The sequence below is a fragment of the Haliotis cracherodii genome, unplaced genomic scaffold (genome assembly GCF_022045235.1).
Source record: "Haliotis cracherodii isolate W230 unplaced genomic scaffold, xgHalCrac1.p SCAF_2, whole genome shotgun sequence".
Taxonomy (NCBI): Eukaryota; Metazoa; Mollusca; class Gastropoda; order Lepetellida; family Haliotidae; genus Haliotis; species Haliotis cracherodii.
The window spans coordinates 37,339,949-37,484,127 of record NW_027266275.1 but is presented as its reverse complement, the minus strand read 5'-3'; the positions used below and the strand labels follow the sequence as shown (position 1 = coordinate 37,484,127).

At 39.6% G+C, this 144,179-nt stretch overlaps 4 protein-coding genes across 7 annotated transcripts; 1 reads left to right on the top strand and 3 right to left on the bottom strand.

Moving 5' to 3' along the window:
- Nucleotides 1–6,746: 6,746 nt before the first annotated feature.
- Nucleotides 6,747–33,987, bottom strand: LOC139469079 (germ cell-less protein-like 1). The gene is made up of 15 exons (XM_071251206.1): nt 33,682–33,987; nt 32,692–32,815; nt 30,560–30,656; nt 27,824–27,921; nt 26,325–26,371; nt 25,658–25,789; nt 23,875–23,959; nt 21,491–21,578; nt 20,287–20,418; nt 19,128–19,197; nt 18,486–18,561; nt 17,786–17,847; nt 16,567–16,653; nt 14,371–14,458; nt 6,747–9,389 (listed from the first exon to the last, which is right to left on the bottom strand). Exons 1-15 carry the CDS (start codon nt 33,858–33,860, stop codon nt 9,018–9,020), a joined length of 1,737 nt encoding a protein of 578 aa, XP_071107307.1. The 5' UTR covers nt 33,861–33,987; the 3' UTR covers nt 6,747–9,017.
- A 9,134-nt stretch (nt 33,988–43,121) lies between these two features.
- LOC139468061 (sphingomyelin synthase-related protein 1-like) lies at nt 43,122–73,369 on the bottom strand. Of its 2 annotated transcripts, none has more exons than XM_071249764.1 (5): nt 73,280–73,369; nt 57,715–58,344; nt 57,033–57,150; nt 55,804–55,954; nt 43,122–49,764 (listed from the first exon to the last, which is right to left on the bottom strand). In XM_071249764.1, exons 2-5 carry the CDS (start codon nt 58,338–58,340, stop codon nt 49,433–49,435), a joined length of 1,227 nt encoding a protein of 408 aa, XP_071105865.1. In that variant the 5' UTR covers nt 58,341–58,344; nt 73,280–73,369; the 3' UTR covers nt 43,122–49,432. The 2 variants fall into 2 exon arrangements, with proteins under 2 accessions (XP_071105865.1, XP_071105864.1); XM_071249763.1 differs by having other exon boundaries at nt 73,292–73,368.
- Nucleotides 73,370–73,532: 163 nt separating this feature from the next.
- Nucleotides 73,533–82,722, top strand: LOC139468060 (non-selective voltage-gated ion channel VDAC2-like). The gene is made up of 9 exons (XM_071249762.1): nt 73,533–73,608; nt 77,415–77,487; nt 77,737–77,871; nt 78,032–78,152; nt 79,552–79,662; nt 80,294–80,410; nt 80,802–80,952; nt 81,510–81,567; nt 82,231–82,722. The coding sequence occupies exons 2-9, from the start codon at nt 77,424–77,426 to the stop codon at nt 82,320–82,322; spliced, it is 849 nt and encodes a 282-aa protein (XP_071105863.1). The 5' UTR covers nt 73,533–73,608; nt 77,415–77,423; the 3' UTR covers nt 82,323–82,722.
- A 7,289-nt stretch (nt 82,723–90,011) lies between these two features.
- On the bottom strand, nt 90,012–138,185 carry LOC139468059 (filamin-A-like). 3 transcript variants are annotated; one of them, XM_071249759.1, is made up of 17 exons: nt 137,936–138,185; nt 130,968–131,100; nt 116,634–116,762; nt 113,782–113,955; nt 111,609–111,767; nt 106,355–106,558; nt 105,877–106,032; nt 104,738–104,866; nt 103,312–103,476; nt 102,991–103,092; nt 101,848–101,985; nt 100,492–100,622; nt 98,983–99,271; nt 97,842–98,057; nt 96,538–96,558; nt 92,137–92,328; nt 90,012–90,841 (listed from the first exon to the last, which is right to left on the bottom strand). In XM_071249759.1, the coding sequence occupies exons 2-17, from the start codon at nt 131,092–131,094 to the stop codon at nt 90,654–90,656; spliced, it is 2,520 nt and encodes an 839-aa protein (XP_071105860.1). In that variant the 5' UTR covers nt 131,095–131,100; nt 137,936–138,185; the 3' UTR covers nt 90,012–90,653. The 3 variants fall into 3 exon arrangements, with proteins under 3 accessions (XP_071105860.1, XP_071105861.1, XP_071105862.1); XM_071249760.1 differs by lacking the exon at nt 96,538–96,558 and adding an exon at nt 95,408–95,425; XM_071249761.1 differs by lacking the exon at nt 96,538–96,558 and having other exon boundaries at nt 137,936–138,184.
- Nucleotides 138,186–144,179: the final 5,994 nt, after the last annotated feature.

The window sequence follows — 144,179 nt, the reverse complement described above, 5'->3', positions numbered from 1 at the left end:
TGTTATAAGTGGCGTTAAACCCAACTCACTCACTCTTAGACCCGTGAAGATCCGGGCTAGAATTGGTCTTCACCAAGCCATACTGGTCGTAAGAAGCGACTAATGTGACCGGTAGTCAGGCTCGTTGACTTGGTTGATGCATGTCATCGTATCCCAATTGCCATCGATGCTCATGCTAACTAGATTGTCTGGTCCAGTTTCGATTATTTACAGGCTGCTGTCAAATAACTGAATGCAACACACAAACAAGCAAACAACTGAAAAACAAAAAAATGGTCCTTAAGCTACTTTCAACATATGTCTAGACGTAGTAACTGCCTTATGTGACACTGATATGTTTTCTATGTGTAAGTGGGGAGAGGAGTGAGACACGGGTGGCCCAGTCGTTTATGGAGCCACAATTCGCTGTGCCCGAAACCTATGATTGTGGGTTCGAATCCCGGTTCACCCCGATTATGTTTCTAGGTTTGTCGGCACCATACCCATGCTCGTGAGTTTCACCGAAGTGGTAAACGTCTGAGAACGGCATCACTTAGGGCTTTCCTCCCACATTAAGCTGACACCCTGTGATATCACGGGAATACTGTTAAAAGCGGCGTTAAACCCAACTCACTCACTCACTCTTCCTATATTGGACCGCCTCCGTGGTCTAGTGGAGGTTCCATTCCCGGACGCGTCAACCAAAAAGACGTTAAAAGAGGGTACTTGTTGTGTCCCTGCCTTGCGCTCGGGAAAGTACAAGGACTTGTCGGCTCGGAGTAAACTGTATCTGTGTTCGAGTTGGGTATCCATGTTAAACTGAGACATGGTATCACACTTGGCTAGCACTAACAACAGGCATAAATCCCGTAACCACTCGCAGTCACATGACTGACGACTCTTAAAACAAACTCAATGATGATGTTTATCTCCAGCAAAATGGATTTGTTTTTAAAAGCGCACTTTGCAATGTTTGTCATGACTGTAATTATTATTCATTATCGGCGGAATGGCTTGTTTTCAATTCATAAGTAGAAGCATACATGCAACTATCTGAATTAATTGATCATCGCGATATTCCGTTATTCTATTTCAAATTGCGATGACTACAGTACAAGCAAGCACACGTCGCCACAAGAAACGTAACCTTTAACCCCATTTAACCTCACCTATTCCTTGACTGATCTGGGTCAGATAAACTTCAGTTAACATATGAGGAATGATCTATTGCAGATGTAGTCAGACAGACAAATGGAAGCTATACTGAGGTACATAACGGAGTCAAACAACACAGGTGACGCAGTAGTCGCAGGCGCCGCAATTCGCTGTGCAGAGTTGCGTCCCTTAGGCGTGACAGAAATCTATATTCGTGGATTCGTATTCCAGATTCTTTCCGATTATGGGTTTTTCAGCACCATACCATACGGGGTAAACGTCTGAGACTTGATTTGATGGCGCGAGTGGGGTTTTAGGTCGCGCCTTCAGCAATACATACAATGTGTTTCACCCAAAGAAGCAATGTCAGGGAACTGAACCAGTGGTTTGGGCGTGGCGAACACCTGAGCCACAAGGCTAGTCATTCGTCTATCCTTCTGGGAACCGCGAATGCAAAGCAAACATAAGCTTAGGTCCAGGAATAGACTCAGAAGATTGGAAAGTTACAGGCGCTGACACCGGACAAACAAGCCATTATCCAAATTGAACTAAACGATAATCTTAGCGGCATGTTCCGTTTGCATGAAACAAACTGCCTTCTACAAAACAACGTGGAATCAGTCGGGATGAACACGCACATGGTATCTGTGACACATAAATAGGTTAAGGTGGACCAAAAGCTCTATCCAAAATAGTACCAGGTCATGTTTGATGCGTGTTGTCAGACGAAATGTAGGCGTTCTTTGGGGAATCCTGCAATGTTGAGAAACGATCTCTAGGTAATTGGGACAATCAGTTATTGGCAGACTGAACTAGATCACAGACATCAAGTCAGTAGACAGCCCAAGTAGCTGTGTAACTGACCGAAATGAAACTTCCTGGGATTAAAAAATTGTCCCAGACAAATAACTCTTTAACTCCATGATGGTATGTTGTTAGTTGTTTAAGACCGTACTGAGTAATATTCCAGCTTCCATTATAGTGAGTGAGTGAATATGGTTTTACCCCGCTTTTAGCAATACTCCATCAATATCACCCGGGTGACACCAGAAATGGGTTTCACACATTGTACCCATGTCGGGAATCGAACCCGGTTCTTCGGCGTGACGAACGAACGCTTTAACCACTAGGCTACCCGACCGCTCCGCTTCCATTATACTCCACAGGGAGCTAAGAATGAAAATCGAGTGTCCATTGGTCCATTGACCAGGGCATTATGTTAGCACTTTGAGCATGCACCGAGTGTATTTAGGTTCGTGTAATATCAGTCTGTGCGTATGGGTGTGTGAGTGAGTATGGTTTTTACGCCGCTTTTAACAATATTCCAGCAATATTACGGCGGGGAACACCAGGCATCCGCTTCACATATTGCACCCATGTGAGGAATGCCTTTGGCGTGACAAGTGGCGCTTTAATCATTAGGCAAGACCACCGCCCCGGCTAGCGCAATAAAAGTACACACATTATTATTTATCTATGAAGGCGGCCTTTAAAATATCGAGTCCGGACCGGGGAGGCCAGTGATTGATGTTATGAGCAACGATCCACGCCCTCGGGGTAGAGCATGATCACCTAATCCATTAAGTTATGACCAACATAGGTTGCTGGGACCTGTTCTAGCCTGGAATCCCCACGAGGCGCCATGGTATTATTACTAGGATCAGATAAATGTGTAGGGAAAATACGCAACTACACACAACATAGGGCACTATTACCCTGATCGATGACCGTGATTAGGGTAGATAAGACTCTATCCATATCAACATTTAGTCTCCCGGGAAATAACCCTCCTTGACGCCGGAAAACAGGAACTGATTTCTCACCAGCGAATTAACACATGATGGCGATAGGCAGTCGCTGACGAGGAAGGGAAATCTTCGCAATCCATTTCTTGGTCTGGATGGTCCCCATAAGATCTCTATCCACTGTGGGACACGGTTTCTCCATGCGTCTAAAGGGACGCAATTCGTTGTGAAGACACCTATGATTGTGGGTTCGAACTCCGGTTCACCCTAATGATGTTTCAGTACCATAATTATACCCGTGCTTGTGGGTTTCATCAATGCGGTAAACGTCCCAGGCCTGAACCATTCCTAGCTTTCTTCTCACATCGAAAGCGATATAACATGAATACTGTTCAAAGCAGCGTTAAACACAATTCATTCACTCACTCAACTTACAGGCAAACTTGATTTTGCATCACAGAAGAAAGAAAGAAGCTCGCGCTCCGATCCCATCCCATCTCAAGATATCTTTGATTCTGACAAACCAAAAAACCTGATCAGGGTGAATCTGGTGAATTCTGGACCTATTCACCGCCATACCATCGTGTCTTGTCCGGTGAGAGTTACATCTAAAAATTGCCGTCCAATCAAATTACCTTCATGTGCGAGGGAAATTCTGATAATTGGAGATGGTGGAGTCATTTCCGAAACGAAGCTATGGTGGCGAATGGTTCCAAGCAACCTCTGCATCTCCAGGGCTCGCATTTCGGTAAACCTACACTAACCGAAATGCGAGTCCTGGAGATATAGAGGATGGGTTCCATGGTATTCAAAATAAATTAGCATAGGATAATCGAGGACAGAGACCATATACCGGTATATGGTCTCTGTCGAGGATGAGTGTGTACATGATATGAAAGAATGCCTGTGTGTCAGCGTTATGCGAGTTGATAGTGAGTGAGTTGGGTTTAACGTCGCTTTTAACAGTATTCAAGTCATATCACAGGGTGTCAGCTTAATGTGGGAGGAAAGCCCGAAGTGATGCAGGTCTCAGACGTTTACCACTTCGGTGAAACCCACGAGCACGGGTATGGTGCTGACAAACCTAGAAACATAATCGGGGCAAACCGGGATTCGAAACCAAAATCAAAGGTTTCTGGTGTGCCCAAGGGACGCAACTCTGCACAGCGATTCGCGGCGCCTTAGACGACTGGGCCACCCGTGACCCCGCGAGTTCATAGCCCAAGTGACACAGGCCATGGATGTATTTCGGTCTTAATACTTGATGCAGCCAATCTAGAGATGGGATGGTTGACTGCATGTCATTGTATCCCAGTTGTGTGGATCGAGGCTCATGATGTAATGGTTGACTCGATTACTCACAGACTTCCGTCATATGGCTAGAATCTTGCGTAGTGTGGTGTTAAATAACCAACAAAACAGTCAAAGAGAGCCCAAACAACGGTATCCCATGTACAACAATATAGACCTTCACTTCCCAATATTCAATTCAACCTTTATGGCATAGCGTATGCCTTAGTTTAAGCATTTCGCTCATATGCTTCTCAGTGATTTAGATGACAGATGGCAAGTTCCCTTTTAACTGTCTTCAACAAAACATCATATCCTTGGTTGATAGGAAAGTATTTACTCAAGGATATAGCTAGTGGTTGGGTTCAACATGGCTTAGCTTCCGTCATATCACGGCATGTCAGCTTTATGTTGGAGAAAATATCACCAGGAGCAGATTTTAGACACTTACCAGTTAACCACACGATCATTTCTGGTGCTGACAGTGCAAAGGTAATAATCAGAGCGAATATGACTCAAGGGTATAACATCACAGTGCTCATTAAATGTCACTTCAAAACACTCTGTAAATAATTGAGGTTAAGAGACTTGAGTCTTGGGTCACATCGATCCTAACAAAAGAGTGTGTTGTGATGATCAGCAGTCATGTGATGCACCGTAACTATACAACGATAAGGACATTGAGGTTTTGGCTCGTGAAGATCTAGAATAGGTCTTCAGCAACCCATGCTTGCCATAAAAGGCGACTATGCTTCTGGTAAGAGGCAACTAACAGGATCGGGTGGTCAGGCTGGCTAATTTGGTTGATGCATGTCATCGATCCCAAATGCGTGGATTGATGCTCATGATATCAATCACTGGATTGCCTGGTCCAGACTCGAATATTTACAGACCGCCATCATATAGATGGAATATTGCTGTGTGCGGCGTTTAACAACAAACCAACATTGAGGTTTTAAAATGGGAATTTTATGAAATGCACTCAACCAACTCTGTGAGTCTCAACACAAACTCCATTATGTCTCCTTCTACAACCAGCATAGGTTGCTGGGGCACCCAGAATCCCATGGGTTTTCAATTTAATGGCATTTTAGGACTAGCAATGGGGTGGGGTGACTCAGTGCATGCGGCTCTTTGGCAAATCATACAAAGTATTATTGTAAGTTTAACACCTTTTCAACAATGGAGCATCTTTATCAATATATATCAACTGATATATCCAAATGAAATAAAAGATTCTGCTTATCCGATTTCCACACACAAATTGATAAAGGATGCAATTAATCTACATCATGACTCCTGGATGACATACAAAGGTATGACCGTTGGAACCAAGACATTCTGGTCAGAAATAACTTAAACTGTTCAGTTTGTCATGGTTAAATTTCTTTCAATCAAACAGTGAATTCCCCATCTTAAATAAGTTAAGTTTCTGTCACAGGATGTGCAAAATATGATGGCAATGACAAGGGTTGTTTTACAGACAAGTCTGTGGTATTAAAGCGATTTCACAGGATGCGTGCCATGAATCAAGTCTGGGTCAGGAAATTAGTGTTGACATCAAAGATCCATGCTGTCACTATCAAGACAGCTGTGTGCCAGGTACACACTGTAACCACTCAACCACATAAACGGGATACTTGAACCTATTCTTACAGGGGATCCCCACAGGAACTACAGACACAATCTTCATTACAAAACACCATAACCTGTTGCTTCTCAGGATATGATGTACAGGATATTAGGGCTGTTGCGATTCACTTGCGTATTTGGTGAATTGAACTGTATCCATTTATGAAATGAATTCATTATTTGTGACCACTAGAATTGAATTGTTGCTGGTTGCTGTTTAATGCCACACTCAGCAGTATTCCAGCTATATGACAGTGGTCTGTAAATATTCGAGTCTGGTCCAGGCAATACAGTGATTGATATCATGAGGATCGATCCACGCATTTGGGATGAAAGACATGCATCAACCAAATCAGCCAGCCTGACCAACCGATCCTGTTAATTGCCTCTTACAAGCATAGTCGCCTTTTATGGCAAGCATGGGTTGCTGAAGACCTATTCTAACCCGGATCTTCACAGGTCCACTAGAAATGAATATTTATGGATATGCAATCATGTGCACCTAAAAGTATACATAAGAACATATATGCATAGATTTCTTCCACGACAACACTCTTATAACATTTCATTTGAAAGTATTGTGGTCACTGGTCATTGTCGCAATTGAGCAGATACTAGTACCTGGATAAGTGCAGCATATAAATGTATAATATATGAATAAATTAACAAACCATGTCAAATAATTTATGTTGTTATTGTTTCACTGAATATAACAAATAATACATCAACTGCTGACTTGTTATTGTATTCATGAATTAATATTTGTATTCGTTACCCTGTATTCGTGATACAAATCGTATTTGCCTCCTAGTGTATTCATTGCAGCCCTACAGGATATATGGTTTTCACAACCAAGTGATGCTTTCAACAAAAACTCCATCACACACAAATTTTTATACATATTTAATACAGAGAAAACCTCTGGATTTTTTCACATGGGATTGGTATAATTCGGACAAAATACAAAAAATAATGTAATGACCAAAACAACATCAAAGGTTCAATTCTTAGGTCACTCTTAAATTTAAATCAGACAAAAATAAATATGAAATATTCAACTTAATCAAAGCATGTTTGAAGTAAGTTTCTTAGTTTAATGAAATTCTAACTCTTGAATCTGCTTCAGTCATGATTCTGTACTTCTATTTCCGTTTCAATCAATCAACAGTGATTTTAATTACATGACATAACAGGTTCAAACTTTAAAAATAGAAAATTGGGATATTAATAACCAGGAATAAAACATAATCAAAGAAACACAAATCTGTTTTTGTCAACAGAGAGAACCTCATTAGCTGTATTACTTGCATCATAAGAAATACAAACCAAAGAGGCCATATCTTTACATCTTGAAGGATTGCTGTGACCAGCTTCATTTCATAAGTGAACCAATCCTTTTAAGAGAGCTATTTCCGTGGGATTATAGGGATGCTTCTATGGCATCCGTGTGAGGTCATCACTTGTTTACCAAGTGTAGTCAGCTCACATAGGAATATTATGCAATATGGCTCTCTGCAGTTCACTGAATGACACTGAACTCCGATCATACAACATTCCCTTTGGCAATATCTCATTACTTATGATTTATTGACTCATAGCCAATGGCGCAAATATGGAATTATAGAACATAAATAAGTAAAAAAAGCATCAAACGTTGTTCATGTTCAGGAGAAACATTAACATTTTAGCAAAGCAGGAATCATTTGTAAGAAATCAACTGAGTCAGGTGGGATATTTCGCAATAATCTTTATTTCAGTTATATCACAGCATGTCTGCACTTTGGGAGGAGAGCTTCTTGTTTGTTGTTCAACTGCACTCAGCCATATTCCAGTCTGGATCACAATAATAACCAAGTCTAGACCAGACAATCCAGTGATTGTGACGTTACGGTTATGGCCATTGAGTGAGTGAGTGAGTTGGGTTAAACGCCGCTTTTAACTGTATTCTAGTCATATCACGGCGTGTCAGCTTAATGTGGGAGGAAAGCCCGAAGTGATGCGAGCCGTTTACCACTTCGGTGAAACTCACAAGCACGGGTATGGTGCTGACAAACCTAGAAACATAGTTAGGGTGAACCAGGATTCGAACCCACAATCATGGGTTTCTGACGTGCCCAAGGGACTCAACTCTGCACAGCGAATTGCGGCGCCTTAGACGACAGGACCACCCGTGCCCCCCATGCACATTGATCCACACAAATGGGTTACAATGACATGCTATCAACCACATCACCAAGACTGACCGCCCTATTCATTTAGTCACCTCTTACAACAAGCGTACGTTGCTGGTGACCTACATTCTTGTCAGGAATCACCAAGACAGGATACAGACATTTACCATATGGTGAAACCAGGGAGCACAGCTATGGTGCTGACATGCCATGTATCATATTATCAATAACAGTGAATCTAAAATTTCAAGTAAAGTGTATCTGCACTACTGAGGGAAGCCACTATTTACTGTTGTTAGGCTGACATCACTGGGCACTGTTTCATATGGCAACAAAACCTCCCAAATTATGTCATTATGCATTGTGATGTGTTTGTAAACTTCATGGTGTTGGATTCTAAAGGTAGACCCAAATTGGTTCCCTCAAAAATGGACAGTGCACTGAATAAACACGAACAGGGAAGCTTTGAAATGAGCACTGTTGTAATTTGAAATATGACAGGCAAAATACATAATAACCCTAAACATGTGTCATAATTCAAAAAGCAGTCTGGATGTGATGGTCCCTCAAGAGAGTGTTTTTTGATACATTGAGATTCTGGAGACTGACACTATAGCAGCAGTAACATTAGTTTGTGGCCAACCTCCAACAAGTCAACACTAAATATCTTCATTTACAAAATTGCAGACTCTAAATTAAACCAAAACTCAAAACATAATGTTCAAAATCATAATACCTTTAAATTTTAATAACTTAAAATACTTAATGAAACAATTTCAAAACATTTATTGTCAAATACACTTATCCATGTCATTTGATTTAGAAAATCTCCAAAACAAACCAAAGTATTATTTCAGGAGAATTCCCCCTTCGATAGAAAGAATCCAGAAAACAGATATTGCAGATAAACTAAAGGTATCCATTGAAATTTCTTAGGATTTCGAATACTAACCTCTCCGAATCCCTTCTCCCAGAAATGTGAGATGCCCTGATTAGTATATTTATGGTACATAAGCCAATCAGTGACACACACAATCCTTGATTATTATCTGTCAGTGTCAGGAGACTCTGTAGGGCTACTGGACTTACTCCTCCTCAAGTAAGCCAGCAAACTTTCAGCTTGGGGGCTAAGAGATTGTGAGGGCTGAGATTCATCATTACTGTTGTGGTCAGCTTGACAGCTGTTGCTAAGATGATCATAAGACTGATCCATGTCATCGATGTTGCTTGAGGCGATAGTGTCAGGCTTGTCCTGTTCTCGAGTATTCCGTCTGTGTGCCTGGCAGGTGGCACTGTTGTATAGTTTGACGTCCAGGCGGGGGACTGAGAGGGCGGGGTTGGGCGTGGTCATCAGGCTGCAGACGGTGATGTACAGGGGGAATTTGAAGCCGTTCTCCAAGTTCAACAATACCACTGACTGCAAGGAAGTACAATAAAACAAAATATATCATTTCCTACAGCCTGCCAATCTTAGAATAATGAAGAGGAGAAAGTATGTCAACATGGCAAAAGCCCTATGTTTTCTATTCAACACGGTCCTCTTGCACAAAGTGATCTTAGCGCTACAATAACCAGAACTTTAACATAGTCGAAGCACTAAGGTTGCTTTGCATAAATGGACCCTGATTATGCAGAGTGCAAACTTGTGTGATGAACCCCTAAGATATGTGCACACAGTTAAAATGCAAGACTGACACGACCAGCCCAAGGAATATGGCAATTACTGCAGCATTATTAGAACACTTTTGGAAAGAAATGAATTTACCGTATTCGACGTAATAAGCGCCCCGCTCTGATAAGCGCCCATGGTGATATTTGCTAATACATTGGCTAGTGAACAATCACAATTAGCAACCCTTCCGATTGATCAATGTACACAAGACCTATTTATTTGTGTATAATACGCAGTCGTGTGTTATATGCACCAATAATTATGGGCAATTAAATTCTGGAAAAATATATCTGTCGTATATAAACATTTCAGGCTGTCAGCATAAACCACGAAATTTAGGATTTTTCAACTGTTTTTTTCCACCAAAATTATATTCTAATAAAAGCCCCAAATTTCTAATTTTGAGAGCGATGTGGGTGCTTATTACGTCAATACAGTAGTTAATTTTCCACCCAGCATGTTTCACCCCCCCAAAAAAATTGTAAAGGTTTGGTCTCCACAAGACAAAAAGCTGATTTTAATGCCATTTGGTCTTGCCAACAGACATCTTTTTCAAATACTGGGAATAAGATCTGAGAGTACCATTCATTTGACATACTTGATTTGTGTTAATTCAGTTGTTATACTTATTGTGCAACTTACTTTACATAGGTCTCATATGCCAATAACCATAAACTGTCTATAACATATAAACCTGTCTGTAAACGAGATACACTGAATTTTAATTGAGAAAAAACTAAAATATGAAAATATGTGAATTAACATGGTTTGAGGTATGTTTCTATATATTTGCAAACTTGAACAACCAGATGTCATTATTGCATGACATGACAAGGCAAGTTTTGTTTGTTTCCTTTTTTTTGGTTTCACTTCGCACTGCATCATATTCCTGCAATATGATGACAGCCTGTAAATAAACGAGTCTGGACCAGACAACCCAGTGATCGATATTGTGAAAACAAACCACACTGTTGGGGTATGATGACATGCCATCAACCAAGTCACAAGCCTGACCCCTGGACATATTCCCCTCTAAGGACCAGTATAGGGTGCTTGGGACCAATCCTCCCTTGGACATGTGGGGACAATACAAGTAACTTGTAACCAACACACAGACAGGTTTGAAATTTGCACAATATATGTATTATCAGGCCTCAAAGTTTAAATTTTAACCAAGTAGCGATATGGCTACAAGTATATTTTCCACGTAGCCAGTGGTAAAATCAAAAAGTCAAGACAATATTGTAGGTGGCCAAAGGCATTTGAAATTATCTTTTATCAAATAACTACTATAATTTGTGGAAGTCATAGCACTAGTCTTGGAATTGTAAAACCTATTATTGAAAAATGCAACCCAATATTTATGTCTACATGCTTCAAGTGCAGGTAAAAAACAATTCTAAATGACCCGTGAAGATTCCGGGGTAGAATAGGTCTTCAGCAACCCATACTTGCCGTAAAAAGCGACTATGCTTGTCGTAAAAGGCGACTAACGGGATCGGGTGGTCAGGCTCTCTGACTTGGTTGATACATGTCATCAAACCCAATTACGTGGATTGATGCTCATGATGTCAATCACTGGATTGTCTGGTCCAGACTCTATTATGTTACAGATCGCCGTCATATAGCTGCAATATTGCTGAAGGCGGCGTTTAACAACAAACAAACAAACAAAACAATTCTAAATACTACATCACAAATCCCTGTGTAATGTGTAATTTGTCATACTTTCTTGGTCTTGATGGATCAAACTGTGTATACTTCAAGATTAAGCACACATGCTGCTATTATGCTTACAGCAATGCGTCATTAATTAATGCTACACTGGCAGCAGACCAGCCTATGTTTCAACTTTGAATTTATGGGACCAGGATGCAACCTGGTTTTGTCAGGTGCAACTTGGTTTTTATATCAACATGCACCTGGTGCAAGTCAAATCAAGTTCCTAAAATCGAGCCCTGGTTTGAATTCAGCATGTCATGGTCAATGCACTAAGTAGAAAAAACTACAATGGTAAGCTGTGGTATCTATTGTCAAATCAGATCATCTCTATTTTAGTTTGTGTGTGTTTTCCATATCCTAAATCTCACAACCACACTTTAGAAAAAGGTTTTCATATTGACACATTCACCTATTGATTATTTTGCATTTTGAGTTTCATAAAAAGAATCCATGCTGTGTTCTCTCGAGAGGGTATCTGAAGAGGGAAAGTGGCTGTCAACTGCTCTGCTTTATCCACCTTTAACATAAGCCCTTCACTTTTTCCGTCATTAAATCTCTCAACAATAATACATCAGTTTTTCTTTGTAACTCATATATTTAAAAACATAATATAAGAATTACTGTTACTTGAGATTGTACAATGATATGTTAGCAATACCAAACAGTTAATTCAGCTTGTTAATGAGAACAGATTACTGGATGTGTGATAAGTTAATCCTGATTATTTAGGGGTTTATTTACATAAGTTAATCCTTTGTCCCAGAATGTCTGTGTGGAATCTGCAGTTAAGAAATCAGGCTGAAACAAATATTACTTGATGATATATGAACATAATTTTGGTCCGTATTGACAGATCTGTATGAATCAAAGTCTGTTTGCAACAGATTCCACTCAACAACATCATGACATCAACACAGGGCAACACATGACAGGATTGTCCTTGGCATCAATCATTCATATCATTGGGTGTCAAGGAAACACAATGTTGATGGATAGGACACTGGGAAACACGATAGCTAATACCCTACAGACTAGCAACCCACACATGCATGGTCATCCTGGTTTTCTTTCTAACTGCCGCCATCAGAATGTCTATCTGGTATAATAACAAACATGTACAGTCCATGCAATGAACAGTTATGTTGTGGATATAAGACAGGTGTTCATATTATTCCATTGTATTAATGGAATGACTCATGCCCATGAAGTTATTACATCTATCACTGACTTTGAATTTTGAATTAGGGAGTGACAAATCCAAAATATATCTACTGGCTACAAAACCTGTGGCAATTCCGGGTATGAACATAGGTTTCCACAAAGCTATGCTTGTAAGAGGGACTAAATGGATCAGGTTGTCAGGTTTGATGACTTGGGTGATGCATATCGTTGTATCCTAATTGGATGATTCAATGCTCATGTTGTCAATCAACGGATTTTCTGGTCCAGACAAGATATATACAGACCAGCTTCACGTAGTTGGAATATGTACTTGAAAATTCTCTTGTCCTGAGATATATTATACTTGTCCACTAAACCTATTTAAGATTTATATAATCATCATAGATGAGTGAGTGAGTTGGGTTTTACCTCGCTTGTAGCAATATTCCAGAAATATCACAGCTTGGGACACCATTGAACACATATATTAGAAAATACATGAAATTGACACGTTTATTTACTTGCCACCATTCAAGAGATCAGCTGCTTCGCTTAGGGTTATTATTATTTTAAATATGTTTAGTAAAAGCTGCATCAAAATTAACAAGATATTGGAATATATTATTCCTGATAAAAAAAAAAGTTTCAGATACAATTTTTGCCGATCCTTGCATAAAAATCCTGTAAAGTTATATCATTGGGTGTGTCTTGACCGAATCACCGGTCGATTCCAAGAAAACATGTGTACAGCTGATTGCTGTTTCTGGCTTAGTCTACAAGAAAATACACAAGTTAATCTTAATCCCTGGACATAAAACAATGCCTAGCAGAACAATAATACTATTGAAACGGTAAATCAACATGTCTGGTGATTTTTTTATCTCAAATTCACCCGTTCGTTTGCCGGACTTCGCTGAAGGGGTACGGTGTAATTTTTTTCTGCGCTTGGTATTCAAAAAAAAAAATTCTCCAAGAAACTGAACCCGCTAGAGGGGGGTGCGCATTATACATGGGTGCGCACTATACTCAAGAAAAGATGGTATGCCAAGCAAATTTGGTTGTCAACATAACTACATGCCACAAGCGTCTGGCAAACCAATTTGCCAACCTGTGTGTGGAGGCATAGTCCTCAGTATCTCCTAAATGAGGATTCAATGGGCAGTTTGACATTAACATTCCTCTGTCATTGTACCAACATAGCATGGATCAATGCAGTCGATAAACTGTTGCTTTTTTTTGGTTGAGAGATTTCTGCCTACAGGCTGCAGTGACATAGCTGGACAATATTGTTGTATTGCTGACTGTGGCTTGAAACAGGATTCAATCAAAAGAAGCCATCTCCATGGTTTCTATTATTCCAAATTATGGTTGTCTGTAAAATATCGAGTCTGGACCAGACAATCCAGTGCTTGACATCATGCTCATCAATCTACGCAATTAGGATCTGATGACATGCATCAACCAAGTCACTGAGCCTGCCCACCGGATCCCATTAGTCGCCTCTTATGACAATGAATGTTTAGTCAATTGTTATGATTAAAGATTATGTGAAACACTTTTGTAAGTTAAATTGTATAAATACAATGCACTACATTAGCCGACTACGATATCATATGCAAAATATGTATTCTGTAATAGATCAGGTGTTGTTTTAAGAAAATGTATGGGCATATGTGGGAAAAATAAAAAATAAAAAAGATATTACACATTTCGTGTTCGTTCAAAAAATTATTGGAATATTTTGCCATATGTGCAGTATTTATGAGGCCAGTCAAATGCGTTGTACATGTGTGCACAATAGGCAGTATAAAAAACAACCAACAAAAAAGCAAGTGAAGCAAACCTCATTTTTGTCGAGACTGATCTTCTTGATGCCGGTGGATTTGGTGGCCATGACACAACCATGTTCGTTGATATTGGAAGCTGTGAGTCTGTAACAATGGTAACATATCATGAGACCTATTCCTTCACAAAACTATCAGTACCATCAAATAAAGCTTCTTTTGAACTGTAACGTTTCAGTAATTCTGAAAAACGAATTGGTTCAGCCAATGTAACAAGTGTGTAGCAACAACACACAGTTACACATGGTCAGAAGGGGCTGAATGGTCTATGGCATCTCAATTCGCAGGGTAGAGTTGAATACCTTAGTTGTTTGTTTATTGTTTAACGCAACAATCAGCAATATCCCAGCTACATGGCCTGTAAATAATCGAGCTTGCACCAGGCAACCCAGTGACTGATATTGTGAACAATCCACACTGTTAAGGTACAATGACACACCATCAACCAAGTCACTGAGTCTGACCATCTGATCTATGTGGTCGACCAACATAGGTTGCTGGGGACAAACTCTAACCTGGAATCCAGATGGGGGGATTTGGGTTATGAATCCAAGATTCCCCTGATAATGATTTTGGTGTGTCAGCACTATACATATGCTCATAGGTTTCTCCCAAGTGGTGCATTACTCTAATCTTTCCCCCCACATTACACTCGCATGTTGATTGGTTGGTTTGTTGCTTGAGGCCTCACTCAGAAATATTCCAGCTATATGACCGCCGTCTGTAAATAAGAGTCTGGACCATACAAACCAGTGATTAATATCATGAGCATCGATCCACACAATTGAGATACGATGACATGCATCAACCAAGTCAGCGAGCCTGACCACCCGATCCCGTTAGTTGCTCTTACGACAAGCATAGTCACCTTAAACGGTAAGCATGGCCTTCTGAAGAGCTATTCTATCCCGATCTTCACAGGTCCTGGCATGTTGGATATGACTGAATGATACTGTTCACAGCATCATTAACCGAACTCAAAATAACTCTTCTACAATCATGACTATATTAACAAGAGTTTGCCACTAACGTGGCTATATCCCCCGGCCCTGTTGCAGAATTTATGACATAATTAAATCTACACAACCCTAACCTTTTTTAACCGAGGTGGAACTTGTCATAGAAATTGTAAAAAAAAGAGAGTTTGGAAACTAAGTCCATCTTGCTGCCATGGAAACGTAAAAAATTAACATTTCTAAAATTTCTAAATGGCAAAAGGCACCAGTTCACGATGTACCTGGCAAACCTGCAAAGTTTCATGAAAAAATATTGAACAGTTTATGAGTTATGCTCCGGAAACGAACCCTACCCTCACAGAACCTAAGTCCATCTTGTTGCCATGGAAACGTAAAAAATAAAAAATTCTAAAATTTCTAAATAGCAAAAGAAACCAGTTCAGCATGGACTTGTCAGACCTGCAAAGTCTGTTGAAAAATATTTAACGGTTTCTGAGTTATGCTCCGGAAACGAAACGTGACGGACGAACATACGGACGGACGGAGCCCGTTTCTTTATCCCCCGCCAACTTTGATGGATGGGAGATAAAAATACTGGAAAATCTCAGGAAACAAAGTAAGCATTAGTTTCTAAGAGAAGTATTGTACTGACAATGAAACACTCATAAAATCATCACCAAACTTTGAATGGCAAGAAAATGATTAAACCACTTTCGAAACTTCTCTTTCTAATCAATATTTAATAATCATAAGCAATAAATTGAGTGATAAATATCTTAATTCGAATCAAGCTGTATCTGTGTTGCATCATCTTAATAATGTGTAGAGATGGATTCTTGTTATTATCTGTGAGAACCACATTTTAGCCAGTTGTGCAATTTAGATTATATATATATTTCATATGTATTTTTCCTCAGAGCTGGGTACCAAACACCATGTGCGGGGTTGACAGACCCGGGGTGGTTATAGAAACCCACCTGATGTACAGGTACGTGAGGGGTTGACAGACCCGGGGTAGTTATAGAAACCCACCTGATGTACACCTGGGCGCCGTTGTACAAAGTGATCTTAGCGCTAAGGTGATCGTAACTCCCATACCTTAACATAGACTTACGACAGTCATAGCGCTATGGATGTTTTGAACAATGTCACCCTAGTTCAGTTATAGAGACCCACCTGATGTACATGGACCTATGTGGCTGCAGGGTTGACAGACCCTGGCTAGTTATAGAGACCCACCTGATGTACATGGACCTATGTGGCTGCAGGCTGACAGACCCTGGGTAGTTGAGGCTGGAGGAGTTGTTTCTCATCAAGGAAATTAATCTGTAAAAGTCACATGAAAGTACTTGTAGTGGTTTGCTAGAGCAATAAGGCAATGTTGGATTCATGCATCTTGGAGTGAGTGACTCTGATGCTGCTTTTCACAGTATATCAGTTATATCCCTGTGCGTCAGCTTAACATCAGTGGAAAGCCAAAAGTGATGCATGTCTTAGATATTTTCCACTTGTGTGAAACCCATTACGAGTATGGAACTGACATGCCAATGGACAGGAATCAGGGCAAATCCAGGATTCTAACCCATGATAATCATATCCTGGCATGTCTAAGGGATGCAACTCTGCATCACTGTTGACGACTGAATCACTACTATCTCAATCAGGAAACACTCCCTTTGACGTCTGAAGTTTTTTTGTTTAACGCTGCATTCAGCAATATTCCAGCTATATGATGTTGAACCAGACAATCAACAGAGTGATATTATTTGCAACATCCTGTCATAGGGTTACAATGACATGCAATCAACCAAGTCACCTCTTATGACCTGATCCATTTAGTAACCTGTTGACAAGCATAGGTTTATGGGGACCAATTCTAACCTGTATTTCCCAAAGGCTGCATGACATTTGGAATTTGTTTCGTATTAAAGAAAACTAGTAACTAAATAAACAATTGTGTAGTATCAACCTGGGAAAGGGCCTCCCTACATAAACAAGCATACAAACTCCTACTGCCGCCATGACCATAACATGAGATGCACAGTAAAGCAGCGGGCAAGCAAAGGGAAGTAACTGCATGCTTTATTGGATCACATTTTTTTAAGTATTATGATTTTTATTTAAAATGGAAAAAAACCGAAACTTGCAGCAGGCTTTAAGAGGATGCGGGCGGTGTCTGAGAACCAAGACTATCATGGTTTTTAGCCTTACAGTTTAATGTTATCACAAGGTCAAGTTTATTGGTACTCAATAGCATGAAGAACACAAAACTGGCCAAGCTGAGTCTGTTCATTTCTGATGGTCAATTCCCCACCTTAGTCAACTGTGGACAAATAGGGTTACTGTGAGGTATTCTCTACCACCTGGGCTCCCCAGGGTGCAGTTTCACATGCCCCATCTGCTGGGGATGTCCTGAAAGTATCAACACATCACGTTGGCAGATCATGACACTACTGACCTGCTTTTATAGGTGATAAGACCATCAATACCATAGCTGTAGCCAACCCATCGCCAGCAAAACTGCAAACATGAGTTAGTTCAGATTACAAGCATGCTAAATTACAGTACAGATACTGTGATCGTATTCAAGACGACATTGTGCGTTTACATACATTTAAATATTTTAACCTCAGGGACTGGGGACCATCTGATATTCAGGTGTTGGGTGGGATGTGGGTTCTGAGATTTTTGTTAGAGACATGTTATTGTTTTGCCACTGCTTCAATACAATAGAATTCTTTTCTCTCAGGCAAGATTATTTCTCTCCAATACTGTCTGGAAATATTGAAAAAAACAATCCCAGCACACCCCTCCCCACCTCTCACCCCTCCACATCTCACCAAATGGTTTGTCCCTTTACATCTATCAATAAACCATGAACACAAGTAGTTTCAAATGCTTGTTTATGAACTCTCTCAAAGCTGTATTGTTTAAGCCCCTGTTAGTCAAGTTAACTACCTGAATGAATGGTGTCTTGTATCAGACTCAGCAATATTTACGTTAAACTGCACAACACTGATCAGGTGATATTGGGCTTAGAGAAGATACATCTTTGCCACAATACAAGCATCAGTGTCCAATCAGTACACTGTATCACAACACTCCCTAGGCATTCAGAGAAATATTGAACTGTTAACTTGCTGCAGAAAGTACCTCACCTCTTCATTAGATGGCAGCACCCGCCCACATCTCATGGCTCTGGCCAGAAACACCTGCTCCTCCACATCCTGGGGCCTGCATCAGCAGTCAGTGTTATAACATGTACCCCACATCCTCTCTGACACTCAGAGCATATCTTTAATAATCCATTTACTCCCATTTCACTCTCATCCCATACATAGGTTTGTGCATAAAACTAATCAAATTTTACAAACAAACAGAGGTGATGAAATGGGTTTTAAGGTCACATCCAAGATTATTGCACTTATACAGCGACGTGTATGTGTATGTGTATGTGTGTGTAGCCTCATGATCCAGACTGATGCCGATTTATAGTGCTAGCACACTGAGATACCATGCCGCAGTTTAACATGATTACCCCACTCAGACACCGTATACTGACATCGAGCCGATAAGTACTTGTTTTAGTCCCTTAATGCCGAGCACCAGACACGGAAACAACAAGCACAATCTTTTAACGTTTTTTCTACGCGGCTGGGGATTGAACCCTGGACCTTCCACACTCCGGGCCAACGTTCTACGACTAGACCACGGAGGCTGTCACAAATGAACAGAATAAATATGCAGCCTAGATGTCACACTGCCATGGTAACATCTGTCATGTACACAGCCCTACTCACCCCTTGTCAAGGCCTTGTTCCACATGAAGCAGCTGATGCCACTGAAACCTATATATTGATGTCAGCCAGGCTGGAAATAAAATATTACCATACTGTTAATGTTAATAAATATAGAAAAGCTACGAGATAAACAACAAAGAACAATCAAGAACGAAGAGTGGTTTATTTCACGATAAAACGTTGTTCTATCATGACGTCATTTCTGGAGATTTGAACATGCAGTCGCAACGTAATGCCTGCAACGTGAATTGGACGACATTGTTTTCAGAGGGAAGTGTCTAGCAAGTTGTTCACTATAGATGTTCCTGGACAGTGTAGACAAACACAATGGCAGAACGATGGCAACCATAAGTGGGTGAGATATGACAATTGGCAATGGGAGAAAAGTACAGATAATTGACGTGAAAATTGTGAGAATATAAGGAAATATCAACCTTCCCTTCCCCATTCATAAAATGGACTTGTCCGGCATTGCCGATGTTGGATTCTATTCAGGGATTCATTGTTATTTAAATACGGGTAAATATTTTTCAAGCTTGTACATTTTATTAACATCTTTGAAGAGGCTGTACTGATATTTTACATAAGAATTATATGACTCGTGGTCATTTAATATTGTACAATAAAACACAGCAGGGAGAATAAACCACTAAATAAATGCAGGAAGAATATATCACTCGAGGCTGCGCCCCTCATGATTTATTCTCCCTGCAGTGTTTTATTGTACAAAAAAAACCACCCACTCATCGTTTATTTCTTAAATAAAAAAGAATAGCCATTAAGCTGTAGATTATTATCAAAGTTACCAAACACATGCATTGTTCATGGGAAAGACTGGTGTGCATGTAGTCTATCATGTCTGGGGTGAATCCTTCAGTGTAGACTCGTGAAGATCTGGGGTAGAATAAGTCTTCAGCAACCCATGCTTGCCGTAAAAGGCGACTATGCTTGTCGTAACGGGATCAGGTGGTCAGACTCACTGACTTGGTTGATGCATGTCATTGTATCCCAATTGCATGGATCGATGCTCGTGATGTCAATCACTGGATTGTCTGATCCAGACTTGATTATTTACAGACTGCCGTCATATAGCTGGAATATTGCTGAGTGCGGCTTTAAACAACAAACCAACCTTCAGTGTAACAGCAGATGTTCCTACCTTTGGGGATTATTCGGTCAGCTTCAATAAGCCGGAGTGAAGCAATATCATTGACCACATACTGCCAACGTAGAGATTCAAATGACTTGATATATTTCCTGCCATCACTGCTCTCCAGGTAACACTCGTCTCCTGAAGACAAGGAAGTTACCCAATGACATTACTGTGGAAAAAAGCAGTCAAATCTTCAGTTGTTTGTGTTCAGAGTACTCACTACGTCCCTCGATCACCTGTGAATGTATACTGTAGCTATGTGGTGTGACTGTGACAGGAGGTATGAATGGCCAAGTCATCTAAGGTGTGGCAGTTGGCCGGGTAGATTTGCATCCCTTAGGCACGCCAGAAACCTATGATCATTGGTTTGAGTGAGTGAGTGAGTTTGATTTTATGCCGCTTTTAGAAATATTCCAGCAATATCTCGGCGGGCGACACCAGAAATGGTCTTCACACATTGTACCCATGTCGGGAATCGAACCCGGGTTTACACAGGACCATAATCTAGGCAGAGGCAAGGGCGTTAATGGCTATAAAAGTCCAGATTCCACCCTTGCTGAACTAGGCTGAAATTCTGGAGCTACATTTTGGCTGGACTAACGAGTCTATGCAGTCCAATCAAAATTGTGTAACGAACTAGACAGCCAGTTTGTAAACAACATGGATTGCAACATGCAGATTTCTGTCAACTGTAGGATGTGTACCAACTGGGCGTCGACAGATATTTTGCAAATATTTTCAAGTTTTTAATCAAGGTGCTCAAGTGATTTGACGCACTTCGCGAGGTAAAACCCATTTTATGACAATACAGATCTTGATTATCGACCAGATGGTCTTGACTGGATGAGGCCATTTTGTTTGAAGCAATTCCAATTTATGGAATCTGATTGGTCAATAGGAAGGACATAGAAGAGACATAACTCATAATAGCCACTGGTGGCACTATGATCAAGCCTGGAAATTCCAGCCCAGTTCGCCTAGGGAAGATGTAATCTGGCATGTGAAACAGATGAGTGCGGCCAAAAAGCACAACTCTTACGTCACTGAGCATGTGAGTAATCTTTGCCGCCTTGGTATTTACAAGTTCTTGAAAGGAAACCATACATTAGTCCCTGCTGATCATTTACTTCAATATGAAACATTACTGTTGTTACTAGGAATTGGTTTAATTAATCCGTACTCTGATGTCTACTTTAAACAGCTACTACACCTGTCAGTTGCTTGAAAAAGGCATCCACACAGGACATCAGTTGACAACGACGCCCAGACCAGGTAAGATTATTTCTCAGGAATATCCACTGTTTTAGGTAGAACAAGAAAATCAATCTCATTAACATCAGATCATTCACTCCAAAACGATACTGCTCTGGAGTAGATCAGGCAAACACTCAAAATGGAGTTGCCTCAGGTGAACTTCTAATCAGTCAGTCAACGTCAAGGCTTCAATATTCTCAGAACCAGCGATTAAGAAAGAGAATGAGTTGGCTGGGGAAATCATGTGTACAGCGTGTGTAGGTCGACTGGCATAAAAAGCGAGCATGACCCAGATTGATTTGAGGTGAGGTGAAATGGGGTTTAACGTCGCGTCCAAGATTATTGAACTTATATAGCGATGTGCATGCACCCCACTCAGACACAGTATACTGACTCCGAGCCAACCAGTCCTTGTTTTAGCCCTTTAATGCCGAGCGCCAGACAGGGTAACAACAAATACCATCTTTTAACGTCTTTTGGTATGATGCGGCCGGGGATCGAACCCCAGACCTTCTGCTCTCTGGATGGACGCTCTACCACTAGACCACGGAGGCGGTCAGATTGATTGGAGGCGACCATATGTTTCTGGTGAATTAGTCTTTAGAAGCTGGAAACCTTCATTAAGGAATGTTTCCACTTAGGATCGAAAGAAGAATGAGATATGCATAGTGTAAGATAGCATAAGTATGTGAAAATACAATTTATTGTAGAATTTACAATTTTGGATTTGGAAGTGTCTGTCTTTTTGTTTGTTTGTTTGTTTTTAGAAACAGAAGTTCTATATTTTGTCCTGAAAGCCACTGCTATTCGTGTCTGAGCAGATCACAGACCCCATGATCAGCGAGCCCTGGATTGCCGATCACGATCTTGCACAAGTTAGGCATGCTGGCCAACGCATGGCCTGTCCGTCCATGTTGAAATATGCCAACCAAGAAGAAGAAAATCTCAAAGTCTTCAAAGACTCCTGCAAGATGCATGTCACCATACTGTGGCAATTAGAAAGAGAATGAGTTGGCCAGGGAAATCATGTGTTCAGTGCTTGTAGGTCGACCGACATGAAATGCATGCATGACCCAGATTATGGGAGGTGACCATGGTGATGCAAGGAGTGTTCAAGTGAAATGTTTTTTTGAAGCTGGAAACCTTTGATTAGGCATGTTTCCACTTAGGATCGAAAGAAGGAGGAGGAATGCATAGTGTGAGATAGGATAAGTTTAAAAATTCATAAAGCCCATGCAATCATGTATTTATACAGCCAGTCGTTTCTGAGCCCCAAAAGGGTATACTATCGATTCAGTATCGAAGGCATATTTGTGTTGTGTGGGGTTTTTCATTTGTCAAGATCAACTTTCCAAAAAACATGGTTAAGTTATGGAGTTGTAGCCAAAGTTTTAGCCGATTCCTTTTTGAAAGGTGAGATTTGATAGACTGAAGAACCTATGCACACTTCATTTAGATTTGGTGTCTAAAGTTAATATGAGTTCACCTGACCTGACCTGACCTGACCTGACCTGACCTAACCTGACCTGACCTCTTGTGGAAAGTTTGTCAGACCTTCACCCACAGAGGTATTGTAACTGGGCAAAAGATCTGATGATGATATAACATATAGTTAGTTCAGGTCTCAGATATTGTCAGTTGTCACAGAATATTACAGTACAGCCATATTGAAATTCATATTGGAACCTTCTGGACACATAAGTCTTGTTTGGTAATAACATACACCTGTATGCACATTCTCTACAGTCTTTTAATCAAGCAATATGTTCCAAAATAAAATATCTGAAATATAATCCTTCAGGGAGATGTGTATCCATTGGCTGAATGACAAAATGCAAATGATAACCGTACTGTAATTGCAACATAAAATATCTCTATTCATGTCAACTGTTACAACCCATGTTAAGGCTTTTAGTGGTGACTTGTATTTCACAAATAATAGCATCAAGAAAGATATTGAAAGCAATATTATACCTCTGAATTTAAGAAATCATGACCTCTTAAAACATATCAATTTGCATGGAATAATTATTTCTTTCCCAATTTGCCTTGCAAGGGCACTTAATCTGACATCTAGATAAATCCTGAAGATTTTTCGAAGTTCATGCTCAGCCTATATGAACACATTAGATAGTCAGGGGTATACGAATTAGTATTGAATTTGAAGGTTTCTACAGGGGTCTCATTATAGGAGTGGGTCGTGTCATAGAAATGGTATATGATACTGATGCTGACCACAAATGCGTGACAGGCAGGTGATGAAGAAATAGAAGAATCTTATTAATGGAAAAATCATGCAACTGAAACCAGAGTATTAAGGCGCCACTTGGGTCAAGTTACCTTCTTGAGGAGCGTGTAGAGATCCATCTCCACCTGCAGCACCCACAGCTCCCCCGAACTAACCAGCATCGGCATCAGATCCTCACTGGAACAGTCAGCCATCATGGAGCCTCAGAAGGCGGTACATCTCTACTTTGATAAGTCATACATTCATTTGCAAGTCTAAGGGTATTCATAAGTTTCATGTCCATTAAAAAATAAATTCCATAAGTTGCGAGACATACCCCATGAACTTATGCTACTTCTAACATCCTAAAAGTGATTTTAATTAAGTTAGTTTTAGAACCATTTAATAAATGTTATCAAAATATAGCACAACAGATGCTGTTTGTGGAGCAAAACCAAAACAGGTTTTTAGAACTGGCACAATCTTTCTTGTATTTATCTTGTTTCAACCACAATTGGCTGTTAATTATAATTATAATATGATGATTAGTGCTGTTTATCAGCATATTCAATTATGAACTGCACGTAACTGGTGTTCCTTGTGAGATGATGAGAGACCATGTATACATAAATTGAAATTGGACTCAATACATCTTATAATTGAGCATGTAACCTTGCATTGTCTCAGTCTTGTCAGATAAACCAGTGGTTGATGTCACGAGCACCATCCCACAACTTCAAGGTATGATGACACACAATCAGCCAGGTCACTGAGGCAGACCACCAGCTCTTGTGCTGGGCATTATTCTAACCCTGGATCTCCACAAGCCACCTGACAATCTGCATTTATTTGTTGTGCAAGACAATATACAAAACATTCTGACACCTGGCGAGTGCCAGTTAATTCTAACTCCGGTTCCCACTGGGTCATATCTGGAACACTTTAGTGAGTGAGTGAGTGAGTGAGTGAGTGAGTGAGTGAGTGAGTGAGTGAGTGAGTGAGTGACCTGTAGTGAGTGAGTGAGTGAGTGAGTGAGTGAGTGAGTGAGTGAGTGAGAGTAAGAGTATGGTTTTACACCGCTTTTAGCAATATTCCAGCAAGGCTACCCGACTGCCCCAGAGTTCACATGAGAAAAGAACACTGGAAATCTAGATGACATGCTATTGTATAACCACTCCTAGTTGAATGTCAGTGAAGCTACCAACACTAAGAAGCACTTATTGTATAGTACCTGATATCCTTGAGTATAGCCAAGTTACTGGGCATTACTGTATAGCCAGGTTACTGGGCATCACTGTACCTGATATCTTGAGTATATAGCCAGGTTACTGGGTGTCATTGTATAGCCAGGTTACTTGGTGTCATTTTACCTGATATCCTTGAGTGTATAGCCAGGTTACTGAGCATCATTGTATAGCCAGGTTACTTGGTGTCATTTTACCTGATATCCTTGAGTATAGCATGGTTACTGGGCATCATTGTATAGCCAGGTTACTGGGCGTCATTGTATAGCCAGGTTACTTGGTGTCATTCTACTTAATATCCTTGAGTATAGCTATGTTACTGGGCATCATTGTATAGCCAGGTTACAGGGCATCATTGTATAGCCAGGTTACTGTATAGCCAGCTTACTGGGCATCACTGTATAGACAGGTTTCTGGGTGGCATTCTACTTGATATCCTTGAGTATAGCCAGGTTACTGGACATCATTGTATAGCCAGGTTACTGAGTGTCATTGCACCTGATATCCTTGAGTATAGCCAGGTTACTGGGCATCATTGTATAGCCTGGTTACTGTATAGCCAGGTTACTGGGCGTCATTGTATAGCCAGGTTAAAGGGTGCCATTGCACCTGATATCCTTGAGTATAGCCAGATTACTGGGTGGCACTATACCTGATATCCTTGAGTATAGCCAGGTTACTGGGTGCCATGACATTGTGCAGCATCCAGCCCTGACAGAAGGCAGCAACGTCGGGGAGGGAGTACATCTGACTGGCAGCCTGGTACGTCACTGCTGTGCTGGAACTGATGTAGAACACATGGGTAATATATGCATGGCAAATAATGTCTGAAAGGGAGGGAATGAATGCTGCATTACGCCACAGATATATTCCAGTGCTGTGTACATGAGTCAGGGTCTGGTGACATAGTAGTAGAGAGATGAAATGAACAATGTAGCCATCTTCCAGCAATCTTCCCGAGGCAGGAGAGTTAACTGAGTATTAAAGTTTAGTTTCCACCCTTGCCGAACTAGGATGGTATTATGGAGTTACATTTTGGCTGGACTAACGAGTCTATGCATAGTCCAATCAAAATCACGCAACCAAATCGAAATCCGGTTCGTAAACTGTCGTGCAGATTGCTGGTTGCTTCCCTTTATCATGAAAAACACAGCCAGCCCTCCTGTTACATCAGTTGATATATTCAAACACTGTCTAGACCACAGTCAAGAACACCTTTGTCTCCATGGCAAGAACTGAGGGTTGACCAGTACAGTAGACAGAGAACTGTAGACAGCAGCTTGTTAACAGGTTCACAGGGTACCTGTGACAGAACTCACCTGATAGTTTCTTTCATGAACTCTGTGCAGTGTTTGATCAGACCATCCTGAAATAGACATTTGTTCTTCCTCAGCCTCAGGAAAATATGTATCTACATACCTCCATCATGTCATCACAGCCACTAGTCTGAAGTCTGTATTGCATAAAAACTTTTCAGTGAAGCAAACTCACTTTATAACTAAGACAGCATGGCACTACAGGTATATTATGAAACTCTTTACAAAAGATACCTAATATTTTTCTGCGCTCTGGTATGTTGGGTGAGTTTCTTTAATATTATCTGTATAGTTCAACCTAAAATCTACACAGAAATTCATTCACAAATGATGTTTCCCTCCGAAATTGATTGACCATACTGACTTTGACATCGTCTTAATTACTTTAGTACAGTCAATTATCGTTAATCCGACACACGTTAATCCGACAATCAGCTTTATCTAACATTACTGATGGGAACAGATCAAATCAGTGCTATTTAGACCCGTTAATCCGACAGTTTCGCACTCTGACTCCGACACATCTAATTTGCAATGAATTACCGAAATCACTCATTAATCAGTCTCGTTAATCCGATACAGTGATCAGCGTACTCCGTGGTCATCTGCCCACGAGTACACAGCCCGTGTTTTGATGAGAGACGAGTCAGTTGGTTGCTGCATATTACAACGGCTGAAGAGATAAACTTGCTTAACAATAAACAATTAATGCTTCAAAAAAGAAAACAGGATTAATCACATGCTTAGATTACCGCAATCTCGTTAAAATTAGATACTAGTTCTCACTATCGCCAAGGACATCCCATTACAGGTCACATCAGAACAACCTTTCACGAACTATGACCAACTAATGAAATGACTAACAGGAAGTCAACGTTAGCCACTTAAAAAGCAGCTTTCTTAAGCTTTGCGGTACCAGTTTCAAACTAAGTCATACAGTCCGTAACAGTTGTTTTGTGTTGAGCTTTAGAGGTTGCATGATTAGAAAACATATGTAAAATAACAATATGAATATTTCATTTTTTTAAAAAAAATTTTATCGTTATCTATTGTGTAGTTGTCCAATTTTCGATCACGAACAAGATACTACTTAATTTCGTTTATCCGACATACTCGTTAATCCGACATAATCATATGCAACCAACAACATGAACAATGTCGGACTAACGGGACTTGACTGTATGTAGAAAATAGGATCTGCATGTTTTATCAGTGTTAACCACTGTCAAACACTTTAGCTCCCAATATATCAGATATATCGCAGTATGTATTGCAATTTATTTTTGCCATTGAATACAGAGCCCTTTTTCAAACAGTCCATATAATAACACTAAAAAGTACTGAAATCGATGCTAGCAGAAACATATGGGCCTGTAAACTCAAAACTATTTAGCACAGACTGTAATTATGGTTTTCAGATCATTTAAATATTACTAGTAGTTTCATTTCAACACAGTCTATCACTATTTCAGTATTTCTAAACATGTAACTGTGGGACCAACCATCTGCAGGAGAGTAGCAGCTGCCAATACTCCAATGACATCGACTGGCTTCAGTACAACATCGTCTTTATACAGACAGCCCAGGGCCGTCTTCAGAGCTGAAAACAGGATGATACCATACATAACTCTTACGATTGTAAACCGCCTGTGGGGTAGTGGTTAAAGTGTCTGCCAGGAATGTAGAATGTCTTAGGTTTGATCCCTGGCCACGTCATACCAATGGTCATTACAAGATTGTACTTGTTTTTACCCTGCGCTCTGCATTAAAGGGATAAAACAAGGACTGGTCGTCTCAGAGTCCGGAATGTGTTGTAACAATACATAATGGTGCTTATGATACATATATAATGCTTATCTCAGGGGCAATCATGGTAATATCATGATATGATGCATATATCTAGAAAGTCAGGTTGTGATATGAAACACAACATTATATATATACACGAAGAAAAAATTCATCTGTAATGTTAAGTTGCCAACAGTAAACGACAGTGCCCAAACCAAAATATATGTTGAAATTTTCAGTTAATTAAACCAACAATCCTGGTAAAAAAATATCAAGTGCCGTCGTAGCCAGATTTTGTACTGGAATTAAGAGTTACCTGCCCTGGTTGTATATATCAACATGGCAGGCTTGATCATTCAAGAAGTTTCTGGGTGGGACAGTTTCTAGAAGGCTGCCGGTCAATATATATTAAAGTGTGGCAATGGGGGATATTCAAGACCTATTTCGACTGACTTGTTTCTGATCTACATGTCAGGTATGGTTTGGTTACCTAACTGTAAACACAGAGTTCCTGCCAGTTTCCAACACTGTTCTGGATTCAGGAAGAGAATTGCCTCTTTCGAGACATTCAACAGTGACAATATTCTGAACATTCCTGAGAGCAGGGATTATCCTCAAAATTGTTTCTAAAAGAGAAAATCTCCCCTGGTCCAAAAGCAACGAGATTTTTTGGCGTGTGATGAAATTTGCTAATTATCAGAGATATTTCATCTTCAAACAGTGGAAACTGTATTTGATTTTCGGTAAGTGTGACTCAAATTATGAAGCAATTAATGTTACTAGATTTTATCTATATATACCCACATACCCAATTTCTGAAAATGAATTATCCACTGTGAATATTTCAAATATGTGAATATTATTGGATTATGCACATTGTCAACTGAAATCAAATGTCAATTACATTATTATCTATGTGTTTCTGTCCATTTTCAACTTTAGCAGGAATTAAGAAGGGTACAATTACTGGTATAGATCGTTTAGCAGGCGTCTTTACCTCGGTCCGAAAGCAATGAGATTTTTGGGCGTGTGATGAGATATTTCGTCTTCAAAAAGTGGAAACTGTATTTGATATTCAGTATTTGTGATTCAAATTATGTTGCAATTAATGTCACTAGATTATATAGATATACCTCACATATCCTATTTTCGAACATGAATTATTCAACTGCGAATATTTAAAAATATGAGTATATTACTGGATACTGCACATTGTCAACTGAAATCAAATACCAATTACATAATTATTATTAATGTATTTCTGTTCATTGTCAACTTTTAGAGGAATTATGTGCAAGTACAACTACAGATTGTTTTGCAGACATGTTAACCATGATCAGCTGTTCATTTCGTTGGCATGAAGGAGATAACAATCAGCAGTTTGCTTGTCAAATTTCTAGGCCTTCGACAATGTGTGTTTAGATCGTAATTTAATATACTCAAAGTGATGACACAAAACAGTGACTGTTGTAAAAGGTGTTAGAGTTTGTTGGCAAAAAATATATCATTTAAATTAAAGAATGACATGAAACATGGTGCTTTCGTCAATTTCGCTGTCCATTTCCGTCTTGTACGGTGTAACGTATCGAAAAATCTTCCACCAGTGCTGAATTATCTAAAGGCTTAGCAAATATCATCTAAAATACGATTATTTGTAGTCTAAAATTTATACATTATGGAGAAAGAGATATAGGTTTATCTATTTAGTATTTGTTTTGTCGCCATTCCAAAATTGAAATTTGCCTGTATTTTGAACTTTCCACCAGTGATTGTTTTTTCTCTTGACTTCTGCTAGGATTTGAGTGACAAAAAAAGTTAATAAGGTTGGCTGTAGATCACTGTTTCAAACGTAATAAGATTTTCGTGCACTTCCAAGTGGTTTTGTTGTAAAAACAAACATTCGTTTTGCAAATCAGAGATCAACAATGTTGCGCACTCCACCATTGTCATGCAGCGGTATTAGGAAGCGGTTATATATACACAGCAAGAGATTGCATGCAGTGTTGAGAGTATGCAACTCGCTGTTTCGATTGACAACTTATGAATAAACTTTGAATAAACTATCGTTTTATTGACATTTTAAGATATCAATATTTTCGTTTTCTGAAGGAGAAAATGACAATACCAATTGATGCAGTTGAAACTTTTGAAAGTGTAACAGAACGCAATGTACACGATTCTCAATGACCCTGAATGAATGTTGATGCGGTATCTAAGATCTAAATCATCTCGTAAACACTCAGTCACTGACTTTATTTCACAACTTAGTTCCGTGTGAACCGATTTCTAGGCTAACCTATGCATTTCAATTTGGAAACCATCTCGTAAGCACTCAGGACATAGTATTCATTTTATGCCACATATACAGTGATATTTCATGTACATAACATGTCCTCCTTATGCATGCATTAATACATGTCCTCAAGATGTATGAAACAGTATACATCTACCTTTTTCATCAACATTGTTGTCTGGTATGTCCAGCTGTATGACATCCTGGCTGGATTCCCTCCATGAACCACTCAGCATGCCACAGAAGTAACCAGACTGAAATACACAAACATATGAGAGTACCATCTTAAAACGTCTTTTAGTATGGTGCGGCCGGGGATCGAACCCCCTACATTCCACTCTCCAGGCGGACGCTCCACCACTGGAACATGGTCTCCAATTTCTTGAGAATTAAAAAAAAAAATACAGTAAACTACAGTTATAACAAAGTCAAAGGGACCACTAATTTTCGTTTGTTATAACCGTAGTTTGTTCTAAGAATCTTTACTGTCATGTATCAAGTCATGTTTCCTCACACGAGTCTCTGCATTTTATAGACAGAATATATCCACTTCAAAGGCTATAGCCTAATCACTGTTTGAAAATTAATTGTGGGTGTATATTGAGGACAAGTGCCCGTTCTTAATCCAGTTAATCACTTGTGTTCAATTGTTTATTGCTGCTTGAAGCAGCCATGTGTGGCTGGGGATGTTTTGATTGACTGATTGGAGGTCCGTGAGCACCTCAGAGATTAACTGTTCAATATTAACATAAACATTGTCGTTGACTGAGTACACACTGGAGCACAAAGTGAGTTTGCTATATCTGTTAATTTTGTTATAAACGTGTTGCTATATCCATCAATTATATATGAGAAAATATACAGCAAATAGCCGAGACCCAAAAAACCCAGTTTATTGGGCTTAAAAAATATAAGAATTGGTTCTCAGGCAATGGCTTTTGAAAATATAGTGGGGGCGGGCAGGGTTTTTGTTTTTCTTATGCTTGTTCATACTAGACTGTAACCAATTAACAGTTGTGTACCATCAACCTGGGAAAGGGCCTCCCTCCATAAACAAGCATACAAACTCCTATTGTCACCATGACCACAACACAAGATGCGCAGCAAAGCAGTGCACATGTAAAGGAAAGTAACTTCATGCTATATTGGATTGCATTGTTTTTTTAACAAAATTTTTAAAACGGAAAGGAAAACCAAATGTGCGGCAGACTTAATGATGATGCAGGCGGTGTCTGAGAACTAACACTATTTTTTTTTTTAGCATTTATCTGTCAGTTCATTGTAAGCGTGTTTGTTATAAACAGTTTACTGTATTCATTATTCTTAATATATAATCAGGTCCGGACCCAACACAAGATTTCAAGACGTGAACAAATTTCAATGATGCTCTCAGATTACAGGGTGTTTGGTGTTTTATTGGACATGCACAAAAAGAATGGTAACTCTTCCTGAAGGGACGTAATCCTTTATTAGCATCTTTACCATGAGATTTCAATGAAGCCTTCAAATTACAAGGTACTTCATTATGACACTCAGCACATGTTCAGATCGCAATACACATTGTAATCATAAAGCAAGGGAGGTAACCCATGTTGTCTTTTCAATATGGCACACATTTTCTCTGTTAAATGCAACAAACTTAAAACTGTTCTTTTAAAAAAGTTTGATCTCATGTTATTTCTTGCATTAATATCTTCACAGCAACCTGTAACCAGATTCACAAGCAAGGTAATGATTTGATTGGTTTATCTGAATCTTCTGATGTTATATCGCAATGAATTGTAAACTAAATTTGCTGGAAACCAAACTTTGCGATATTTTGTAGATATAAAACTTGTTACATGATGATTATGTTTCAAGCCCATGGCAAATGATAATGATGCAAGAGAGTAGTGGTCGACATGACAAATGCCCAGTATGGCTGTAATATCACTGGGGCATGACACTTACTTACGCCTTGAGACCCATGAGATCCTATGCTTGCTGTAAAAGGAGACTGTGCTTGTCGTAAGAGGCCACTAACGGGATCGGGTGGTCAGGCTCGCTGACTTGGTTGAAGCATGTCATCGGTCCCAGTTGCGTGGAATGATGCTGATGATATCAATCACTGGATTGTCTGGTCCAGACTTGATTATTGCTGAGTGCGGCATAAAACAACTTACTAACCAACCAACTTATGCCTTCAAATCTAGTGTTGTGTCCTGACCTGATAATAGTGAGAACTATAGATTACTTCAAGAAAGACAGGTTATGGAACAAACAAGAAAATACAACGTATGCAGACAATACCTGCTTGAGGTAGTGTTTGTGTAGATGCCAGTCTCTACCAAGTGCTCGGATAGTTACATCACTGTTTTCACCCTTCATAAACAGAGTCTCATAGATATACTTGGAAGTGGACTTGATATTCTTCCTGGAACAAAAGTACACAAGAGTTTCAGGAATATCAACCACATAGTTCCTTGCTGGATTTTAACTTTTCTAGTTTATGCAGTTATTTAGTTGTTTTGAAGCCGCTATTGAACTTGTTCCCCGCTATTTTCATTCAAGGGTCCAAGGGCTAAGAATAGAGTTGGGGTAACTAACCATCCCTACCCACTTAGACAAACAGTAACAACTAGTTTCTGAAATGAAAATATTTTACATTTTAAAATTTAAATTATTGTTATGAAATAGTGAGTGAGTGAGTATGGTTTTACGCCGCTTTTAGCAATATTTCAGCAATATCACAGCGGGGTACACCAGAAATGGGCTTCACACATTGTACCCATGTCGGGAATCGAACCTGGGTCTTCGGCGTGACGAGCGAACACTTTAACAACTAGGCTACCCGACCGCCCAAGTTATGAAATATAATAAAAAGTAACCCAGATTCTCTTCACTTTCAGATACTGCATTCATCTAGACTTGCCAAATATTATAGATTTGCATGGACTGTATTTGATATATTTGTTTCAGGGTCTGTATGATAGACTACCTACCAAGCGACAGACTACAAAAGAAATATGCTGTCTGGGTATACATAATTTTTCTGTGATTTCTTTATGATATTATTGGGTGGCGAACAGATTCTATGTGCGCACGCTTGTTTTGAACAATCGCCAAGTTGATCACACACTTCATTGACAGGCTCAAATAGTTCTGTCCCCTTGTCAGGTTTCTAATGGTTGTGTATACCGATGTTTCGATATGTCTCACAACACACAGGCTCTTGGGAATATTCAGACATGTTCGGGACCACCAAAGTGTGATGACAATCAATGATGGACATGCATTCACCTTTTTGGCGTGTGTATGTCGACTGTTCTGGATTTGCGAGCAGGTGAAGAATCGGATTCTGATAAAGAATCTCCATCATCATTGGAGGAGTCGTCGGAAGATTTTTCGAAAGTGTCGTCTGCCCGCTTTCGCTTTCGTGTCCTGTTACCAGGGATTAACCTTGTTAGTGAATTACCCATAATCAAAATATGCTGCCATTAACAAATGCTTGCGAGAAACATACAGCTTCACATCCTATGTCAAGAATTCAGCTGACTGTTCACAGAAGTTTATAACGTGACAAGTAATCGAAACTAGCCGCCCCTTTCCAACTGAGCTCACAGCACTGCGAAGGCAAACCCCCTTACTTAACGAGCGAGCTCTGAGAACAGTGTAAGGAGATGGCTGCGCAGTGACACCATGTGGTCTACAACAGCTTCAAGATAACTCTTGTTCAATACTGATTCAATGATTTTATGCCTCTTCAATTTGTGTTGCGATGAGAGATGATAAAACATTGAACATATATGATGAGGTATATCTGTACTTCTGATTTACGTGTTACAAATGTCTCCCTACGCTGACGATTGTAAAGATATCCCAACAATATTAAGTTATTTTAAATTAACAGACCCAATGACAACATTGTATTCCCTATTTATAATGAAAATATGTCTTTTGTCCACATTTACGCAATCAGGACATAAATTTTCATATCTTAAATTTTTTTTCAAATATGTAGCTTTTGTTTCAAGCCGATCTGTACTTGGAGCAAGAATGGTGAGGTGAGGTGAGGTGAGGTGAAGTGATGTGAAATGGGGTTTAACATCGCGTCCAAGATTATTGCCCTTAGATAGCGACGTGTATGCAGGTGTGTGTGTGGCTGCTTGTACTAGTCCGGACTGATGCTGATTTATAGTGCTAGTTCACTGAGATACCATGCCGCAGTTTAACATGAATACCCCACTCAGACATAGTATACTGACTCCGAGCCGAGCAGTCCTTGTTTTAGCCCCTTAAAGACGAGTGCCAGACAGGGTAACAAGAAGTACCATCTTTTAAAGTCTGGTATGACGCGGCCAGGGATTTAACCCCGGACCTTCCGCTCTCCGGGCAGACGCTCTACCACTAGCCCACAGAGGCGGTCGGAGCAAGAATGGGGTACACTGAACTGTGTCCAGGTTGGGAGCTGAACCAGTCTTCAATGTGACGAGGAGCACTTTTACCATCACACAGACATGTTTGCACTTGATCTTCGTCTATGTCATTCAATCGTGCAGGACTCCTTTTCTGCTCTTTAAAAAAAATAAGGCCAAACTCACATCTTCAGAGTATATAACACATTTATTTGCATTATTCAAATGTGAAAGACAATGTTGACCAACTGCTACTGAAACGCTTGGTCAGAAATGAACATTAACAAATATAGACATGTTCATAAATGTTTGTTTTGTATTCTAGTGAACCCAATAAAATTCACACTAACAAAATAAATACAAATATGATCTAAAGATCCCTGAATACTTTGGGAATAGTGAATATCCTGATTTTAGAGAATTACAAATTATGATGACCAGCAAAGGTGAATCTACTACAGTGAAATCTTGTTAACTCCAGGTACGAGAGACGGGCAACTACTTCTCAAGCCGTTACAGGCCTCTTATTCTTTGGTATTGAGTTTACAAAATGTTTGGCCCTAACTTCAATGTAGGTGGTTGAATCAATCTCATTAAAATCATATCTTAGTTCTTGCTACTTCTAAACAAAGATCTGAGGACTTGATATGGGTCACATCAGAACAACCTTTCAGAACGTTGCTTACCAGATTGAGAAAGTGACAGTCTGAGTGTTTTCTGCATGAAAACCCTGCAACCTTAAAAAGATTAACACGGGGTATTCCAAACGACAGTTACAGGCTGTACGACTGATTCCGTCAAAATCATTGTCCATCTCTCACTTCAATGGGATACATATTTGAAATGGAAGATACTTTCCATATCCTGTAGGAAGTACTACCATACAAAACTGGCCATCAATGCATTATTCAAATGTGAAAGACAATGTTGACCAACTGCTTCTGAAACGCTTGGTCAGAAATGAATATCAACAAATATGGACTTCTATTCAATTTTCAAATTTTGAATCGATAACTTCGTCAAAATATTTTCAAGAAAAGTCAGCAATGGAATTTGCCAGTTGGATACCACTGTCGTAATGCTCGAGAAAGCTGCTTTCTGATTGGCTAAGGTCGACTTTTTGTTAGTCAGTTCATTGGTCTGTCAAAGTTTGCGAAAAAGGTTGTTCTCACTTGACCTGTATGATTATGACGAGTAAGTCTGGTATTTAACTTTCAACCAGCTACAACAAAACAGCATGATATCAATATGTCACTGTGCTACTTATTTCGTGCTGAAACATTTCCCTCAATATCCAGTGTGCAGTAACATTCCACTGATGGCGTTTTAGTGCTGTGATATCAGGCACCAAGGTCACAAGTTGCATCATAGTTCACATCAAGCATCCATTCACCTTAGGCAGAAACAAGTAGGACATCTTGTAAAATGGGAATGAATTCTCTTTGGTTAATATACAATGCTGGTTCTATGACAATTTGACAAATGACACTTGACTTCACAACTTCATATTGGCAAGAGAGTGACCTACACTGTATTGCTAGAACACATGCACGACTCTTTAGGTTTGATCAGTGATTACAAAATCGCATAAAGAGACATCCTAAAGTTATCCATCACATTACTGAATCTGGAGTTACTGAGATATCACTGATGTGGCTACACAGTTGACTTGTCATTCCTATAAAGAACTACTTGAATGTCTACAATAGGGAAAACTGACAAAAACTAAAAAACTTATCACAACAGAATCAGTTAATAAACCTAAACTCTTTTCTGAAATCTTAGTTTCTCAAATCCTTAAACGTACTTCCTCATATGTAAGTCAATAAAAAATATATGCATATGAACAGAAATATTTAAAAAATTCTTTTGAATATGATGCATATACATGAAGCAGCAATTACATTCACAATACAGCACACTTGCAGATACAGATCTGGTGGATTATTGCAACCATATACTGTCTACTCCATCCATTCTCACTCAAATCTCACGAATATTAAATCTTTTACTCAGATTTGATACCTCTATCTGTGAAGATCTGACAAATTTGTAATAATTGGTGTGGAGGCTTCTCAATTCAGAGGGCGATGTGGTAGCCTTGTGGTTAAAGCATTCGCTAGTCAAGCCAAAATACCCGGGTGTGATTCCCCACATGGGTACAATGTGTGAAGCCCATTTCTGGTGTTCCCTGCCGTGATATTGCTAGAATATTGCTAAACGCGGCATAAACCAATAATCACTCATTCAGTCTAAATTCAAAGCAGAAATCTGACTTCTGTATCACCAAAACTAATGTAAATGGGCAGTTCCGAATGAGGATAACAATGACTGCTGTGCTATGTTGTGAATATGTTTAATTCATTCAATCAATCCAATATAAAAAGAATTTCTTGTAGTTGTGGTTCCATTTTCAAAACTGTCCAAAGCTATCAGTTTCATAACTGAGCCCACTCATTTAAAAAAATCAAAGGCTGTCCAAGTTTAATCAAGGTTCACTTACCTTGATTAAGAGAAGTATCTGATCAAAGTAAAAGATCTGATTTTAATGAGATTGATTCTCACACTACTGTCAATATACTGGCATTCATGAAAAACATGACTTGAACAAGAATCTTAAAGGGGCACTGATCTAACGCAATTCCCCGGGACTGGTTGTTGCCTTTGTTATTGTTTTTTCCCAGTGAGTACCCGGATGTATAGCAGAAATCTAGACTAGTTCGCGACCTCTGCTGCGCCATTCGTAAGCGCATTAGTCACTGTTATGGATACCGATAGTAATAAGGGCGTATGGTCACATTGATCAACAAAATGAAATACAGTTTTCGAGATAATAAGGAAATGTAGGTATCTTTGTGGGTAGCATCGGTAATTGTGACGAAGTTTTGATAAGTCACTTGCTTGGTAATTTTGCGATTTTCGTTTACACTATTTTGACTTTCAACACAAAGTAAATATTTCACCTGAGCATTGCTTTTTTTATAGTGTGTATATTTTTTTTTACTGTCAAAATGTGTAACATATTTATTAAACGTATAAATATTCAGTTATTTTACAAAGTGACTGAAAACATTTCCATCTGTATTATTATGATAACGAATTCCAAACATTTTGATGTTCAATGTCATCACCAAGAGACTGAAAATATTACGTTGAAAAGTACATTTCTATGTTGTTTGGCTTCTAATCCTACATAATAATCTGTTGTGATGTTTGTAGGCCCTTTTGATCGTCTTAATCAATCTGGACAGATTCTTTAGTCAAAATGACTGAAATATTTACACATTTTATAAATTGCCTGAGAGAATCACATTTTACAAATTGACGGTAATATATACTCGCTTACAAAGGAAAAGACCTGTGAAACAACGTCTATCGCGCATTGAAGAATTTCCAACCAAGACGTAGAGAAACAAGAACGAATCGGTTCAAATGAAGGAAAACAAAATGCAAATACCATAATTACAACCTACCAAATTTATGTGTATAAATTTTAGGCAGCTTCCTTGTTCGAGGAATGTATCCGTGAATATCCACACAAAGGAACAATATCCAACTCGTCTGAAGCTATACAAAGAAACTTATTCGATGTCACGTGTCTCTGTAACAATCAAATATTATAAAAGATATATATCATTTCGGGATATTATAACCCGTGTTCGTTTCTCAACTGATCACTTGGATTGTTTCAGGCGTTCACATAGGTGTCAAGCCTCAAGGGTCGGCTGAGAAAGCCCACGTGACAACTATTTTCATAACGTCCACGGTTCCTAAAAAATCCATTGAGTGATAGATAACAATGATCAATCAATCAACGTATTATCAGTTAACCCTTTGAACAAAGTATGTTGTTTTTACATCGGCACTTCACGCCATGATTTGAGTGTATTCCCTTTGTTTTAGTAAACCTAGACATGTAAACACTCACTTTTGACATATCCACTGTGTAAGATAACAGTGATTAATCAATCAACGTATTTTCTGTTAATCCTTTGATGACTAGGAACGATCCGTTGATTTACAAAAAAAGTAAATCAACTGATCATTCATCTCTTGCTGGGCTGCCACGTGCATATTACATAACACACATTTCACCTCACTTCAAACCTGGATTTAGATTGAATAATTACCCCAGACACAATAAATGCCAAATGGGAACCTTTGTCAGGTAATCTATGTGGTGCTACCATTAATTGTACCTGTAATAAATTCATTAACTGAGCATCAAGTGAATGACGACAAATACACAAGTGTAGGGTTATACCAGAAAACGTGGATGACAACAAGGGAGTAGAAATCGTACCGCGTATTATCGACACAATCCGAAATCCGAAAATGCTTTCACTGCATGAATACTTTTTTCTATAACCATCTGGGGTATTTCCAAATGACGACATCCGATGAGCTCCGCCGTTCTTTTTGTCTGTTTGTTTAGGCTGAAGAAGTTGATTAACATGCGCCCTTTGTCGAAATCTTTATAGATCACAGTTAACCAATCAGTGTTGATGCAAAAATGCGTAAAACAAATATTGCCTCCAGCCTCCAAGTTTATTTAGCTTATTTCCTTGCAGACGGTAGCCCAGTCCCTGGTCACGCTCAGTTGCGTTGCGTATCATCCGGGTACTCACGGGGTAAAAAACAATAACAAAGGCAACAACCAGTCCGGGGAATTGCGTTTGGATCAGTGCCCCTTTAACACATTCAGTGATGTAATTGATGTATTATGGATGAATAATTTACATATTGTATTTTCCCTTTGCATTGAGAAAGGACATGCGAAATTCATTAATATTAATTTAAATTGCACTTGTGACTAGAGGTGCAGCTGATAAATAACTAATGAGTTATACATGAGGGTAAAATATAGCAAAAAGAGGTTCATATCAACTCTTTTATAACTGTACTTTTCACTTTTTATTTCCTGGAACTCCAATTGCAACCTTTTGTTGCTTCAAGAATACAACTATTTGCATTTGTTCATGCTAATCCCATATCCAAATTCTTATAAAAATCAAAATGTGATCAAAATCTTGTGATGTCACATGAGTGATAATGTCATGGTTACAAATATTGGAAAACATACAGGTACTAAAGCAATAATTCATTAAACATTAAATTTTCATCATTTTTTCTATAAAATGTGACCCTGGGAGCATGATATTTTTAATAAGAATATTTTTGGGACAAACCATACTAGGCATCTACAGTCAAGGCTATAAAAAGAAATAGTCTTGGTTCTCAGGCACCACCCGCATCATCATAAAGTTTGCCGTACGTTGTTATTTTTTTATTTTTTTATTTTTTATTTTAATAAATCCTAATACTTAAACACAATGCACATAATTGAAAATGAAACAAAAGCGAAACATGCAATGAACTTTAAGATGATGTGGGCAGTGCCTGAGAACAAGACTATTATTTTTTTTAGCCCAAAGAATGTGACTCTCACAAAGCATGAATGTAGAGAAGGACATGTGAACAGTGTATTTTATCAATTAAAGAATTAGGGACAAGCAAATGGTCATCTTCCCGAGGAACGGGAGTTAACTCACTTTAAAAGTCCAGTTTCCACCCTTGGCGATCTAGGCTGGAATTCTTGCGCTCAATCGTAGCCTCAATTACGAGTTATGGTAAATTGTGTGAGACAGGGGTGTTCCGTAATGTGATGGGATGAAAATATAATACTTATTTTATTATGGCCTAACAGTTCCAAAATAAATATGTATATTGTGAACAATGAATGCCCCACCCACAAAAAATAAATTCATGCCCAAAATGATATGTACCATCAAAGGGATCTTAAGTATCACTTGGCTAGCAAATAGTTGTACATGTACATCGTCATGAGATTCTGTCCTTGTGTTGTGACAAAATGAGTGTAATACCATACATCACAGCATGTCTTGCATTGGGGGTGTTGTCCTTGTTAGGATAATAGATGTACATTAAGGATGACCATTTTCAGTCTTCGTAGACATGTCATTTGTGTGTCGAAAATTATATTCCGTCTCTACAGAACATCATAAACACCTTTTAACGATATTTTTCAACTGGTAAAATAATAAACATCTTTTAACAATATTTCTCAACTTATAGTCTAATGAACATCTCAACAAGGAAAATAATAAACACTTTTTAACGGTATTTCAGATTGTCAGAGGCACAGGATCAGTCATACCTGAAAAAAGTCCTCTTTTTCTGAGCAATTTGGCTCCCCTAAAACTGTTATCTTTCCCCTCAGTCAACTTCTTATATATCATGTACCGTATACACCATAATAAGCAACATGGGGGGGCTCAGAAAATTGACAAATGGGGGCGGTTAATAACACCATACACAACAAGTCCAACTTGTTGTTAGTGATCGAGTGGTAGTTAAGAACTTAACTAATATATGAATATTTGTTACTGAAAGCTGGACTGGCAAGATTCCAGCAAAATGACGGATGCTTGGAAATAATGTCTGGACCACCTGACTAGGAATGATGCCAAGTCACCAATCCCAAGCAGCTGATCTATTACGTCAACTCTTAGATCAGCTTATCTGTTAAGTCACAAGAACCATAGTTTCTGTGGACCCATTGTAACCCAGAATCTAACAAGGGTCAAAACCAGGGCCAGTAGCTGTCATTATAAACGACGTTGACTCGTCAAAATCCTAAAAACAATATTACTTTTCAAAACTCAACCACTAACATCATCAGTTTTGTTGAAAGAAATATAATAAACTGTATTTACACAAATAAACAAAGGTAATAATTATGAAAGATTCACAAACAACTATCTACATCTACAAAAAAGACCTGATATAGTATCAAATGATATCAGCAAACGCTAACTCATAAAAGTAAAAAAACATTCTGTATTACAACAGACTGACCCGCATACCAAAGCCTTTCAACACTCTACACTGCAAAACCACTCATATAGAACAATATAAACACATCTGTTAACAGATAAAATACAGAAATTGAAACAGAAACAAAACAAATCATGTACAAAATATATTAAAAAGAAACAAATTCAAAAATATTTTTTGTTTGCAAAGTTTGTGACACTTAACATGCCTCTCAATATACACAGACATACATAGAGAGAGGGGTGTCAAAAACAGAAGGGATACAAATCCATTATTTTAATCAGAGCTTTCCCCCGTGTTTGATAATATACTGAACTACAAAAGAAACGTCACCCCAAGTAACATTGCATGAAAAGTTGTCATTTAAATATCTGGGTAATGTTTGTCAAAGTTTCTAAAATTTAACATTACACCTTGTCCGGCAAAATGAAATTTGATGAAACAAAGCATATGACAATAAAACCGATCGCCCAAACGCATCACGGCAACGGCCATGGTAACGTGAGTTCCGTGCAAATTGAAATGCACATGCCGTTTCTTGCCCTATAAAAATCCACCCAGATCGGATAACATTCATTCGTTATTGAATTACTACCACATGCCAAGATTGAGAAGAAATCAGCGACACCAAGCCCTTGAACTATTGCAAGCTGGACAAACCACCCGGTAAGTAGCCCATGCATTTCAAGTCCACGTAAGGACCATACACAGGCTCCAGCAACGGTACCAGACCACAAACACTACAGATGACCGACCACGCAGTAGAAGACCCAGAGTCACCACTCGACGTCAGGATCATCAGATTGTGCGACAACATCTTCACGAATGCTTTGTTACTGCCGTGGAAACTGCTTGACAGACCATGGGGACACACCCGCGACACATTAGTGCTAACAGCATGCGTCAATGATTGATGCGCAGACACCTCCACTGTGACAGGCCACACCGAGGAATCATTCTGACACCATGTCATTGCCCAGACCGTCTTCAATCGACAACACAGCACCAGCATTGGTGCCACCAGCAGTGGAGAAGAGTCCTTTCTCAGTCGAGCCGCAGATGGCCGCAGAGTTCAACAGCAGATGGCAGAGAGAGAGTCTGGTTACGCTATGGGGAACGGTATTTGGATGCTTGTGTTGTTGAGAGAGACTCATGGGGTGGTCTGAGCATCATGGTGTGGGGTGGAATTGGTCTTTCACAGAGTGTCGGCCCTGTGGTCTTCCAGAACATCGGTCCAAGGAGAGGCAATGGTGTCACAGCAGTTTGGTCCATTGATCAAGTCTTGAGACCACAAGCCATACCTAATTTGGCACGCCACAACAACGAGTTTTAGCATGATAACGTCTGTGCCCACACTGCCAGAGCAACAAGGGACTTCCTCCAGCAGAGGTGAGGTGAAATGGGGTTTAACGTCGCGTCCAAGATTATTGCACTTATATAGCGACGTGCATGCACGTGTGTGTGTGTGTGTGTGTGTGGCTGCTTGTACTAGTCCGGGCTGATGCTGATTTATAGTGCTAGCACACTGAGATACCATGCCGCAGTTTAACATGAATACCCAACTCAGACACAGTATACTGACTCCGAGCCGACCAGTCCATTTTTTAGCCCCTTAATGCCAAGCGCCAGACAGGGTAACAACAAGTACCATCTTTTAACGTCTTTTGGTAAGACGCGGCCGGAGATAGAACCCCGGACCTTCCGCTCACCGGGCGGACGCTCTACCACTAGACCACGGAGGCGGTCTCCTCCAGCAGAATGGTATCAGAACCATTCAGTGGCCTGCCCTCAGTCCTGATTTAAATCCTATTGAGCACCTGTGGGACAAGATTCAAAGATGGCTGAATGATGTCCGACCAAGGCCGACAACTGCAGCTGAACTGCGTCAGGCGTTCCTCAGGGTGTGGGCTCAAGTGCCTATGGCCTTCATCAACCGCCTCATCCATTCCATGTATCAACGTTGCACCACAGTCATCAATAGTCATGGCGGACACATGAGATACTGACTTGTGATGCCATTTTCTCAGAGACTGGTGTTGTGTTTCACTTTACGAACATTTGACACTTTAGTTTCAACCTTGATGATCAGTTTTGCCAAGTGTCATCTTTTTAATATGTCTCAAAGTATGTTTACAGTTTTTGGACAAATAAGGTTTCTCATATATCTATCCATGGCGACGTTTCTATTGCGGTTTGCGTTCCATAAATGTGAATAGAACAAAAAGGTTGGTGACAAAGTTTCTTCATTCTATAAAGGCAGCATATAATTAATATATTTATATCTTTCCACTGAGAAGAATCAGTTATAACTTACAACTAAAAATATATATGAAAAAGTAGGTAAATACAAAAAGATGAGTTAGGTGGCTAACCAATACATTAAACGTCGCCCATGTTTTATACAGCGTTGTGCAGGAATCTGTCCAGTGGGAGTCAATATTATAGGTCAAGTGACATGCACATATAAAATATATATATATGATGTAAATCTTAGGATATATTTGGACATCAGGAAGCAGTCTGTACAAAGAGGAGCTGTTTCTTAGTGACATACATCAGCTATTATTGTTCATTATTACACAAAACCAATACACATGAACCACAGTGATGCTGAAGTATTCTTACCAATAGCTATAATTCAGTTACCTGCTTAATTGATACAAATATAAATTTGTTTGTTTGTTTGTTGTTTAACGCTCACTCAGCACTATTCCAATTAAGATGGCATCTTGTGAATATAATCAAATCTGGACCAGACGAACAAGTGATTCGTTGGTTGGTTGCTTGTTTTACGCCGCACTCAGCAATATTCCAGCTATATGATGGCGGTCTGTAAATAACCGAGTCTGGACCAGACAATCCAGTGATTAAAATCATAAGCATCAATCCATGCAATTGGGATTGATGACATGAATCAACCAAGTCAGCGAGCCTGACCACCCGATCCCGTTAGTCGCCTTTTACAACAAGCATAGTCGCCTTTTACGGCAAGCATGGGTTGCTGAAGACCTATTCTACCCCAGATCTTCACCGGTGATTGATATAATGAGTAGCACGCCTTGGTGTCAGAGGTATGTTGCCATGCTATCCACCAGGTCAACGAGTCTGACTTGCCTCTTGAGACGAACAGGTTGTTCTAATCTCAAGATGAGATACAATGAAAGACATTAATTGAGTGTTTTCAAATTACTTGGTTTATTTAGGGGGGATATATCCAATCAAGACTTTGTACTGGTCGTCATAACACTGGCGTCTGCAAAAAGGGATTTGCATTGTGACATACTTAGGTCATGTGTAACTGTAGGTCTTCCTGCCTTTTGGCATCAGTCACTGGCTTCCTTTAAGGGATTGCACTGTAATGGAGATCGAGATAACATATATATGTGAGGGAGGGAGTGAGTGAGATGGGTTTTATGTCACTTTTATCAATTTTCCAGCACTATCACAGCATGGGACACCAGAGATGGGTTTTACACATGGTACCCAAGAGGGGAACCAGGACGTTTGGGATGACAAGAAAAGATTTAACCACTAGGCCACTGCCCAATTACATCCCAGATACTTTGAACTGGAAGCTCTGTTCCACAAACTTAGCACCAGAAACATAACAGCTTTTACACATCCATTTTATCTGCGATGGAAACACTTGATGTGAAACAAACTATCAACAGACAATCCGTTGTAATACCCACACAGTTGTAGTGAAGTTTTAATGTTTGTTTGTTGTTTAACACCACTCAGCAATATTCCAGCTATATGACGGCGGACTGTAAAAAATGGATTCTTGACCAGACAATCCAGTGATTGACATCATGCGCATCGATCTACGCAATTGGGATTGATGACATGCATCAACCAAGTCAGCGAGTCTGACCACCCAATCCCGTTAGTTGCCTCTTACGGCAAGCATGGGTTCCTGAAGACCTATTCTATCCCGGATCTTCATGGTTTAAGTATTAATTACATTCCTTAAAATTCAATATACATGTAACACATACAAGGTACCTCCAAACTGTAATAATTCGCCGAAATATCGGTACACCACAATACTTATGGTCATACAATGAGGTTGGCACACTGCCAGTTTGAACAGTATTTTGCATAACAGTATGTTAATAGAACAACATCACCACTTCACTGCGATTCTCTGTGCAGAGTTGCGTCCCTTGGGCACGCCAGAAACCTATGATTGTGGGTTCAAATCATGAATCGTCAAGATTATGTTTCTAGGTTTGTCAGCACCATACCCGTGCTCGTGGGTTTCACCAATGTGTTAAACGTCTGAGACCTGCATCACTTCGGGTTTTCCTCCCACATTAAGCTGACACACCGAGATAAGGCTGGAATACTGTTAAAAGCGGCCTTAAACGCAACTTACTCACTCCTACAAAAACTATTCATTTTTTCTTCACTGCATACAAATGTCAAGCTTGTTTCAATAAACATAATGAACACACTCATAATAGACCATCATCTGAATTACAGTTACAATAGTGTGCCATTCCCTTATTTACTGACAGTAGTATATATACTACTCAAAAAAAGTTAAAGAACACTCGATATTTTCATATAAGGTTAATCTGTCATGTCATGTCATGACAGACTAACTATAGTAACATGAAAAAATAATGTGGTCTTTAACTTCTTTTGAGTAGTGTATATGGATATGAATAATACTTGAAGAAACGTTCCTCTGTCTTGCACCAGCCCCAAACCTGCATTTCATAATCCAACATGGCTTTGACTCTGGGGATATTCTTCAATCACGATAAGCTTATAATGTTACACAGTTCTTATATGTACAACATTTATATGTCAAACTAATTAACATCCATCATGTTTATGGACAAAACACATGACAAATAATGCATACACGTTCAGAACAGCCATTCCAACTTTTGTTCGTAAAGGCAAAGTGCATAAATACAATGACAAGTATACAAAATAGAAATCTGTACAAGGAAGGCAAGCATGATGAAACAAAGCAATGATATCACATATCCAGCAGTAACACGGACTACAGTTTCCATTATCAAGTCCATTAGGCTGCACTAAAACGTTTTTCAGATACCTTTTTCTCAAAAGTGAGGAAAGAGGTTCGACTTTTTCCAAAAAAAAATCTCTGAAAACAAAAGTGATGAGAACTAATAACTTTTTTCAAAAACAACTGGGCACACACTGAACTCATCTTAATACAATGTCTGCTTCATATGATTTTGTTTTGGCAATAGAAATGATGATTTAAACAACCAATGCTTTAGAATATTTCCATTTTCTTAACTGTTATAATAGCCTGATCCCCCTGTCACCAAAGGTTTGTTTCGGAAGTCACATCCTCATCCTCATCTCTCTCATCACTAACTTCGCTCAGGCATGTAATTTGATTGGATGGTAAATAGGCTCTAAATGAACCTGTGGTGGTGACTGGGGCCAGATAGTTGTCCTACCGTATTCAACGTAATAAGTACCCAGGGCGCTCTCAAAATTAGAAATAGGGGGCTAATATTGGAATAAAATTTTGGTGAAAAAAAAAAAAGCAGAGTTGAAAGATCGCAAATTTCGTGGTTTATGCTGACAGCCTGAAATGATATAAAAGCAAAGTCTATGCATATTATACACGACAGATCTATTTTTCCAGAATTTAATTGCCCATAATTAAGGGTGCATATAACACAAGAGTGCGTATTATACACAAATGAATAAGTCTTGCGTATATTGCTCAATCGGATCGGGTGCTAATTGGGATTGTTCACTAGCCAATATATTAGCAAATATTGCCATGGGCGCTTAAAGAGTGGGGCGCATATTACGTTAAATACGGTAACTGAATGGAAACAGAATACCCTTGATTATTAAGTATGCAAGCACTGCCACTCACAAGGTTTTAATGTCATTCCAAGGTAGAAGACAACTTCACTTTGCCATGACATTGTGCCAGATTTGGCCCCATTTATTAGCAATAACTTCTGGCAGTGTGTGTAGAGATTGCTATTTGTCATAAATGCAATAAAACAATATTTTGGGTGACAAAGCATTCCATGATATGGCCTTGCTTAATTTTTCAGTTTCACCTATCAATTTTCAAAATGCATACTGGTACACCCATACACATCAGCATGATCAGCATTGGAAGTTATGAATGAAAGAAAGCTATAAGCCTCATATTATTTAACAACAGCTCTGGAACATTGTTGACTCAAATACCTAGGGATTGTAACATGAATGTCATGTTATCTGTAGTTTGAGTACTCAAATTAGACCACAATGTCCACATTAAACCATGGTATTTACATCAAACCAGTGTGTCCATATTCGACTGTAGAGACACTATTAGACCAAAGTACTCACACAAGAATGTAGTGTCCATATCGGACCATAGTGTCCATATTAGACCATAGTGTCCATATTAGACCATAGTGTTCATATTAGACCATAGTGTCTGTATCATACCATAGTACCCATATCAAACCATAGTGTCCATATTAGACCATAGTACCCATATTAGACCATAGTACCCATATTAGACCAAAGAGTCCATATTAGACCACAGTGTCCATATCAGACCATAGTGCTGATATTGAACCATAGTGTCCATATCACACCACATTACTCACATTAGACCATCATGTCCATATTAGACCATATTGTCCATATTAGACATAAGTGTCCATATCACACACCATAGTACCCATATTAGACCATAGTGTCCATATCACACCACAGTACCCATATTAGACCATAGTGTCCATATCACACCACAGTACCCATATTAGACCATAGTGTCCATATCACACCAAAGCACCCATATTAGACCATAGTGTCCATATCACACTAAAGTACCAATATTAGACCATGGTGTCCACATCACACCAAAGTAGCAATATTAGACCATGGTGTCCACATCAGACCACACTGCCCACATTAGAGCAGCAGATGACGATTCCACTGGGATCATGAAGATATATAATCTAAAATTTAATGTCAAGTTCATGGTGTTTGAGTTGACACGATTTCCCTCTACAGTCTGTACAACATGTACAAGGGTCTGTTCTTCAACCTACAGAAATGTTCATTTGAACTATGTCCCACAGCAGGACAATCTCTGCCAACATCTCATTTGAAGAACCACGCCCACGGTCCAACACATCTGAGTTCAATGATCATTTACAGCCGAGGTTTTAATACTAAGTACATTGATGCATTTATCAAAGATGGTGCATTGTAGCATGACAGGTGTGTTGCCATGCCTGAGTCAAGGTATGGTTCATGTATCATTAAATTTATGACAAACCATCTTATTCCTAGGGAATGATTTTTCATGCCAATTTGATATTGTTTTATAACTGAAGGAATATATAAAGCAATCGACCAACTGTTGGTAACTTATTAGAAGTACTTAGATCTCAGCACTGTCAAATTGTGACATGGAATGAACTTAGCATGAAACTGTCTTGAAATTGATATTTCTTCAACAAGTTTAACATGTCATGGCTTGGAAAAATATGTACAAATTCCCATAAAAAATGTTCAGAATATCTGAATATGTCTCCTTGTACGTTAAACTTAAATATAAATAAAAAACTCTCCTGAAATCCAACCTAATGTTATCTACATAATGTCACAGTATTCTTTTGTTGTGACAAAGTTTTTAAATGTTATTATTTCCAACAAAACCTGAAAACATATATATGAAATCATGTATTTTCATATATTATGCATGTCCTCTTGTTTGATACAGGAACAATCTCGTAAACATCTAGCAATGTTTGAGTAAAGTATCAGGACACTTTCAGTTTGTTCTGAAAATATTGAAAGATCGTGTAGGGGCTAGGTAATGGCCACTCGAACTGGTTGGGCACCACCCCGTCGCACTTGGACTCGAAGAATGAAAACATGGGGAACCAAACTCGGGTGCGCTCAGCGTCCTGCTGCATGAGTGAACGGTTGTTGGCGAGGGTGTGGTAGTACATGAACAGCCGGGAGCTGAGGTAGAAGGAGATGAACACGTCAATGGAGTAGTGCTCGTGGGCGGCCAAGATGAAGAATATGCCGAAGACATTCAGCACCCATGACATCATGTGAAGAAGGTAGGCCTTCTGTTGGGGTGTATCTGAAACAAACAGGTTCATATCAAGATTACATGTATTTAGCTCCAAAGTTTCAAGATGAGGCTACATAAGCATCTCCTTAAATTGAGAGTTAAAATGACTACATTCTCTTGACAACCCCAAATTACAATTACCGTATTTGCCCTAATCATGCTAATAAGAGCTCTGCTGTAATGAGTGCACCATCACCAACTTCCAGACCAATATGTAAATAATCTTTGTAAGCGCTCCCACATAACACCAAAGATTTATATGACAGTCAGTACTTTCTTGTGTCTATTGCAGGTTTTCTTACAGAAGCATAGAAGAGGTATGTAGTTGCCTAGTAACTACTAATAGTATTTTAGACCATGTCAAAGTGTGATGGTGCTTATTATGGCAAATACAGTATTTTTTTCTATTTCTGAATTAATCACCATTAATTGTCAATTAAACATGCATTTTAATCACCAGCATCTAGATGAGGCCATAACACAATGTGTGCAAGACAGGCCTTTAGTAATGTCTGAAACAGTTGCAACAGGGCTTATTCAACGAATTGCTTAGAATGCCACATCTTCCTATCTTCACATGAGTGAATGAGTGAGTTGGGTTTAACGCTGCTTTTAACAGTATTCCAGTTATATCGCGGCATGTCAGCTTAATGTGGGAGGAAAAACCGAAGTAATGCAGGTCTCAGACGTTTACCACTTCGATGAAACCCACGAGCATGGGTATGGTGCTGACAAACCTAGAAACATAATCTTGACGAACCATGATTCGAACCCACAATCATAGGTTTCTGGCGTGCCAAAGGGATGCAACTCTGTACAGCGAATTGTGGCACCCGTGCCCCCTAATTCACATGAAGAAAAGAACATAAAAACACACAAAAACCAGTTTGGTGTATCTGAAGCAGATTACCATGGCAACAGATTACTGAAAAGATAGTTCCACCTCAGAACTCGCCACAGATGGACATGCTGTCAACATGTCAATAAACTAATTAATATATGTGCATCTCCAGTGTGCCAAAAACCTTTGTGTGAGACTGCCCAATCTGTCTCAGGGACTTTTACAGCACATTGTTTGTCTGAATGTATGCACCATTATCTTAATGACATGACGAGACCAAAAGACATTTACTAGATATGCTAACTCGGCATATTACAAGTTGCTAAGTTGCAGACTGTTCTGATGACGATTAGGAGATAAACATAGTAAATACGGTGTTTCCTCACCAGCTCACTATTGCGCCCTTCAATATAGCGCAAACTTGGTTGTAGTGCGCGGTAACGTATGGCTCCCAAAATTTACTTACATTTTTAATAAACTCAAGTTTAACATTTGACTAAATGTTTTTCCCCAGTCTCAAAACAAATCTTCAGCTGATCACCGAGAGCGCATAACACCAAATACCAGTCAACAAACCGGAACTGAAATTTGCAATTTAATCCCATTATTATACTACCTGGTTATAAAATCGTGTTCAATGTATATCTGGACGTATTTTTGTGATATATTTATGTAATTTTATTCAAAATTTCATTCAATATTGTTTACATTAATTTTGGTGAAATATTGTGTGAGGGATTTACAGCAACCACAGTCAGATTATTGCTATTGACACCTTGAAACAAACTTTGGTTGCCAGAGAACGGATACATTTATAATAAATGCCATACTGTGACTCATTAAAAGTCACATTTTAAATTGCACCCCTTTCCTAAGCGTTCTCAAAAAGCTGCGAGAAGTACTCTGTCTGCAATATGACACCATGTTACAATGGAAGATGTCATATGCTTCCATGACAACAGAACAGTCAGGAAAAGAATTTGAATGCAGCTCTCCCCCAACCCCCCAATTTCCAGGGTTTTAATCCCATTTAACAGATGTCTACTGTTGGTTAGGGCGTTCTTCATTCACAGTGACACATCCATGTTCACACACTGACAGTGAGTTGGAAGAGGTGCTGGCCTATTTTCAGCCATCAAGCGTCTTTAGAATACAAAGAGCATCTTTAGAATACAGGACCATAACTGCTTGTTAGGACAATCTCTACAGTAGGTCATGTGTCTCAAAGAAAAGAAATCAGTTTTTGTAACAATCCGCCAGACGCGACGCAAAGAAGGATACATTTGGTGGAGAGTCAAACACTTCTATAGGACATGCCCCAACATCATGAATTAACACGAACCCTCAGGCAGTTATTCTAAAAAAGTAACCTCGCAAAACACAAATGTCCTTTTCTAGCAAACTTTTTCAAATCCTATTTGTGACCTTGAAGATCACAAAATGTATGTTAAAACTGACTCTTCCATAATAATTGCCCCTTACTTGTTGTATGTTTTTTGTTAGTTTGTTGTTTAATGACATCATGAGCATCGATCAATTGGGATACGATAACATGCATCAACCAAATCAACAAGCCTGACCACCCGATCCCGCTAGTCGTCTCTTACGACATGCATAGTTGCCTCTTACGGCAATCATGGGTTTCTGAAAACCAATTCTAATCTGGCGAGGTGAGGTAATTATTGCACTTATATGTATGTGTGTGTGTGTAGCTGCTTGTACTAGTCTGGACTGATGCCGATTTACAGTGCTAGCACACTGAGATACCATGCCGCAGTTAAACATGAATACCCCACTCAGACACAGTATACTGACTACGAGCGGACCAGTCCTTGTTTTAGCCCCTTAATGCCGAGCACCAGACAGGATAACAACAAGTACCATCTTTGAACGTCTATTGGTATGACGCAGCTCCGGGCGAACGCTCTACCATTAGACCACGGTGAGGTGAAATGGGGTTCAACGTCGCGTCCAAGATTATTGCACTTATATAGCGACGTGCATGCATGTGTGTGTGTATGGCTGCTTGTACTAGCCCGGACTGATGCCAATTTATAGTGCTAGCACACTGAGATACCATGCCACAGTTTAACATGAATACCCCACTCAGACACAGTATACTGACTCCGAGCGGACCAGTCCTTGTTTTAGCCCCTTAATGCCGAGTGCCAGACAGGGTAACAACAAGTACCATCTTTTAACGTCTTTTGGTATGACGCGGCTGGGGATCGAACCAGGCGGACGCTCTACCATTAGACCACGGAGGGGGTCCAATTCTAATCTGAATCTTCATGGGTCTACTTGTGTTATGAGTCATTATGACACTGATATATACACTAAACTAAAGACCACAATAAAAATGATGAGGGTGATCCAGTGCAAAGGGACAGAAGTTGATAATATTAAAATAAAATTGATTAAACAAATACAATACAATAATATCATGACAATTACACAAATTATAATAACTTTTTCACCATGTTAAACACATCAACAGTAAAAAGACTCTTCCTGATATGTTGGATTAATCTGACCACCTTAATCATGTTCAAATAGACCAAAATATTTCTATTGATAACTTTCCTATTCTGCCCACATCTGTACAATAATAATGATCCATCTCTAACATCTCTAACCTATAATTTCACGACCAGTGAATAATTACTTTGCAAATAATTTTCTCCTGGAGTTATTGCATATGTATTACCTGAAAATGATTACAGGTAGCAAGTCTACATTAGCAAGTGTGGAGGAACAGCATCTGTACCAGACTGTGGAGTATTGAAGGTGGTTCTGTTGGTAAGGGCTTCATTCATATTTTTGAAACATTTGAATCTTTAACATTTGTGCTAGTTTTTTTGTTTCATGTTTGCTGTTTAATGCCACACTCAGCAATATTCCAGCTATATGACAGCGGTTTGCTAATTATTGAGTCTGGACCAGACAACATCATGAGCATTGATCCATGCAATTGGGATACGATGACATGCATCAACCAAGTCAGCGGGCCTGACAATCCGATCCCGTTAGTCATCTCTTAGACAAGCATATTTGGCTTTTACAGCAAGCATGGGTTGCTGAACATGTATTCTACCCCGGATCTTCACGGGTAGTTTAACATTTGTAAAAACATCTGGAAGGCAGATTAACTATAGTAATATGAAATAAATTAGTCCTTAACTTCTTTTAAGAAGTATATAACATGCTCTGATAGGTGCCTACAGGAGCCTACTGTCAGCGAATTAGGTAATCACTGGAGCATTAGAAATTAGAACAAATTGCTTCATGTCAATGTACACATTGTATAGAGCTATCATCTGCAGAGAGCATACATCAGGCCTTCAACAGAATCAACCTTAATTCAACACAAAGCTTCAAATTCATAAGTGCAAGTACTAATAATCATTCTGATCCCTTATGCAATAAATTTCTCACACAGAGACACCCAACCTACTCCAAATGCTCTTCTGAAAGATTTTATTTTCAAATGAATAAAATTAAAGAAAACAGATGACAAAGACTTCAGGGAAACACAAGCCATCGTGCTATGAAGTCTAGTTAAACACAATGACCGCAGCACATGTTTCTATTTCCCTCTGAATACCACAACACAGAGAGTGACATATGAACTATAGTCTGAAATTCACTGAATCATCCTCCACAGCTGTTGCCATGGGATCACAAAGGGCAAAGGGAGTGCACTCCTCCAGCATTACCTTCTGCCAACATGTGTTCACCATTTGTAAAGCTCTCACATTCAATGGCATGGTGATGGCTCAGCATACGTTATTTGCTGCTTGTTTGCTCACATTAACCTGTTTACATACCTGCTGAAAACATGTCGACATAGAGATACTCTCGAACACATGTCAGTCATACTATACTGCAGCCAAACTAACATCTAGTTTTTTTAACAAGTTGCTTTATGGATCAAACGTACGGTAATTAAATTTTCCTTACTGAATTTGTTTCTTCAATAATGAAATAAACTTCAAAATAGGTCAATTTTGAATGGGAAATAATATCTCAATCATGGTGACTTGGGGGAAGGAACCCTCTTTTTCTTTCTTTTCACCTGAAAATTGCTTTTGGTATTCACATTGTTGTTTTTTTAAATTATATTTCTATTTCAACACCAACCAAGCCTTTAGGTTTGGAAAAAAATTGGGAACCAAGAAATTAAACAACAGTTTTGTACAAATATCTGCACTGAGAAGTGCACTTTTGGGATGAGATGCATATCCAACCATGTTCAATGAATATTAAATTTTCATTTCAGATGGAAATATAATCATGATAATATCAGCCATTTGCATTTTAATGAGAATTTTATCAAGGTATGGAGGTGAGATCAAAGGTGCTGCAAACCAGCAATTTTTTGTCTTGTGAACCAACCCCATCTTCCCGAGGCAAGGGAACTGACTATTAAGTCCAGTTTCCACCCTTGCCAAACTAGCCTGCAATTATGGAGTTACCCCCGGTATATCTTGGCTGCACTAACAAGTATATGCATTGTCTAATCAAAATCGCACAATGAAGTCGACAACCCGGTTTGTAAAGAACATGGATTTCAACTGGCAGATTTAAGTCGACTGCAGGATTTGCAGGATTTGACTTGTACTGTCAACTGGCAACAACAGATATTTTGCAAATCTTTTCAGTATTTTATAATCAAGGTGCTCACATAACTTTTCTGCACTTCGTGAAATAAGACCCATTTTAAAACAATATATATCTTGATCATCGATCAGATTGTCTTGACTGGGCACCACCATTTTGTTTGAAACAAATGCAAGCGATATGAGAGGTGGAATCTGATTGATCATTGAAGGGACATAACTCGTAATAGCCACTTTTTGGCAAGGGTGGAAACTTTGAGTCAGTTAACTCCCTTGCCTCGGGACGATGACCATCCCCGTCAGTAAGAGCAAACACAGAGACAGAGTTACTTCATTGGTACACAAGTCATCACAGAGTCAGTCACATTGTAACCATGTTGGGAATCGAACCCGGGTCTTCGGCGTTGGTACACATGAAGTGAAGCATTTCACTACATACATTATTGACATGCTTTGCCCCCTATAGATCAGGGGACTCTGATATGGAGGCCAGGTTAGTTTGGCTGCTAAGAAGGACTTCAATGTTCAATAACCTTGCAAGTGGGCAACTGCCAAAGATAGTTAATAAGGCTTTAAGTACACACTCACATTCAGTGATGAAAAAGTTAAGAAGAGTGATGATGGCCGTGTGTCCACTGAACATGTAGTCTCCGCAGGTCCGGACTCCCTGCAGGGTCATACCACATCCTTTCCAGATCTCAAAAGCTCTCTCCAACTTCGTCCAAAAGCTGCCATAAGTCTGAGGGTAAGAAACACAACTGGTGGTAGAGGGGGAACCCAACTTTTTAGAGCTGTTCTTGTTTGTTTGTTTATACATATGACGCAGTCATCAATATTCCATATATCATAGCAGTTTGACAGATAAACCAGTGAATGATACGACTGATATCACACTGCTGTGACATCATTCAAAGACAAGTGATGTATTGCCAGCCTGTAGTCATGGTCATGGTAGATATAATTTGTTTGTTTGTTGTTTAACGCAACACTTAGCAATATCCCATTTATCATGTCTATAAGACGACGGTCTGCAAATAATCTATTCTGGACCAGACACAGTGATTGACATCATGAGCACCAATCCACCCAATTGGGATATGACGATATGCAACAACCAAGTCAGCGAGCCTGACCACCCGATCCCGCTAGTCGTCTCTTACGACATGCATAGTTGCCTCTTACGGCAATCATGTGGTTTCCCACAGATCCCAATTATTATATCAAGTATTAATCTTAATACTGCTGGTTGACAGGATAGATCAATCTCATTATCAGATCTTATACTCTGACAGAAGCCTCTCTGTGTTAGCTGCATCCCTTATACACTCCTTGAGATAGGTCAACAACCCATATTGTTATACCTCTATTAAGAATCTTGCAATTCCATTGGTTAACCTGTACCACGTGACGAAACAATATAATTCCATGTAGACATCGAATATTGACTCATGATCAGTATTGACCTGTCACGTCATGAATATTGACACGTCTGCTAGAAAACAAAAAGGCGTCTGGTACAAACATTTTACGGTTCGCAGCTTAGTTACTGTAATGAAACAGAGGGCAGTTTAAAGACTTCATAAACTTTAAAGTGAACTTCGGTCCAACAAAACAAATGATTACTCTTGATGAGATAAAAAAAAGCCCAAACAAGGACCCACGGATCCTACCCCTTTGGTGCTCTGAGCGGGCTGCAGCCTCGGTATGGTCAGACCACCTCAGGGGTCGGGTTATTGGGTCCTTGTTTTGGCACATTGACCTCGTCATGAGTAATTATTCATATAATGTAAATCCCTGCATGAACGTCATGGGCCTACCTTGCCACTACACTGAAGGTGTGCTCCGGGTACAGACAGCGAGGTGATGAACATTGTTATACATCGCAGCAGGAAGATAGTGCCCGCCAATGAAAACATCCTCCTCATCAAGATGAATCTTGTAGAAACAGAGAAATAATAACATCAATTGACTACTCCATCATCAAGCTTCAGACAGATCTTGACAAGTGACTCATGTTTAAAAATGGTTTCAGTAGAATTGGTCGAAGGACTCGCATACAAATTGTTCAGATTTGATTGCTGCTTAACACCATTCACTGTTGTATACCAGCAAACTTTTTCTCCAACCTAGTTCGGCAAAGGTGGAAACGGGACTTTTATAGTCAGTTAACTCCCTTGCCTCAGGAAGATGACCAGTGATTGACATTAGGACCATTGTCCCAATATTGTTCAATCAAGTAATTCCCTGAAACTGACCATCCAATCCACTAGTTGCCTCTTACAATCTGCATAAGTTGTTGGGTACTTCACATTTAACCTAGAAATCACGTCTGGGGGGCATACTGTTTAGAAATGGAGGGTCATTTGGTATTTTTCAGAGAAGTCAAAATATTCAATGACAAAGATCCCCTAGCAATCTGAAGCACTCAAGTTCTTGACATAAATGTCTCATAAACAAGACTCAAAGACAGATAATGTATTCTTCCTTGTATAAACCTACCTATGTTTGTGGAAGAACAGGATTGCGCACCACATCAAAGAAAGAGTTAACCCAACCAACTCGCAGGCTTCAAACGCCCATGACACATAGGGCATATTATCCAAGAAGAAGTCTGGTAATGGTGGAAACTTCTGCATGTCGGGGACTCTGTCATGGACAACCACCATCACAAGTGCTGTCAATAGCGTCACCGCGAACACATACACAAAACTCAGGACAGTCTTCCAAATCTCGGGATCAAGACTCTGGGAGCACCTCCCTCGAAGGCTGGGGCTCCCCATGGCACTCTGGGCATATTCCCAGTCACTGCTGTTGCTGATGTTGAGACGAGGAGGGCTGTAGATGTTGGTACGGTTGTCACCAACTGAGCCATTAAGATGTGCAAAGCTGCGGAGCTCGGCCTGATTTTCCTGATGTAGAATGTTGATCTTGATGACGAGTCGTTTGACATCACCAAGTACTGGGATGTTGAGGGGAGGCCGTCTCAGGTCGTCTTCTGTGAGAGACAACAGGGCCAATCCATCGATCTTGTGCTCTTCGCACAACAGTTGTCTGTAGCGTGTGAAGTTGTTTGCCTCCAGCCATTGTTCCACGTCCTCACAGGACCAGTTGACTACGTCCGTCATCACACTGCAATAGGACAACCATTCAATACTTTATAAGTGTATAATGCAGAACGACCCCGTCTAAATCATTTATTCCCAATCATAGCTAAACATGCTAAACATGTGAAACTGCCTAGATAAAGAATTTTCCATATTAACATGATTAAAATGTGAGTTCATGCCAATTTCAAAAGTATTTCAGTTCACGATATGTCGTTTTAATGTGAGAGGAAAGCCTGAAGTGACTACATGTCTTGGACATTTACTGCTTTGGTGGAACCAACAAGAATGTGCATCGTGCCAACAAACCAATCTCCATAATCAGGGCAAATCAGGGACTAGAACCCATGATCATAGGATTATGGCACACCAAAGGGACAGTGGATTGTGGGGTAACGGACCAACAAATCATTATTCCAGAGTAATGTTCCTATGTGTATATTATGTAAGCACTGCAATTAAACAAAACACCAGAAAGCGGGGTTAATAATAATATATATATTAAAAGGGTTCAGATTAACAATGTGATTAGTGCACTTTTTCAATGTTGTAAACATGACTTTGTACCTTGAATAAAAACTGAATAAAAAAATGACTTCCTTGTGATTTTCTGGGATTTGTTCTTGCCAAGAAATATTTTCTGAATTATTATGATATAATCCAGTTGTTTTGTCAGATGATCATATCAAATTGACAAAATGGGTAGAATGTACATGACATACTTTGTAGGCACCTATCTATGAACTGTACATGCAGTAGAGATTTATAAATTCTGTACATATATTTCTCAATTGATGAACAAGTTGTGTTAAACTTAAATGTTTTAAGCTGTGGCAGGGGTCTCAGGGTTTTTCCCATTTCTGGATGGATACAAATGGTAGTTAGCAAGCTGACCAGGTTGACATAATCATGGTAACAGTGAGAACAAAAGGAGTCCCAGCAAGTTAATGGAGGTTCATATACGTTATGCAACCAAAGCCTGTCACCATGGTCACATGAAGCCTTAAACATGCTATGAGTTAATGGAGGGCAGAGGAAGGGGGAGGCCTGGTGGTTAAAGCTTTGGCTTCTTTTGACAAAGACACAGGTTTGCTTCCCACATTGGTGGGTACTTTGTGTGGAGCTTATTTCCGATGTTCTGCAAATTGCTTAAAGTGGCATTAAGCCCTATTCACTTGCTCACATGTTGAGTGTTGGATAAGTAAAGGTTCATAAGATATTCTACCATGAATTTGGAAATTACTCGATTCTGACTCAATCAGAGGCTATGAAATCACAATAAACCCCCTCGATTGAAACAGCTGGTTTAGTTGGAATACAAACATGGAAAATATTTGGTGATGCTCAGTTAATGGTACACATGCTTTGCAAATCCTGCAATCGACCGAAATCTGCACGGCAGTTTACGCACAGGATGTCGATTTCATTACGTCATTTTGATTGGACTATGCATAGACTCGTTAGTCCAACCAAAATATAACTCCATAATTCCAGCCTAGCTTGGCAAGGGTGGAAACTGGGCTTCATTTGTCAGTTAAATCCCTTGCCTTGGAAAGATGATACTTCGTGGGAATCACATCCATCAAACTTAATGTATCCATATGGTGCCCTGACAATTTGTTAAAAAATAGTTCTAAACAGTGCTAGTCCTTCACATTTAAAAAAAATTTGGGTTAAAATTTAATGATTTACTAATTGTAGTAAAGGTTGTTTTGCATAAGTTTAATTTGACCATATTGAAAAATACAATGTTTTTGGTACAATGTTTCTTAAATAGTTTTGTAAAAAAATATACCTTATTCGATGTAATAAGCGCCCGGGGCGCTCTCAAAATTAAAAATAGGGGGCTCTTATTAGAATATTCTTCTGGTGAAAAAAAACCCAGCTGAAAGATAAATTTAGCGGTTTATGCTGACAGCCTGAAATGTTTATATATGACAGATATATTTTTCCAGAATTTAATTGGCCATAATTAAGGGTTCATATAGCACACGTGTGCGTACAATACACATATAAGTCTTGTGTATATTAAACAATCGGAAGGGGTGCTAATTGGGATTGTTCACTAGCCAATATATAAGCAAATATCGCCATGGGCGCTTATTAGAGCGGGGCGCTTATTATGTCGAATACGGTATTGTGCATGTTAAATGGTCTTAGCATGTTTTGAAAATTTTCTTTTTCATAAATCATACCTGAACACATAAATCATTTAAATAAATATTTTTCCAGCAAGTGTTATAACATATATATATACCGTTAGCATGATAAGGTTATAACACAGCATGCAACCTACCAGTGATTCTCAGCCTTGTCAACTAAAATATTGGGGGAAATTCCAGAAAGATTTGTGAATCAAACAAATAGCTTAGTCAAACATTCAACATGCTGATGAATATAAAGAGACATTTCCTGAACTTTGGACTAGCCTACAAAACTATGGTTCACACAACCTTTGACCTTACTGACCTTTGTCCCCAGTATACACTAGGCAGGTGGACAACAAGAGTGCTATTGCACTTATAAATGTAGGTTTGTGATACTGATAGAGTTGGACTTCCAAGCCTTAATATTGTTATACTAGGTAGATAAGATTTCATCAGGTGTAAATGGATACTTTACATAATAATACTTTGGGATTATATCTTAAACCCTATCCAGGCAGGCTAATCTGTTTACTAGTTTAAGGTTAGGTTTGTCCAAAAGTTGAAAAAAGTTAAACATGTTAAATAGAAAACAATTTGGAATTTGTGTTTGAATAAAAATGTACCTTTTTACATTGTCTTGTTTAACTGTTTGATTGTCATTCCAGAAGTTGGTGCGTAAATATAAAAATATACAACTTTATGTTTTGTTTGTTTGTTTCTTATACAACTTAAATTTATCATGTTTATATTCAGTAAAGTTTTCTAAATTCAAACCAGACAAAATATTACTTTCTCTTATTTTTCGATATCTTGGAATATTGAACAAGTAAATATGAGCTATTTTTTTACTAGAAAAATACCTGATGGATAGAGTGAGTGAGTGAGTGAGTATGGTTTTACGCTGCTCTTAGCAATATTCCAGCAATATTCCAGCAATATCACGGCGGGGCACACCAGAAATGGGCTTCACACATTGTACCCATGTCAGGAATCGAACCTGGGTCTTCAGCGAACGCTTTAACCACTGGGCTACCCGACCGCCCCCCTGATGGATAGAAAACTGACAGACACAATACATAGTTTTTTAAATGGCTTACAGATTTTTGCTAATCAATTACCTTGAGTCAGTCAAAATAAATAGTTAAATATATTTTTGAAGCTGAAAATTAGATATTAGATAACTTTGTGGAACAGAGCCCAATTGGTACAGTAAGCCCAAGAGTGATGCCTGCATCAGATATAATCCCATTACTAAGTCATAAACATGGAAGGATTTTCTCACTTACAGAGGCCTGGCTGCTGCATTGAACACAAGCTTCCTAGAAAACACTACTGTGATGATTAATACACAGATATTGATAGTGCTGGGTCCATGCTAGGTAATTGATTGCCATGGGCTGAGAGGCCATGTGCTTCTGTCTCAGTGGTGGGTGGAGCCATCAGTGGACAAGAGCCACAGACTCAACATTACCAGGATGACCTACCAGCCAACAACCCAAGTGATGGAAACTGCCAATATCGGATAACTTTCTGTGCACGAATCCTTTTTGCATGCTCACATATCTTCACAAAACACTGACAAACTTGATCAATGCTTGTGAAATTTGATCACTGCCACCAACTTAAATATCTGCTACATGTAGTTGAATGGTGCAATATCTAGAGATTATGCACCTACCAAAAAATTACTTTGGCAAATGTATTGGTTAAAATTACAACTGAAGTAACTAGTTTGCCAGTCGGTTATCAATCGTGAGTGCCAACTGTTGCCGTTAATTAAATATTATTGACTTGTTACTTCTTTTCATTTATTTAGAAATTGTATTCTGTTAATAATATCCCCATATTATATACTGTAAATGAGTGCATATCATATATCTGACAACTGTCAAGCTTTGGTTTCAAACTTGGCTAGTAGATTCTATCTAATGTTCTAGACTTATTTGCTAGTGTCTATTTTCTATGAATGTCAAGCCCTGTGCATGCTGTGCAAACACTCACACTACAGCATATTATTGTGCTTGTTGTTTATTGCCGCACTCAGCAGTATTCCAGCTTTAGGCCGGTAGCCTGTACATAATCAAGTCTGGACCAAACAAACCAGTGTATGATATTATGAGCAACATTCAACGCCATCTGGGTACAATGACACACTATCAACCAAGTCACTGAGTCTGACCACCCAACCAATAACAGCCTCTTACAACCAGACCCGTGAAGATCCGGGGTAGAATAGGTCTTCAGCACTCATGCTTGCCGTGAAAGGCAACTATGCTTGTCGTAAGAGGCGACTAACAGGATCAGGCTCGCTGACTTGGTTGAAATACTTAGGTTGTTTATTGGTTTCTTGTTTAATGCTGCACTCAGCAATATTCCAGCTATATGACGGCGGTCTGTAAATAATCGAGTCAAGACCAGACAATCCAGTGATTGACATCATGAGCATTTGGGATCGATGACATGCTTCAACCAAGTCAGCGAGCCTGACCACCCGATCCCATTAGTCGCCTTTTATGACAAGCAGGGTCACCTTTTACAGCAAGCATGGGTTGCTGAAGACCTTTTCTACCCTGGAATCTTCACAGGTCTGAAATACTTAGGACACTTTGATGTGCCATAAACACAAGTAAAGACTCAAACACACTAAATGCACCAACACTGATTAAACAGTACCAAAACAGTAGCTTGCAACACCAAATCTTAATGTCATGGACAAGCCTACATTCACCTTGAATGACATGATCGTGATTTTATTTCTGTCCCAGACACAAAATGAAAGTCAATCCCGAGGATGTTAGCCGAGGAAGGCTAAGATAGAAAACGTATGACCAAGAGCATCAACAGTAATTGCATAAAGAGATGGAGAGTTACTGTGGCAACCAACATCTGCTGCTGAAACATCCTAGTTTCACAGAAGAATTACACCCGGTTTGCAGAGCTTGTGATAAAGCAAGCATTCTTGCCCATGGCAAATGCAATGCTTATCCATGCCCCCATTCGCATGATGAATTTGTCACAAACTGATAAGAAGTCCTTTTCCCTAAAATTAAGATTTCAAACTGAAGAAAATATTATACTTTAACCCTGTGTGAAATGTTTCAACAGTGCTAGCCAGCCAGATTAGCTAGCTAATTTTTTCCAGGTAACTTCAGAGTTAAGTAGCCAATTGTTTTACCCTACCAGACGCAAGGAGAAATCAGTTGAAAATGTATGAAAATGTATGAAAACATGAGATACATAAGACAATATGATGCATTTGGATACCGCTTAAGGAAAGTCATCTGTCTGTAGTAAGCTGTGACAGCCGACTTACAAGCAAAATTACTGTTTTCAGAAATTGTTTCTATTTTGCAAGTGGCCTGTTTCTTTTTGATATGGGGAAGGAAGGTTTATATGTTGCTGCTCACAAGACAGAAAATTAAGCAAGCCAACCTAGCCAACGAAGCTACCTAGATTTTATTTTCAATGGCCAGAAAGAAAAAGTAACCACAGGTTATCGGGCAGGCACTTGTATCAAACGCAAAGACAATTGCTTGGTTACCTAACCAAATGTCATGGAATCGCTTGCAATGTATTTATCTAAATAAATTCCATTGTTATTAAGACCCACATGTCCCTAAAAGTGCCTACACCCCAACAATAACTACCAAGAATTCGACATCAGCCAGTCACAAAGCATAGTGTCTTATAGCACCAGTTTCAAACTGTCGACTTCCATTTCAGGCAAAAAAAATTAAATTCAAGATTTGAAAACTGAACAAAACAAGTTCTGGGATGTCTAACACATGGCAGAGATGAGATGGCAGTACTTCACACGGGTGATGGAAAGTCTATTCCGTTCGAAATGTTTATTGTATTGAAGCAATGGTTGACAGCAGTTGTTGTACAGCACAGATTCAGGGATGTGAGCAGGTTTTCCCGAAAAAAAAAGAGGAAAAGTCTAGGGGGGTCTGGGAGCATGCCCCCCCCCCCCACCCCCCCGAAATTTTTAAAACATTTGATTGCATTTTAAGCAATTTCGTGCAGTTTGGACAACATTCACACCAAGAAATGTAATAAGTCAATGGCAAAAGTCAATAAGTCAAATAAACAAGATAGCAGATGCAGTAAAATTTCGAAGTTAAATCAGTACTTTTGAAAAATCGGGCATAGCTTTTGCGCAGGTCTGGGAGCAATACTGCCATAAACTTCAACCCCCATCCCCTAGACACAAGGACAATTGTCACAAGCGTGCAATGTCTGACCCTTTCCCCATATTGAAGCATATTGAAAAAAACTTTCCTTGTACTTACCTTTTGATGAAAAAAACAAAACTCCATTGCAAACATAAGACATTAATACAACATATATCCCCATGACATGGGGTTTTGGACGCTGAAGAAACATTCATTGTTTTCTCATTTATCACATGAACAACTGTAAAACATCTCATTCACCTACAGGCTAAAAGACAACTTTATCTTAAAAACAAGCAATCAGCTGACTCTGAGTATTTACAATTTCTGTGTGACGCCACACCCCACGTTATAGTGCAAGTATTCGTGATAGAAAACGTATGATGTCCGAAAACCTATGCTGGTGAAAGCTCTGATCGAAAAGAGGACAATCCGCGTCGGTTGTTCGGTTTTCGATCATATTTTTCGGAGTGTTTTTTTATAATTTTTTATTATTTTTTTTATGTGGAAGATGATTTTTTCTGAGGACTACTGTTTTAAATAACGCGATTTTCCGCGTTTCCGCGGAGATTTCACATCCCCGAAGATTGCATGATTACAACAGATCTGGGTGACCCATAATGGGATGTCCTCAGCTCTTTGTTTTGCGGTAATGAGATTGTGTGTGTGTATCAATGCACATGCAAACAATGTCAGTAAGAGTAATCATTGCAGCTGTCTGAAACAATCAAATGCCTGTATATCAGTCAGCGATTATCCAAAGATTAATACTTCTGGTTCGGGATGTCTGAAAAGTATTAAGCCTAACTTTGTAGGACGTTTTGTACATCCATAACAGCTTGCATGTATTACGTACAATACTTCATGGAGATGTCATGATATGACAATCTCCTGATGTAATATGTATCCCAATACTTTGTTCAAGATATGTTAGATATCATGATCTTTAATTTGGGGCAATTTTGCTTGAATTTCTATATTTCACAAACACCATCAAAAAGACTTAAAACTTCCCGAATATCTGGTCTCATATTTGAAGATAAAAATGTCTCATTTCACAGTGTTTCAAACAATACTTGAATATGTAAATTGAGTGTCAACACCAGTAAGAAAAAAAAATAGAACAGAATTTAAGTCTTAAAACTACTAATAATGATAAAATTGTTTAATAAAATGTAGGAAGGAACCATTTTGCCTACAAAATCATTCCATTGCTGCTTCCACATGTGAACAATACAGGAGTAAAACATGAATCGATACAGATAAGTGAGTATCATGTATCGTATCGTCTGAGAACATCACTGATCAGCGGTAGAAACTAACATTTTTGTTCCACTAGTTCTTATAATCATGATAATGATAACGTAAAGTAAAACCCTTAAAAATGGCAAATTTCTACTTATTATAGCCTACCTAACTATTGGGCAGTTTGGCAAGGACTATAAGACTATTGCTAATTTCTAACGCTGCTGATTCATTGATATATTGGCATTCATGACATTCCTAATACTTTACATGCTTTCAGACTGAATTATACCAAATAAACAACCAGGCAGCATGTTTCTGCAGGCGCCAAAGTGACAAGGTCAAGAAGTATCTCCAACTGAAAGAGCTTACTCCAACAGCCATTCATTCATCTTCATTTGCCACTGTTATGAAAAGGGGCTGCAGAGTTCAAGAGGGGAAGAGAGCCTCGAAGATGATCAAAGAACAGGAAGGCCTTTACCTGCCACCTGCCACCACTAAGGAAAATGTTGATTAAAATTAGAGTGAGTGAGTGAGTGAGTGAGTGAGTGAGTGAGTGAGTGAGTGAGTGAGTGAGTGAGTGAGTGAGTGAGTTGGGTTTTACGCCGCTTTTAACATTATTCCAGTTATATCATGGCGTGTCAGCTTAATGTGGGAGGAAAGCCCGAAGTAATGCAGGTCTCAGAAGTTTACCACTTCGGTAAAACCCACGAGCCAGGGTATGGTGCTGACAAACCTAGAAACATAATAGGTGCAAACCGGGATTCGAACCCATAATCATAGGTTTCTGGCGTGTCCAAGGGACGGGCAGATAGAGTAGCATCAAGTACCATCTTATATCTTTTGGTATAACGGAACAAACCAATGACCTTCCACATTCCGAGCAGACACTGCTCAATCCACTACACCACTAGCGGTGTGGAAAATCAATGTCCGACTTGCCCAGACAAAAACATCATCAGCTTCAGTTGTCGCAGACAATCATGGAAAATGACAGGCTTTGAGTCAATTTTGATACCATTTGTAACAAGTACTAAACATAGCTTTGAAAAAGTTTAAACATTGTGAATACATTTATTATTAATTCAACTGACGGACATGTATTGTTTACTTCTTCTTCTGATTTACTAGCCTACCATTAAGTAGGGGTGACTATTGGTCTGGAAATCACTGTTGCGATATATGTTTTTATATGGATTTAAGAGCTGAATTAAACCTTGGAACTGGAGTTTCCTTTGAACATGAAAACCCTAACAACAAATAATAAGTAAAGTTTGAGATATGACCGATTTGTTTTTTCTTTGCCCTAATAATTTAAGAAAAAGAAACTTCAACATTACCATGTGTAAATTACTACCACTCATGATCAAAAGAAAAACAAATTTGAACAGAATTGCATTTATTTTATTGATATGGTAAATACCATCGAAACTATCAATATTCCTAACTGAAATCAATACTATTGATCAGAAAATGATTTAACAATTGACTTATTGACTATTAGTGCTTACAAATAGCAATATATCAATATTTCAATTTATCATGACACCCCTAACATGAAGCACCTTCATCATGTTCATATATAAGACTTAGCTTTAGCTTCACTTCAGTAATCAGTTTATTCATATATAACTGTAAGGCCACAGGCCCATAGTACAGAATACATGACAATGTGGAAGCGGTTAGGAATGTTACAAGGATTCATTTCTTAATAACATGGCATGATATATAAAGAGAGAGAGATTTTGTATAGCCGTTTTGCTCACATGTGAAATTAAAGAGATAAACTTGTATTTATTTGGATGTACATAGTATTTCTGTTCAATATATTTTTTCCTTAAATTGTCATATTTACAACATACAAGTAGAAAATGAAATTCATCTTCGACAACATTTAAAGAACATTGTTTACATAATCTTAAACATTTGGGTATTTTGTTGTGCCTGCCAACTTCAACCATTAACCTGTGTGAGCTGCATCTAAATTGTGTTAATGATATTCTGCATTTTCTTATATTTACATCAGTTAAATATTTTTCTGCGCATATTTGCATTTTAAAATATCTATAATATTCACATTTGCTAGAAACATCTACAGTAGATCTCCATGTTTGAAAGTACATGTCAAAAAGCGTCTGCCTTATTTTCGATATGAACATGGCATGATTCTCTAAGAAACATTGGTTTTCCCAGATGAAACCATACCCACATTTATACAGTAGACATTTAACATTGTATGCCCAATTTTGATCTCCATTCTTTTCATACAATAGCATCATATTATAACATTTTTTTGGCAATCTACTTACTGGCATTTTTAGTAATTTTAACCAGTATCTTATGATTTTTAAGTAGTGATATATATACAAGGGCATGCGACCACATTCACCATAAACCATTACGTTAGACGTACTATGTTTAACACCAAGAAATCTTTTGCATGCGTATAAATGTACAGATTCAATTTCTTTAGCCTCTGCAAAACCCCATATTTCTGAACCATAGGAAAGAATAGGAGCTATTTTTGTGTCAAAGATTTTGAAAAAAGATTTATAAGCACACTCGCTAAAATGTTCAAACGTTTTGTAAAATGCCCAATAGCATCTTTTTAGCTTGGATTGCTGCATTACATATATGTCGGTTCCATGATAATTTACTTGAAAATATTACACCAAGATATTTATATGAGGTTTCAGTTTGGAGTAATTGTCCGCGAAAGTACCACTTTTCGTTTTTTGACAGCGTATTTCCTTTGCTAAATACAACAATTTTTGTCTTATCTAGATTAGCATTAAGTTTCCACGTATCACAGTACAATTCTAGCTGATTTATCAAAGTTTGTAAACCTTTCACAGTACTCGAGAACATGATTATATCATCTGCAAATAGTAACATAAATATTTTTATAAGTTCAGGATGTAATTGTATACCATCATCATAATTTCTTTTGATTTGGGCTGCAAGCTCATTAATAAAAAAACAGAACAAAAAAGGGCTTAATACACATCCTTGGCGTACACCAGTATGACATATAAAAGAATCTGAATACATGCCGTTTTGTTTAACACATGATTTAACTTCCTTATAAATACCACATAACAATTTACCTATTTTATTACTGACACCATGTGAATTAAATAGATACCATAACTTATCTCTACAGACTGAATCGAATGCTTTCGAAAAATCTACAAATATAGCATACAATTTTCCACGTTTACGTTGAATATACCTATCTATAAGAGCCTGGAGAATAAACATATTATCAGTGGTTGAGTAACCTTGTCGAAAACCTGCTTGCTCTTCCTCAATCTTATCAAGTGCTTCCGACCACAATACCAAGCGTTTATTAATAATGCTAAGAAATATCTTACTGAATATACTGGTAAGTGTAATCCCCCTATAGTTTTCAACATCAGTCACTGAGCCTTTTTTGTGAATTGGAACGATAGTTCCAAGTGTCCAACCTTTTGGAAAGTAAGAGGTATCCATTATTGTATTGAATAATATTTCCAAATACGACAGGGTATTATCAACAGAGTATTTAAAGAATTCTGTTATAAGTTTATCAAATCCCGGGCTTTTCAAGTTTTTCAGATTTTGAATAACAGATTTAATTTCTTCTTTTGAGATTGGGGAATCTAATATTTCCGTTGCAAAATTGGTTTCATCATTATCAAAAGAGTTCAACTGGAAGTTATTTGGGGAATCATCACCGCTGAAAAGATTTTTGAAGTAATTAAACCACTCATGCATTTCGATGTTACTTTTAGTTTCCTTCTTTTTGCTGATGTTTTTCAAGGTCGTCCAAAACTGTTTTGATGAGCTGATACTTTCTTCTAGTTTTTCTCTGCTTCTATCCATGAAATTTTGTTTCTTTTTTCTGCAAGTAGCTTTATACTTATTTTTCTAATCAGTGTACTTAGCAAGTGAGTCTTTATCCTTTAATTTTCTGAAATGGTTTAAAAGTGTGCATCTTTCCTTTTTTAACTACTCACATTCCCAGTCAAACCACTGTTTACTTTCTCTGTTAGGGGTTACTTCCCTTTTCATTACATTCCCTGCATATGTAATAGCTTCTGTAAATAACGACACACTTTCATCAATATTTATTCACTTATAATGATCAACAGCTTCACATCCAACATGTCCACCCTGTTTGATAATCATTCTTTATTCATACACATTTTAGAACAAAGTAAAACTATGAGCGATTTTAGTGTATTATCAAAATCAACTAGCATAGGCAGCAATGCTGACAATAAATAAGTCTTACACGATGTCTATGACTACAAAGGTCTTAAATATGCATACATCTGCATCAGCATGTGATCAGGGTGCAAATTAAGTAATATGGATATGTTTTTTCCCCCATGGCTCCAAACCATCTAATGCTGAATAGACAAATCTTTCTTCCTTTACATCATGTCAATAGATGTGTACAGGATTACAGACAGGATTACAGGCAGGATCAGCATCGTTGTCTAAGCTGACAATGATTGAGCTTACTTCAAAGTGAGAGAACATCCGGTCTGATTTAGACAGCTACTTTTAAATAGTAAATTGGTTGTTGGGACCCTAATTTTAATCCAGTGTAAAAAGTCCACTTTGCCAGTGCTTTGCAGATTAAGTTTGAGTAAAAATAATTAATAAAGGAACTGAGCGGACCGTAGAAAAAGGCATGCTTTCACAAAAATCTGAATTCCACTGTATTTAATGAGACTCGTGAGTCTAAAAACACAAACGGGAGTGGAGCTTACTGCCTCAGTCACTGTTACTATTGTACTGTATGTATTTGCGAACATTTGATGTCGGAATGTAAAAGCAGAGCACCTTATAGCTATGATTTCACAGCTAGCGAAATCTAACTAACAACGGACCCTGAGGATCTGAGGGGGAAACCTAGCCTGCTAATCCTATTAATTGTAAAACGGATGTCTGACCAACATGGTGTGCCTAACCCTAGAAATGATGAAGGGTGCTTAATCAGAAAGGGGATCCAAGGCTTCCTAGTCATCAAAGGATTAATAGAAAATATGTTGGTTGATTAATCACTGTTATCTTGCCCAGCAGATATGTCAAAAGTGAGTGTTTACATGTCTAGGTTTACTAAAACAAAAGAAATACACTCATATCATGGTGTGAAGTGCTGATTTAAAAACAACATACTTTGTTCAAAGGGTTAACTGATAATACGTTGATTGATTGCGCATTGTCATCTATCACTCAATGGATTTTTTAGGAACCGTGGACGTTATGAAAATAGTTGTCATGTCTGGCTTTCTCAGCCGACCCTTGAGACATGACACCTATGTGAAACACCTGAAACAACCGGAGTGATCAGTTGAGAAACAAACATGGGTTATAATATCCCGAAACCATATATATCTTTTAAAATATTTGATTGTTACAGAGACACGTGACATCAAATAAGTTTCCTTGTACAGCTGCAGACGAGAGGGATATTGTTCCTTAGTGTGGATATTCACGGATACATTCCTCGAACAAGGAAGCTGCCTAAAATTATACACATAAATTTGGTAGGTTGTAATTATGGTATTTGCATTTTGTTTTCATTCATTTGCTGTAGCATTGAACCGATTTGTTCTTGTTCCTCTACGTCTAGGTTGGGAAATTCTTCAATGTGCGATAGACATTGTTTTCACAGGTCTTTTCCTTTGTAAGCTTGTATATATTACCGTCAATTTGTAAAATGTGATTCTCTCAGGCAATTTATAAAATGTGTAAATATTTCAGTCATTTTGATTGAAAAATCTGTCCAGATTGACTAAAATTGATTAAGACAATCAAAAGGGCCTAAAAACATCACAACAGATTATTATGCAGGATTAGAAGCCAAACAACATAGAAATGTACTTTTCAACGTAACATTTTTAGTCTCTTGGTGATGACATTAAACATCAAAATGTTTGGAATTCGTTATCATAATAATATAGATAGAAATGTTTTTCAGTCAATTTGTAAAATAACTCAATATTTAGGCGTTTAAAAAATTTGAAAATGTTACACATTTTGACAGTAAAAAAATATACACACAAAAAGCAATGCTCAGGTGAAATATTTACTTTGTGCTTCAAGTCAAAATAGTGTAAACGAAAAACAAACAAAAAACCCCTGAAAAATGCTGCCAACTATCATTTTCAAGGCTCTTTCAGTTGGGTTATTAGTCTTAGTCTGTCAATTTTATCTTGAATCCAGCATACTATATATTTGTCATAAGACCTAAAAGCAGTATGACCAGCACACATTTTCCAACAAGATTTGCTCTTTACCCCCACCCCACCCCCCCAAGAAAAAAAAATTAAATATGTCAGGAGTTCTTTAAGGACTTTGGCACATATTGTCATAAATCACTGTCACTGAGATAAATCTCACTTTAACATTCTTGGTACATTTTTTTGTGTACTTTGATTAACAAGTATATCATTTTGTACTAATTCAAGGCTTTTCAAGAGGAACCTTAAATTTCAAGGCCATTACAAGCCTGTACAAACCCTAGTCACTTTGATGTCTAAAGCCATATTGTGATGCACTTCACTGTCGCAGTTGTCATGGTTGTAGTAGATTTATCTATATCATTATGCCAAATAATATGTAAAGTGCAGCGAAAGACTTGCATGATGTCTGTCCGTTATTATTTCAGAATAAGTGTGTTTGTTTACAAACAAGAGAAAAGTCTGGTCATCCACGATGTGGTCACTGATGCAGAAACTTCTCTCACGGAATACAATAAGCTGAGCAGAGATGAGTAAGCTCGGGGCTTATCGGCTATTGTTTACAAACAATACTTCAGAGCAGTCATTGTACTGTCCCTTTAAAGACAGATTTGGGGGTAACCTACTCTAAGGCAACCATCAGCTGAATACATACATGGGATGAGGTGAATTCGAAGACACCGCCAACTCGTAAACACGATTGGCAGTGAACTTGTTGACAAATTTGAATTTTGTCTAGGAGTTGGGAGTGTCTACGAATTCTCCATAGTTATAAATTAGTTTAGTTACGAATTCACCAGCAGCCGCAACAACATTGGCCAATTTGGGATGGGCTTGGGCCCAAAGTTTGGGGTTAATGCTACTTCTAATCATAGTCATCGTACTCCAGATTTATCAATGAATATATAGTCAAGTATGATCATAGTTCGTAGATAAATGTTTATTTGTTATGTTCATCATAAAAAAAATCCTTTCACCGTCTTAGGGAAGTTAGTCCATACGTTGAATACCAGCATAACTTACGTGGGCACATGACTGCTGTAGGTTGTAAAGTCACATTGAGAGTGGGATCTAATTTAAGTAATTATGAAGGGAGTTTACTGAAATTGAATGTACACATTGTCGAAATAAAACATAACATGTGTCAATATACCAACCGAGTTGTCTACCTAATGTTCACACTCCAAAATGCTGTATGCATGTGCTACACGAGTCTATCTTCTCTGCCATGTTGTTTTCATTGCTCGTGTTAACCGGAAGCGGAAGTTTATTGCATGTATCATGGGTAGTGATATACATCCTTTTTTTCATTTTTAATTCATTATTCAAAAGTAAATAAATCCTTTAGTGTCAGATTGAATATTAATTAAAAAACATACTTATATAGGTACAACAATTTCATTTCTAAATAAGAACACCCTGATGACGTAAGAGACACCCCCAGTCCTTTTGCAGTGGTGACCTTGTTGGAAGCTTGCAAGATCAGGTATGGAACGTTTAATATATGGGATGTTAATGCGAATACATTTAGTTTTTATTGAATGTACTGTGTGTGCATCAGTTTTTCATCAACTCTCAACTCGTGGAAAACAATGATTGTGCCCAGATATTTGGAGACCGTAAAATTGTCAGGTCGGGAACATGGCAATGGCGAGAAAAAGCAAGCATTGCGTTGTTCGATAGGCTGATAACCAATAGGCATGTTCCTGCATTCGTGACATTTTTGCCTTTAAAGGATATTGGTATGTTCAGGAGACTGAAAGTAGAATGAGTGGTTAGTGCTCGTGTCATTTTTACGTTATGATTTGTCCTTCCTGGTGAAATGATCATCCGAACCCTGCTGTTCCATGTTTGATCAGAGTCCATCCACAGGAACTCGATGATAGCGTGTAGCCTATAGCAGAATATATTCATATAATATATTCTAAAATTTTTTTACAACCCTCTTTCTTCATATATACGATAGAGGGGTGTGATTTATTTTTCTACGTGAATATATTATGCTATACACGCGATCATCCAGTTCCTGTGTGTCCATGTTGGCCTAGGCCTACAGCTGACACTGCTCGGCCGGTTTGCGCGTGTCAATAGATATTTAACGTTGACTTCTAAAATGATTTCTTTGTGTGTCCGTGGGATGTTTCTTATAATAGGATACGCTGATTCTAATAAAACTACATTTATTGTAATATGAGAAAGTTGCATGTCCTCAAAAATGACATTGGGAAAGCCGACATGCTTTCAAAGGGAGGTCACTCCAGCCTACCCATTCAGACATGTGAAACTGAGGATCTCAATGATTCCCGATTGTAAATTATGTTATTTTTAATCTTAAGTCTGTTTATATATATGCCTGTACGTTTGTAAGGTCACATTTTAAAAAGAATTCAACATGGATTCATTAACTAAATGGCTATTCCAACAAATGCAATCTCATTAAAATCAGATCTTGGTTCTCGCTACCGCTAAACAAAGATCTGAGGACATCCCATTACGGGTCATTACGTGTTAAAGTTTTCGAGGTTGTATGATTGGAAATCACATTAGCATCCCACTTTCATAATCTGGTAAGCGACTCTCTGATTGGTCGGGTGAAAGGTCGTTCTGACGTTCTGACGGGTATGCCCTCAGATCTTTGTTTAGCAGTAGCGAGAACTGAGGTCTGATTTTAATGAGATTGCAACAAACGTTATTTTCAAACGTAATTTCTACTTTCTGAAGATGTGCAAAATTAGAAGAGAGACTACAATTTTCTACATATTTTTAGTTTTGAAGCCAATGATCTTTTTCACTACTGTGAACATTGAAATAAAAAAATGACCTTTTCTGTGAAATCTTAACATACTTAGGATATAAATTTATTCATTTTACCCATTTATTTCAAGTTAATATGTTTAGCGAACTCAGAAATGTTATCAAGATAGTCCAGTTATGATACTACCAGGCCTCAAATTTGCAACTAAAATGGTGGCCAATGCGACCTAAATTTCAATTTGTCTTCTGTCTAAAATTTAGATGTAGCCAAATCACTACAACTAAGTTCTATTGCTTCACATATGTAGACACAAACATAAATAACAGTTGTTCTTGGAAAACACGTCTCACAAATAATTCTTCCTAAAGTCTACAATGACCGGAAATACTTAAATATTAATGCATTATCAGCATTAGAAATTGGCACTATAGTTAAGGTGTCATAAGGACTACTAGAAATTTGTCATTTTTAAGGGTTTTGCCACATGTTATCATTATAAGGACTAGTAGACAAACAGTGTTAGTTTCTACCGCTGGCATTTAGTATTTTATTTTAGTTGACAATTTCTTTGTATAAATAAGGATAGTCCTATATAATCTAGTAACACAAATTGCATCATTGTTTCAGTCACAAGTAACAAAGTTGGGTACAGTTTCCACTAATATACAATTCCAAGACTAGTGCTATGACTTGTACATATTATAATAGTTATTTGATAGAAGATCATTTCAAATTCTTTTGGCTACAGTACCTACAATATTGGCTTGACTTCTTGATTTTACTACTGGCTACCTGGAAGAAAATACTTGTAGCCATATGGCTGCTAGGTAAACATTTAAACATTGAGGTCTGGATACGGTGATCTTGATGTATGAGTTTGTCTTGGTTTGGTGCGTCAAATTCATGGTTTTGTAAAGTTTTGAACTGTGACCGTTACAGTAAATATCGCTAGTGCTGAATTCTACTATGACACAAGTGCTGAAATCTACTATGACACAAGTGCTGAAATCTACTATGGCATAAATAAACCTTCATAACCATAAGTTCTATTGGCCCGTATTTTGAGTTTTCAATGTTTGAAGTGCTGTGTAATGATGGGTTGCATTCACTATGTTCATAGTGCTGATGTCAATGGGGATTCCTGGTAAGAAAATTGGTGCTTGTAAGAGGCAACTAAATAAATAGGGGTGGTCAGGCTTGATGACTAGGTTCATTGTATGTAATGATATTCCAATATTCAGCAACCCATGCTTTGCTGTAAGAGGTGACTAACAGGATCTGGTGGTCAGGCTTGCTGAAATGGTTGATGCATGTCATCGTATCCCAACTGCATAGATCAATGCCCATGATATTAATCACTAGATTGTCTGGTCCAGACTCGATTATTTACAGACCACCGTCCTACTTGGAATATTGCTTAGTGCAGAGTTAAACAACAAACAAAAAATACGTTTTGTGAATAATTGAAGTGTTTGATCAAGAATACAGTTTTGTAGACCTCCGTCATCATGGTCAAATGCCTGGAATATTGTGGATTCTGGCATGAAAAACAAACAAACAGTGCTAATGTCATTAACACAGAGTTTCAGATAAGCTGCATATCCCCCAAAACTATTCAAAACCCAATTACTTTCAATTATCTTGCGGTCAGAAATGTATGCATTAAATGGCAAACGCAATTGTTTGAAAACAGCATGCGTAAATACCCAATAAAGTTTTTTCAGCGTGCGTACAGCAGAGTTAATTTCCGAAACACAATTACTAGCTAATTTACTTTCCGGGCCAAGCCTTTACTTAGGACAGTTATATACTTCTAAAACATTATTTCATTTTTTTTTTAAATCTCAAAATGCTTACTCATTTTGGGAAACACCCAATAGAGTGATGAATAGATGAGTGAAAATGTATTACTTACCAAATGGAAAATGTAATAATAAAAATGCTATTACTAATAACCCAATTAAAATAGAAACCCTAGAGAAAAAACTCAAATGCTCAAAAAGATATCTGCAGCTCTGTGAACCTGATGAATGTTGGCTTGTTCGAATTTGATTCACTTTCCACAAAAATCTTTCTTCTGGGAATGAGAAGAAGCAGTTGTTTTGATGTGATTGAAAGGCGAACATCCTGTTCTAATCCTTGACAAAGACTTTAAGTAGTAATTCAATTCTTTTAATGCGTAATTCAGGGATTTGTCCCGACCTGCTCGAAGGCCATTTTCTTCAGCCTCAAGTCTGAAAAAGTCCCACAGTGGAATTAATAATTTGCCAGGTCATGCTACTACAGTAGTAACAAATGTTATTGTTTTGCAGAGGTGACTTGCATTTCACAGACTTTCAGAATAATTCCAATTTTGAACAATTTTTTTTTTTTTCCAATGTTTGTCTGCTCTTAGCCAAGGGTACATAGTTTGGAATCCTGGATCAACCCCTGCAGTTGTACCGGTAATGCTTACAAGTTGCAAACTTGAATGAGAAAAATACATCATTTGTATTTGAAATAAAAATAGCTGGCAATATATTTGTGATCTATTGCAGATTACAGTAATGGCTCCTCCAGGATATTCTGACCTTGGAAAATCAGCAAGGGATCTCTTCTCTAAAGGCTTTAGTAAGTACTTCAGTAAGGTATATGATATCTTGATGTGAGGCAGCAAATGTGTATCTTATTGTCACTTCAGAAACTAAACCTGAAATCAGCATCGACTTTTAGTTTTGACATTTTGCAACCAATTTCTATGAATTCTGCATAGAGTTCTGTAATCTTTTAAGCTAGTTTATAATAGTATTTCATTGGTAGTTGTTAATATTATTTCGTATGCATGTGGATATGGTACTTATTGTATGCATGTCTGTTCAGACTATGGGTTCTGGAAGCTGGAGGCCAAGACCAAGACCGACAGTGGTGTCCAGTTCACAACCAGTGGCAGCTCCAGTAGTGACACAGGCAAAGTTAGTGGCAGTTTAGAGACCAAGTACAAGTGGAATGAGTATGGTGAGTTTGTGTTCAGCAATCCTGATATCTTTGTGTTTTAAAGAAGTGTTTGATTACGTAGATGTTTATTCTGTGTCATGATTCATGTGACATTACAGTTTATTTGTAAACTATTGTGAAAAACAGTAGTGGAAATATTTCAAGATAAATGTTCTTTCAGGTCTGACATTCACTGAGAAATGGGACACAGACAATGTACTGAAGACTGAGATTACGATAGAAGACCAGATAGCTCAGGGTTTGAAGCTTGCGTTTGACACATCCTTTGCTCCACAAACAGGGTAAGAATTTCAGCCTTTATCATATCTTTATGCCTTGGACTGCCCTATGTACTTTCCAGGCTTCCAAAGGTCTCCAGTGCCTCTTGCTTGCCGTAAGCCAACTAAAATATTGGTGACTTGTACCACGACAAACTGAAGTATAAACTGAAGTATGGTTTGTTAGTTACCAGTGAACCCATTCATGCTGCGGTCACCAGATTGGCCCTTTTTCATTCAGTACGATTGATCACAAGCTGGTGACAATTAACTGTATGGATAAATAAGGATTTTGTATAGTTTGTGTCCTTTGACATGTTTTCATTTAATGCCAGGTCTGGCAGGTAACACTATTGACAGTGACAAATGGCACTGCTGTAGAACATTTTACCATTGGCCTTGTGAAATATTGATAATTCACATGCACGACTGAAATTTAGGGAATACAAGTTTGTTTGTTTTTTCATATTATTTTTATGTTAAAAAATAGTTACATATTTACAGGCCAAAGAAGTTAGGAATGCTACAGGGAAAAATAAATACAAGGTTAAAGCTTCTGATAATTATCCCCCGCCCAACAAAATTGGCGGGGGATATAGAAACGGGCTCCTTCCATCACGTTTCGTTTCCGGAGCATAACGCAGAGAAACCGTTCAATATTTTTTTATGAAACTTTGCAGGTCTGTCAAGTACATGCTGAACTGGTGCCTTTTGCTAATTAGAAATTTTAGACGTTTTTATTTTTTACGTTTCCATGGCAACAAGATGGACTTAGGTTCCAAACTCTTCTTTTTTTTACAATTTCCATGACAAGTTCCACCTCGGTTAAAAAAGATTAGGATTTGTTTAGATTTAATTATGTCATAAATTCTGCAACAGGGGCTGGGGATATAGCCACGTTAGTGGCAAACTCTTGTCACAGTTTGTTACCTGCTTGACCCTGACAAGTGAACCCGTGAATGTTGACTCAGATCTTGAGATGTTGCCTCAACAAATACTGTTTGTAGCTTTACCATGTTAACAGGTACTATCAAGCATTGAGTGTCTGACTTGTAAACACTATAAAATATTTAACATTCCTGTCACATTTTACAAATTAAAAACATATTTTTTTTTTGGGGGGGGGGGGGGGGGGGTGTGGACCCCTTCCACCGGTTGAAATATTTACAAAACAAAAAAGTTTTGAATCATGTTATTTTTTCACTTCAACTACCTACCACCAGCCAACAAGTTTTTTGAGAGAGAAAAATCTTTAAGGCTTACAAAAATAAAAGGCAATTGTTTTTGAAAATATTGTGGCTATTTTAAGTCATTTCTATAAACAATGTTTTGGCAACAAGTTCATGGTCCAAGGTCTTTGACTCAAATGTTCCTGTATGATTTTGATGTTAAATTTTTTATGATTTTTTCTATGGTGTTTCAGGAAGAAGAGTGGCAAAATAAAGACTGGCTACAAGATGGACTACCTGAATTTAAACTGTGATGTAGACTTTGACTTTGCTGGTCCTGCCATTCATGGAGCTGCTGTGCTAGGGTATGTTGTGAATCCTGTTGATACCTTCACACTCTGGAATGGCGACTGTCCATCAGATGGGTTTTAATTGGCCCCAGCACTTCATTGCTTTTCACACTGTTTCATGAGGGACGACTTTATTTGGTCTGGTGATCGGACTGGGGTCACTTGGTTGACCTCATGTCATCAAACCCCTGTGGCGTGGGATGTTGCTCATAATATTAGCCACTGGTTAGTCTCGACCAGACTTAATTATTATCAGGTTGCCATAGCTGGAATACTGCTGACTGCGGCATAAAATAATACAAACCATTATGCAAATCATGCAGTCGTCCAAAATCTGCACATTGAAAGCTGTGTTAACGAACCGGATGTCTATTTCGTTACACAATTTTAATTGGACTATGCATAGACTCGTAAGTTCAGCCAAAATGTAACTCCGGAATTCCAGCCTAGTTCAGCAAGGGTGGAAATTGTTTTTTTTATATTCGTTTAAAGCCCTTGCCTCGGGAAGATGCAAATTTCTTGACTCATTGTACTAAGATTGACTAATATGTTCATGATATATGGGTTTCATTTTAATTGTGTTAAAGACACTGTTTGATATTGAAGCTATTTGCATTAATGTCAACATTTATGTTTTGAACTTTAGCTACCAAGGATGGCTTGCTGGATACCAAATGTCCTTTGACACTGCCAAGTCTAAACTGACTAAGAGCAACTTTGCTGTTGGCTACTCAGCTGGAGACTTCACCCTTCATACAAACATGTAGGTCTTGTTTTAGTTATGATCAAAATGTTATTCGCATGATTATGATGTATCTTATTGTGACGTTGTCACGAGTAACACACTATTACCATGATTACATTCACTCTCTCCCAAGTATATCTTTGACATGTTTGAGAACATCAAATTCCCCAAAAATATGATCCAGTTCCTTAGTTCAATCACTTTTAAAAGTTTCTTGTTTAATTACTAAAGTTACTTAATTCATTCAACTACTGCAGTTTGTGTTGTCAACCAGCTAACAAGGCTGACTTAAACAGGACAGATGTTTACATGGTTTAACATGCTAATTAGTGCAAATGCTATATATATTAAAATATTGGTTCACTTGCATGTATATCTGTGGAATTATGTATATTTTTCTCCCTTTTAGCAATGATGGCCAGGAATTTGCCGGGTCCATATACCAGCGTGTGAATAGTGACCTCGAAACTGGTGTTAATCTGTCCTGGACATCGGGAACCAATGCCACAAGATTTGCTCTTGGAGCTAAATATACTCTTGACAAGAACTCATCTCTTAATGTAAGCATTTTCAAAAGTGTATTGAGGTTCTTGTATATCAGGGTGTATTACTCAAGAGTTACTGTCAGTTTTGTCTAGATGCTTGTTTCCGACTGGTCATCAATTTGTACTATAGTTAACCTTGTTTATTTATATTAAGTCATTAACAATTGATAATTGGTCATTTGATTCCTTGGCTTAATGGTGCAGTTTTGTGGTTAGAGTGTGTACTCAGTTTGCTTTGATTCTCTACAAGGCTGCCACTTATAAGTGTACAAAGTGTAAAGTTCCTTGGTTACCATGCTACCATGCTGTGACGTAGTACTGCTGATTGTGCATAAAAACTGTATTTACATACTCCCATGATTAGGTCAACTTCAGATTTTTTGTTTGTTTGTTTGTTTGTTGAATGCCGCACTACACATTATGCCAGGTATTTTATGACTAACATCTCATTGCAAGAAGTCTGTCCTTGACCACTGTTTAAGATTTGCATTTTTCTTGAATAATTTATGAATAATTCCCATATCGATCATTTGCTGCTAACTTGAATGATTCATGAATGTTATTTGTTTCAGGCTAAAGTAAATAATTCCAGTCAGATTGGTCTAGGCTACTCTCAGAAACTTAGGGATGGTGAGTTTGTTTTTTGTTACATCAGTCTGAAATACTTTTTAACATGTAAGGTTTTGATATAGTGTCATAGAAATAAAATCTGAAAGGATCTAATGTGAAACAGGGCTCCAGATAAACTGTATTTGCATAAAATAAGCAAACTAAATTGCCATTACGCCTCTTGAGTTCATTGCATACAAATGTGCATAAAGAATTTCAGACACTCAAGTGTGTGAGACGACATAATATACCCAATGTAGCCTTTTTTAGCTTAGGTGGTTGTATTTCTATATATACAAGACATATGCATCTATGTTTACTGATCGAATGCTGACATACATGCTTTATACTGGAGTGAATAATACACAAAAGCGCTTTGTCTTAGACATGTTTAATGCTGTTGTGAGATTGTGGGACATGTGGTACACATGAACAAATACATTAAGAAAGCGTTTGAACCAGTATTGTTTTGAAAAAAGGTCCAGTGATTGGTTTAATAATGCTACATAAACTGGACCAAAGGGATATTATTCATGTGAAGAAAGGTCTCATGAGCCCTCAAAATGAATATCATTTCATTTGAAATCATGAACTTGTTTTGCCTGTTGAAAAGATCCTTCTGTTTTTGGTTACGTGTTACTAAAGGCCAAGGCATTCACTATTTGACCTCTTTTTTTTTTCCAGGTGTGAAGCTGACCATTTCCTCTTTAATAGAAGGCAAGAACTTCAATGCTGGAGGCCACAAACTCGGTCTTGGCCTTGACCTCGAGGCATAGCATCTCCACCCAGACTGCCTTGTATAGAAGAAAGCTCTTCTTGCACCTTACACCAGAGACAATTGAGCTAATTCGTTTGTGGAGCATGTTCCGTCGCCATCAGCTTTTCCAAGTATTTCTAGGATTATGGATCTTGACCAGAACACTTGTTTTGAATCTCCCAGTTTTCTGTCAGAAAGATTGTTCGTGTGAGACTAAACGAAGTGCGAATAGTCAGTACACTTGGTCTGTAGTTAGTTGATGTTTGTGAATATTATATATCATGAATAAAACATGCAGTAAGTCTCGAACTACTCCCACTACCAGACTTTATTTCCCTTAAATGCTGTGTCCATAGAAAACAACCTGGGATATATTGTGAAAATTCATGTATACAAGAATAAAAGATTTATTATATACACTCCAATGCTCTTGTTATATTGCTTGAATACAAAAAGCAGACATCTGACATATGATTGGGAATAAGAATCTGTGGACCATAATTTGGGGCTGGCTACAGTAAGCAAAGGGCGGCAGGATAGCCTAGTTGTTAAAGTATTCACTTGTCACACCGACGGCTTGGGTTCGATTCCCCACATGGTTACAATGTGTGAAGCCAATTCTGGTGTCCCCTGCCATGATATTGCTAGAATAATGCTAAATGCGGCAGTAATCCATTATCACTCGCTACAGTAAGCAGAAAACAGTATTTAAGGTCTCTTGTTCTAATGAGGATTATAACTGAATATGTGTCTTTGTTTTGGTTAATACATCACTAGCCAAGATTCAAGCTTAATGATAGTAAACAAACCAGTGATAATGAGCTCGACCGTTTGCCGCCTGAGCAGGTTATCATCCAAGTTGCACATCCAGACAAGACAATTTTTAGTTGACTCTTGTGACAAGCATAGGTTGTTTGAGACCCAGAATCTCCATGCAGAAACACCTAAACCCTTCTGTGTCACAAGTGAGGAGGGGGGTGGGGGCAAGGGGAAAGTTTGGGTATTTGGCTTTGAAGCGGGTATAAGAGATTTATTCCCCAGCTGTGAATTGTATTACCCTCAAAGGTTACACAGTATTTTATCACGATGACGTGAACCAATCAGATTTCATCATTCTGACATGGATGTATAAACTTATATATGAGGATGTACTGATACAGGTGGTTGTACCAAATAGTTTCCATACCCTAACTATTATCTGTAATACTTTGTACATCAAAGGAAATTCTGTCAAACTCAAAATGTCAAATGTGAAAGTCAGGCTTGTGTGAGCCCTGTGCTGTTACTGTTGTTCGGGAGATCAGTGGCACATAATGATTATATTGCATGTTTCATTTTCATCATTGTGCCATGTGTGATTAAAGTGCTTTGAGAAGTGAAGCAAACAAATGAAAATTGTGTTTGCTGCTCTATTCACAGTATGAGAACTGACGATTTGGATGTACACTTTCAGTTGATTGCTGTAAATTCCGTGAAGATGCGGGCAGAATAGGTCTCAACAACCCACGTTTGCTGTAAAAAGCACTATTCCTGTTGTAAGAGGCGACTAACAGCATCGGGTGGTCAGGCTTGCTGACTTGGTTGATGCATTTCATCGTATTCAAATTGCGTAGGTCGATGCTCATGATGTCAATGACTGGATTGTCTGACTCGATTATTTAGAGATCGCTGTGATGTAGCTGGGCTATTGCTGTGTGCGGCGTAAGCAACAAACAAACAAAGCTGTATTTCACACAGTGAATGTGTATAGTAAGCAGTAAGTGATTTGAGTGGATGTTGAGTTTAAGATGCAAGTTATGTTGAAATTTTATCACGAAATCCTGTGAAAAAATAAATAAAGTGACCAATCAAACCAGTGGTTGGTAGTATGAGGACCTATCCACACTGTCAGTGTAGGATAACACCCAGCCGGTTTAACTTGCACATTTTAACGAGGGCGACACTTGCCGATTTGACAAACAATGGCCTGGCTGCTTACTTCAAGAACCGTAAGCTGAGAACAAGGCCGGCAGAAATAGGAGCCGAAGATACCACCGGTAACTACCCCCAGCGTCCTTGAGCCCCAGACTACCAGATGCTACCACCCCATCTGTGGACCCTGGCGACGGATAGTAGCTTGGGAGATGGCCTGAGCCTTGGACCTGACATTGAATATGTATCAGGCGCAAAACATTCCAGTTTCCTTCCTTCAAACATTTATCTTGTAATATTGAAGGTTTTGCGATAAGATCAGTGATTCTGAATTTATGGAATATATAAAAACGAAACAACATGCCTAGTCGAAACTTTCATTGACAAATAAATGGCCATACTTCAGCTCTCTGATTATGATATGTATATCGCTAAAGGTCTTAGGCGAGCCGGAATATTGGAGTGCGGCGTTGAACAACAAACAATTTACACTCGTATCCACAATCCACGTTATCATGGTAAACAGCGGCTAGGTACTTCTGTGGGCTAGCACTAATAAACGGCATTAAGTCGACTTGTACAAGCAGCCACACACGCTCTATAAGTGCTCATCCAATGTTCAGTTGTAGTATGAATGAGCAATCGCCTACACACATCATGCAGCCGTTCATTAATATTCTGTAGTGCGTGAACATCTAGTGTAAACGGGGCAAGGCGCCGCGATTCGCTCTGCAGAGTTGCGTTCCTTGGGTACGCCAGAAACCTATGATTGTGGGTTCGAATCCCGGTTCGCCCCGATTATGTTTCTAAGTTTGTCAGCATCATACCCGTACTCGTGGGTTTCACCGAAGTGGTAAACGTCCGAGACCTGCATCACTTCGGGCTTCCCTCCCACATTAAGCGGACACGCCGTGCTATAACTGGAATACTGTCAAAAGCGGCGTTAAACCCAACTCACTCACTCTAGTGTATACGCGGTACGTCAGAGCAAGGCACTGGACTGAAGTGCGCCACATTGTGACAGATGACTTAAACAAAGGCGAATGTCACATGAAGCACAACAGCATCATATATAAAACTAAACAAAGATCAGAGTCCGAAAGGAAGAGGCGACATAAATATAGTGTTGCATATGACTCGGTTCCAGCTGTCATGACTGACATCAATCAAGCCAAAGGAAGGAACTACCGAGATGGACAGTGACAGTAACTGTGTGCAGAAAGGTGCAAGGGAAGCAACTCAGTTTTCACAACCCGCCTTGTGTTCCTCAAAGAATATATGCCCAGACAAACGTCAGGATTGTTCAATCAAAAGGGAAGGCACTCTTGGAATTTGTTCTCAGGACGAATAAATACGATGTAATCTAGATGTTCAATAGAGATTCTTATACGATCATGTTGTCATACTGATTTTACGAAACGAGTGTCAGAATTCTTGAATTTCCCGATCGTGGTACGGATTAACCAATGGAATTGCAAGATCCGTCATAGATACTGTTTCCATGTCTTACTGCGAAAGGTTACCAATACATTCACCAGTACTCCAAACGGTGTGCGACGTTGTTCCCATGTAAAGTCTATAAAATGGCAACCTTTCTGTCGCATTTCACAAAAAGTGCCACCCGGAAGATAGACAATGTTTTCTCTCTCTCTTTTACCCACCCCCTACTTTCATAACAATTGAAGAGTTTAGTTACATGACTATATATATTTCGTCCTCAGATTACAGGTATAAAAGGCCTTAATAATGCAAGTAAATTGTTCCCACAAGTAAACAGTACTGTTGTGCAGAGCAACACAATCTAGCCATCAACGGGCACCTGTATTTTTTACAAACGTTTGGAACATAGAAAACATTTTGTCAGGGAAGAGCAAAATCTGAAAATGTTTAATTCCTAAATGTTTCCTTGCAAACATGAAATCTAAAACTGAATTGCAAAATGCACCAGTTCATCACTTGACTTAAGTTTATTTTATGCACAGTTTCACAATTAATATTTAGCAGCTTACGAGTTTAACCGTCGGAAATGAACCCTTAATTCGTTTGAACATAAATTTTGTCCGACGTGATGCCTTGGAAAGAAAGCGCAAATTATGTTTAAAATAACTCTCTGAACAGCAAAGATGATATGAAATGAAATTAAAGAGGTTTACATAAATATGAAGCGGTTATTCATTTCAGGAAAGATAACTCTATCCATGAACCTTCAATAGTCACTGAAGTATACTTACAATCTCTTCAGGAACGTCGCTGCGCCAATCTTACAGGTTCTGTCCTGAGCAATCTCCCGGGTTTTGACTTTTAATGTTTCTTGAAAATGACATCACACTCACCTGTTGTAAATGTTGGCTGTGTTTAGGGTAAACAGAGGAATAATCACTTCCCACAGACTGGTTGAGGCCTGTTTATTTCTGTATGAACAATGCCCTGGTGTGATGAGCGCCCTGAGAGCGGAAGGTCCAGGGTTCTATCCCCGACCGCGTCATACCAAAAGGCATAAAAAGATGGTACTTGTTGTTACCCTGTCTGGCGCTCGGCATTAAGGGGCTAAAACAAGGACTGGTCGGCTCGGAGACAGTATACTGTGTCTGAGTGGGGTATTCATGTTAAACTGCAGCATGGTATCTCAGTGTCCTAGCACTATAAATCGGCATCAGTCCGGACTAGTACAAGCAGCCACACACACATGCATGCACGTCACTATATAAGTGCAATAATCTTGGACGCGACGTTAAACCCCATTTCACCCCACCTAGTATCACTATCATGTGTCATATTGTCATGTCTAATGAGGGAGTGGTCGGTCAGCACAGTGGTCCATTTTGAAAGGGGCCAAAACACGAGAGTTGCAAGGATCTGTTATTCATGGATTCAGATTTATCTGCGCTCGCCCGTTTCCTATAAACCTATAAACATCAGGTTTGCGAGTCCGAGTTTGTGGTTGCCTCTGAAATCAAGCTCTAGCTGTCTGATATAAATCTGCATTAAAATTGAACCAGAATCTAACGTGTGGGAAGCGCAAAGTCTTTAGCGAAGACTTCGGGTTGATGCTTCCTGAGATAAATAATATATGTTTAAAAAATATTCTGCATATCTTGTTTACCTTTGTCGGCGTAGGGCATGCTGCAGACGTAGTATTGTCATTATTACGTATTTCTTTACACTGAATATATATAAGATCTTAGACTCACTCTTAAGTAATGGTTTAATGCCGCTGTGAATAGTATTTCAGTAATGTCTCCGCGTGTCTGCTCAGTGTGGGAGGAAAGCCCGAAGTGATGCAGATCCAACATGTTTACCACTCTGGTGAAACCCACGAGAAAGCGGGTTGGCTGTTACCAAACCCAGAAACAAAGGTCCCCACGATAACAGATTACGGGTACACCTAAGGGGCGCAACTCTTTCCAGTCAATTGTCGCGCCTTATACAACTAGGACCCCTGCCTCTAGCTCCAACCTGAGAGTCGCGACAAGACGTTTACCAGAAACTGAACCAAGCTGGCCGTCCGTCTTCCTCGTTAATCTAATCTAATCTCGTTTACTAAATCTCCATTATGATCAATAGCCTTAACTCATTTGATACCATTGCTTCGCCCGGGAAGTGACGTAACCATCACCATATGTCTATCATCAAATTCATACAAATTTTCCCACGCCCAAGAACGTGATCTGATTGGACGGCTATTTTTAAGAGTCGCGTATATTCCGAATCGGAGCTATGGGGGCGAATGAGTCAAGGGTATTTATCATAACAGATATAGTAATAATACTCTGCATTAAAGACGATAGGCGTTGGTCGACTTGTCATACCTCTTATACTCCTCAAAATGTTTCTGGAGACGAGTGAGTGAGTGAGATGGGTTTAACGCCACTTTTAACGGTATTCCAGTAACATCACGGCGTTCCATCTTAATATGGGAGGATAGCTCGAAGTGATGCAGGTCTCAGACGTTTACCACTTCGCTGAAACCCACGAGCACGGGTATGGTGCTGACAAACCTAGAAACATAATCGGGGCGAACCGGGATTCGAACCCACAATCATAGGTTTCTCATCATCGCAACTCTGCACAGCGAACGTAAACCACGCGAATACTGTTACTCTTGTTACATTTACGTGTATTAATCTGTAGGACTTTGGACAATGCCCCATTACAATAATTGATCACAGAATCGTCGGTGACAAAACATCTTATATTCATACAAATATCCTCCAATATTCACGTCGAAAACGTCTAGAAAAGTTGCGACATTTCATCCATAAAAAGCACAAACGCACCCGTCCTCCACCATCTTCCCGAGGCAAGTATTCAAGTCGAGTTTCCACTCTTGCCGAACTGGAGTGGAATTTCGTGGCTTGGTCGTGGCCAGAAGCTATTACGAGTTATGTCCGTCATATTGACCAATCAAATTCAACCTCTCATATCATTTGCATTTGCTTCAAAATAAATGGCGGCCCATCAAGGTCTGCATTGTAAGAAAACGGATGTTACCTCGCGAAATGAATCAAATCACTTGAGTGATTGAGTATGGTTTTACGCCGCTTTTAGCAATATTCCAGCAATATCACGGCTGCAATCGTCCGAAATCCATATGTTGTTTAAGAACCGGATGTCTACCTCGTTACGCGATTTTGAATGGACTATGTGCGTAGACTCGTTAGTGCAGTCAAAATGAAACTCCACCCTTGTTCGGCAAAGGTGAAAACTGGACCTTTATAATCATTTAACGCCCTTGCCTCGGGAAGATGGTTGTTCATGAACTTAGTGTTGATCTGCACTGCCATACAATTCCGGACATCTATTGGACATTCCAAAATGTTCTTTTGTCCAGTTTTCAAATTTTGAATCGATAATTTTCAAAGTGTAGTCTGGAATGGAAGTCGCCAGTTTGAAACTTGTGCCGGATGGCTCGAGAGAGCTGCATGCTTACTGATTGGCTGATGTTGACTTCTTGTTAGTCATGCCATTGGTCAGGCAAAGTTCTTGAAAGGTCGTTCTGACGTGACCTGTATTGGGACGTCCTGAGATCTTTGTTTAGCGGTAGCGATCACTTAGATCCGATTTTGATGAGATTGTGGATGGAACAGAGTTAACACCTTTGAAGGTTTTTGGGTTTGTTTTTTTTTGGTGGTGGTGGTGGTGGAAGGGGTGCTTTCCCAATTCTTCATGGTGTTATATACCATATCATCTATTTCTTAACAACAGCGTACACTCTTCTACCCGACATTTATACAGAAACAGTACAGAATAAGAATGATAAGTGTGATTTTTATGTTAATAGTATCATGGGATAAAACGATGTCCAGCTTAGATGACTATAACACATTTACAATATGTAAGGGGCAACGGGTGGCCCTGTCGTCTAAGACGCCGCGATTCGCTGTGCAGAGTTGCGTCCCTTGGGCACGCAAGAAACCTATGATTGTGGGTTCGAATCCCGGTTCGCCCCGATTATGTTTCTACTTTGTCAGCACCATACCCGTGCTCGTGGGTTTCACCGAAGTGGTAAACCTCTGAGACCAGCATCACTTCGGGCTTTCCTCCCACGCCGTGATATATCTGGAATACTGTTAAAAGCGGCGTTAAACCAAACTCACTCACTCACAATATTTAAAACTCTTGTTCCGTTGTATATTCCACATTTTCGACTATGCCCACTTCGATCAGCCAGACTAGTTCCTGGCCCTTGAAACGTATAGCATGCCGTATAGACAGGTTACCAATCTGCAGTAATCCAACACTTAAGCACTGCCGACTCTCACAATAAGGATGGTTGTAAATATGAGACAGACACTGCTAATAGTCAACTATTTTATTATTTAAATGTCTTCTTACACAACAATCCACGCTGAAGGGAAGTACGTACATACACACATGAATGAGCCTTCACTTCAGGTTATAGAATGAATACACCAAGGACAGACTGAGGACACTTCAACAGTTCGCTGGCATGCTTTGTACATTTGGCACAAGGCTTTGAAGAAGACCATGTTTATTACCTGTATACTAATCTATTGGATTCATTACAATAATTTAGACATTAAAATAAGCTATGGAACAACTTCAGTGGTAAATAGGAACATAATTCATGCAAAATACACATCAAACTGCTTATCTTTATGTACATGCCGATAATCGTATTACATTATATTAATAGGCCGATCTCGTCCGAGTAACAACATGCATATATGCGACACATCACAGATAATTCTTTGAGAAAGATGATGGAAGTTTGAAATGAGATATGGAAATTGGCACGTTCAAATATGAAGCTGAATGACGAAACAGTAACATTTCTGCTGGAAGAAGGTGCAGGGTTGTGGGTAGGGAAACGGAAGGAAACTATTAGGGTCAGAGGTCGTTTCGTGGTAGGTCATGGCTGCTAAAGGTCAAGGACGTGGGCAACATGTTCCACCAGCAGAAGAATCAGAGGATCTGCTCATGTGCTGAGGCAGAAGGGGCTGCCGGGAATATCGTCATCGCCCCACTTGATCTGCAGTGTGTGCTCGCCGATCTCGATCACCTTGTAGCTCACCTGGTAGGTGGTGTTTGTCATCTTCTTTACAGACAGCTCGGGCTCGCACAACCCGTTGGGTCCAATCATGCCGACGCTAAGCATGGCCTGGCCTGGAATACACAAAACGCATTGCGTTAATTGACTAACCATTTGATATTTTGGGAGGGTGGTTTGTGTGGGGTTGCTGGTATATTAAAAAACATATTCTCTTCCAAAACAATTTCGTCTTGAAACGCGGACCATAAACAATACTCTCTCTCAAACAAAATCCCTCCCTCCTCCCACCCCTCTCACGTTTTTCACAAAAATAATTATTCCCGAAAGTACCGAGAAAAGTTTCTTGCCTCAGATTTTATAATACCAATTCATGCCTGAACATGTTAGAGGCCCTGCAAAATTTATGCTGTAAAGAAATAGGGCTCCCCTTTCAGTGAAAGAAATGGTAAGTTTTGAGTCCTTGACAGCAAGTTATTCTTTTAATAAAAATTGCATGTTCAAGTACTGGCTTCTTTGCCCCCAGACGCTGATGCCGGGGTGTTGTCATAGATCTTGCCGCCTGGATATCAAGCGGGATGCAAGTGCGCCTCAGACTGTCTATAACTTGCAGTGAAGATACGATGTAGTAGGTATCCATATTTTTTTTATTATTTTATTAAAACAAGACCACGAGTACTTAAAAAGCATTTACAAATTATATCTCTACTGTAGCCATTTCAAATAAAGAAATGGATGTTTTCATCTGAAATGTATCTAAACGGACTCATGTGATTCATGGTAAAAAGACGATAGAAAGGAACTTGGAGTGTTTCGCAGATTAAGGAGTTTATGAAAAGACAAACATTATCCACCTTTGACGAAAATCTACCGAGTATGTTTAATTACTGACATCTCACAATAGACTCGCGAGGGACACAAAGAGATGTGTATAAATGTTGATTTAATTGCACATTTGTTAAATGTAAAGAAAATACAAAGTATGTACCAGCAATCTACGTTTATCAAGATATAGCAATTGAACTAGTTTGGTTCCAAATGCGCTTTGAACAGTATTTCAGTTATAACTGAAGGGATGCACGTGTTAATGTTTACCACTCGGGTAAAACCCACATGCACAGATATGGTGAGACCCGTGAAGATCCGGGGTAGAATAGGTCAACAGCAACCTATGCTTGTCGTAAGAGGCGACTAACGGGATCGGGTGGTCAGGCTCTCTGACTTGGTTGATTCATGTCATCGTATCCTAATTGCGTGGATCGATGCTCATGATATGAAACACTGGATTATCTGGTCCAGACTCGATTATTTACAGACCGCCATCATATAGCTGGAATATTGCTGAGTGCAATCCAGATTTTTTTTACAGGCGGCGGGTTTTCCGCATTACAAACAACAAACAAATACATACCGGCATCCCTGACGTCTACAGAGATGTTGAGAAGTCTGTTGGTGAAGCATTTCTTCAGACCGTTCCCCTTGCAGGTGACCTTGCTTGCGTCCCCCCGGAACTTCTTGCTCACAGAGGCCCCGGGCTTCTTTTCGACCGTCTCCACCACCATGCTGGACTGTTCGTTGCCGGGAGCAGCTTTGCGGCCAGTACCTGCGACATGCTAGAGTGGTTAGACACTGGCGTATTGACTCCTTGTTCGCCTTGTGGTCTATCACCTTGCTTTACCTTGAGGGCTTTACAAAGTGGCACAACGACAGTATCCCTAACTACAATGATAATTTTGTCACCCGTGATATTAATTTTGATACTAGATTCATAAATGAACCCTAACTCGGACCAACATTAACGCATATGAGATTTGTCTAACCCCACGAGCATGTCAGAGTTTTGTGTACTTGTCCAATTTTATTGAAACTTAAAACTTTAGACGAACACGTTTCTTTGCTCCCAAAGGTTCGGTGAATGTTTTTAAGCTAAGACCATGGCCCAGTTTAGCAATAATAATGACTGCGTAGGTTCTAGGAATGGATTTAACATAACAAAAACAGAGGAACAAGTGAAAAGACGGCGAGTTCTCCATTAATTTATCCATAAACCGCAGAGAAGGTTAAGGTTGCATGGGTCAGTTCACCATGTCTATGCCACTTTGTCCTCTTGAAGATAAGGCAAGATAAGCAATGCGTGTTTTTCCTGTTGGACGCCTGTGTGCTGCACTAAAAAGGGAGGTAACTCTAATCACGAGTGGGAAAGAAGCGGTGTTAAAAGAAGTGTATTTGTACAAAAAACGTTTATTCAACACTAAAACGTAAGGATGGAGGAAACACATAGTATTATATTTAAAAAATTATCAACATATGTTAAATAATCAATTATGTAAATAGGTTTGGTAATTTCAAAACTGTTGAGAAAAACGTCTCTTTTGCCTAAGATTGCGAAGCTCTGTTATACCCTCGAAGGAAGACGTATGTATTTGGTGATGTCCTGTGATTACACTGTAGTTTAATACTACAAGCATTGAACATGTTAATGAAAAGCTGGAAGCAGCACTGAATGCGAGCTTGAATTAGTTAATCAGTTTTCAAAATGTAAAACAGCCAATGAAAACATTCCGCTTTTGCGTCATGATCTGAGAGCTGACGATGATCACCTTGTTGTTACAGTATTGTTTTAAAAGAATTTATCTCCCTGTCTTTGCCATAAATGTGTGAATAAAGCAATATTCTCGTCATATCACGGCGAGGGACATCAAATATGCTTCACACATTTTACCGTACGAGGGTCTTCGTCTTGTCAAGCAAGTGTTTTTACCATCCATTAACTCCAATCTCTCGATTTGCAACACGAAATCCTTACATAAAATCCTTGTTTACTGATTCTTTGATATGACGCGCAACGCCGAACGACTTTTGCCCCCCAAACCCCTTGTTTATTTGTCCTATGATACGTTTTAATAGCTAGACTGGAAATCGAACTGTTTCAGTTGTTAGGTTTCAGAGAGCAGAATTATCATGGAAACAGAGGTAAATTGACCTTAGATAAATAGTTAAAAAATAATGATATCGATAATACTAATTTAATAACCTTGGCTTGGAATCTGTCTCGACTAACTTGTCTATATGACCCTACCATGATGAGGAGCAGCAAATAAATCCGAGTCAACTAATAAACAAGCTTAAGTCAAATTTTCCATTTTTGCACACAAATGAAATACACGTGTTTATCCGTATGGACGATTACTGCTTTGAAAACATGGGTTGGAGGTATTGCTGATGTGTGATGGTAGATAATGGGTTGAGGTGCGTGATGTGTGAGTGAGTGAGTGAGTTGGGTTTAACGCCGAGTCAGCTTAATGTAGGTGGAAAGCCCGAAGTGATGCAGGTCCAAGACGTTTATCACTTTGGTGAAACCCACGGGTATGGTGCTGACAAACCTAGAAACATAATCGGGGAGAGTCGGCATTCGAACCCACGATCACAGGTTTCTGGCGTGCCCAAGGGACGCAACTCTGCACAGCGAGTTGCGGCGCCTCAGACGACTGGGCCCCCCGTGCCCCCTGATGTATTTGCGAAGGTAAGTAATGGGTTGGGGTGCGTTAGGTTTGACGTTGTGTGATATTGTGTGATGTGTGGTATTGTCTGATGACGTGATGTGTGAAAATCTGCTGTGTGATAGTGTGATGCTGCGTGATGGTAGGTAGGACTATAACTAATAAGAAGACATGACCGCACCCATTATACTATCCGGATAAACGAGTTTCCACTATATAATTGTCTCCCCGGGACCAAAGACATAATCTGAGAGAGTATGGTTTTACACCGCTTTCAGCAATATTCCAGCAATATCACGGCGGGGGACACCAGAAATGGGCCTCACACAGTGTCCCCATGTGGGGAATCGAACCCGGGCCTTCGGCGTGACGAGCGAACGCTTTAACCACTAGGCTACCCGACCGCCCCTGAACTGAGTAAACTTAACAAGAGACGACTGCATATTAAAATGATATTTACCTAGTTTTTATTGTAGCTGGGCTGTTTAGTGCAACCCTTCGCATGGGATTCGTTATTACGTGAATTACAGATTACTGAGAGGCACACGTTTTAATATATCATGCACAAGAATGTTATCAGCTTCTGTCTGGGTGTTTAAACAGCTGGTAATGAAGATCGTTTATTTGGTTATACATTCGGATAGGGAATCGAAAGGAGGTCAAAATAGTACAGGACTGTACAAAAATTACATTCCAAATTCCATGGAATGTTTTTATTAATAACCGGTTGGGATGCACGGGTTTGTTGATGACGAAACACAAAATCTCAACATTATTATATTGACACTCACTAATCTAGGGGAATTTCGAACATACCAACTTCAAGTCACTTCCTTGCCTAAAAACTACTTCAGAGATGAAAAAATAGTTCAACAAAAATATTTCCAAGACTTCAGCGTTCAAAGAGGAGTCGGGAAATCTAGTAACATTTTCATTAAAGGGACATGTTCATTTATTTCTGTTCACGTTCATAAAATGTATCACTTAAAGGCAGGGTGCACCTTATTTGTAATACAGATTACGTAAAATGAGCAGTTATTTACGTACTACAACAACTACAAATACGTATTAATATACTTGTTGTACAGTCATGCCTCATACGGGATTACAGAGAGAACATGCTCTGTTCAACACGGGTTAGCAACCGACGTCCACCTGGTTTGGATCGGCTCTTGATGTTACCTTTGCTGAAAGATCCATCTGGAAAACCAGATAAATTGGGGTGTACAGAGGTTCAGTGTGGGTTGGGAGAAAGGAAAAGTGAATAGTCCCCTTAAATCACAGAACAGGGCGTCTATATGATGCAGGCGTGCTAACAAGCCACCGCCATTTTGAATTGGTGTGGTTGCGCTGAATATTGCCGTTTTAAACGACCGAATGTTTGTTCTGTTCAAATGTCGTTTTCAATTTTACGTCATTTTTTAAATGAAAGATGAAATTTGAAACCATATAACATCGCCTGTAATCATCTTAAGCCATCGGGGAAAATTTCAAAGACATATTTTGTAGGCAGTACCTTTATTTGTTCAGGTTGTGAGCTAATTCAAAATGAGAATGATGCTTAAGATGTCTATAAAACAGCTTCTGTAACTGGTAACTTTTTATCGAGTCATCTTCTGGTAAACATACAGAGGCTGCCTGCAGTGTGATATGATCGAAAACAGGACAATTATGATCGTCACTTCATACATACAATACTTACCACACCTACTAATAGTTATATAGTATATTAGTATATACGACAATTATATTTTCCCATAAATGAGATACATAAGCAATCATTTCTTGTTTTTAAACGTTAAAACCTATCTACATTAGTTTTTATTTTAAAATGTGTATGACGAAAGCCATGCTGCTGTGTAGCACCGAGGCAAATATGATGCAAATATTATGCAGATGTGATATCTATCTATGTCATATCTTAGAAAGAAATATAGTGTTAGATTTCAGGCATAGAAGAGACAGGAGGATTAATAGGAAGCCATATCTAACCATGCATGTGTCTGTATCCATACCTGCATCGAGGAAGCGGTGATAATAAAATATAACTATGTTCCTTTGAGCCAAAAGGACAGATACAGAAGAGAAGCAAAGGCGATATATCAACTATATGTGTGTGTTTATGTGGCAGATTTCCTTTGAGTCTAGCTTGCAAGAGAAAGGCAAGGTCACCGTGAAGACATTTTGGATGACCTTGAACCAAGAGAGGTAACCATGCAGTGACGAGAAAGATATTTATAGACAGTCAGGACCGAGCAGTTGTCCCTGCAACCGCTACTGAAGAATATTGACATGTACAGAATGGTACTAACTCACAACCCCTTTCTTGTTGTCTGAAAAAGAGGTTCGTCAAACAATATATGGATTAATTCGTTACATATTTCAATAGATTGGTTTTACGTTGTATATTTGGATGCTTATCTATTTGTGGTGGATTGTCACAGGGATTGAATACATATATTGTGATGGCCCTAAACCTATTTACAGGTTTTAATGTATAGAGTAGACACGTGATTTAAGCCATTAGAGATTAACATGTTAGGAGATTTGACTGATGGTGAATGATTCGTTATGAATTCGACGAAAAAGGAAGAGTGGTTGAGCTTAGACCATCTGTATTATTTTGCATGTTTGATCTCCACACACAGCTTCAGAGAGCGAAAGAACTATAAAACAAAAAATTCAACCCTACTTTCATCTTAGATTACAAATAACCGGGGATGACTATTTGGTTTCCCAAAAAGATATAGAAATAAATCTGGCATCATATTTTAAAAAATAAACATTAAAGTGTTCACTGGACTTTAATATGAATGTGTTGTGGTTCCCAACCATTATGGTATTTCAGAGAAAGCAATTGTACGTCTTATTATGATTATGAAAAGTGCATGTGCTTATAAACGGAAAAAAACGGTGGACGTCAGGATTCAATAAAGGCAGAGTTTTCCTTTTTGAATATCCTTACGATAAAATACAGCTAGTATCTTTTTATTCAATGGAAATTCCGTTCATTAATTTCTAGAAAAGGATGTTTATTGAGTTGGGCGAATGGGTTGATATCATAATATTTATATTTGAGCGTGGCGGTAATTTTGGATCGAAGGGAGATGAAAAACGCGCCAAAAAATACAGACGGCCTTACATTAATACAGCAACAGGACAAGACGATACGTACAGGTCATGCTTAACACCACTGGTACCATTGTGGGATATCACACACATTAATAGACAACACAGACATAAGACGCATGACGATAATGTTTACAAAGACGACGATAACCAACCCACGTTCCTTGCAGCATACGGTGTATAAAAATGCATTAGTATTATAATTATGATCCTAATAAATTGTAAACACCCTCTTACTTAAAAAGATGACACTAAAATTTCGATAAAGTGAACATTCTAGTACACCAGCTTACAGTAAATGTATTTCACTTCTTATCTTTTATCTAACCAATGGTATCAATTAAATGTGCTATCAGTTCAGCTGTTTTGAAAAAAGTACTACTTTCACCCAACATTAACATTGAATTGGCTGCAGATTCCTGGACAATTGTATTCAATAACCCCTGCACCAACTCTACGAACTGTGTCATCAAAGGTCAGTGTTTACCTGTGGCCACAGCCTTCCAGGGACTGCCAGCGATGGGGATGTTGCCGTACTTGATGGTGATGAGATAGTCCCCAGCGCAGAAGGGAGTGTATATGAACTCGTATCCTTCGTCCACCTCCTTGCAACTGAGGGATACCTTGGAGGGTCCGTCAATGAAGACGGCCAAGAGGCCGGAGCCGGCACCGGCAGTCCTCACAATGAACTTGGCCTTCTGACCTGAAACATTGCAATCAGTATGTGTGTGTCTCTTGTAGTTTCAGATAAACAGTAGCATTGGATCGTGTATTCCAAGGGCGGCTTATTCCCCAAACGAGGCTTACATTATCATGATATATTTATGTCCTGACTGATCGTTATAACAACTGGTTTTGTTTTCAGAAAGGGAATTCCATTGTGACGTTTTTAGGTTACGCGTTATTTCAGGTCAGCCAGCATTTAGATAGAGACTTGTTGCCTCCTTTAAAGTCTAAATGGAGTGAGAGAGAGAGAGGACGTATGGTTTTGCACCGCTTTAGCGATATCGACTAATCTAATCTGGGATATTGTTTTGTAAAATATATTTGTTTCCTGAAAACACTGGGAAAGGTAGTTTGGCCTCATGTTTAACCCCAAAGAAAATATAGGTTTCTTGGTGAAAAAAGAATCCTGCTCCTCATTCCGGAGGTTGAACATTCTCTCACAAAAATATATTGATTCACTTGATACGTATGGTCTGTCGCGCAGACGACTATGCTTGTCATAAGAGGCGACAATGCTTGTCGTAAGAGGCGACTAACGGGATCGTTTCGTCAGGCTCGCTGACTTGGTTGATGCATGTCATCGTATCCCAATTGCGTGGATCGATAGTCATGATGTCAATCACTGGATTGTCTGGTCCAGACTCGATTATTTACAGATCGCCGCTATATAGCTGAAATATTGCTGAGCGCGGAGTTAAACAACACACAAACAAACAAACAAACAAACAAACACAGTCCTTGAACCATATTATTTGACTTCCGTCCAACCCAAGCTTTGATGCCATTGCCCAGGATAAGAGAATTCCCATCACGTTGGTGCTTATATTCAATTTAAATGTAGTTGCTTGTTTCTATCAAAATGGTATATTTTCAGACAAAACAAGCGGTCTATTGATACGTACTGCACTTGCAGATTTCAAGTCCATCGCCAGATCCGGTGACCATAGCTGGGTCAGCCGCAGTTGACCCCACCATGACCGCGAAGGGGCTATCAGGAATGTGGGCGTCATTCAGTTTAACATCGATGTAGTGGACGCCATTCTCCCTTGGGATGAAGCGGACGGCGTACAGTCCAGTGTCCATCTCCTGGATGAAGCAGTCATCGTGTCCACCAGATGGCGTTCTGACTGTTGAATGCAGGGAACCCTTAGCGCCATTGAAGTTCACTTGGAAGGTCGACGCGCGGTCCACCTGAAATGAGCAGTAGGTCAGGTGAGATAAAATGAGACCTCTTCAGAAAAGGTGTGTCTTAGCTGTGAGAGGCAAAATGTTACAAAACCATTAATTAGCACCAGGCAACCTTGAAGGGCTTCCTTGAGCCAAGCCATTTTCATACTACTGGTGTATATTGAATAAAGACACAATGAAGATAGCTTGCACACAGGACCTACACATTTCACAGTCATCTCGCAGCACTAAGATCACTTTGTGAAACTGTGCTTTGGAAACATCCTCCATTATTCGGTTAATTATGAATTATGTTTATGTTTCCATTCTATTATGATGAGTACCCTGCAGCTACTCTCCGCCATGGCATCGTTTTGAGTCTGACATGCGATTCCTTGAATAGCCATCCAATCAAATCAGACTGATGTGCGAGAGAAATTCTGCACCGATGATAGAGCTGGAGATGATCACTCCATAAATGAAGAGTTAGAAACGGGTCGAGGGGGCACATTATGATGGAATGGATAACAAATACGCTGGATATTCAAGGATTTTTGACTGCTTGAAGTATGTGCCTTTAGTGGTGAGGTGAAATGGGGTTTAACGTCGCGTTCAAGATTGTTGCATGTATATAGAGTGTGCGTGCGTGCGTGTGCGTGTACGTGTACAACGTATGCCGGTTTTATGGTTCTATCACATAGGTACCATGCTGCAGTTCCATCACATAGGTACCATGCCGCAGTTCTATGGATAGGTACCATGCCGCAGATCTATCACATAGGTACCATGCTGCAGTTCAATCACATAGGTACCATGCCGCAGTTCTCTCACAAAGGTACCATGCCGCAGTTCTCTCACATAGGTACCATGCCGCAGTTCCATCGCATAGGTACCATGCCGCATTTCTATGGCACAGGTACCATGCCGCAGTTTAATAGGGATACCCCACTCGACAAACTATACTGACATCGAGCCGACCAGTCCTGGATTTATCGCCTCAGTGGCGAACGCCAGCCTGGGTTACTGCAAGTACCATCTTTTAAGGTCTTTTGGCATGGCGTGGCGAGGGGATCAAACCACCGACTTTCAGCAATCCGCGCTGACGTTCTATCCACTACACCACAGCGGCAGTTGGTATATGAATAAATGTACATGTACATGTCTTCGTGATAGATGAAACAATATTTGTAATAATAACACAACATTTCATACTGCCCTGCAGCTAATGAACATGTAGTCCGTACCTGTAGGCCTCTATCCTTCAGAGCCTGAACAGTGACCTGTCTCGTGGCTCCGCTGTCGGGGGCGATGTTCACCATGAAGGGCGAGTTGGGGATGTGTTTTTCGTCGTACTTGATGTGGACACCGTACATGCCTAAATTGAACCATAATAAACTGAATTACCATAACAGCAGCGACTGCATTAGTAGATATTGTGGAAATCGTAACATCATAAACCAATGCTATATATGATGCATGGTGCAGGGAAATACTCATCATTCACTATGTGTTAAACTATGACTTAAATACATTACAGTGTGCGTATTCCCTTAGAATGCTCGGTGATCATGGGTATCAAGGTAACTAAATATACCTGCCAAGTGCCTGCCCTGTAGCCCGTGCCTACTTCCTTTTCTTTCTGGCTACTGAAAATAAGAACTACGTATGCTTGTCGTAAGAGGCGACCAACGGGATCGGGTGGTCAGGTTCGCTGACTTGATTGATGCATGTCATCGTATCCCCAATTGCGTGTATCGATGATCATGATGTCAAATAATGGATTGTCTGGTCCAGACTCGATTATTTACAGACCGCTGTCATATAACTGGAATATTGCTGAGTGCGGCGTTAAAGAACAAACAAACAAACAAACAAAACGTAGCCAATCTGCCTAGCTAAATTTTCTGCCGATTGAGCTACAATATATGAATCTTCCTCCCCAATCCCAAAGAGAAAATGTTCACTTGAAATATGAGACTGATTTTTATAAAACGGCAATATCCCTTGTTTTTCATATGTCACAACTTGCTTCTCGAGCGGTATCCGAATCATTTTGGGTTTTTTCAATTGTCAATCTTTCTGCTGAATTAATTTATATCTCCTCAGATTCAACCTTGTTGAAGCCTGAAATAAATTTCTTTCTCTGCTACCATGTCTACTTGTATTTGGTAGGATAACACAATTGGCTACTTCAATCTGAAATTGGCTGGTAAAACGGATTCAGCTAGCCCGGCTGGGTAGTGCTGTTGAAACCTGCACCCATGAATCCAGTACTTATTGCACAATCCGATGAATGAGCATCGAATGGTTAAACTGTAAGACCTGGCTGATTGTGTAACATTTTTCCAGATCGGTACTCATGGAATCATCTGCAGGTCGTTCTTGCCCCCCACCTATTGATTGCCGTGACTGAATTGGATGGGGTGGTCAGGCAGTGACCTGGGCGATTTCATGTCACCATGCCGCAATGGCGTTGACCGTTGCTGTGTTTCCAGTCACAAGTTTGTCTGGCCCAGGCTCTATTAGTTACAGGTCGCCAGGACAAGTCTGTAATATCGCCCACAACGGCTTTATAACACTAATCACTGAATAACACGCACCTGGTTTGTCAACTGTGAAACCGCATCCAATGAAACCGTTATCTCTGGGCTCCAGCTTGATATTTGCTTTAGAATTGCCTTCAATGGCTATGTTCATTGACCCAGGGCCTGCTTCTCTTGTGTAGATATTGAACACATCTATAAACAAAAACATCCATGTAACTGCATGCCATGCTTGTCTGTGTAACAAACCATTGCCTACTGAAAGTAAGTTTCACTCCCTGGTGCATTTGGGTCCATTCGGGTCCTTTCGGCTAATTCTGCTACCTCGAATCGACTCGGCAAATTCCGCTACCTACATGATAACTTGGGCAGCAAGGATACTGCTTGAAAATGTTCTTGTCTGCATAACAACAAATATATATATATATATACTTTGATTTGGAGAAGACATAAAGCAAGACTGAAAGACTTTTAACACTTATAATGTTTATAATTGTCACTTTTGTTTCCAGGATGTAATGTGCCATGGGATAGTCACGTGAACGAAACTTCCATTTGGAGTCCACAAAATGGCTGGCGGAAATGACGTAGACAATCCAAATTACTGTCATGGTAATGAACGGCAGTAAATGAAGCGTTCGTAAATGACCTATGTTGCAAAATCTTCCACATCTGTTATCAGTAGTTCGGAAAACCCAAATTATGGGTATACATAATTCATGTACATGTTGATTACTCAACAAACTTTCATCTACAGTATTGCAATGTTTTCATTATATTAGTAAATATACTAGTTCATATATGTGTATGGTCATAATTGATGGCATATTTCAGACTCTCTGAAAATATGAATCTATAACACCCTGTAGAACGCGCGAAGGACGCCTATGTTCATAGAATGCCAAGATATATGACACAAAAGGACGTCCATAAAACGCCAATATAACGCCCGGAGGACGCTTATAGAACGTCAAAAAGGCTCGTTGCATAACGCCTGTAGAAAGCACAGAGCACGCTAACATAACGTCAAACAAGACGCATCGTATAACGCCAGTAGAAAGCCCGAACGACACGTAAAGAACGTCAAAAAGGCACATAGTATAGCGTGTTTGGAACACGTATGACGCTCGGAGTACGCCTTCAGTACGCATGGGCGACTCCTGTTTACAGTTACAGTTGTATCATACTACATGTACGTACTTGGCAGTCCGACCTCTCCCCTCTCCAACCCAGGCCCGCCGACCTGAACCTTATGTGGTCCGCCCATATTCAGCTGACCAATAGAGTACGTGAACGGGCTTCCTGAAAACACAAGACACATTAATATGAGACCTGATCAGGACTAATTTGTCTTCAGTGTAGTCAGCAGAAGTCATTGTGTACACAAACTTGTCAATGGGCGTACTTAACGGTCGTAAAAATCTTCGAAAAAATATCAGATTACGTAATCGACATACAATTTTATATTAAGTGTAAATCTAGTGCAAATCTAGAGCATCTTCGTTGTCTATATGATCCTACCGGAGATATGCATGGACTTGTGTTTGACACTGAGAATGTGGGGTCCCTTAATCTTGGGCGTGAACTGTATCTTGTAGTGGAAGTCTTCAAGATCCATCACGTCACACAGTTCAGTGGTGCCGTCGGGGTCAGTCACCGAAGCCTCCATATCGAAGGGGTTTGTTCCTGTGAGTGATATGTAGCAACATATAGAAACCATGTCAAGGAATATTTCACAACCATTTATAAAACATAAGCCCGAGTCCTTGATTAAAACAAGTTGAAAAAGTCAAACTTGCAATTTTAAACAGCGGATTTACCACCAGCTTCATGCAGGGCATCCCTTGGATGCCATTGGTATAATCAGCGATTATAAAGAAAGAGCATTCTTGTATTCTTTGCGCCATTTTCAGTTATTACAATCGATATAAAGTCACACTTTGACATGGCTTTTAACATTTTCAAGACCCTCAAAACACCGGGTCTCTCTCATTTCATTATTTTAACCATATCAACCATACCTTAGAAAATACTTTAGAAAATAGGGTTTTATAGTTGAATGTAATGAATGACATGCCATTTTGTAACAACGAATGAACACAAGCAGCTAAAGCATTCCATTCAAAATGCTTATATGACATATAAGGTATGTAATGCATGTTTATTATTAGGGGTTGAACCACCTGTTGAACAGAGTCTCATTTACACCATTTGAGGATGGATATCCAAAAGTGGCGCATGCGCAGATAAAGCAAAGGCATCTGTGGATGATTTCACTCATGACGTGGCAAGCTCCTTCCCAGCTCGTGACACCTTCGTTACACCCTCGGTAACATCGCTGCCACCAGTGTGGGCGCGGCCATTACAAGAATCTTGAAATTTGCCCTCTAACCCCAAATATAGTAATGGTTATACTTTGGTTTACTTCTTTGGGAAAGCCATCATAGTGGATTTTGAAAAGGTCTACGACAGACCATGTTTCCCAGATGAATTTACCTTTTTGTTTGATAAGATTGGTTCGAGATTGCAGACGAACGGAAAATCAACCAACTTCCCCCTATATTCTTACTATACAAATTAAATGATATGCAATGAAACAGAAATTCAAATTGATAAACAAAGAAAATAATTTAGCAGGGATCAGAGTATTTGGCGTCAAGGCAGTCAACACATGTTTGTAAACATAACGGTCAGTCGGTTGCGAGTTCAACTCCAAGCATGGTTGTGGCCACCTATCACAGCGGGGAGCTTTGACGGTGGCAGCGATTGTATATAGTGTTCCGCGAGCGGGCTATCGCTGAGGGGAGCTTGATGACGTGATAACCAAGGGAAGTAACTCTGTTCTTGTACCACTGGGCCCCTAAGGTCCCCTCTTAATGGATGCACTGCGCTTTGATAGGGTTATCAATACATCATATTAACTGACTGCTATAGCAGAGGGACTCACCTGGAATCTGGAGAATAAATGTGCTCATGTTGCCGGGCTCGCTGGCAGAGGCTGCATCCATTTGCTTGGTGATCGTCTCGCGCACACGACCGGAAGGGTTGCCGCCGACATTAAGAAGAAAGGGGCTACCTATATCACGAAAATGAAATGGGAAGATAGAAATGAACGTTTTATGCATGCATACATTCTGTGTGTGTTATTCTCTAACTGCCATCGTTACGTTGCTGATAACAGCATGATTTATGTGTTGTCGCATCATTACCATGCGATGTTTGACAAATCAGGGTGGAATATGAACTTGTCCTTCACACGAACTCTCTACATGCTAATGTTCTTTAGCGTACCGCCTATATGCCTTAGCATATACTGACTATCTGCCTCAGAGTATTGTCTACATGCAAAAGTATACTGTCTATATGCCATAGAGTATTGCCTACGTGCTTCAGCGTACTGCCTCACAGTTTTTGTCTACATGCCACAGTATACTGCCAATATGCCTCACAGTATTGTCTACGTGCTTCAGTGTACTGTCTATGTGCCACAGAGTATTGCCTACGTGCTTCAGTGCACTGTCTATACGCCACAGTTTTGTGTACGTGCTTCAGCGTACTGCCTGTATGCCCCAGAGTATTGCCTACGTGCTTCAGTGCACTGTCTATATGCCACAGTTTTGTGTACGTGCTTCAGCGTACTGTCTATATGCCACAGAGTATTGCCTACGTGCTTCAGTACACTGTCTATATGTCACCGAGTTCTGTGTACGTGCTTCAGCGTACTGCCTATATGCCACAGAGTATTGCCTACGTGCTTCAGTGCACTGTCTATACGCCACAGTTTTGTGTACGTGCTTCAGCGTACTGCCTGTATGCCCCAGAGTATTGCCTACGTGCTTCAGTGCACTGTCTATATGCCACCGAGTTCTGTGTACGTGCTTCAGCGTACTGCCTATATGCCACAGCATACTGACTATACGCTCAAGAGTATTGCCTACGTGCTTCAGCGCACACGTAGTCATTTCAGACACCTTACTTACCAAACTGCGTCTGTCCCTCAATCATGCTGATTTTTGTTTTATCACTCATAACTTAGGTAGTTTGAACACCCATGCTTTTTCCCGGACCCGTCTCTGTTAGCCGTACCTGTTACGTGATCGTCGGCGAACCTGATGTTGAGGATGTAGATGCCGGGTTCGTGAGGGCTGTAGTGGATGACGTATTGTCTGTCGGTCCTCTTCTCTATCAGGCTGACATCGGAGCGGTGAGGGCCCTCGAGGTTGATGCTCAGCCCGCCGTATCCTAGAAGGAATAGATTGTCAGTAAGGCATCAACCATTTACCATTGTTTAATATTGTCTGGTCACTGCTTAAAAAACAAGGAATCATTTTGTCATTAACTGTGAAAGGCTTTTTCACAATACGTAATATTCAGCATGTCCAACTAACGCTTGTGTTTGTATGCGTGTGTGATTGTGCGTGTGTGTGTGTGGTAAAAACTAGTCCCTAGTTTTCCAACTGACACCCTGACATAACGGCAATACATGTCAGCGGCACTGAACCCACTCGCTCATTCATGTATTCATTCCCTTGACGGCAATATCAACATTATACATCATACACACCGGAGTCCGTTGTGTCAACGATGATTTCGTTTCCGTTATTAGCAGTGGCTTCACTTGTTGCACCGGAGACCTTGACCTTTGCGGCATGAGCCAGTTCTTTGTCCCCCACATTAATAGTGAAGGGGGATCCCTTGATGTTTTTCTCGTTGCTACACACGTACACGGTGTATGCACCCTTTTCCCGGGGGTTGAAGGAAGCCACACCTGGAACCAGACAAGTAATGTGTGAACAACAATTAAACAAAAATCAATAATTTACCGCGCAGCCAAAATATGGATTGTCCATACATTATTTGTTTGGAAACATATGTAAGGTCGCATCGCAAGGGAAAATTATGGCATAAACTACTGGGCAAAAAAAGTATACGTCCATATTTGGCTGCATGAAGCTGAAACAGCGAGACTTGTATGTACTTAGCATATGCTTTTCAACTCTATTTATGTTACCAGACTTGCTCTTTTAAATATGTGGCAATTTTAAGGCTCTTTTAACAACGTTAAGATACACCCATGTTTGATGGTGGCTATAAATGACACAAACAAGAACTGGTTAATCGATGGTGATGTGTTTGAGACGGGTATTATAGTTGTGTTTTGGACCTTAAGTTTGCAGTGTTCCGGCTTTTGTTTTCAGCCGGTAACTCTATGATAACGTCTGCAAATTTCTGGTTAAATCCTGCGATCAAGTGTTTACCTCCTTTTGCATGGCAGTTTAGTTATAAAGACTCGTTTGTCCGGCAAACATATAACTAAAAAATTCCAACCTAGTTCGGCACATATGGAAATTCGACTTCTACAGCCCCAGGAAGATGGTATGTAATCGTGTCTTGACCTGGAAACTAGTGACTGAAAGCTTGCGCAACGAACCAAGCAACGACCCGCGCCAAGGCACTGAGGACAGGCCAGCATATCGATTCGACAGTAAAGTGTACTGGGGAACAAATGACAAATTTCTGTGACGAATACGTAAACCCTTCTCACAGACCGTCATTATTCAGTAACCCCTTTTAGTGTGTTCTTGAACCTCAGTGGTATGATAGACAACATACAAGTGGTGTGCGTCCTGGTCTTTAACTAATGGTTCACAAATAGTGACACCTGTCTTGTATCCATCAAGTCATAAATGGTATTCCACTTACTACGGAGTGCCGGTTTTATCGCTCCACCAACAACACGTGGGAGGGAAAGACAGCAACAAGTGCCTGTCTTAATACATACATACGCCCTATGTTGAAAAGAAAATATTTACAAAGTCTTCTTGAAAAATGAGAGGGCTCTAGGACTAACAAAAAAAATGGTCCGAACCATCTCAAAAGTCACAGACAAAAAGCCAAAGAAACGCACCACTTCAAGTAGCGGTGCGGATGTGCTGGATTCTCGGTGAATGTTCTCGAGGATACACGTGAGTTCAGAAAGGTCTCGCGAGAGTTTCACGGTGGAGGATAATTACACGCGAGATATGATGCTCACCTTCTCTGTTTTAGTTATCTCCAAGGACGTCTCCCCAACGCCTGCCAGTGAAAGTCAACATCAGCTACATGGGTTTAATTTAAGGTTTAATAGACGACGCCCTGTGCTGTGGCAGTTAGGTGGAACCGTTGTTGTAGGTGTAAGGTTTTAATTACATTCTGAGGAGGGATTATGGTATATCTACAGCGCATCTGTCAGAGGAAATTAACGTGTTCTTTAAAAAAAACTGGCATTAGTTCCGAACGACGTGCTGCCGCAATGGAGGATAGGCACAACGGAGAAAGGGAACCGTTAACGGGAACAGAATCTTCTTCTTGCCGTATTTTCAGTATAGGTATATTCACAAGGCCAGGAGTAAATTCAGTGTTTGGGCGCTCAATAAGGTATCGAGGTATTTAACCTTCTGATGTACACATTTTGCTTTGAAAGAGGTCGTCAAACAAATAGTTAGAGCCCATTAAACATTTTGCTTTGAAATCTTTTTTTTATTGTTTTGTCAAATCTGAGGTGGAATATCGATATTCGTGATTATCGTGAACCAATTATTTTTCAACCATAAAATGTCTGAATGTGCATGTGCACTACACACGAGTCAGGGTTATGAATTGCATAGGGTTGACAACTAAACACGGTCAGTATCAGCAGCTATGCTAATGTCAATGTCGGAGTGTGATAGACGTTCGAGGATGTAGTCTATGGTGCTCTTTAAGTGAGGGCATGAATGAGTCAACACCAATATAACACGCATGATGGCCAACAACACATAGAGGACCGTATGTTTGTTTCTAAAGGAGCACGTGCAAACGATAATATTTGGCAGCATATGCTACAGTGACGTAAAGAAGCTATTAGTGACGACAGGATTGCCTTATGGATTTCAAGTGAACAATTGCTTCATAAAGTACATTGTACTAGCACCTGCCCCTTTTCGCTTTGAAAAGAAGTTGAATTCCATACGTCAATCATGTTTCCATATTAGAACTTGTCAGTAGAAAAGATATCAGATGATAAGCACTCCGTCTGCTGTAGGTAACAAGTAGCATGTAACCAGAGTGGCATCCCCTGAGTGGCATGGATGGCGGTAAGAGGTTCCAGTCAGTGCCATTTCACCTTTCCTTGTTATATTCCCATTCTGATAACCTCGAGCACACCGTGCAGTAATAGACACTGATCTACAGAACATACTTCAGGGCCAACTTGCACAAAGCGATCGAGGCACTACAGCAGAGCTGCTGCAACTTCAATCAGTCCACACAGACAGAAGTGCGCACACGTGCAAGTGGGATAAAAACCTTATCAGTTTGAAGATAATGGAAATGGTATATTCTCAAATTATTAAAAAAGTAAATAACTTATATGAAAGGGGTTGGGGCAGGGGTTTAATTTTTCATTTGATCTTTCATTACAAACACCTGGGCAAAACTAAGTATACACTTGAACATTTGATTTCACCAAAACATAACAAACGTTATTGAAACGTTACTGCGTTGAAAAAAACACAACTATGAGACCCGTATCAAATATATCACCATCGAATAACCATATCTTGTTGGTTACTGTTTTTGGCCACAGTCAGGCAATTAAAGGTGTATACATTTACATTATTTTATTATTATTATTATTATTATTATTATTTTATTATCATTATTATTATTATTATCATTTATTTATTTCATTTTTATTTTATTTATTAATTTATTTATTTTTTATTTTTTTGGGGGGGTGGGGGAGAGAGATTACTAGTATTTGTTTTTCTTAAGCCTCCTCCTGCACACTTTACCCTATCCTCCTACGGGGGACTATATATGTACATTTATCTATCAACGTTTGAGACTGTTTGTCCAGGGACAAGAATTCAAAAACGGTATAACATAGTATTTGAATTTAGAAAACTGACATTTTAGCGAGGTTTCAAATCTTTGTTTAATACAGAATTTCATTCATCTGCATTTTTTAGTAGAGAACTTTGACGTTTACTGTTTCTATCAATACCACGTGAGAATATAAACAGGATGATGGGAAGGACCTGTCTACGAAAATATAATATGTCAAGTAGGCGATTTGCACGTCATATAAGAAGACACTAATATCCTCGTGTGCCCTTTTTAATATAATCTGAGAATGAAATATCTTCCACGTTGTTAAATGGTTTAGTTCAGCAATATTTCAAGTTGCTTCTCAGTCGTAATACTTCTAGAACAAATGTGCTGAACTGATACAAGAAGCAGGGCAATAACTGAAATTACTCCCAGGAACTATGTAAGTGCGGCTTTTCTATTTAATGATAGACCCATAACACAGGAACCGCTTCATTCTTACCTGAGCCGAGTCAATTAACTGTATTCCATAACCACTTTTGAGGTGTGTTATTAAATGAGTATTGGTATATCATTAGAGTTAATCTGGAGCTTTACATGCTGGGTACGCGATACTAAACCATACCAATTACCATGAGGAAATAGAAACGATTATTTACAAAGCTTGTTCTTAGGAGGACTAATCTTGGAGCTATTTATGTCTACCTAATTGGGTGCACGAGTCAGCTTGCACGGGATGCTATTGTAACATGGCCCCGTAAGCAGGGTGTTCTTGGATTCAAATATACTGTGGTGGCCCTGTGTTCAGTGTTCGGGTCACAAGTCAGGGAAGCACTGGACACTGAAGCACGTGGTGTCGCCCTTGGCAAGTGGCCTTGTTCGAAATTTGTCTGTGTTCACCCAGCATAGAATGGGAATCCGGTGGGATAAATGATAACCTTCTAGCCCCTCATAGGCAGCCTGCGTTGTATACTCCCCAAGGAGCTGAGAATGACACTGATCCATTGACCGAGATCACAATAGCGCATTTAGTGCATATAACATTTAATGTGTATTTTAGAATTTGACAAATACATGAATAAGAATAGCAACAAGGTCTTGGCGTTCTTTATAAGACTTTGAGGTTGTAATTTTGCGCATTATTATATTCTTCGTTATTATTATTATTATTATTATTATTATTATTATTATTATTATTAAGGAGATAGTATTTCCTAACAACCAACACCAGGTTTGAATACATTACGTTGAAAATAATCGTGGTATATGTAAAGGATTCTGTAAATATCTCCATCCAAATAAGCGTTACCCTGAGCATGCTGTAAGACAGTGTTGGGACACGTCATGTCAGTTGTGACGCTAATTAGACGAGAGGGGTATTGCTAAACGCAACGCTAGGTTTGAATCAGAGGCTTTATTGTAGCATGAATGGTAAGAATGTTTCCCTTCGATTACCATCCTGACAACAACACATTCCCAAAATCGCGGGAGAAGATTCTTCATTCATCATGAACCTCAGCGTAAGACCACTCGCACCAGATTAACGCCCTGATTACATAACGAAAACCCGACCCTTCTGGCTCTGATGGAAGCAGTCAGGAGGAAAAGTACACGATTCACGCCCTGAACAGCACCACGTTGCATTTACAGGGACTTTTCATCTAGCCAACCAAATCACTTAAGACGATATCCCACGCGTGCACGCGATAAAAGGTTTAGTGCGAGGTTGTTACTTTTTTTGACAAATATGTAATATGTTTCTGCCACAAAATAAGTTATTGGTAAACGGGTCAAGGATGCTTGATATGTAACATAAGTGCTTTCTCCTTTGGGAATAGTCTTTGTGTCCGCTTATGCAAGCTAGATTCCAGACTAAGTGTGTAAGTGGTGTACGTATAGCTAACCTCTTTATAACTCCATGAACCCTGTCATCCACGACAGATAGGGTTAACACAGATGCTACCTACCCAGTTCTCCATCGCCGAGCCTCTTAAGGATGCAGGGTTCGACGTTGCCTGAGGGAGACTTGATGGTACCGGTGAGATTGACGATGTCGGGCTCGATGACCTTGAGGGAGTAGACGCTGCTGTTGCCAAGCGACAACTGTGACCTTTTGCGGCCTTCACCTGTACAAAAGGGAGACAATACCTTGTCAGTACAACTTGCATATATTTTACACATATTCCAATTGATGGCAGTATTGAGAGGAGTGTTTAGATGGATCTATATAAATATACACAGGGGCATTAGACCGAGGGTCGTATTCGAGATATACACACCTTCGAGATATACAAATAGAAAGGCTTTCCCTTTTTAGTGCCGACTGCACTTTTTTCGAAGTATTTCAAAATATCATTCATGTCCAAGTTCTTAAAAAAGCTACAGGTGTGGGTATACGTATTTTATTGAACTATCTGCAGAGTATCGTGTATTCGCCGCTTTTAGCAATATTCCAATCACGGCGGATGATCACCAGAAATGGGTTCACACATTGCACCTAATTAGGGAATCGAGCCGGGTCTACCCTACAGGCCCTTATTGGAGCTAAACCAATCAGAATTATGGATTTTCTTTTATAAAGCAAGAAAAATCGTTAATTTATTTAATATATATCAATATATTTTAAATTCATTTTCTTTTAATAATTCTTGCGCATTAAAGAACACCATAACATCAACATCAAAAACATAAATTGTAATAATATATGCAGACGTGTGTAGCATGTGGAAAATATGTAAAATAATAGCCATGTTTTTCGGGTCATTAACGGCCTCACAGCCATTTACCTACTTCAGTCGAACAAGGCACTTGGTCATGAAAATACCTCTAAACTATAACAGATGGCTTCAAAGGTATAAACATACTGTATATTGTGTACGTGCGTGTAGATAAGAATGACGCGAGTAGCCTAGTGGTTAAAGCGTTTGCTTGTCGAGCCCAAGACCTGGGGTCTTTTATGCTGCTTTAGGCCGCAGTAATCAATGTTCCTGTCTAATAATTGAGTCTGAATGAACCAAACCAGTAACCGACAGCACGAGGGAGGTTTTACGTCGTCAAGGGGCAACGAGCATGGAGTGCAAGGGGCGCATGAGGGTCCTCGTTATAAATTTTGCTGATCTGTATTGACTTTTCTGAAAATGACTATCGCTTGGTGACAACATTCTCTCAGTATGGGTGAGTTGACTTTAACGTGTACGCAGCCTTTGGTATGATGCATATCGTGGTTGCGGATACCAACAATGACCTTAACGTTTTGTGTCCATAATGCGGTTCGCCCCGATTATGTTTCTAGGTTTGTCAGCACCATACCCGTGCTCGTGGGTTTCACCGAAGTGGTAAACGTCTGAGACCTGCATCACTTGGGGCTTTCCTCCCACATTAAGCTGACACGCCGTGATATAACTGGAATAATGTTAAAATCGGCGTAAAACCCAACTCACTCACTCACTCACTGTGTCCATAATGGGAATCGAACCCGGCTCTTCAGCGTGACTAGCGAACGCTTTACCCACTAGGCTACCCATCAACCCTCCATACTTCTTCCTGCACTGAACTATATAAACGAGTTCATGATGTGTTGTTGATGTTTGAATCAAATTACATTTATTCGTCACATAACCAAACTGTAGTGCTTAGTTCATGGAAAGTGACACTCCTTGTTTGGTAAGCTTCTTACACTGGCATTATTCAGATCTGACGTTACAAAATACAAGCGACAAATAAACATTTCCATAATCCTAAGATATCTCTGCGTAATGCTGAGTCCATTGTTGATTCCGAACTTGTCATGAGCATATGTTTGTGAATTACTATGAAATGGTGATGATACCAGGTGTTCGCGAATAGGCAAGAGTATCCTGCCTCACCGGTGGCTCGGTCACAAGGAAGCTGTATCTAAACATCCAGCTCAGTCAGCCAAAAACATTGTCGCAGGCAAGGATAGAAAAATCTTTATTTATGAGAAAACCGCCACAAATGCATACTTCAACGATGCTGTAGGAAGATGACCTATTTGCAGTTTTGCAAAGAAGGGATTTCTTGCCAGTGAAATCTTAATTTGGAGTTGAGACCATAAGCCTTCAGCTCACTCCACGCGTGAGTGGGCGTGAGCGTTTTTGTTGTATCTGGAAATGCGTTTACCTGAGACTTTAGAGTTGAAGGGGGATCCCTTGACGTGCTTTCCCTTGTATTTGATGGCGATGGCGTAGGCACCGGGTGTCATGGGCATGTAACTCACGTTGGTCGAGCCGTCAGGGTTGTCTTTACGTTTCATGTCGACTTTGCTGGGGCCATCGATCTTGATGTCAATGTCCTCTGTAAGAAGAAAACATTGTTATTTAGAGAGATTTACCGCAGGATATCTGAACTTGCTTACAGGCGCTGTTGAGAATGTAAACATAGATATGTCTTCTACTGCACAGCCAGCATTCTTTTATTTCCTTGTTTTGGGACTTCGGTATCGCGTAGTTACTATACCATCACTTGTTGTTAAAGCAGCTCTCGTTAATCCTTAGTTATTGTCTCTAACACGGTTAAAACATCTCTATAAGTCTTAGATACAAATCTCAGTGTATATTGTAGTTACAGGAGCGTCTCTTACTTGTTCGACGGCTCTCATTAACATAGTTAAAATATCTCTGAAACTCTTAGTTACAGATCTGCCAGTATAGTGTAGTTCCAGGAGCATCTCTTACTCTTACTGTTACGGTACCTCTCATTAACATAGTTAAAATATATCTAAAACTCTTAGTTAAAGATCTGGCAGTATAGTGTAGTTACAGGAGCATCTCTTACTGTTACGGTACCTCTCATTAACATAGTTAAAATATCCCTGAAACTCTTAGTAAAGATATTTCTGTATAATGTATTTACAAGAGCATCTCTTAAAGTTAGGGCAGCTCTCATACATGTTTCGTAAGAACGTGCTGTATGAGCAACGCTTGTTAGTTAACTCGTAGTTAGAGCTGTCTCGGGAGTTACAGGAGCATCATTTAATCCTAAAGCAACTCTCGTTAATTCTCAGTCAAAGGAGTTCGTAAAGCCCTAGAGGCCTCGTTAATAGCGTAGTTAAAGGTAAATAGTTCCGAGTGTTCGTGAAGTATTCACTTATTAAAAGCTAGTTAAAATGGAGTTATCGCGAAACTATTGCCTTGTTAAAGGGTGTCTCGCTATTACGTAGATAAAGGTGCTCAGTTAAAGGATTTCGTCCAAATTTAGTCAAGAGAAACATCAAGTCATTGCAAGAAACTGGAAGACACAAAGTAACACGTGGTCAAAATACGTCACAACTGAATTCCCTTTCAGCACACGTCAGCAGTTCAGCTTCATGATTGAACTTATCTCGCAAAACAAACCAAAAGCAACCATTTGATTTTCATGTGTTTAAAATGTAAATACACACAAGACATGTTTAGGAATGCATGTTTAAACGCTAAACGAAAAACACATTTGGTGAGTTCTATCTAAACAAGTTTAGGGTCTAAACACATGAAATGAGCTATCGTCTCACAGCCTAAACACCACCTACATGTCAATACAACATCCACGTAATATCTAGACATGTAATATTTAGATATTTTACGAAAAATGCATATTAGTGTGTATTATCCAAATAATCTGAACACGTATACAATTAAACATGTTTAAATAAAGTGCACATCATTGGACATTAAGTCAAATATGGATACGATGTTTATACTAAGTAAATTAATGTGCAAATAAGATCCACAGGCAATTGCATGACACATATACCACCAGGAATAACAACGTACTTGGTACAATATTAACATAATAATGGCACGGCTCTGTCCCACATTTAGGCCACAAGCACGTTTACCTGCTGAGCAAAATATCCTTAACATGTTTAGATCCGATCTAATGCGACAAAGTTTAGGACATTTTCCACATTGTAATGTGTTTATTTCTTGCAGACTGTACAAACGTATAAAAAGCATGCAGTTCATTACTTTAATTTTTTAATGCAAATTGAGAACCTGTTAATGTAAAAAACAATATTTGAGTTCCTAAACAAACCAAATCCCTCCCCCACCCCATCTCCAACCGAAAATGAAATGGTAGCTCCCTAATTTGTATACTATTATTATATTTTGTAGTTATGCTACACCAGACAAAGTCGTTCGTGAAAGGTGCGTTCGGCGGTTACCGTAAAGGACTTCTGAGTTAGTGAAGCCTCTCGTTAGTAGGGGTACGTTAAAATATGTAACATATATCCAGTATAGCCACTTCTCCATATTCTTGTAGAATATATGGATGTTCGATAACCCACCCCTCTATTCTGCCTCAGCAGGTAAAGGAAGCCATCGACCAATACACAAAGACTGGAAGCCCTAAAGTAACACGTGACCTATATACGTCACAATGAAATTCCCTTTCTGCACAGGGAACCATTGTTATGCGTAGAAACTACCCATGAGCCAAAAGCAGCAGGGAAAGGAAACCTCATTAAGAATAAAGCAGCGCTTGGAATGAAGCTCGATGACTAACTTTAAGTAAACAGGATGTAAAAAAGATAGCTAAACGCAACAATCTGTAGGCCGTGCGTATGTTGTCTATTCCATGAGTCATAAATACCCTGCCTATAAATGTGGTTTGCTAAATGGCTTGCCCGCTTGATATGCATATCAGTCACTTGAAATAATAACGTATCCACAGAAATGGTTTGGTTTCCCGGAGAATATGGTTAGCTCCCTTTGAAGCATGGCCGCGAAGTGATCTATTGTTGCACAGTTTGAGGAAGGTGATGTAAATTACACTATTGATGTCAGGCAGCATTTCTCTTGTACCTATTAATGTACCTATTAACGAACCTATTAATGTACCTATTAATGAACCTATTAATGTACCTATCAATGAACCTATTAATGAACCTATTAATGTACATATGTTACATATGTAACGCACGTCGAGTATGTCTTTTACATTGGTGTGTCGGAATCTGTGTTGGGAAGACGTATTCGACGTATAATACGTACTTGCTGTGCCTTTCGCTGCAACGACTGTGAATTCCTCATTCGTGGCACAGTTTCCACCGACGAGTCCCACGCCGAACGCTGTCACAAAGCCGCCTCCAATGCTGTCAACGATGCAGGAGAATGGACTTCCTGGAATGAATGAATGACTGAGTGAGTGATTATTGGGTAAGCAAAAAATATCAGAAAAGATGTGATGGATCTTTATTTTTTAATCAAATAACAACAACAATGTCATTTGCTTCACTTCCCCATATGCCTCTCTGTGAACCATCTCTCCTCGCCTGATTTGAATGAGTGAGTGAGTGAGTTTGGTTTTACGCCGCTTTTAGCAATATTCCAGCAATATCTCGGCGGGGGACACCAGAAATGGGCTTCACACATTGTACCCGAACCCGGGTCTTCGGCGTGACGAGCGAACGCTTTAACCACTAGGCTACCCGACCGCCCCTGGTTTGAATGAGTGAGTTTGGTATTACGTGGCTTGAAAAGTATTTCAGTTATGTCACGATGTGTCTGTTTAGTGTGGAGGAAAGCCCGAAGGGATGAAGGTTTTAGACATTTACATTTGTGTACCCGCGACCACGGGCTTGGTGCCCACAAACCCAGAAACATAACCCGGTCGAATCGAGATTCGAACCCATAGTAACACCTGGATAACTCCTTAGAGACGCACAGCGGCTAGCGTGCCACAGACAACTGGACAACCCATACCCTTCGTCTTGTTAGGTTATGACCGCATTGTGTAGTATAGGTGTTAGTTACACAGACCAATGCGGCCATAATGTCCTTTCTTGGAAATAATGTTTATTTAAAAATATCACAACGATGGTGAGCTTAAACTGCACATAAACCATATAAATAAAATAAAATAAGGCGTACACCTCAGAGTAGGGACGTTAAGCTGAAAATCTACAGGATATTTTAAATCACTGTTAACGATATGTTTAAGTCTCTTACTACAGGAATCTACCAATGTCTACTACTGTTCCATTCTGAAGCTTAAACGATCGGAAGTAGATACATCACCCGAATTAAACAATCATTATTTTTATCAAACCTTATTAGATAACTATGGCTGAGTTATACCTGGTCCAATGTACTTTAAACAACTGTTGCAAAACAACCCGTTTGGCAAAGAAGTGACGTGCCACTGAAGTGAACGTAACTGACACCCCGACTGTGTGTATGCCACTTTTAGACAAGATTGAGTGCCGCGTACCAAGAGCCGAGAATTTGTAAAGAAAAATACGACAAAGACGCATACCAATCACTCAGATGGCGTGCTGAGTAATGTCAGAATCTCGGGAGGACTCCGGGACTGATTAGATTCCAAGCACTCAATGCATGTGGTAATCGCCAACTTAAAGTTAACATCAGGTAATTAGGTAATGTATGACCTGGCTATTGGTGTGCCATCGTGTCAGTTGTTGCTCATGCTATCAACCTATGGTTTGCCTGACGTAGATTCGATTAATTTAGGCCGCTGCGGCATTTTTTGAATGTTGATGATTGCGGCGTAAAACTATACTGACGTATTAAGACGTTATTGCAATTGGTTCAACTCTAACTGAATACACAAGTGTAAGTACCAACCACCATTTATTTCGCTTTCATCAGCTCTTGCATTTTTATGAAAGTAATGAGTCACTGTAACATCTTTTACCAACAGGAAAGCAGATAAGATGTCTCCATATTCGGTATGGTCTGGTTTGGTACCGCGTTGGGATTCTGTGTGGCCCAGTCGGGTGGCCCAGTGATTCAGGGTGGCCCAGTCAGGTGGCCCAGTGATTCAGGGTGGCCCAGTCAGGTGGCCCAGTGATTCAGGGTGGCCCAGTCAGATGGCCCAGTGATTCAGGGTGGCCCAGTCAGGTGGCCCAGTGATTCAGGGTGGCTCAGTCGTCTGTGTCGCCGCGATTCGCCCTATATAATTGCTGTCCCTTGGACACGCAAGAAACCTTTGATCGTGGGTTCGAATTTCGATTCGCCCCGATTATGTTTCTAGTTTTGTCAGCACCATACCCGTGCTCGTGGGTTTCACCAAGGTGGTAAAGGTCTAAGACTTAGGGATTTCCCCCGACATTAAGCTGACACGCCGTGATATAACTGGGATATTGTAAAACGCGGCGTTAAACCAAACTCACTCACTCCATGTTAGAGTAAATTGTCACTAGAGTCGACAGACTAGTCCGTGACTCGAGTCATCAGTCACATCTTATCCCGATGGCTTGGATCGATGCTTGTGTGTGACACACCGTGACTCACCTGACACACCGTGACACAACTGACACACCGTGACACACCTGACATACCGTGACGCACCTGACATACCGTGACGCACCTGACATACCGTTAGCTGAGTGCGGCGTTAAACAAAAAAAAACAAAACACAACCACACACCAGTGGGACTTTTAGTGGCAATGGAACACTAATCCAGACCAGAAGGTATGTGCTTAAAAGCTGATTCGTTTAAGCCTTGGCAGTTTATAAATGGAACAGTCAACATCAAACACCTCATTGCCACACCTTAGCTTTAAGTAAATGTATTTACCCAATGGAGGTAAATAAATAATACTTTATCGCAATCCAATCTGAACGATGCACGTTAGGCATCAATTTTCCATCTTATCCTTCCAAGATCACAAGCATAGCAAAAGCAAACCATCAGCCAGTTAGTCGACGACGCACAGATGGCCTTGAACCCTTATCAGCTTTCCTTCAACAAACGGTAGATAACTCTTAAGTCACCAAAGGTCAAGAATGCGTAAACGAGATACCTCCTTAACACCTCAGATATGTCTCATAACTGGAGTGTTTTTCTGTAATCAGTTCAACATAGGAGTTTTTAGTTAAAGTTTACAGATACGATGTCATTTTTTTATTACACTAATATTTAAACATCAACATGTCAGGCTGTGACATTCCAGGTGAACAAAGATTTATTCGCTATAGCCGTGCACTATAATAGTTGTGACTTCTCCAAAGTGTGCGAACATATGGCAGAGCCCAGGAGAAAGAACAAACGCTATATTAATGATGAGAACACATGTGCTGTCTGCGGGATTACTCTCACACAAACTCTCACCCAAGTATGTAGGATTGCACGTCTTCAAACCTCCATGTCTCCAGACGTGTTTAGGAGAGGTAGCGCAGCCTAATGGTCGCAACGCCCACTCAGAGTGTAACACTAGAGGTCCGGTCTCGTTTCACCACTTGGGTACAATGTGTGTCCTCACACGTTATATTACTGGAATTCTGCCGAAAAAAGCGTAAAACGAAATCCCCCCATTCACCCACTCCACACTATGGTTTATAAGTTGTTGTTTTGTTTTTTTTACACATATTTTATTGACATTAAAATGTCAAATGGATTAGTAAAAAGTTGTCCAACTTACAATGTCTTTTCCATAAACATTTATACAAGATCCTTCTGTTTCATAGTTATTTTATCATTTAAATTTGCAAATATTTCGCTTTTGGAAAAGAGGTATTGATTTCATTCGAGATTTAAAGATTTAAAAAATTAAGGTACAGGTGGTATTTGAGGTGGCATAGAATGAGTCTTTATTAATGTCAACTTAAACGGTTATCTGGCTTATTTGTGTTATTTACTACATCATAGAATAGGAATTCACATATCAATGGGTATAGTCTGTTATACAGACCCCGAAACAAATATATCCAGTATAGCCCATGCACGTTTATAATGTTTGGCAAGTCTAGATTACTGCAGTATCAGGTATCAGTATCTGAAAATGAAGAAAGTCTCTTGGCTCCTTTTTATTATATTTTATAACTATAATTTAACAACTGTTTTTTTCTGTAAAATATGCTCATTTCAGAGACTAGATGTTAGTCTTCAATGGGTATATCCTGTATGGTTCACATTCTTTAAAGTACCCTACGCCTTATTGTATCTGGAATTTGCTTTCACTCCCATTCCCCCATAGATGAACTCTTCACTGACAAAGAGCAGACTCGCAGCCGGACATCAACACGCCCTGCTGGTAATAACCCGGCGGAAGTCAACTTCCCATCTCCCATTATCAGCTTCACTTTATTACATAGCTACTGCCAACAAATCGCCAAGACCAACCCACGTATCCAAAGATAATATCCACCTTACAATATCCCATCTCCAACCGCCGTGTGCACATCAAAGTAAAGCGATCCTTTCTCCGTTACACCATACCTATGGTCTATGTCAAACGAGGACGTTTCGACATATGCCGTATATCGTCGGGAAATGGCACGAGCTGACCTCTGACCTGACCTCGGATACACTTATGGCTGATTGATTAATGCCAAAGGGTTTCTGTAACTTACTGTAACTACATAATGGCGTTTACTAACATGTACCAAGGAGGTATATTCATTCGTGATAACGCTTTGCTTGTTTAATGTCAGACTCCAGATTGTAGGTGCAGAGGATATTAGAAATAACACATGGACTGCTTGCACGTAGCAACACAAGAAACATCACGATCTGCTGTGGCTAAAGTCGTTCTTGTAAACTGTAACACCCTTACTCACGTCGAAACTGTCATGTTTATTAGTTTTGTTTAACGCCGCACTCAGTAATATTCCAGTTGTATGACGGCGGTCTGTAAATAATCGAGTCTGGACCAGACAATCCCGTGATTGACACAATGAGCATCGATCTTCGCAATTGGGATATGATGACATGCATCAACCAAGCCAGCAAGCCTGAAAACCCGATCCCGTTAGTTGCATCTTATAACACCAGCTGTCATGAACGACGACGGATATACAAAGGACATTAATCCTTCTTAATCATTCGTTATTCGAGGCATGTGTTGATCTGGGTATTATCGGGCTGATTATACGGGCTTTCGCTTATATCTAAACATTGGATATGAACAAGTTGGTGTCAGTGGTAAATCGGAGTGATTTATATTCAAACTTTAAAAACTTTAAAGATTTTAATAAAATAATTACACTAAGGAACATGTCTCTTAAAGGAGGCGAAAACGGAATATGAGTGGGACGCTTGATTTGAGAGTGAGCGAGGATGGTTTTATGCAGCTTTTAGCAATATCCCAGCAATATCAGGCAGGAGGTGAGGTGAAATTGGGTTTAACGTCGCGTCCAAGATTAGTGCACTTATATAGCGATGCGCATACACGTGTGTGGGTGCGGCTGCTTGTAATAGTCCGGACCGATGCCGATTTATAGTGCTAGCCCACTGAAATACCATGCCGCAGTTTAACGTGAATAACCCACTCAGACACAGTGTAGCCGACTAGTCCTTGTTTAGCCCCTTAATGCCGAGCGCCATACAGGGAAACAACAAGTACCATCTTTTAACGTCTTTCGGTATGACGCGGCCGGGAATCGAATCCCGGAACATCCGCTCTCCGGGCGGACGCTCTACCATAAGACCTCGGAGGCGGTCCGGACACACCAGAAATGGGCTTAACACATTGTGGGGGATCGACCCCGGGGCTTCGGTGTGACGAGCGAACGCTTTAACCACTGTGCTATCCCACCGCTCCGCTAGAGATGGGAAAGGATTGGGAATGGGATTTAGTGAGAAAGCGATATTGTTTTTATAAAACATGTGCACCAGATTCTGTAAGAGAGACTCGCCTGAACGAAGGAATATCTGTACTGCCAACTGTCACTACCAACATCCAACTAACGTCACTGGCATGTCAACAAACACATGTGTATCCACGTGTCAAGGAATGTTTGATTTTTTTTCTATATTAAAAAGCTATTCTGTACATTTTCCGACATCGCAAAAGCTGGAAATACTCTCTCCCGTTGATGTGTTGAGGACATGGCGAATTTTCCCCCTTACAGACTGCTGATTATGTAACAAGACAAGCATAATTATGCAATGGTACTTTGTTTTAATGGATATGCCGTATGCCACGGTCCGAACCAATCCGCAGCAACCTTGGATCAATTCAGTTCAATGCAATATTGTATCAAATCATTCAAACAGAAATTAGTTGGAAGATAAACATGACTTTATCTTATCTTTGTGTTTGTTGCTTAACGCCACCAGCTATATGCCAGCGGTTTATAAATAAATGAGTCTGGACCAGACAATCCAGTGATTGATGTCGTGTGCATCGATCCACGCAATTGGGATACGATGACATGCGTCAGCTAAGACAGCGAGCCTGATCACCCGATCCCGTTAGTCACCTCCCGATCCCGTTAGTCACCTCTTACGTCAAGCAAAGACACCTTTGAGAAATCAACTTTATCACACAGGAAAAGGTTTATCTCTGGACGCAAAACACTAACAACATCGTCTCAGTCTGCAGTGAATGGGGCATTGGAAGAACCTATTGCCTATAAGCTGTGAAAAGTATTCATATCACTGTAATCTGTGGCGGACATAGGCATACAACTGTGGCAGTACAGGACTGGTGTTTAAAAGAATAATCTAACCTTACTATAAGGTGATTCATATCATATTAATGTGTATACAAATACCATGGTATAATATGTATGCTTTCTACGCATATGTATGTATACGCATGTATGCACATATGCCGTTTAAATATAATATCTATGTGCTGATTATTATACCATCATGTTGAAGTAGCACTCGGAACATATGTACTGAAATAATATTTATATACATATACAAGTAGCGTGGGTACGGGTGGTCTGGTCGTATAACAGTGTCTACGGCGTGTCCACTCTATGCAGAGTTGCGTCCTTTAATCGCCCCGGGCTCCTATGATTTCACCTGTGCCCATTGGTTTCAAAAAGTGGTAAAATATCTAAGACCAGGACTACATCGGTCTTTGGCAGCAAGACCGCGAACTAACTGACATATAGTGTCTGAAATTAATCTATTTTGAGATTTGGTTTGATAAATTGAAAAGGAGAGAGAAAGGAGATCAGAAAATCTTTTAATGTTTCGGCAACTGAAGAAATCTACCTTTACCAAGCAATACTCTGTTAGCTCCTTCAATATTTACTGCTATAATCCACCGAAGCAACACGTTGACTAGTCTGTCTGTCCCTCAACCATTTGCCCTTCCGCCCAGTCCTTACTGTAGCTGTAGCCTGTCTCACATCCATGGACCATATCATTTTCCTAGACTAACATCTAGTCTCTGAAATGAACATATCGTACAGAAAAAAACAATTGTTCAGTTATCTTAATAAAAATATATTAAAAGGGAGCCCAGCGACTCTCTTCATTTTCAGCCTGAAACTGCAGTAATCTAGACTTGCCAAACATTATAGACTTGCATGGGCTGTATTTGATATATATTTGTATCAGGGTCTGGAAGACAGACTATCATTTTCCCTTCTGCCAAGCTTTTGCTGTACTGCTATATCCCTAAATGAAGTCGAGATTGTCAGCAGGTTCAGGCTCTGAATCTCTCCCATCTCACTGGGGCTCCTTTTGCAATTTAAGCTCTGCTTGTTGCTCTCCAGATTATATTTTCAGAAACCAAGCGTTATAGTCTACACATGATGTATACGTGATAGTTCACAGATAATTACCCCCCAACCCCCTCCCCAACCTTACCCTGCCACCCACGAATCAGGCCGGGATCATCACGTAGCCCAGCGTCAGTTTGCACACATGGTACACAATCTAACGTTCGTGGATTGCATAATCTTCATGTTCCACGTAAACATGTTGATGCGCTTCAGAGCCTGGAATTCTTGTAAATAACTGCTCCGTTGGTTTCTGATGCAACTGGATGCTTCGTTGTAGAGTCAGGAGACTCGAACATTTTCCCTGTGCGACCTAAGGCCAGATGTGACATAGCTGTGCACTGGAGACCCGAAATGTTAGTTCTATCATTACTAATATTTTATATTAATTTCCAGACCATACGAAGTATTGCCCTTAAGTTCGGAGGCTGAGGCAATCAAGACTTGAAAAATCCTTCTAGACTTGAGTTGGACTCCTATTTTAATTTATTCTCTAGGGTCTGAGGGGTCTTTTGTTATCAAGTTGCTGTTTTATTAAATAAAACGAAATAGGAGATTGTTCTGTGAGAATACATAATAACAAAAGGTTGGTAAAACATACACAACAAATATTCAAAATTAATTTCGTCAGTTTGTTTTAATTATTAAATCGTTCGATATGGAGAACCAAGATTGATCGCACCTTACCTTCGTTTACCCGTAATTACTCCTCGAGTGTTACGAAGAAGACAGCTTGAAAGTTTGTTTAAAATTTCAGTGAGTATAAGCATAAGCAGCCGTTTTCGTAATTGAACCCGCCTGTGTGTATACATGTACATTTTTCTCCCTACAAGTTGTTGCTGAACGTGAACCGTCTGTACAACGAATGTACACAAGCCAAGCATACGGGCACTGGACTTTTCATGTGGCGCCCAGCTGGAGTACGGGGTTGAGCTATCCCGGAAACGTGGTAATTTGCTCGATATCACGTTTCCTACTACGAGTCATGGAAACGTAAACATGATAAAACTGCCTTCAGTATCCAACAACAACACTGTAGGTTAAATTGGTACAGTGGAATGATAGGGACGCTGCACATCACAGAGCGTTCAAAATCCATGCTTTTAACGAGAAACAGAACCTTGAAATATGCCGTGATTTGGTCATAGGATTCAGGTCCCCGTTGAGACCACCTAGATGAATAAACTCGTTTGGTAGCGAAAACAGACGTTGTTGTACCAAAGTTCCAGACGAATAACTAATAACATTTTACTTATCTATATACGCGGGGGAGATCTGTCGGGTTCTTGCGTATATGTTCAGCTGTTGTACCTTGGAGTAATTAAGTTTGAGTTATTTGTGTAAACCTAAAGGTTTCTAACTCGGCTGGACTTCATCTCATCAATAAACACACACCTCAAGGGTGGTTGAGATCATAGTCACCTTTGAAAGGTGTTTTCAATGTAAGCCTAGTAGTCCTGGCACATGATAAGCGCCATTCGTGTTTCCGCGAAAACAAAACATACTAAGTTCGAATTTCACTGTCTCTATATTTGCATTGGTACGCCAAACACTAAAACCCGTAAGCCAAAAGATGTTGACAAAGAAGCAGAAGCCTGTGTATCATTGCGCACTGGGAAATGCCGTGACGATAGAGTCTTAGAACATGACGCTGTGGAGCAATACAACGTTCAACCCTATCTCGTAAAGATCTCGCGAGAAAGAACGCGATGCAATGCAGCAGGTGCTTTGTGTCAAGGTGCCATCGTCTTCGGCGGATATGTACGCCTTGAGCATGCAGTAAAGTGCACACATGTGTCCTCTAGCTCTGCCCATAAATTGATCAAACTGTGATAAATCTTCAAGTTCTATTCCCCATCATTTGCAAACCGAGAAGGTATAGATAGTGAATGTTTCAATACGTCGTGGTTTGCTTACAGCAATGGAAACACCTTCAACACTGCGTGTTTTTTATATGTGCCTGGCGCTGGTGGTTGGACTATAGGGGAGTAATCAAAAGCTTTATTCTATACTGAATGGTAACAGACCTGGCCGCGAATATCAATATATATATACATATGAGTGATGCAGGAACATCACAATATTACATTGGCGTCGAGTTATAAATATTTATAGTATTACGTAAACATGCCAAAACATGGACAATAAACAGCAACTAGCTGAGACAATCACAAAGCTGGCATTTTGATGGTGTCATTCTGATACCTGACGAAGCCTTTCTTTCTTTTGAACCAACAGCTATATAACACCAAGATTCCATATCATCTCAATTGTGTATAGGCATTTCCATTGACACCGGGCTGTGCTCTCACACAGTAACTCAAGCATGCAGTCTGTAAATCAGGATAGATCTCCCCACATTCTTACTTACGCCGTACAAAGCAATATTCATTGGCCTAGGCTACCCTACTCAGCGCTGTAGATGTATCCGAGTTGATGAAGTGATCGAATGTATATGGTTTTACGCCGCCTTTAGCAAAATGAAAGCAATGTCAGGAGGAGAACATCAAAATGGACTTTTCGCTCTGTACAATAGGAACCATTGTCCTCCTCCTGCTTGCAGAACTTTAATCCGTTAATTCCAAGGCAGAAAAGACACCTTTACTAAAACAAACATTTCGTGATTACAATGTGTAACATCACTGTACCACCAAGCATTTAGTATTCATAATATTAACGAATGGTTTTGCTGTCTCAGACTCAGTCTTATGACAAGTACTACTGACAAGCGTAACAGAACTTTCACCGATTCTCTTACAAGTTCTATTGGTTCTACATTGAATTCCGTTTCTTCAAACATAATCTTCAAACACAACCGTCCACTTACTTAATCGGAGATCTTTGTAACCTGTCTCTATACCGGGCAAACTAACATACTACTGTAATTTCATTACTTTATCTGTGAAAGTTCCTCACGTAAACAATCAGCTTCTTCAAGGAACATCTGGTTGCGGGCTCCACGTGTGGTTCAAACTCTCTCTCATCTTTGAGACTACTTTATGGGATAAATGTTATTTACACTTGAGGTTTGTCAAGGGTCTTGCAAGTTAATCTCAACAGAGATTAATGAGTATTAATTAAGCCTGTTCAAATATTTAGTTTCTGACTTATGCAGACGTTGTTCACAAAATATACTTGCCATAAAAGAGATCCACGGCGAGTAAGCGAGGGGGTTTGGTATGGTTTACATTATCACCAAGGCTGCGTTTTCAAAGGTAGGGGTAGCGGTTCAACAGTTTGTGAAAGCCCTATTACAATTACAGTGCTGACAGATCAGGGATCAGAATTTGGGTGACTTTTTCGGTTCATCCTTCAAGGCACAGTCGTCGTTTATACAAGAGTCACTTCGCTAAAAGTGGCGTAAAGCCCTACTCACTCACTCACTCGGGATCGGGCTATGCCCACAGTGCTACATAACATGTCACCAGGGAGGAGCACTGCCCCATACTGCGTGATGTGACGTGGTCCTGTGTACAGCTCCGCATTAATCAGATGAGTTAAAGCAACGTTGGTTGCGGGGAGTAGGGCGCACGTTTGACTTTGGAGAATTTATAAGGATTCGGTCCTGCGCCACACTGAGTGAGTGAGTTGGGCTTAACGCCGCTTTTAACAGTATTCCAGTTATATCACGGCGTGTCAGCTTAATGTGTGAGGAAAGCCCGAAGTGATGCAGGTCTCAGACGTTTACCACTTCGGTGAAACCCACGAGCACGGGTATGGTACTGACAAACCAAGAAACATAATCGGGGCGAACCGGGATTCGAACCCACAGTCATGTGTTTCTGGCGTGCCCAAGGGACGCAACTCTGCACGGCGAATCGCGGCGCCTTAGATGACTGGGCCACCCGTGCCCCCGCGCCACACTGAGCCACATGTTACATGCTGTGTCTCTTTAGACAAGTGACTAGTCTGTCACACAGACCCTGAAGCAAATATATCCAATACAGCCCATGCAAGTCATAATCATATTTGGCAAATCTAGATTACTGCAGTATCAGGTTCTGAAATGAAGTAAATCTCTTGGTTCCTTTTCATAATATTTTATAACTATAAATTAACAACTTTTCTGTAAATATTTTCATTTCAGAGACTAGATGTAAGTCTACAAGTGACTAGCGCCTCATAGACAACTTCGGTTGTATAACATTGGAGAGCACACTGATCCCATGACATTGAGTTCTGAGCATACTAGTGTGTGGACCTAGCACATTATTAATATACTTATTTTTATTACTCTACGTGCAATGCTGAAGCGGATGGTATAACCCGTGACACTGATGACTGATTTGACAGCATCAAACAATATGTCAAAGCTTGCCCCACGGAGCTTTTCACTCTTTGACATAACCCATACAAGTGAGCGTGTGAGCGAGTGACTATTGTTTAACGCCACAGTCAGCATATATTGGATCGTTGCAACGAAACGCAATACGCAAATCTGTTCAGTGAAACCTTTTTAACTCGACTTTCGAAGACATGTCGTCTTATCAGTGGTTCGAGACAAAACGGAGTGCTGATATTCGAACAACGAGCCAATATGCTCATCATTAATCAGATGAGTTAAAGCAACGTTGGTTAATTAATATTGATTAACATAATCTTAAGCGATATATATGGAACTGATGGCGTTCGGGATTCACTGTGCTAAAGTACATGGCACGTGTTTCACCTTGGCCACCTGACGGTTCCAGGTTCCAGTAGATACGTCTGTGGAATCTGTGGAGGTGATAAGACTACTTGAGAAGGAGTTATCCTATACCTAGAGTATGGTGTGTCGATAGATCCCCAGTAACGTTGGGCGTCTGTTTGCAGAGCGACCTATCGAGCTGTGTTCAGAGACAACACAGAAACTGTCTGGTGATGGAGCAACAGTTAAGCTCTTACCAAAGATGTTTTCAAGAATGTCAAGCAGTCAGGAAGCCTGTATTTATGTATTTTTCTAAACTTACAGCGTCAAGAGCTGCTGCGGAAGGCACTTGTCGATGATGCTGACACAAACAAGCTTAGCTTTAATAAATATTATACCACATTATTTCTATCACCAACTACGTCAGAGAAGGTGGCTGAATTAACCATGCAGATCAAAATGGTTTTCTTTTATGATAGTGCTCATGCTTCCAACGGTTGTTCTTTAACATATATTCAGTTCTCATGAAATTATTTCCAAATTATGTGTATCTCAATCTCAATATTACCACACAGTGCACAATAACGAGCAATGATGCTGGTTTAGGAGACCCCGTGAGTGATATAGGTAACGTGAATACACATGTGCAACAGTTGCAAATACTCATATACGGGATGAGGTGTATCTTAGGCAGCACCAAGCACCAGCACTTCACGTTATCTCTGCAACAGACTGGCAGATACATTTCATTGTTGGCATCGCTCCAGTCAAGATTTCTCTGAAGATTCCAAACTCAAGGCCAATGTACAGGAGAGACACACCTATCACCTTCTTGTTGCTCTCGTATATTGCTATGCACAGATGGAAAACCGTCCCCTCAATTATACCACAATTCGCCATCCTCCAGATGTATCAAGTTCAAAGGTGGACCTTCTATCCTGTTATTTCCAGAAGACACAATATGGTTCGCTCATTATTTTCCAAAACGCTTCACAGGTTGGGTGAAGGGTTATTACATAAGTACCGAGAAACGCACCATAAGCCTCGCAGTAAAAGGAATCTGCATTTACAATACCTCTGTTTCTTATGTACCCACGATGTATGCTTAAAGTAAATATTTGTGTTATGTCATAGTGTACTGAACGATGTTTGGCATCCTCTGTGGTGCCAATTGCCATACACGAAGTGCGCGTTTGGTGATTGTATCGTTGACGGATAAATGTACAAAGCAAACGTGCCTCTGGTTGGAACAACAAGCATTAACAATAACATTTATAGTTTCTCACATCTTGCCATTTGATGAGATTATATATCTTGTAGTTCAAATAACTTGTTTGTAGCTCTATATAGCACCCGGGCTTCGGCTCTATTTTCAATGATAACAAGCAGCGTGTTCTGGTAATTCATATTTCACAGAGTAATATTAGTTTTATCCCCTCCACAATGTTCCTCTTGTTCAAACGACCGAGGCACATATTGTAACCGAGACTGAGGCTTAGGCTATGAAAATCTATAATTTTGATGGAAACAAGCAACAACATTTATATTGAAAATGAGCCCCAGTGGGATAGAAGATTCATTTAGGGTTATAGCATTACAGTAAGATCTGAGTGGAAAGGTAAATAACATGGTTCATGGAATGTGCGACAGACTAATTGTAATCACTCGATCCTTATTTGTCGGTTCTTGTGACAAATATCGGCTACATATAATTTTCTCTGGGAATCCCACGGACCAGTAACGAGGAACCATGCTTCAAAATCAAGTTCATGTGACGAACTGAAAATTCTTCACAAATCACGCTACAATAGTCCTTTTCCGTATAAAATCGGCCTTTTTGTTCATTGTAAGGTTCACTCCACTTCAGAGAGTACGTGCGTCGCCAATAGATTTATTCCTCCCATGTCTCCCACAAAGAATTTACACATGATAATCATAATCACACTAATACCTACACCAATGCAGATTTAGTCTTTATAGAGCCATATTTGTCCAGCGAGTACCCTTGAACCTGACCTGACACGTTGTTAACAATTCTGATATTGATACATGGTCAAGACATTCTGTTCGTGCCTTCACGTATAGTGTGTTCTGGAATTGAACATTAACAGCAGGGTCCATATGCAGAGCTGTGGTCTCTGTTGGCAGCAGCGACCACATGTCTCGGTAGCAATTAACAGAACCCAATAGCGCACGTGTCAGCTCACTTCACATCAAGAATAACTGGAATCCAAGTTGAAAGGTTGTACACTTTAACTGAAACGGCACTTACCTTTCACGGTGTCGCCATTGCAGGTCATCTGGACCTCGTGTTTGCCCTCGGCCTGGGGTTTGTACTGTACGCAGATGGTCCCATCATTGTTGTCCTGGACAACGGGTCCTTGTGTCTGCTCCGGCATGGCTAGCTGAAACCCAGCGTTAATAATAAAAATAACAATAATAATAATAATAATAATAATAATAATAATAATAATAATAATAATAATAACGATAATAAACAGTGTGTGTGTACTAGTCAGGACTAATTCCGATTTTAAAGTTCTATCCCACTCTTTAACATTGATACCCCACTCAGACACAGTACATTAACTTCGATCCGACCAGTCCTTGTTTTAACGCCGAGAGTCGGGCAAGATAACAACAAGTACAATCTGTTAACGTCTTTTGTAGGTCCGCGCTGGGCATAGAACCAAGCGCAAACGCCTCAAAGGAGGCGGTCAAATGAGAAGGAAAGAAAAGAGACATTGGTCTGGAGAATCGGACTTGTTTTGGTGAGGTTGAAGGGCATGACTGCTTCAGATGCACGAGTAAACACGTGGAAGAAATCGCTCTCCCATAAAAAGAATTTGCAACAATAAAATAAATTAAAATCAAACGTAATGTCAAGGACAATAAACTGTTTGACACTGCTATATACATGCCAAAATAGTTATATGCTCAATGGGGACGCACGCGGGCCCAGTCGTCGAATGCGCCGCGATTTGCTGTACAGAGTTGCGTCCCTTGGGTACGCCAGAAACATATGATTGTGGGTTCAAATCCCGGTTCTACCCGATTATGTTTCTAGGTATGTCAGCACCATACCCGTGCTTGTGGGTTTCACCGAAGTGGTACACGTTTGAGACCTGCATCACTTCGGGCTTTCCTCACAAATTAAGCTGACACACCGTGATATAACTGGAAGAATGTTAAAAGCGGCGTTAAACCCAACTCACTCACCTACTATCTGCTCACTGACCTTGTCAAAGCTGAAAATGTTACAGTGACATATATCAGTGTGTGCTCTAGCTTTCAAAATGTGAAAGGTAAAATAACCATTTCATTCGTCATGAACATGTTACCATCACTTCGTGAAAAATAGTTTCTGGTATTGATGACAGGGAAGATTCCACGCATTTAGATCATACATAAGTGGACTTTTAGGTTGGCCAATAAGGTTAAGTCATTAAGAAGCAGGTTGTAGGCATAACGTAACTATCAATAATGTGTCAGAGAAATTAGTCTGGCGAGGAGGTGCAACACGAAAATATCAAGTCTATTTCTGGAGTAAGTATAAGTTTACACAAGCGCACGCTCTAAACTTGCCATGTTTTCTAATGTACGGGTTTTGAATGTTATCACATTTTGTGGATGCTCAGATTTGTAGGCAAACAGGGAGTCAGATGTCAGCTGCACAATGGCGTTCCGTTGGCTGAAACAGTTGTTTGAATATGTCTGTCAAGGAAAGATGCATGGTCTCAGCTGATAGATGGTCAGTCTTGCACAGCTGGTGGTTGGCTGGACGTCAATAATAACCACTGGAATGCTTGGTGGCAAGGAGTAGGATTGGGTGAATATGGATGAGGAATGGAAATGGTTTCAGGGAAGTGAGGGGTGTGATGGTGAAGTGATATGGTGTGACGTTGCGATGTGGTTGTGTAGGTAAAGGCATGTTGTTGTAAAGTGGTTTGATGGTGTGGACTGAGTTGATGGTGTTGTGTTATGTTATGTTCTGTGATGTGAGTTTGTTAAATGGTGAGGCGTCATGTTGCGAAGTGGTTTGATGGTGTGGACTGAGTTGATGATGTTGTGTTATGTGATGTTCTGTGATGTGAGTTTGTTTAATGTTGAGGCGTCATGTTGCGAAGTGGTTTCATGGTGTGGACTGAGTTGATGATTAGTAGTTATGTAATCTGCTGTGATGTGGCTGTGCTTAATGGCGAGGCGTTTCATGGTGCACTGTGTTGTTGTGAGAGAGGTTGATGGTGGCATGTTGTGATAAGGAAGTCGTGGTTTTGGGTGACGTTGAGGTGTTGCTCGATTATATGGATGTTGTAGAGGGTTTGATGATGTGAGATGTGTTATGGAAGTCGTTGTGTTGGGCGACGTTGAGGTGTTGTTCGATTATATGGATGTTGAAGAGGGTTTGATGACGTGAAGTTGTGTAATGGAGGTCGTTGTGTTGGGCGACGTTGAGATGTTGTTTGATTAGATGGGTGTTGTAGAGGGTTTGATGATGTGAGATTTGTTATGGAAGTCGTTGTGTTGGGCGACGTTGAGGTGTTGTTCGATTATATGGATGTTGTAGAAGGTTTGATGACGTGAGATGTATTATGGAAGATGTGGTGTTGGGAGATGTTGGTTGTTGTGAGGGGTTTTGATGTTGTGATGTGATGTTTCGACATAGCTCAATCGTGTTTCAACTGATTACGGTGTCAACTGAGAGGTTATTTGGCGCTGTGACATGAGGGGGCTTAATGGCTGAGTGTATAGTTTTACGCCGCTTTTAACAATATTCCAGCAATATCGCGGCGAATTGGGGAATTGAACCCGGGTCTTCGGCGTGTGGTGGGATAGTTCTAAGATGGTTCAAGGGGTGGTTGTGAAGGGAAATGTGATGTGCTGAGGGATGATTGTGAGGCGGTTGTGGCATGATTGGATGTGATGTAGTCTACTGGTGGGTGTGACGTGGTGTTGGGGTAATTTACGGGATAAGTATGAGCTGGTTGGTAGGCTGTTCACTGAGATGCTTGTGGATTAACGTGAATGGTTGGGAGATTGTGTCAGATGATTATGGGGTGGTTGTGGGATGATTGGATGTGAGGTAGTCTGTTAGTTGGTTGTGACGCGGTGTTGGGGTAATTTCCTGGATAGGTATGAGCTAGCTCGTAGGCTGTTCACTGGGATTCTTGTGGATTAACGGGTATGGTTGTGAGACTGTGTCAGATGATTTATGGGGCGGTTGTGAGATGATTGGATGTGAGGTCGTCTGTTGGTTGGTTGTGAGTTGGGTGTGGGGTAGTTTGCTGGATAGGCTGTTCACTGAGATGGTTGTTGATGCACGGGTATGGTTGTGAGATGCTGTCAGATAGTTTCCTGGGTGATTGTGGCGTGGCTTGATTATGTATAGCTGGTGGGTTTGGTCTGATGTCTGTGCTGAGTGGGTTGTGAAGCGGTGTGGTGTGTGAAGGGACGATGTGTTGTCATATGATTTTAATGGTGTATGGTGTTTTGGTTTGAAGTTAGAGAGGGTGAAGGAAAAGATTTGATAAACATGCATATAACATTCCACAGTGGTAGGACATCTTCCCTGGGCAAGGACGTTAACTGATTATAAAAGTCCAGTTTCCACCCTTGCCGAACTAGACTGGAATTTCCAGGCTCGATCGTTGCGCCACAAGTGTCTATTACGAGTTATGTCCCTTCTATGTCCCTCCTATTGACCAATCAGATTCTCTTATCACTTGCATTTGCTTCAAACAAAATGGCGGCGCCCTGTCAAAACGATCTGATCAATAATCAAGATCTATATTACAGTCACATGGGTCTTTCCAAGCGAAGTGCATCAAATCACTTGAGCACTTTGATTAAGACATGTAAACTTTGCAAAATGTTTGTCCACTCTCAGTTGACGGTACATATGCTTGGCAAATCCTGTAGTCTACCGAAATCTGCACGTTGAAATCCATGTTGTTTACGAACTGGATGTCAATACCTCGTTATGCGATTTTTATTGGACTATGCATAGACTCATTAGTCCAGCCAAAATGTAACTCCGGAATTCCAGCCTATTTCGGCAAGGGTGGAAACTGGACTTATATTGTCAGTTAACGCCCTTGCTTCGGGAAAATGAGACAGGAGGACTGGCGTTCATATCACCGTCCATCATATAAGATATTTCAACGTACAAGTCGTCATGAACGTCTTATCAGTTTGAACTTTCATTATTTCATAAAACAAATTTTTTTGTGAAATTTCCCCTATTTTACATGCTGTGTTACCAGCGTTAACTTTTGGATGGTTGGAATTTGTCTGTATAGAAGGATTTGCCACTGGAAAAACTGTGCGGAAATAAATCCCTTCACATTATAAAGTAAATCTCTGACATTACCGTAGAATCAGTCGACCAATATCGCGGCTGAGAGATAAAAATCTCTCATGTTACTCGGAGTATTCAAAATAATTATATCCCCCACAGCAGGAGATAAACTCTTTGCCAGCTGATAACATTCCGATAGCCTTTATGTTATACAATAACACCTTTCATCAACTTATACCGGAGACGCTCGATAAACTCCGAATGTCCGACCCGATTGGCTCCACACAGGGAAGTGACGCAATGCACAAGAGTAGCGGTACCAGTTGCCAGTGTAATCAGATAGTGAGTAATTAATCCTATGAGACGTGTCTGCATCGTGGTGTGCACCTAACGAGCACGCTTGTCTGTTACTGCTGTGATTTGTGGCTCCATATGTGCCACGTCAAGCTGCAAATTCATATAGCAAGTCACGTTTGCCCACTCCACAAGTATATACACGACCCTGACCTTCCAAGTGCACTGATTAACGGTGAAGTAAAATATGAGATATGACATTGCTAGACGATAACATGAATGTATACTTTCTTTGCATGGCAGTTTAGGTGGTATTAATGTATATCTATTTTCCAGGACACATAAATTCCTCGATGATTCACAATTTTTATATTTCAAGTATTTTTACCGACAAAAATTATAAAATGCCGTCATGTTAACGTCGTAAAGAACAAATGTACATAGATTCGTTGTACACATGTTAATCCGGACGGTAGCCGTCTTTGTAACATTTGGATAGTTAGTGGTCTGGAAGGACAGATTTACGGATTAACGGGGTTCGGACTAATAAGGCTTCAGTGTATGAGATGTTTAAAGCATTTACCGTTTATATATTAATTTTAGTTAATGGAAGTCCTATCTCAATTGGTGGAATTTCCAACAAGTTCGATTCAAGTAATTAAAAATCTACTTTAATTGCTGACTCAAATGTGATGTTGAACGATAATAAAATAGAGACTAGGTCATAGTTTACAATATGACACAACGACGTTTTATTATATATTTATTTATAATTTATGTATTTATGTATTATTATTTATTCATTCATTTACTTCACTTTTGGTCTTCTGTGACATATCAATACACAGTTTTCTTGTACTAACATTCTCATTGGCACAATACAATTGTCCACCTTTAAGGAATTGGTATTGGTTAACCTAACTATGCAGACCATCTCCCTACAGGTATCACGGATATAAGTGTTTATCATGCCCCAGAAATTATTGATATCACCAGAGACCATATTATATGGTCTCTGATATCACAGATGGGATGCGGTGGGTCATGTTCCAAACTGGTTTATATAAAGTGTATGCAACTGTTAATCATATACATAACTTGATTCATAATTCCATCGAGATCTGGGAAAACGCCAAATGTTCAAGTTCATCATGTTGATAATGAACACCTTGCTAAGCTTCATCTTTAATGAAGAAGGAGAGCGACACACGTGTCTCTGATGAACCTAAACTCTTCGCGTGTTGCGGTGCAGGTTGCCCAAATGACGCCATGCTCGGGTCGGGTTCCATTTAAACGGTATACCAGACACAACTCGAAAACAAAACGTTGATGAATTATCAACCACTAATCACCAGACCATATGCGGTGGCTATTTCTCGTCCCTGAAACGAGTTATGAGTGGATATGCTATATGTTGACAAGATTTAGCGTATTGCTTTATGAGCAGGGGAGTGGTAGCACACTTGAGTATTAATGCATTCGGGAGACTGTGTCGAGCAGCCTGGATCCATATATGGTCATCCATCTCTCACTCTTATCAACTTCCGCGGAAGAAAGTTCTTGATACAAGACAGCATCATAGAGCATATCATGTATAAACTTATTATTTTCCAAGCTCGTTTGGGTGGCATTTGTAACTCAGTAACCTGCATCGAATGGAAACGAACTATATGCAGTCGCGGAGAGATTGAGAATACGCCAGTTATTAGTTTTTCACGTTTGGCGGAGGGATACCAGGAAATAAGTTAAGACGACAACCTGAAGGAAATATGATACTAATTGCTTCATTACATCTAAATACGAGTTCTAACCACCAACACTTGGTCAATATAACCTTACGACTAAATACATGATAACTATTTCTTTGAAAACATTCATCAACACACTCTTAAAGCGTAAAAAGTCGATGTAAACTAACACATCTCCTCATCCCATGTTATAGGTTGGTTTATTACTGTCTAGTCTGCACTATAAACTTATCTAATAAACATAACTTACGAGCCAGGTCCTCATTTTAGTAGATATTTTTGTGAGAAACGAAACCATAGATATTTGTTATAGTCAGGCAGTTTTTAAACAGGCCAAACGTACATTTCGAGTACCCTTGGATACAGAGCGGAGAATTCGCCCAGATTTAGACAAAAGTGTCCAGATGTGTCCACTGTCGTTCTCGTGACGCAACCTTTAGACAAGGTCACCCCTAGAAGGCCACACGAGGAGCTAAGTTCAAGGTTAAACATCGCGTCACAAACTTACCTTAGTATGTGTAGTAAGCAACAAGTAAGAGATTGTATGATGTGTAGAATATTCCCAACCAAAGAAAAGATCATATCAAAAGCAAAGAAACGTTACGATAGGGAGGGGGAGACTTAAGCACCTGCATATACCTTAAAAGTAGACTACAAAACATCCACATGCACGTTTGTTTTTCATTAAGCACGTAATGAAGAAAAGCACATCAAAGTCTCCATCAACAAGAGTCGCTATGTCGATTAACATTTCATGTTATAAAGGCATTGAACGCGACTATCTAATTAAATAAAATAAAATAGATCAATTAAACTTATTTCAAATATTGAAATCTCTAAGTACGTTACGCGTATTAAATTCGTTAGGCATCAATGGATGAAGAAAGTAGGAGGTCTTACCTATAAGGTAGGGTATTGTATAGAATCCTACTGAGCGTGTGTCCTGCACGATGCTTAGAGAAGGAGTATCTTCTGTCTTGTCGACACAGCACACAGACGCGCCGTATTCCAGCGGGTTTATAAATAGGGCCGGTGTTTCTGTGGATGTGCAACACCGCAAGTCTCCCTCAACACGAAGCAGAAAGTAATGAAAACAATTACTGCTATCTCATCTGATGCAATACAATAACCTTCCTGGTGACCGTTAGGCGTACGCGACGAGAACGGCACGACTCTTCGTTTTTGAAAGTTTAATGTTTTTAAACGAAATCTGTTTCCATGGAAACAAGTTTGTTATCACTAAACTGATGATGAAGCATTTGCGGTCTAGTCAAGCTAGAGACTTGGTATTTATAGTTAAGATGGGTCTGGTTGATAGTGTAATATAATGCACGCGATATTGAGCACCGCGGGTGGCGATAGGTCAACTATTGAGTAACTGCCCTTTACAAATAAGGCACGATACGTGATGCTGACACGAGCGCCGTGCACATGCTTTGGTTTAATGTATTGTAAATAGAAAATGCACCATGTAATCTAATAACATTTGAAGATTGCGACATAATATCTACATGATTTCATGCTTTACAATATCAAAAAAGAGATAGCAATGAATATGATAAAATTTGGTTAATAACGTAACGCTAATAAGTCCTATAGAACACGATTAAAAGAATAAGGGATTGTATCATTACATTTTTTAATATGCAGACCCATATATAACATATATTACATCTATAACATTACCATGGAACTACTAGTTTACTTGTATATGGTTGAAACGGATCCAGTAAACGATTCTCTTTTGTTAAGTCCTTTGTATTTTGTCAATAAAATTTGTTTAATCTAAGACCTTTATGTATGGACTAGCATTAGACCAATATGTACAGCTATATACAATATGTGTGTGAAAACTATTGCCTAACCTAATACAAATAACGGTTTAATATTAAGACATGAGATAAGTTTAGACATAATTAACATTTTCGTTGATTCATTTCAGGTTTAGAAATACATGAGAAATATTGCAGTTGACCAGTGAAACATATTTTCGTTATTCTTATATACATTGAAAATAAGATTTATATATAGCTGCGTTATAAATATTTCGGTTTAAATATACACAAACATAAAATGATATGTACTATGTGATATACAGAGTGTGAGTTATGAAAGAGTATATTTCATTCATGTGGTTAGTCTGTCTTACAGACCCTGATACAAATATATATCAAATACAGCCCATGCAAGTCTATAATGTTTGGCAAGTCTAGATCACTGCAGTATCAGGAGAGAGTCACTGGGCTCCTTTTTATTATATTTTTATTAAGATAACTGAACAACTGTTTTTTTATGTACCATATGTTCATTTCAGAGACTAGATTTTATTCTATCATGTGGTGGGTCATTACGTTATCGTAGCGATTAATGCCATTCAAATGAGAATAATAACCCGTGTTTCAGTTAAGTGGCTATTATATCTGTGCATGTGTTTTACTGTTAATGGAGGTTGAAAATGAGTGTTAATCACCTTGGGTTAATCGTTTGATTGTATGTGTTAAAAGATTGTACTTCAGTTAACTTAACTTAAGCTTCTGTGAACCAGCTTTACCACTGGCGTTTATTCGATTATAAAAATCTGTGTTATAAACGTTACAGCGTTATAAATGTATGGCTGACATTTATTTGACACCAAACTCTCGCCAGATAAAGCAAAGGAATACTATATGTGTTAAGATAGGATCTTCAATTCCAGGTTTCTTCTGATGAAAAGATATAAGGGTACGGATCTTAATGAATCCATGTGTTTAGGGTAATGTTTTGTGAACCTACGTTAACATGTTAGTTTTGGACAGGAGTAAACACTAATGTTTCACTCATTACCTCTAGGGTTTTATTGAAATCGGCATTAGAGGCGTGCGTCGGTCGTATTTCTCGATATTCCTCTATTTCTTTAAATCAGTATAAAAATAATAACGATTACTTCCTAACGTCGTTTGATCTCAAAGATGAGAGACTGTGAAGAATTCTCTGAACCGAAATTGATAATTCCCCACTGTACTGGATGTCATACATTATTGTCTTAAATCTATGTTTGAGAAGATATGGAACTTTGGGTATGAAACTTGAGTACTGCATTGTCAGGTCCGATTGTCGTAATCGACGGATCTCCAATTTCAGACTGTCTGATCGTGTGTTCTTGCAGCCAGCCAGCCGATGTCTAGACTATTTACTTAAAGGGCTCTGGCGATCCCAAGACGCCATCGGGGCGGCTGGAGCCTCCATCCGTGGTTGATTCTGCGGCCCCATGGGCACGCTAGGGCACCCCTCATGACGCACTCGAAGGTCCTGGTGTTGCCTGTGACGGTAGGGGGCTGATCTGGTTCTGCAAGGCCGTCACGGATGAATGATCTGGTTCTGCAAGGCCGTCACGGATGAATGAATACGCCCCCCCCCCCCCCACACACACACCCCTGACTTCCACCCCCCCCCCCCCCCCCCCCCCCCCCCCACCCCCACCCCCATCGCGCTTCCAACAGAGTGGCTCGTGATTCACTGATGCAGGCTACTTGATGGATCCAGTTAGTGCCCTCATTCTCCCACTTATTCCGAATTGCACGTGAGCACGGTAGATAATGTGGCCAATTTTGTTGGCAGTTGAGTATGATTTACCACCCAGATTGTTTGTGTGTAAACACGCTTTCTTAAGAATCGAGACATTTCAAGAGAAACGTCAGGAATGGTAATTAAGACCAAAACGTTTCTGTGATCACTGCTCCGTCCTTGAAGATGAAGAAAACTATCTGATGTCTTGTTGTAAATATTCACATGTTTTCTTGGCAATGAGTAGGTGAATGAATATGGTTTTACGCCGCTTTAAACAGTATTCCAGCAATATCATGTCAGGGGACACATCATTGGGCTTCACGCAATTTGGCTCAAATAATATGTGTTCATTATAATAGATCTTTTCCGACAAAAACTAAGATTAATCTTAATGAAAACTCGACCCTACACTTATATCCTGGCACCATGAGTGCTTGAAGACAAGAGGTGATATCATAGTAGTTTTATAACAGAGAAACCTGTAGATAGGGGGTTTGTGGCGTGCTTGGTAGCGGTGACAACGGAGCCACTCTACGTTACACAAAATCTGCTATCTGACAATAGAGTGAAAACCCCAAAACGCGTCAAAATAATGAGATAAGGAACCCGCTTAGGTTTGTGTTTTGGATCTGAACATATTTTCAAAGTGTAGGATTATGAATCAGGAATCAGGACATCCTCTCAGTGAATATACATATCTATAATCTATTAGTGTGAATACCCGATGCTTATTAAACAGTGCGACACAACGCAACGCAACGAACGCAACGCGACGCGGCTCGACGCCACGCAACGCAACCCAATACACATAACCGTTCATTTATCAGTTCTATTCCATGAGTTACAGCTCATACTGTTAACGACCCAGCACAGATGAAGCGTCACGACAAGCTGGTACCACTGATACCACGGTATACCAGAGGAGTTTCATGGGAACATGTATGGCAACCAACGCACAGTGTTGCATCAGTGTCCTTCAAACATCATGCATGATGTTATGCTTACACAATCAACATTTTCGAAATTGTTCATACATCTAAATAAACATTATGAACGATCAGCCACGCCGGATCGGTCCCTCATACTTAATGGAGTGGGCGGGCTGCACGCTTTAGGCGTGAATGTGATAGGAATGTCCAATACGGAGAAAGAGTAACGGTAAAAGCAGGAAGTGGGCTGATGTGTTGTTTGATGGGTGCAGTTGCTGGAAGATCCCATGAGATTTCCGAGTCAAAAAGTGCCATTTGTAACAGGTGTGAGAGACAAGGAAGGTGAATCTCTGTATTCTGGCTGTATCTAACCTTGCCTCAATGAAATCAAAATATTTTGTCGCCTGCAAACTTACAATATATGAAACATATCTAAGTATTTAAGTGTGTTTGTTTGCACTCGGAAATATGCCAGCTATATGACGGCGGTCTGTAAATAATCAAGCCTGGACCAGACAATCCAGTGATTGACATCATGCGCATCGATCTACACAATTGGGAAACGATGACATGTATCAACCAATTCTGCGAGCATGACCACCTTATCCCGTTAGTCGCCTCTTACGATAAGCAAGGTTTGCTGAAGAACAACTGTAACCCGGAATATTCACGGGATGTGTCTAAGTAAAAAGGCAAAGTACATACAGACCCATAACATATGTCAGTAAAATTTAATGTAATTTTCTTAATATTTTGTCACCTGCAAACTTACAACAGTATGGGCAATGCACGATGTGTGTATGTGTGACTACGTACGCGCATGTGCTTCTGAAGATTTTCGTGTCGTGAGTTCGTGAGTGAGTTCATGAGGTCGTGAGTGAATTTGTTTTATGAAACCAACGGCTTCAGGTGGGATGCGATTGCTACAGTGAATATAATTATGCAATTGGGCACAGGTATTGTTTATTACAAAAAAATAATAACGATAGAGTGAGTGAGTGAGCATGGTTTATCCCTTGTTTGAACCGTATTTCAGTTGTATAACGGCGTATCAGCTTGATGTAGGAGGAGAGCACCAAGTGATGCAGGTCTTAGACCTTTACCACCTTAGTTGGAACCCACCGGCATGGGAATGGTGCTGATAGTGCTAGCACCACACTCAGGATGAATCTTTGAATGGAACCCACGATTATTAGTTTCACCAGTGTCTCCTTATTGCCTGTGTATGTCGATGTTTCAGTGGTTGCGAGTGTGCACGAATGCCATATATCTTATCGATATAATATAAATCGTTGTCACGATATTTGAATTTATATGTGCGACATGCCTTGTTTATTAATATTTCAACAACAACGTAAGAAAGAATGTATTCAAATAACCACACAGACAATGATAGCATCAGTTAGACATTGCCGGATAAACGTTGGTAAAATACGTCGAATTTCAACGATTTGATATGAAAAATATGCCACAGTAGCAATGTGAGTGAGTGAATTGGTTTCAACGCCGCTTTTAACATACATGATTATTCCACTTACTCCACAGGGTTAACTGGCGTTTCAGCCTAATGTTGGGGAGTGAGTGAGTGAGTATGGTTTTACGCCGTTTCTATTATTATTCCAGCAATATCACAGCGGGGGACACCAGAAATAGGCTTCACACATTGTACCCGTGTCAGGAATCGAACCCGGGTCTTCGGCGTGACGAGTCAACGCTTTAACCCCCAGGCTACCCCTCGGTCCCCATAATGTTGGAGAAAGTCCTCAGTGACGCAGATCGTTGGCGTTCGTCGCCATGCAGGCACCACAGGTTCATGAACTCGCTGTATATTTGTCTTTTATTCTTTGATTTGAAAATATTTAAAGATTTTATTTTCGTTCAAATGACTGTTCATAAATGATCTCCAACAATCTTAAATCTCAACTTGCCAAAGCATTGAAGATCTATTTTGTTGATTTCGGATATTTAGATTTCAGGGTCTGTATGCATTGCATGTACATTCCAAAAGTATAGAAGACGTTTACTTCGTGATATTGTAAAATATATACCCAAATGAGTTCATTGTTTTGGGGATTGCACAAGATGCATGTTTACCTAAAACTAATTATTTTCTTTGCAACAACAAACTAGAAGAATGTAATTACATTACATTTCCCTTTCTATAAATTATCCTTCAAGTATTTTCTGAAAACAATGTGCACACGGCAAAATGGTACTTGTGGTAATAAGACCTGATGCGAATCCTGTGTAATGTTGCCACCAGCAACGGGGCACGTACTTTGGTTTAACGTATTGCATTGACATCCGTTGTTATAACATTTGCAGATTGTGACAGGCGTATCTTATATATATGTCTTGCTTTACAAAAGCAAACGATAGAAATTAATACAGTTTGAAAAATAAAGTAATCCAATAAGTATTTTAGGACGCGATCAGCCTTTTAAGGAAATGAGCATTACAACGTTTCTTGTACATACAGGTGAGGTGAATGGGATTTAACGTCGTGTCCAAGATTATTGCACTGATGCCGATTTATAGTGCTAGCTCACTGAGATACCATGCCACAGTTTAACATGAATACACCACTCAGACACAGCATACTGACTCTGAGCCGACCAGTCCTTGTTTTAGCCCCTTAATGCAGGGATAACAAGAAGTACAATTTTTTA

Coding starts and splice junctions, on each gene's coding strand:
- LOC139468061 (XM_071249763.1), bottom strand. CDS start 73,323: ATGCATACAGCATTTTGGAGTGTGAACATTAG. Junction 55,955..57,032: donor ACCTTCAGTGTAGTGGCAAG/GTAGGCCCATGA, acceptor TCTTACCCTCAG/ACTTATGGCAGCTTTTGGAC. Junction 49,765..55,803: donor TAACTTTTTCATCACTGAAT/GTGAGTGTGTAC, acceptor TGTTTGTTTCAG/ATACACCCCAACAGAAGGCC.
- LOC139469079 (XM_071251206.1), bottom strand. CDS start 33,860: ATGGGTAATTCACTAACAAGGTTAATCCCTGGTAACAGGACACGAAAG. Junction 30,657..32,691: donor ACAAACACTACCTCAAGCAG/GTATTGTCTGCA, acceptor TGTGTATTTCAG/TCTGGTTACTTCTGTGGCAT. Junction 23,960..25,657: donor GCTATACTCAAGGATATCAG/GTATAGTGCCAC, acceptor TGACTGTTCCAG/TGAGGATCTGATGCCGATGC.
- LOC139468060 (XM_071249762.1), top strand. CDS start 77,424: ATGGCTCCTCCAGGATATTCTGACCTTGGAAAATCAGCAAGGGATCTC. Junction 80,411..80,801: donor TTCACCCTTCATACAAACAT/GTAGGTCTTGTT, acceptor TCTCCCTTTTAG/CAATGATGGCCAGGAATTTG. Junction 81,568..82,230: donor CTCTCAGAAACTTAGGGATG/GTGAGTTTGTTT, acceptor TTTTTTTTCCAG/GTGTGAAGCTGACCATTTCC.
- LOC139468059 (XM_071249759.1), bottom strand. CDS start 131,094: ATGCCGGAGCAGACACAAGGACCCGTTGTCCAGGACAACAATGATGGG. Junction 104,867..105,876: donor CGCCGACGATCACGTAACAG/GTACGGCTAACA, acceptor TTCGTGATATAG/GTAGCCCCTTTCTTCTTAAT. Junction 99,272..100,491: donor TGAAGGATAGAGGCCTACAG/GTACGGACTACA, acceptor TGCTCATTTCAG/GTGGACCGCGCGTCGACCTT.